We start from the raw sequence: 130688 nt of genomic DNA on the forward strand, positions 1-130688 counted from the left end.
TCTTACTGTCTCCTCTCATGGTGCGGGGAGAGAGGAGCAAGCTCTCTCCGGGGTCTTTTTATAAAGGCTGTAGCCTTATGACCTAAATTACCTCCCAAAGGCCCCACCTCCTACAAACTGTGATGGTATCACATTGTGGGTTAGGATTTCACCATGAATTTTAGGGAGATACAAACATTTAGTCCATTACAGGAGCCTAGGGATATTTGTCAAACATTAGAGAACATTTTAAGTTGTTAAGATTTGTTTAGTGGAAGCTATGTAAGGAATATATTAAGGACGAATTTGTATATATATGTATATACTTATGTGTAACACATATGGCACATATGTATATACCTGACCATGTGTGCATACAGGTATATATGCTTACGTGTATATAACATATGTGCATATGTACATATATGATCATGTGTTCATGTATATATACACATATTTCTCTCTCTCGGTGGGTGTCTGTAGTTTGGAAAGTGTATTAATTGCCTAGGGCTGCCATAACATTACCATAAACATGGTGGCTTAAAATCATAGCAATTTATTCTGTCACTGTTCTGGCGGCTAGAGTCCCAAATCAGGGTGTTGGCAGGGCCTTACTCTACAGACGCTCTAGAGGAGCCTTTTCCAACTTCTGGGTAATGGTCACATCACTCCAGACTCTGACACCTATCTTCACATTGACTTGTCCTCTGTGTGTCTGTCTTCTCTTCTGTATGTCTCTTATAAAGACACTTGTTATTGAATTTAGGGTCCACTCAGATTATCCAGGATCATCTTCTCATTTCAAAATCTTTAATTCAATTATATCATAAAGGCCTTTTTCCAAATAAGGTCATAGTCACAGGTTCCAGGAACTAGGGCATGGACATACCTTTTTTTGAAGCCACTATTCAAAATATCAAGAAGATATTTTACTTTTAGACTTGCTCTGCTTCTGCTTGTCTGGCATTAATCTTTACACTGTATTCTTTATTTTATGTTTATGTCATCGTCGCCACAATAATACTATGTTATTTCTTTCATCTCAGGCAATCAGCAATGGGTACTAGAAAGAAAGCCATTTTAAACCCAGTTTGGCCTTGATACACCACCCCTGCTCCTTTCCACATTGTTCATTCTCTTTCATTTTAAATATCAAGAAAGTTAAAGGACCGTCAAGGTAAATGAAATAAAAAATATCATTTGGTAAAATCATGGTTATTTTGGCAAACGCAGGAGGAAATCTGAATCAGGCCGGGCTCGGGCAGGCTGTCTACACAAAAGCAGCTAACATTTATCAGAGAAGACACTGTGATGTCCCGGAGACCCTGTGGCATTTGTGTACATGAAGATAAATGTATTTCAGTCTGTGGATCCATAAACCTCAAGCATTTTAATTGGACCAAACCATTCAAGAAATTCCTTCCAAGTCTTGGGCCTTATTCCATTTCCCAGTGCCAGAATGGCCAGAATATATTGTTAATATATGATTCCAATTCATTAAGAACTCAGATATGCATGATGTTTGAAACATGGCTCAAAAAAAATCAAGCAGCCCTGGGCCCTGTTTTTACGGGACATCACTTAAATACTAAAGGTAAATTTTGATCTCTCTTTTCTTCCGAACATGTTGTATATAACATTTTTACATGGGATATGATGAAAGAATGTTAGAGAGAGAGAGAGAGAGAGAGAGGAAAACAACACCAGTGAAGCCAAAATACTGGAAACACAGTTTGTGTCGAGGACTTTATAAAAACTGTAAAATATGCTTCCATTTCAATCATTACATTATAAATGACACTCAGTATGGTGCTTTCTTTATTGGCTAACAGGGCCTAAAAATTAGATATACAATGATTCTATTGCAGAAAATGCAAGTCTTTCTTTCTCAAGATGAATTTTTCCTTACCCTTTGTATGGCAGAAGAACCTTTGTAAGTGGAATGCTCTACTTCTTATTCATGACTTTCCTGTGGAGAACTTTGCCCCCCAGTGACAATGAGGGATAATTTGAGGATTGTCTCAGAACACTGTAACTTCTTTTGTCTCAAAAGTTACTCTTAGGGTAGCCTAGGTGGCTCTATCCGTTAAGCGTCGGACTCGAGCTTAGCTCAGGTCTTGATCTCAAGGTCGTGAGTTCAAGCCCTGTGTTGGGCTCCATACTGGGCCTGGAGCCTAACTTAAAAAAAAGAAAAAGTTATTCTCAGACCTTGAAATGAAGATCTCAGAGGTAAGGTAAAATAGCCTCAAAATAGGAGGTGCCATTCTTCAACACTCCTTGGCCCCTGGTGGGTAATTGGGTAATTGACCAAATTTACTCTTTCACAATTAGCAGGGAGTCGTGTACGAAGCTGTGTGGGTGATAATAGTGATATTCAGCGCATCCATTTGGTAAAAGCTTTTATTCAGAGTAATTGTACAAATACCTAGTTGATTGCTGAAAATGGAAACACAATACAACTCTAATTGTATGGCCTGGCATTCCAATAGCATGCTAGTCGGATAGCAGGATGACTGCTGTGTTTCCCAGGGAAGGAGCCCTTCATTCTCAATGCCTCAGAACATTTCCATTTCCATTTCTTTCTCCAGGTTGGTTTTCACACTTAAGCTCTCCTTTTAACAGATAAACCACTAGAAACGTTCTCACATTTTGCTTTTTCTTCTCTTGCTTTTTACCTTTTCCCCTGCTTGTGATGGTCGTTTCCCCATAGTTAATTAGTTTTTGGTTCATGGTATCAAGGAAAGTATGAGTTTTCTTAAACAAAAATGTCAATTTGATCATTTTCACATGCAAAAATTTCTTGTAGGAAATGGCACTGAAGGGATGATATAAAATAGGTGATTTTGTGTATTTGCTAGTATGTATAATTAGAAATGTTTGGAGTATGTGGAAATAAGCACTTATCAGAAAGAAGGGCACTTAGCAGCTAGGAGAAATATTCATATCCAACCTAAATCAAAAAGCACTAAGTGTCATTCATAAGATAAATTTGAAATATCTTTGTTCGCAGGAACAGGTTCATATTTTTTAATTTAAAAACTATAAATGCCTAGCCAGTAATTAAATATAAATAGGAGATTTCTCCTAAATCTTGGGCTAAATTTCTATTTGCCTTATGGCAAATAGTTTGATGGAGTAAATTGAAAGGTGCTCTCGACATCGTGATAGTGGGGAGGGCTTGAAAACACAATGAATGATAAAGATGTCTGATTGTTTTCATGACAGCTGTTTTATTCTACATTACTCCATTCCCTAGGCTCTTTTTGATAAGTTATTTTTTGTTAATCATATTAATTTTGCATATTATTGCAGAAGAAGACAATCATTAGAATGATGTCTTTTGAACTATCTCTAGATCAATTTAAAGTCCCCAGTGATGGTCTTCCCTCTAATGTTGATGGGTTGAAGAGAAGGAATCACTTGAAATTCAGTTTAGTTGAAAATGTACAAGTGGAGTGTGAAAAGAATGGTGTATTTTTCTTACCCTTACATTTTAAGATAAAAATTTACCTTTAGTATTTAAGTGATGTCCCGTAAAAACAGGGCCCAGGGCTGCTTGATTTTTTTTGAGCCATGTTTCAAACATCATGCATATCTGAGTTCTTAATGAATTGGAATCATATATTAACAATATATTCTGGCCATCACACTACCTTGCATAGAAAACATGAAGAGTGAGCTAAGATAATATATAGAGAGTCCAAAGAGAAATTGACATAGTGTCTAAGCCCTGGCATGCTGCCTGGAATTCAACTGATAATGACCTTTACCAGTAAGAAGCAGAACATTTGGATAGAGCCATTTCTTTTCTGTCGGCATCCAAGTGTCTCATCTGAACCCATTAAATGCTTCTAGTGCACCTGCCCCTCAACTGGCCCTCACACCTCTTGGCCACCTGGAACCTTAGTTGTAACAATGAAGAATGTGGTGCATGCATTGCCAAATAAGCATCAGGGCAAAAATCTCCCTAGTTGAGAACCACTGTCTGTGAAGAGGAGAATCCCATTGCCTGGTACCCTGTCTCCAGCTCTGGGGCCCTGTCCTTCAAGTTCACCCTTGGTTTCTTATACTGTTAATGGCAGAACTCCCCCAATATGTGGGGACACTGCCACTGTATTTTTGGTAGTCATCCCAGAACTTACTGGAGGAAATTTCTTTTCTTTTTTTTTTTTTTTAAGATTCTATTTATTTATTTATTTGACAGAGAGAGAGAGACAGCCAGCGAGAGAGGGAACACAGCAGGGGGAGTGGGAGAGGAAGAAGCAGGCTCCCAGCAGCGCAGGGAGCCCGATGTGGGGCTCGATCCCAGGACTCTGGGATCACGCCCTGAGCCAAAGGCAGACGCTTAAAGGCTAAGCCACCCAGGTGCCCCTGGAGGAAATTTCTTAATCACATGTGTCACTCCGAAATTAGAATAAAGTGTGAGAAATAGAGATGCCACAAGATACGATATCTAATTATATAGTGCTCAGTAAATTCCATGTGAATTTGAAAAGAAATGACCACTCCAGGCAAACAGTTCATACTTAACGATTACTCTTGTGTAACGCAGAATGTCTCAAGAGATTTGTTCAATTTCTAAAAATCGAAGATTATCAGAATGAAGTGAAATGTATTTGAGGTAGAAAAATATTCTCCTTCTGTGTTAATAATTCTATTTCCTTAATTGATCTTTAATATACACCGTGTGAAAGGATTAAAAACACCCGTTGCTCTGTAATACACTTGTTTTTACAGCCCAGTGGCTATTTTTATTTTATTATCTTTATTTTTGAAGTCATAAAACTTTTAAAAATGGCTATAACCAAACGGCTAACAGATTTAAGCAATACAAGCTATTAACCTATTGCTGTGAACTATAAAATAAAAACAAGTTTTTAAAACGCGCCCGTTCGTAGTTTAGTGTAGGTTGGATACATGCATTGGAGCAGATTATGTTTACAATTACTCAGTCTTCATGCACATGTTAAAGTGACTTACATGTGGGGAGAGAAAGAGAATTGTGAGCTGGTGGAGACCACTTAAAAGCATCAAGTTGAACAAAAGTCAAAAATGCTGCCTGAAGGCTTCGGTGAGGCTTGATTTTAACCTAAGTAACCTTTTCCCTCTCGTCCACAAACCTCCCCTACTCCCTTCTTAGCCTGTTGTTTCAGGAACCCAGTACCACCCAGAAAACATGAGGAAGGAGCCTGGCAGCAGAAACACAACTCCTGTAGAAACCAGCTAGATCCTCTTATTTCCCTAGAAAACCTGCCAGCCATTCCTCGGGCCAGCTTGCAGTTTTGAAGGCCTTCGCCTGCTGCAGCCTCCTTTTCTCAGCAAAGCAATGTTCCTCTTTATACCCAAACTCTGTCTTCACATTACAAATTTGGGCTCTGGAGCACAGAGGTCAGTTTTCTGACAATGTGATCCCAAGGACAGTCACAATATTCTCAGCCTTCTTTGTAAACTACTTGTAAACTAGGCCAGTGCAGTACCTGGATTAATTATTTGTTTATGCTCAGCCTTGACTCCAATTAAATTAAGTTAGTGTACATAAAATACAGCAAGTACTCAAATGCTGTACGTAAACACAAAGAAACTAAAAATCCTAAGAACATAAAATTAACTCAGTAAAAGCCTACTTTAAAAAAAATGCAGTTATAAAACTAACTCGATTGTGGTAATGATTTCATACGTGTACATAATTCAAATCATCACATTGTACACTTCAGATACATCCAGTTTTACCAAGTACACCCTAATAAAACTGGAATAATAGGGGCGCCTGGGTGGCACAGCGGTTAAGCGTCTGCCTTCGGCTCAGGGCGTGATCCCGGCGTTATGGGATCGAGCCCCGCATCAGGCTCCTCCGCTATGAGCCTGCTTCTTCCTCTCCCACTCTCCCTGCTTGTGTTCCCTCTCTCGCTGGCTGTCTCTATCTTTGTCGAGTAAATAAATAAAATCTTTAAAAAAAAAGACTGGAAAAATAAATTTTAAAAGCCGAAATAAATTTTTCATATATACAAAAACAAAAGGCGAAGGATCCGAATAGACATTTCTTCAAAGAAGATACACACATGCTCACCACAATTACTCACCAAGGAACTGCAAATCAAAATTCCAGCGAGACCCCGCTTCACGCCTACAAGGATGGCTATAATCAAAGAGACAAATAATTATTAGTGAGGATGTGGAGAAATTGGAACTCTCTTACACTGATGGGAATGTAAATTTGGAAGACATTTTGGAAAAAGGCTGGCATTTCCTCAGAATGTTAAATGTGGAGTTAAGGTAGGATCCAGCAGTTCTGAGAAGAGGTTTGGTGAGAGAGGTGAACATTATGATTCATTTGCTCTTTTTTGCAGGAATGATTGGGCCAGGCCTCTACAAAGTATTTGTTTTTACTTGTCTGCCCACCATCTAGCTAACTAACAATCTCCCCCGATTCCTAGAAATATTTTAGATAACTCTATAAGGTCTATTCAATAATTCCATGACAGTTTTATTTTTTCTCTCTTTGAAATTAAGAAACATAAGTGCACTTAATATAAAGTAGTAAAACTTCACAGATTTTCTTAAAAGGTACATCACATACATAAACCACTGTTTGGCTCCTATTACTAGTAGAAAGGAATTGCTAAGTGCAGAGAAAAAAGTTTAGGCTAAGTGAAGGACTGTTAATATACTTTCTATTTTATATTTTAAGAGACAAAATTGTGAGCATGTTTACAGAGCTAAGACACTAAGAATAACTGCCTCAGAATTCAAGCCAAGAGAAAAATGAAAAGAAAATCCTATGATTTATCATCTCTTCAAGAGCTGAACCGAATTCTCTTGCTGAGTTTGGGACTTGCAGCCTTTTTGGCATTTTATGTTAATTTTTCATTTACAATATGGTGTCTATATAAATCAGTCTAGGGATGGTTTGTTGCCGTTATTAAAGATACTGTGATGACCTCTGTTTCTTTCTATTAAGGTAAGCTCTGCCAGTTTTGAAGAGGGATACTTGAGTACTCTGTCCAATAGAATGACATACTGGTATCTTTCTTGCGTGTCTAAGATACTCCTAGATATCCAGGCCCAAGATAAACCATTTGGAGTCTCAGGCTTCCTTCTCTAGCACAGTAGTCGACGAGCTGTATATCCATCTTTTATCAGTTCCATCTCCCCTGCTATCCAGTATTGGCAAAAATATTAACATAAAAACAGACACATAGGGGCACCTGGCTGACTCAGTTTGAGAAGCATGTGACTCTTGATCTCAGGGTTGTGAGTTCGAGGCCCACGTTGGGTATAGAGATTGCTTAAATAAATAAATAAACTTAAAAAAAAAAAAAAAAAACAGAGACATAGATTAATGGAGCAGAAAAGACAATCCAGAAATAAACCCATACATATATGGGCATTTATGCTAAGTGCAATAAGTCAGACAGAGAAAGGGAAATACTGTATAATCTCACTTAAATGTGGAATCAAAAACAAAAACAAAACTGAACTCACAGATCCAGAGAACATATGGGTGTTTGCCAAAGGTGGGGTGTAGGTGGTAGATAAAATGGGTGAATTTGGTCAAAAGGTATAAACTTCCAGTTATAAAATAAATATGTCCCGGAGATGTAATGTATGGCTTTATGACTATAGGTGATAATACTATATTGTACATGTGAAAGTTTCTCATCACAAGGAAAAATTTTATAACTACATGTGGTGATGAATGTTAACTGGACTTATTATAGTGATCACTTTGATACATATATATATATTGAATCATTATGTAGTACATCTGAAACTAATGTAATGTTTTACCACAATTGTATCTCAAAAAAAATTTTTTTTTTAAAGAAATCCTGGGCACCTGGGTGGCTCAGTCAGTTGGACGACCAACTCTTGATTTGGGCTCCTGTCTTAAGAACCCCGCATGTGCTCCACTCCACTCAGTAAGGAGTTTACTTGTCCCGCTTCTTCCTCCTCTGCCCCTCCCTCCCACTCATGGTGGGCGCTGTCTCTAAAATAAATAAAATCTTTAAAAAAGAGAGAGAAATCCCCTATTTGCAGCTTTGTAAAAATCACTTTCTGAGGAAAGCTTCTCCTTCGTTTTTATAGAATCTTCTCTTTTCTATTTCAGACAACACTGGGGATTTGCTCACATGGCATTGATGTACTAGTTAACCTCCTTGTTTGCGTAGAATCTCCCTGAAGGTAATGATGATTAGATGATAATATGAAGGAATAATGACAATGATTATAAGCTCATGTTTTGCATTCTGTGTTATTTGCACATGTCTGCATAATGCAGTAAAATTATCTCTACTATTTAGCCCTGTACTTATGTCAAAGTAGATCCTCAAATAATTTTGTTTGCTGGAAAACGTACAGTCTTACTGATTTATTAGAAATCATCTACGTGTTGTACATTAACATTAACATCATGCATGACCATTCTTTTGTTTCCCTGAAATGCAAAAAAGATTCCATTTGCACTTGTACTGAATATCCACTCAATGCAAGACTATATTCTTGGTGCTGCATGGAATGGGTGAAGGGCCGAGGCAGTGTCTGACTTCAAGAATCTGACTATCAAATTGTAAGGATAAAGCAAAAGCACGGTATAGATCAGATTAAAAAAAAAAAGCTGTAACTAGAAGCACACATCATATGCTATGGAATTTGAAGTAAGGACTGATCATATCAGAATAGAAGTTAAAGGAAAGATTTCTTGGAATAGGTGACTTGTCATTTAGGGATGTGGCAGAAACTATGAGTTGTCTACCTAGATTTCCATGGTCCCCCTTCCTTCTTAGTCCACAATCCTGACTTTTAGCTGAGCCCACTAATGCATGGAAAGAAAGACCACATTTCCCAGCCTCTCTTAGAGCTAAGTGCTGTCATGTGACTAGGAACTGGCCAGTGAGATGTCAGCAGAAGTGTTACATATGATTTCTGTGAATATTGCTTAAAGGTAACTGACTTGCAAGAAGGTGTTTCTTTTTTTTTTTAATTCAGTTAATTAACATATAGTGTATTATTAGTTTCAGAGGTAGAGTTTAGTGGTTCATCAGTTGCATATAGCACCCAGGGCTCATTATGTCAAGTGTCCTCCTTAACGTTCATCACCCAGTTACCCATCTCCCCACCCACTTCCCCTCCAGCAACCCTCAGTTTGTTTCCTAGAGTTGAGAGTCTGTTACAGTTTGTCTCCTTTCTGATTTTGTCTTATTTTATTTCTCCCTCCCTTCCCTTATAATCCTTTGTTTTGTTTCTTAAATTCCACATATGAGTGAGATCATATGATAATTGTTTTCCTCTGACTGACTTATTTCGCTTAGCATAATACCCTCTAGTTCCATCCATGTCATTGCAAATGCTAAGATTTCATTTTTTTGATAGCTAAGTAATATTCCATTGTATATGTATACCACATCTTCTTTATCCATTCATCTGTCAATGGTCATCTGGGTTCTTCAAGAAGGAGTTTCTTTTTATCCTTCTGCCTTTTGTCTTCTGGCCCACAGCTCAGATATAATGGCTGAAGTTCCATAGAGCTTTTTCGGTCACAAGATATCCTGAGGATGGCAACAGGAGTTGAGGTTTCTGATGAAAACGTAAGATGGACTTCCTACCTCCAGATTTATTTTACGTGAGAATAAAATAAACTTTATGTAACCCCTACTATTAAGGTATATTCTGGTCTATACAGATCCTAACACTCACGCTGTAGAGAGTTTCACTAGAGGGAGGCAGAGAGGAAAGTTGTTTTAGCAAAGAAAATAGGTTTGTATAATTTTTACCTTTATTCTCATTGATAATTTCTTAAAGCCTCTGGTCATACTTCTTGTGGTCCTCTTTCCTTCGAACAATACTTTGACATCAAGTTTCACTCGTCGACTAAGGTTGTGGATTCTTGAGTCAAACTGCATGGTCAAGATCCCAGCTTGACCTCCCACAAGCTATGTGACTTGGAGCAATTATTTAACCTTCCCCAGTGTTCTCATATGTATCATGTAAAAGGTGATAAAACCTAGTTTGTAGTCTTTTTGTAAAGATTAATTAGTAAAGCAGGTATTAGGAAATGTCAGAGGGAAATGTGGCCATCGCATTCCAGAATGACACGTTGAGTGTTAGTTGGATATCAAGCTCTAGAACCAACCCGGGAACACAGAGTAAAAGAAATCACATTCCTTGCTCTCTGGAAATTTGCAGCCTAGTCATCTATGAGAGAAAATGTGTTTGCATCTCAGGGATGATTCTCTTTGTAGTGCCGTATCCTGCTGTACCACACCAGGCAGTTCTGAGTCACAGAACAGTGTTTATTCCCCAGATAAACCGTGAAGTTCACTGCACACTCCAATGCCAAGACAAGATGTTCTGGCCTGGTACACGTGCAGATCAACATGATAATTGACGAGATTATCTACCCCACAAAAAGGAGGAATATAGACTATCTGTCAGTGTGTTCCGGTTAATGATAACTCAGTTTGGGGGAGACCTAAAAGTGAATAATGTCAGAGTATGACAACATTAAAGACATCTAATATTACTATAATTCCTGAAAATACCAAATTACAAAGCAATATTGACATAGCTTTTGCCGCCTGTTCGTATGTTTATAGCGAGAGACACTTCCTCTTTTGTGCACATGACTTTTCACCAACCCCCACGTCTACTTGGAAGTATCAGAGGAAGTTACCAAATCACTACAGAGTGTGTCAGTTCTTAGGAAATTGAATGTATTTCCTATAGAAATAATAATGTACATGTAGCTACAGAACTCATGACACTCCTCACGATAGCAGTAGTAGCCCTGTAGACACTAGGGTTGGACTCCAAGCTCTCCAAGGGGGAAATGCATAACATATTTTAACTTGGGATGAGAGGAACCATGTCCACTGCTGTCACCCTTTCCAACACTGTCTCCTCAATCACTGGGAATGATTATTGAGACCTGGATGAAGAATTCCAGTCATTTGGGGCTGGGTAAAGGATAATTGGAAGAGACAAGGAGATCTCAGAGGGTCTTCATTCTGCATCAGCTCCCAATTACATTACTTTCAGGCCCTGAGAGTGGCCTGCATGTTTCCAGTTCTACTGCCCTGACCTGTCCCTTCTGCTCACAGTTTGCCTCCTCTCCCAGGTCACTGTCATGAAAAATTGATGTTCTTCTCTGGTCTCCAAGTGCCTGAATCCAAGTATACATTCTTTTGCAGGAGTGCTTTTCAGACTTCTATTCACTATGACCCACTGTCATAAAAGCATTTTACATCATAATTAAATAAATATGTACCTATATATTTACATAACTGAAACAGGAGTTTCAGGGGAAAAACTCATAAGACTGTGTGTGATGCACGTTGATCATTTGTATGCCCTTCTAGTGTGTCAGAAAAAATTAGCTCACTAAATTGATTTAATGACACATTTAGAGGTCACATCTCATTGTTCGAAGAACCTTTATTCAAAGGTTTTAAAAGCATTTCAATAATAAAACTTAAAAAATCAGCTTAAAACTAACATGGGGAAATCCACGAAATTCAAGTCATCTAAAAAATGACACTCTACTGGGCCTTTTAGTTCACTTTGGCTGTTTAGGTGTTGAAGTTCTTTATGTTTGCAAAATCCTTTTCTCTATTCTTCTCTATTTGGGAAATTCTCTGTTTCATGATGTTTGGGGAGGCAAGGCCTGTCTCTTAGTACAAAATCGCCACTGCCCAAACACGTTCTTTCTCCAGGCCCTACAGGTGAGGGATGAGTACAACCATAGAGACCCTTGATGTAGAGCAAGAATTCATCCGACAGCAGGAATTACTTGTGGCCACAGTCACTGTGGTACAACAGTGCACACACAGTCTGGTGCAGGTGGAACTGTGTGCCAGATGGGGCACCTCCTGTACGGCTGGAAAGATAGCGGCGTCTTCTCGGAGCTGTGCTTTCAGGGCAGTCATGGGGTCCAGCCTTCTTTGGTTCTTGCCCTGGTTTTGTCCAGTCCTCCAGCCTCTCTGGCAATGCCTTTTCTGTTTAAATCTGCTTAGTGTTAGTTGGTCTCTCTTGTTTGCAATCAGTTGCAATCAATTTCTCTAAGGTTTAATTAAACATTCGGGAATTCAGCTCTGCTTTATGCAAAGGATGACTACCTTGGCAGTTCCGTGCAAAATCTGCATTAGAAGTCCCGCGAAGAGAAGGAGGGGGAGCCCCAAGAGGTGAAAGCTTGATTGGGAGATTGACAGTGTGGCTTGCTGATGAGACAGGAAGTAAGAAGAGAACCCACCTTGGAGATTTTCCACCTTTCTTTCTCAACTAGCTTCCTTGTTATTTCTCTTCTTACCACCAAAAGCTTGGGGGAGGGGAATGGGAGAGGGTATCACTAGAAAACCAAGATTCCATGTAAAGAAAAGGGAAGGCAGTCATAGGCAGTGAAGGGGAGGGGAAGCTGCAGCCTTGGGAAATAAAAGCAAACTATTATGGTCCTTCTCTAGGATAGCTTTTCACATGCCAGAGGCCATTCCTGGGTGTATGCGAGTATATCTCCCTGCTGTATAGGAAACTAAAATACATCTACCACCCATGAGCAGTGCCTGCAATTTAAATATCTGAAGCTTGCTTGTTTCCTTCCTTCCTTCTTTCCTCCCCCCCCCCCCCGCCCCTTTCTTTTTTTTCCTTCTGTCACCAAACTGGGAGATCTAACTTAATCTTCCCATCCAGGGAAGTCGCTGGCTATACTGACTAGATGGCTATACTGGCTAGTTGATTCATCAAGTTGTAATTCAGTTTCTGTACAGTTTTTAGTCAGTAGGATCAGAGTAAGGAGTATCAAGTACAGAGATGCCCGTTTGTTGGGGCAAACACTCATGAAATCCCATTGCTGCTTTCCTCTTTAGATGTTTTTACATTTCAACCATCTTCATTGCACAGGAAATTTCAGACAAAATATTTTGTGTGTAAATCCAGTCAGTGCAGATGTGCTGAAAATTTTAATTTACAACCCAAATGTCACCAGCCCATAAAATCTGTAAGGGACTAATTCAATGTATGAATGTCATGATCCCTTGTGCCTGCTTCTAAGCCAAGTGAACAAAAATGTGTTCTTTTAGCAAATAAGCACTTGCACAATAGCTAATGAAACAAGCATGAAATACCAATAAATTAACAGAAAAAAAAAACCAAACAAGAAAGATGTAACAAATAATTTCATTACTTTGACTAATTTAGTGTAGGCAGTGGATATGTAGGTAAAATCAATATAAATGTTGTTTTAGTATCAAAATATCAATTTTAATGTTCAAAACATTTGGAAAGGTATTATTTACTGGTATTGATCTCATGCGTTTTCATTAAAAGTAAGAATAGTTCTTTTCTTAGAACTCTTCATCTGCATTATGATGAGATACAGATGTAGGGCACAGATATCGTTCAAATGAATTATTGTGCAACAGGAATGTTGGACAGTATGAATACAGAATTTAAAAAGTGTCACCTGTGGTTTTAGGCTTGAGTGTGATTAAGGCTGAGTTGCCTATACTTGCTGTAGTCCTGAGGTGTGAAGGGGGAGATTGTTGAGGGCATCACCTAGTTTATTCAATAAAGTATTAACGTGTTTGAAAGAATAATTCTTCCTCAGAAACTAAATGCTAATGTTAGGGGTGCCTGGGTGGCACAGCGGTTGGGCGTCTGCCTTCGGCTCAGGGCATGATCCCGGCGTTGTGGGATCGAGCCCCACATCAGGGTCCTCTGCTATGAGCCACTTCTTCCTCTCCCACTCCCCCTGCTTGTGTTCCCTCTCTCGCTGGCTGTCTCTATCTCTGTCGAATAAATAAATAAAATCTTTAAAAAAAATAAATAAATAAATGCTAATGTTAGCTTCCAGAATCGGACAGATAAATGATCTTCAAAAATATTCACATAATCAAGAATGTGAAGGAAAATACTTAAAGTCTTTAAATAGCAAATACTTCCAATTTTTGGTCCGATTGATAAAAAAATAATTGAAGGTTTTGACAATGTGAAGATTTAAAATCTCATTCATTTTATCATAAATTTCTGAATGCTACTTTATTTAGTAATGATAAGCTCAGAATCTAAGTATATTTTGAGTCAAAAAAATGAAAATGAAGCAAATTCTACTTCCAGGAAAGTCATAAGTTAATTTTACAAATTATTTCAAAAGAATAATGACCTGGGTGGCTATGGCCAACCAGCGTCTCTGGATCTGCTTTTCCTTGTTTGTGAAAACGGAACCAGACGCAGTCAACCTAATGCCTGATGAGACTAAACATTTCGTAATGGAAAGAAAGCAGGAATGGATCATATTTACTAGAAACTTATGCACAATGCTGTTCTTTATCTATGTTATCTCACCTTGTGTCTGCAGTAGTCCTTCGTGGTGGGTGGTGGAAGTAATACAAAAAGACCAGGTAGCTTCACATATCACAGGAAGCCCAGGCGGAGCTCCGGCAGTCTGACTCCTGAACCTGTGCCTGGGACATCTCTGTTCTTTCATATGAGAAATTTCAGAAAAGTGCATTTCAAGTATTACCTCCTTTAGAAAGATGTATCTGATTCTCCCACATTACCCGAGGATTCTTTCATTTTGTCTCCTCAATGCACTTTGTTCATTCATCCATTATATAAACCATAGCCTACTCGTTGCCCACGTGCCCACTTCTCTTTTCCTCCATAGAGGGGACTGTGATATACATGTCATATCCCCAGCATCTATCAATATCTACTACTTACTAGATCGTGAATATATATCCATTAAATAGATGAATGGCTTAACACTTTACATGTTTCTGTAGAAATAAAAGCCAGTAGGTTGACCATCAATATAAATAAAATAAGACTTACCATCACTCAGTACCAATAACATGGCTCTGCTTTGGTGAGGACAGTGCAGGCAGGAATTTGATTGAGCACTGTTTGAGGAATATTGCTCTTTGGTCCAACTTGACCACCCCAAACCGTGCATGAATGAAATCTGGCATATTTCTTAGTAGCAGAGCAATGTGTCTCTCTTCTTAAGAGCTGCCTGGTCCATCAAGACACGGTTAACCTGATTGCTTCTGTGTCCTCATCCTGATAGCTATGGACTTCTTTCTGACATAGGATAAAAGATTTATTTCAAAATGTCTCCACTTGCTGAACAAAATGGTGCATGAATGTCAGGTGTGCCTTGTTAATTATCTTGGAATTTATTCTGTCTTGTAAATACGTATTATTCAAAAACAGATCTTCCCTTAATAGTAGTTAAGTGCATATGAGTGAAGCATAGAGTTTTGCTGCTCCAGCTGAAGTTGCTGGTGCTCTCAGTATTACCATTAGGGCGGATACAATAATAATGTTTTAATTAAATTATTTTATAATAATAATATGTCCACAAATATAAATATTAAGAACAATCATATTCAGGTGAGAAGTTAAACAATACATAATAAACAATTATTTAATAACGTGGTAATTCATGTTGCTTATTAACATATTTGAAACCGTATAGGAAAGTAAAAGAAAAAAGGCAACATAATGACAAACCAAAGGCTTTCATTGATTTAAGACTCTCATATGTAAAAAAAATACATTTATACAATACAAAAAAGCTAATGAGCTTTTAGGTTCATTAAGAATATTTCTTTTTGCTTTTTTAAGCCATAGTTATACTTGAGGTCTTTTTAAAGGTATAATTGACATATAAGATTGTATTAGTTTCAGGTGCATAACGTAATGACTCGCTGTTTGTATACATTGTGGAGTAAGTCTAGTTAACATTGTTACCATACATAGTTACAGAATTGTTTTCTCTTGTGATGAGACCTTTTAAGATCTAGTCTCCTAAATGGGAAGAAGACATGAACATACATTCCTCCAAAGAAGACGGACAAATGGACAACAGACATATGAAAAAACACTCCACATCACTTGGCATCAGGGAAATATAAACCAAAACCACAATGAGATACTACCTCATACTGGTCAGAATGGCTAAAATTAACAGGACAGGAAACAAAAAATGTTGGTGAGGATGAGGAGAAAGAGGAACCTTCTTACACTGTTGGTGGTAATGCAAGCTGGTACAGCCACTCTGGAAAACGGGTTGGAGGTTCCTCAAGAAGTTAAAAATAGAGCTACCCTATGACCCAGCAATTGCACTGCTAGGTAATTACCCAAACTTACAAACGTAGTGATCTGAAGAGGCACCTGCACCCCAATGTTTATAGCAGCAATGTCCACAATAGCCAATTATTACATGTTTTCCCTCATATGTGGAATGTAAGAAATAGCACAGAGGATCATAGTGGAAGGGGGGGAAAGCTGCATGGGAAGTTATCAGAGAGGGAGAAAAACCATAAAAGACTCTTAACTATTGGAAACAAACTGAGTGTTACTGGAGGGGAGATGGGTGGGAGGGTGGGGTAACTGGGTGATGGGCATTAAGAACAGCCCATGATGTGATGAGCACTGGGTGTTATATGCAACTGATAAATTATTGAACACTACATCTGAAACTAATGATGTACCATAGGTTGGCTAATTGAATTTAAATTAAAAAAATATTCAAGGATGGGGCACCTGGGTGGCTCAGTCATTAAGCATCTGCCTTCGGCTCATGGTGTGATCCTGGAGTCCTGGGATCGAGCCCCACATCAGGCTCCCTGCTCTGCTAGGAGCCTGCTTCTTCCTCTCCCACTCCCTCTGCTTGTGTTCCCTCTCTGTGTTGTCTCTCTGTCAAATAAATAAATAAAATCTTTAAAATAATATTCAAGGATAAAAAAAGATCTAGTCTCCTAGCAACTTTCAAATATGCAATACAGTATATTAACTATGGTCACCATGCTGTACATTACATCTCCATGACTGATTTATCTTATAGCTGATATTTTGTACCCTTTGACCTCTTTCACCCATTTCCCCCACCTCCCACTCCCTAACTCTGGCAACCACCAATCTGTTCTCTAAATCTATGAGCTTGTTTTCGTTTTTGTTTTTGGGGGGTTTTTAAGATTCTACATGTAAGTGAGATCGTATGGTACTTGTCTTTGCCTGAACTATTTCATTTAGCATAATGCCCTCAGGTCTATCCATGTTGTTGCAAATGGTAGGATTTCATTCTTTTCTGTGGCTTCATAACATTCTATGGTGTGTGTGTGTGTGTGTGTGTGTGTGTGTGTGTGTGTGTGTGTGTGTATGCCATGGCTACTTCTTTATCCATTCATCTGCCAATGGAGACTTCTGTTGTTTCCATATCTTGGCGATTGTAAAGAATGCTGCTGTGAACATTTTTGCTTTCATTTTCTTTGGATAAATACCTGGAAGTGGAATTGCTGGATCATATGATATTTCTATTTTTAATTATTTGAGTAACCTCCATACCGGTTTCCATAGTGGCTGCACTAATTCACATTCCCACCCACAGTGCACTAGTGTTCCCTTTTCTCCACATCCTCCCCAGCATTTGTTATCTCTTGTCTTTTTGTTGATAGCTATTCTAACAGGGGTGAGGTGATATCTTACTGTGGTTTTGATTACTGATGTTGAACATATTTTCATGTACCTAATTAGCTATCTATAAGTCTTATTTGGAAAAATGTCTAGCCAGATCCTCTGAACCACATGTATGATTCATGTGCATGGAATTCTAGAAAATGCAAACTAATCTATAGAAAGCACTGTCAGTATTTGCTTGGAGATAGGGGTGGGGCAGGTGGGGGGGAGTGACTGGAAGGAGAGATTTCAAAGTGAGGACACTTTGGATATTGATGGATATATGTTCATTATCTTGATTGTGGTGATAATTTTGTGCACATCTATATATAAGTCAAGACTTAATTATACGCTTTAAATATGTGCAGTTTTAAAATTATTCTATATATTATATTATACCTCAGTAAGGTATTGTTTTAAAAAAAAGACATTCTCAAGAAACTCAATTAGTTACCTAAAGAACTCTTACATTTGATTAATAATAATATTCCTACTTATTAGATATTACACAGGAAAGAATGGACAGATATACATATATGCATAAACTAATGCTGAGCTATTTGCTTTGTCATGAAGTTAAAACGAAAGAACCCACATAATGCTGTGAATGCCTCAGTAGTAGATGCTTCTGTGTATGTGCGCTGATGAGTCTCTATTTTTAGTCCAGTGAACAAGCATGCTTTTTTTTTTCCCCCAAAAGCTGCACAGAAGCCAGACAGTTCTCAGAGCACGTCAGAAAACAATGTACAGGCCTTCCTAAGGGAAGAAGAGGAGCTGCTGAAGTAAGTGGGAGAGTGAATGGGTGGCCTAGCCTTAGTTAGCCTGGTGCTTTGAGTACATCATAATCCTTAAGCCATAAAATACAAGGAAGTAATTTGTATGTTCGAATCCTTTTATTCTGTCTTCTAAAACTTGCTGAACCCGCCTTACCACCCTCAAATACATTTTCAAATAATTAAGAGGCTTTAAGAAAAACTCCTCATTAAGATGTGTCAATCTCTTCCTCATTCTATCTCCATAATGAATCTCCGGTGGTCTGTAGGTTTACTCCACCTTTCAAATCCAATATGAGAGCTATACCAAGCATTGTGGCTGGAAAGAAAAACCTCACACTGTTCGGAAAGCTTCAGTTTTGCTAAATGAGGTGTCTGCCTCCCCCTGCCTCTTTTCCTGCTCCACCGTCTTTACACTTGACTTGTGCTGACCCTCCTGTTTTATATTCCAAGAATAGACTGACACTTAAACTCTCTGCTTGCAGCTCAGTGTCACCCTGCTCCTGGAGTTGGGTCTGCCCCCTCCCTGCTCTGGTGGCAACAGGGCTGGACTAACTGCCTTACACACATTCCAGTATTGGTCTGACAACCCGTGGAAAGGACAAGGTCAAGACCAAGGCATCAGTAGCAATGGAAGGTAATGGTCAAGCAAACAAACAAAACTAATACTAAAACATTAAAGAAGTTATCGATAGTTCAGCAAATTATCTTTTAGTGAATTAAATTTTGGTGAATTTGCCATTGATCAAATTGGTCTTGGCACATTGGTAATTTAAGGATCAATGATTCATGGGAGTTAGTGGGGAATGGCCAGCTGCCTAAGCTGAGAGACCAGCTGGCCAACCTGCCGACGTTAGAGGCTGCAGCATGTCTAGTGGAGAAGCCCAAGGCTGGGTCCCTGAAGGGGTATTTCTCTCACATGTGGTCTGAATGTCCTTCAGGTATCAGGTCACAGTACTTCCCAGTCTTCCAGTAGGTGCTCTCTGCCAGAGGAAGGCAAGCTGATGGGCTAGTGATAGCCTTGGGAGAAGAGAATGTTCAAGTCTCTTCTCGAGAAGAGAAGGGAAAGGAAGCATCAGGCAGAAACTTCTAGGCTATTAGTTTGGTGCCTGCGCAACTTTCAAGTAACCTCTTCTTTATTTAATGCTTATGGAAAGATGAGAACTACAGATTTCATCTGGGCTCCCTACTACATATAGACCTGGACAATGTAGGCTTTGTTGGTTATGGTTTTCTATCTCTGATTTACCTACTTCAAGCCCCTTTATTTGTCATGCAGCTTCTCTAAATCCTGACCTGCTATTGGAATAGCCACAGTGATAGTGAAAAGGATAAACGCTGTTATAATAAAGAATATGTGCTGATTAAATGTGTAGAGAGAATATGTCCATTTTGTCCCACAGAAATGAGAGATACACTGGGTGATACTGCAGTCAAGGTACCCCTCAGCTTACAGTTTTAGCTGCATTTGTTATTGGCATAGTGGTGAGTACTAAATAGAACTCTGTAAGAGAGGAATATGAATTAGAATTCTTTAGTTTTATATCGTGTGACCTTGGAAGCCAGGGGACATAAAGACTTAAATGGAGAGCTCTGAGGATGACTCATATCAGGGAGGGTTGAATTGGGCAACCTCAGCTAATATGGGTGTGAAGACCAATATGTGGGTCCACTGACCAGACCCCAGGGTTCTTGGGGGTCAAGGGCAGGTACAGAAAATGCTTCAGTTCATCTGGTCTACCAGATTAATATATTCTGTCCAATGTGGGTCATTATTTCAGCCGAGCATCACCACATGACCCTGAAGCCCAGATACTGCATGCTTAATATTGCTGGAGATCCACCAGTATTATGCTGGGGCACAGGCAGAGTGCCAGAGACATAAGCCTCCCCGGTGGGATGGCTTAATTAATTAACATTTCCTCTAGAGCCTTGTCCAAAATGGTCCTGAGTTGCATGAGGGCACTCTTGGCCCAAGTTTTGACAAATTATGTGGCCAAATGACAGCAGCCAGGTCTAACTGTGCTTCTTACCCTCTTCTAGATAAATCATTGAGCCCCAGGTAAATCATTTATCCACAAGTTCTATCAGCATGTTACTGCTGAAGTTGTATCCTTGTACTCTGATCTTTAAAGAAGGGCATCAGGTACCGTGTTTGTACTGGTTCTCAGGTTGTTGGAACAGGGCCACAGAATCTGATATTGACTTTGTTGAAAACCCTTCGCTGGGAGAAAGTACCAGGCTTTCTCCATTTGTTTTTGGGTGTCTTTCCCTGGCAAAGGAATGCATTATCAAACTTATAGATTTATTCTTGAAATTTCCACACAGAGAAAAATCCATATGAGGGCTTTGGAACCTTCTCTGGGTTCAAAAGCCAGTTTTAAAGAGTTGACAAGTTTTCCTGTTGGCATGCATCAGAAATTCCTTGTCTGTAACTTTTAGGTTTTCATCTGATATTATGCTGCCTATGGATATCATTAATTAAATGAACCAAAATTTGTATGTGCCTTCTGTAACAAATAAGAACACATATTCTTTTTTTTTAATGTTTTTTTAATTATATTATGTTAGTCACCATGCAGTACATCCCCGGTTTCCGATGTAAGGCTCGATGATTCATTAGTTGTGTATAACACCCAGTGTACCATGCAATACGTGCCCTCCTTACTACCCATCACCAGTCTATCCCATTCCCCCACCCCCCTCCCCTCTGAAGCCCTCAGTTTGTTTCTCAGAGTCCATAGTCTCTCATGCTTCATTCCCTCTTCTGATTACCCCCTCTTTCTTTATCCCTTTCTTCCCCTACCGATCTTCCTAGTTCTTATGTTCCATAGATGAGAGAAATCATATGATAATTGTCTTTCTCTGCTTGACTTATTTCACTTAGCATTATCTCCTCCAGTGCGGTCCATGTTGCAGCAAATGTTGAGAACTCGTTCTTTCTGATAGCTGAGTAATATTCCATTGTATATATGGACCACAACTTTTTAATCCATTCATCTGTTGAAGGGCATCTCGGTTCCTTCCACGCTTTGGCTATTGTGAACAATGCTGCTATGAACATTGGGGTGCATGTGGCCCTTCTCTTCACTATGTCTGTATCTTTGGGGTAAATACCCAGTAGTACAATGGCTGAGTCATAGGGTATCTCAATTTTTAACTTTTTAAGGGACCTCCACGCTGTTTTCCAGAGTGGCTGTACCAACTTGCATTCCCACCAACAATGTAGGAGGGATCCCCTTTCTCCACATCCTCTCCAACAATTGTTGTTTCTTGCCTTGTCTATTTTTGCCATTCTAACTGGCGTATGGTGGTATCTTAGTGTGGTTTTGATTTGAATTTCCCTGATGGCTCATGATTTTGAACATTTTTTTCATGTGTCTGTTAGCCATTTGTATGTCTTCTTTGGAAAAGTGTTCATATCTTCTGCCCATTTTTTGATTTGTTTATTCGTTTCTTGTGTATTGAGTTTGAGAAGTTCTTTGTAGATCTGGATACCAGTCTTTTTTTTTTTTTAAGATTTTATTTATTTATTCAACAGAGATAGAGATAGCCAGCGAGAGAGGGAACACAAGCAGGGGGAGTGGGAGAGGAAGAAGCAGGCTCACAGCAGAGGAGCCTAATGTGGGGCTCGATCCCACAATGCCAGGATCACGCCCTGAGCCGAAGGCAGACGCTTAACTGCTGTGCCACCCAGGCACCCCGAGGATACCAGTCTTTTATCTGTAGTGTCATTTGCAAATATATTCTCCCATTCCGTGGGCTGCCTCTTAGTTTTTTTGACTGTTTCCTTGGCTGTGCAGAAGCTTTTTATCTTGATGAAGTCCCACAAGTTCATTTTATCTTTTGTTTCTCTTGCCTTTGGAGATGTGTCATGAAAAAGTTGCTTTGGCCGATATCGTATAAGTTGCTGCCTATGTTTTCCTCTAGGATTTTGATGGATTCCTGTCTCACATCGAGGTCTTTCATCCATTTGGAGTTTATCTTTGTGTATGGTGTGAGAGAGTGGTCAAGTTTCATTCTTTTGCATGTAGCTGTCCAATTTTCCCAGCACCATTTATTGAAGAGACTGTCTTTTTTCCACCGAATGTTTTTTCCTGCTTTATCAAAGATTAGTTGCCCAAAGAGCCAAGGGTCCATTTCTGGGTTCTCTGTTCTGTTCCATTGGTCTATGTGTCTGTTTTTGTGCCAGTACCATGCTGTCTTTGTGATCACAGCTTTGTAGTACAGCTCGAAATCCGGCATTGTGATGCCCCCAGCTTTGTTTTTCCTTTTCAACAGTTCCTTGGCGATTCGGGGCCTTTTCTGGTTCCATACAAATTTAAGGACTATTTGAAGAACACATATTCTTGTAATAATTTGAAGAAGCCTATCTCTTTGAAGTGTGTGGTGTGGGTGTTGAGGCCACATTGCTGTCTTATTTCTCATCTTTGAGAAGATCTGTTACTTTAGCTTTTGTTTTAAATATGTTTTTGTAATTTACTGTCTAAAAGGGCTGGAAATTTAGTGTTGCCCAAATCATACCACAGATGTGGATTTTGAATTATATAGTTTCATGTAAAATAAAAGGAAAAAATTATATTCAGTACAAATGAAACACTGCAGAGGTGCCTGGTTGGCTCAGTCAGTTAAGCATCTGCTTTCAGCTCAGGTCATGATCCCAGGGTCATGGGATCCAGCCCCGCATCAGGCTCCTTGCTCAGCAGAGAGCCTGCTGCTTCCTCTGCTGCTCCCCCTGCTTGTTCTCTTTCTCTCTCTGTGTCAAATAAATAAAGAAAATCTTTTAAAAAAATGAAACACTTCAATAACAGTGTCAGAACACAGAACCAAATGCTTTACAATACTGAACGTGAATTAACTTGTACATATTTGTGGAAACATTGTATGTAGTTCCTGGTATTGCCAGTTTAGTGAAAGTAGTCATTAGAGACTTCCTTGCTTTTCCCAAATACTCTCATACATTGATGGTGGGCATTTGATATGGAGGGGAAAATGACAATATTCAGAAAAATTACACATGTTTTCTCTTGGACTCAGCAATCCCATTTCTAGGAAGCTATCCCAAAGATACACTGAAAAAAATATATACGCCATGTGCATAGACTCATTAACTGTAACACTATTTGTAATGGCAAAAGGCTGAAAACAAGCCCACCAGTGGAGAGCAAGTTGAGTAAGTTACATTATTCACCACATGATGGAGTATATACAGCCATGAAAGAAAATGAGGAGGATCACTGCATAATGACAGATTGTAGTCACCAGAGTACATTAGAGGCACAAAACCAGATAGATATCAGTGTATACAGTAAGGTATGTTTCTTCATCAACAATGATAGGCTGTCTGATTCACAACAGCTAGATAGCATGTTTATCTTGATGTAATACAATATAAAGTATGTAGATTCTCTTATGAAATATTCTTGCCCAAAAATGATTAACCTGAGTCTCACCAAGTCTTTAGGTCTATTTACCGGTTTACCTGAAATGTGGGGGGACAGAGGAACATTTTAAAGGAGACATGGGGAAGCAATCAGATCAAAGCAGAAGGTCGGACACTCTATAAGACTACTGGCCTGTTGTCTTTAAGAAATGTCTGCAGAAAAGTTAAAGAGATTGTGATAAGCACTCTTCTAGATTAAAAGATAACTTAGACTTTAGACCTTGAATTGATTCTGGTTTTAGAACAACCAATTTCCCAAGACATTTTGGAAGCAATTAAATATGGACTAAGTATTAGATAGTATTAAAGAATTAGCGTTGATCTTAATGCATGTGATCATGGTATGGTGATTGGGGAGTGAAATCTCCTTTTTTCAGAAAAGCACCTAGAGATATTCAGGGTGGGAATGCTATATTGTCTGAAATAAAAATACTCCAGAAAAAAGGAGTTGAAACAAACGGGGCAGAATGTTAACAGTCACGAACTCCAGGTGATGACGGTTTGGTAGGGGGATCATTATTGTATTATTTCTATCTTTATGTGTGTTTGTAAATTTTATTTAATAAAAAACTGAAAAATGAAACTAAAGAGATGAAACAACAGTTAAGGCGACTCCTTCGGTCCCCTGCCCTTCTCCCTCTTGAAGGCTGGGAGCTGGCAGGAGCTGGAGCAGCTGCCTTGACCCCGAAGTGGGAAGGCACAAGGTGAAGTTGGCAGAATAGTACCCGCTCTGGAGCAGGGAGAAATAATTATTATAATCAAGCCGTTGGGGAAAAAATTTAAAGTGTCATAAATTTGCTCGATGTGTCAAGAAGTGATATACACACTCCGGACTTCAGAAGTCCCACTCTCCCCTCCCACACCTTTGAGACTAAATCTTAGACACTGTGGGACTTGCAAAATTAGGGGCCCACAAAACAACTCACTGTGATATTTGGAACATTGTTAATTCCCAGTAAAAGTTGTCAAAGAGTTTCTTTGATTTTATCTTACTAATGATCATATGACCTGCTTCCATGTAGGTGGCTTATAAAATAGAAAGGAAGCTACCCCGAGGACTCAGAATCAGTATGTAAAACTTTATTTAAACATCCCTTCCAAATAGTACACCAATATCGAGGAAGGGGAAGTTATCATAGACAGAAGTACCTGGATATAAGAAAGCGGTTTCTAAAATTCATGGATAAAACACATATCTTCTTGGCAGGATCCTGACCGGCAAAAGTTTCTAGGCATAGTTTCTGGTCTGCGGCAAAAATAATAGTTAAAGGTTTAATTTGTTTGAGAATTGTTCCCTAGACTATTATTATAGGATCACTTACATGGTGCTATAAAACTTTTATATTTCAAGAAGTGTTTGATGTGTCAAAGACATGTAGTAATGTTACTACTGTCCAACTCTCTAACCCACTTCTCATCTTTAATGTTGAGTTTGCTTCATGAGTCCTTGTGGGGAATAATCTTGTAGGCAATGACAGTTCATTAATACAAACAAACCGATTGTAGGAAGAGTTAGGCTTCCCATCAAAAACCAAGCTATGACCAGAGACTAAAACAGTGATTAAAACCTGAGCAAGACCCCATCCCTGGACAGAAGTGTTAAGTTAATAAGTCTCGCATTCACCCCTTCCCAGCTTCATTTCACCATCCATCTGCCTCACACGGTCCACTCCATTCCCACATCCTTCCCCAAGCACTGCTTGGAACTCAGCTTCCTGGCCCATGGCATACACCTGCTGTGGTATTTTCGTACTAACATAGCATCATTTGGGAATTTTGAAACCTCTACCTTTTCCCCCAAAATTTCCTGTAATCCAAAATATGACTGCCATAGAATTTCCTTAGAATTCTCATGGGCACAAGTAATTTGTCTACACAAAGTCAGAGTTCTTAAGATACAGTAGTAAAATCCTATGGGCCTAAGATGTCAGGATCTACCATATGATGCTTTTTGTTCAGTTTTGCTTCTATCTACTCATTAAACAATTCATCTTCAACAGAATTGGGGGTATAGAGGGGATTGGGAGCAGGTTAGAGGGGAAGTCAAATCAGAAATGGGGAAAGAGGAGAGCATATTTACATTGAAAATAAAGGAAGGGTTGTTTTGTTTTGTTTTGTTTTTTGCATTGATTTGCATTTAGTCACAATATTTATTTTCAAATAACATTAAAGAAAAAATTAAATTTCTCTATTTCATAAAAGCAAACCTAAGAAATACTGCATTGTCCCTGATCAAAAGTAATGTTAATAGAAATGTCTAGACTATTCGCATGTGTTTGTTTCTATTTTAAATGATAAATTTATTCACTTGCAATTATTCTTACTGTCTGACCCCCATTTTACAATAATTAACAACTGTAACAAATGATTATATCTATTTTACTTAGCTGTCTTTGGTTCTTTTTGAAAGTGAATACCAAATTTATAGAAAAAACAGGAACAGGCATATGAGCTGATGTAATAGTACATATAATACTGCTAGCTGTCCCAAGATTTTCACTGATTCCTTCTTTTGTTGTGAGATTTCAGGCAAGGAATTGGTCTTGGCCAATATAGATTTTGGCAACATAGGCTGTAGCTCTCCTAATGAATCAAAGTGTCTTGCATTCATAGTGCCAAATATTTTCTTAACTCACTTATATCTGTAGTTACTAAAAATTTAGCTCTGTGCCTTGGGATGATGTTAGCAGGCCCATGATGAGAAAAATAAGTGTAACACATGAAGCTAATTTTATTTTAAAAGACTGTGTTTTATTATAATAGTATTCTTTCCTTGTGTTTAATGTTGAAATAAATCCTTCCCTTTATAAAACAATGGTGACAGTAGATGGTAATTGTTTTAATGTGTGCTTAATGTTTTTAATTTAACAAATTAAAAGACGGCAACCTATGATTCTTTAGTTGTTTTTTTGCACTAGAGGAGGACAGAGTTTACTTGTGCTGGAAATCCAAAAGCCTAAAACCCACTGCTCCATAGTATCTTGTCTGCTACAAATGTTGTTTTCCAGGAGCTAATTGAATCAGACTACAGCTAGGAGAGAAAAGGATCAAATTTCAAAGATGCTTTTTCAAGTTGAAAACTTGACTTGATACTAACACTTTTTTTTTTTTTTTAACTGAGAAGATGTTTTTGGATTGAGAAGACCAGAGCTTCTGGGTAAACTTAAAAAACATTTTCTTTATATGCACAAATAGGATTAAAGAGCCTGTCTTTCTTCTGGGCTCTTCACTGTGATTTTAAAATAATCATTTTCAGATTAATAAACCAGAGTCTGCTTTGGAGTTATCAGGTTTTTCTTTATTAGGAAATCTGAAGTTAGCGAGAACCCAGCTGCAGAACATAAGACAGAAGGAGGGAAATGTGAGGCAATGCTTAATCATTTCATTATGTGCAATTAACCATGTATTCATGCTTCTTAAAAAAGCAGAGGCCTGGGATGATGGTGTCTGCAAGAAAAAAATGTGTAATTAAATGCCCTCAGTTTCTTACCTTCAGTAAAATTTCATCATTGCATAAAGTTTTATTGTTATTCTTTACAATTACTTGTTTCCTCTCCATTTCCCCTCTCACCTTGGGAATCTTTAGTTTGAAGTCCTGGTAATGGTTTAAACGATCAAATGAAAAAAAAAGTTATTTTTAAGGACAGAAAATAGCTTTTTTGTTTGGTTGGTTTTGTTTGTTTTGTTTGTTTTTAAGAGAGGGACTGGGTGAACAGAAAAAGAGGGAGAAGGGAGAGAGAGAATCCCAGACTCCATGCCCAACACCAGTTCCATCCTGGGCTCATCCCAAGAACCTGAGATATGACCGGAGCCAAAATCAACAGTAGAACCCTTAACCGACTGAGCTATCTACAGTATCTTATACCTAAATAAATAGATAGGTAGATAGATAATAAAAGGGGTGTGGATATGGATTTAAGCTCCCACATGAATCAATATTTTTGTAAAACTTTGCAAAAAGCGCTTGTAGGCACTTATTTAAGGATACAATTTCAATATAAATGTCAATTCTAACCTATAAGATTTTAAAAGTACTTCTTGTAGAACAATCCAATTTTGTATTTTATGGTCAAAGAGTGCAAATATTCCTTGACCTGACCAGTTCATAGATATCTTTTTTGTTATTTCTCTCTCTTTGCGTAGGGATATATGTACATACATAAATATACTTATAAATACGTATGTTTTAATTCTTCCAATCGCCTCTCCAGCCTCTAGTTTAGTTTAGTTCCTTTATTGTTTAGTGAATGAACTCTCTCGCCCCATTTCCGGCAGCCTGGTTGCCCTCGACTCTTTCCACGACTTCCGGGGATCCCCGTTTTTCCCTCCAGGGACGGTCCTTTCCCGACCAGAGGACCCAGCTACGGCACACTCGCGGGGGTGGCGGGACGCGCGCCCAGGCAGGAGGCGGCGAGGGGGCCCGAGCTGTCCCGGCGGCGGCGCTCGAAGCAGGGGTTGGCTGCGAGCCTGGAGGCGGGCGGTAGGCGGACAACACCTCCGTGGTAGCTTAGAGGAGAGATCCACCAGCCCAAGAACACTCGGAGGGGACCAGCGGCCCGGGCAGGAGGCAACCACTCCCAGCGGGCGCGGCGGTCACCGGTGAGCTGTTCGCCGGGATCCGGTGTGTCGCAGGGGAGGGGCTGGACGCCCGGCCGCGGGGCGGAGCGGGGGCGGGGCTCGGACCCGGATCCCAGTAGACCTGGGGCATCCCCGACAGAGGCGTGGCCCAGACGCCCCGCGAGGTTTCTGGCGGGTTAAGAGGGGAAGCCGCTGCCTTTCTCAACCGTCGCCACCCCAGCTTCTCCAGGCTCGAGTTCAGCCTCCGAGTTGCAGCCGCCGGAAAGCCTATCCCAGAAGAGCATCTGCCCCTGGACGTAGTTCTCCTGAGGGTGGTGGGATTCGTTGAGGGCCGCAGAGGCTCCGGGGACTGACCCAGCCTGCGAGGAGAGGGCTGGAGAGGGCCAGAAGACCCCGCAGGGCGCGGGCCGCAGCTGCGGCTTTTGCCAGGGGCGCTGAACTGGGCTCCTAGATTCCGAGGACCCTGCGAGTGCCCGCGTTGATTTCGCGCGCTCTCCCCTCATCTGCCAGGTGACCCAAGCCTTATCCCCAGCATCCGTTGGGGCGACTTCTGTGCACCCTTCTGATTCTGTTTCTCAAGATTACCCTCTCCCTCCCGGAGGACCTGCGGTCTCTGCGGAGAGCTCACTTGAAGAGAAGGGCTGGGATCAGAGCTGCCTTCTGTCCTGGTGGCCCCCATGCTCCTGTCATGGTTAACAGGACTAGCAGCTGGAATAGTCTTCCTGCATTTCTTGCAGAAACTCGTGTTCCCTTACTTCTGGGAAGATTTCTGGTACCTGCTGAAGGTGGTACGCTATGGAATTCGGTTGGAGATGTACAAACTGAAAGGGGAACTGTGCACTGTCCTGGATAAATTCCTGAATCTTGCCCAGAAGCAGCCCCAGAAACCATTCATCATCTATGAGGGAGACATCCACACCTATCAGGATGTGGACAAAAGAAGTAGCAGAGTGGCCCACGTCTTCCTGAACCACTCTACGCTGAAAAGGGGGGACACTGTGGCTTTGCTGATGAGCAACGAGCCTGACTTCGTCCACGTGTGGTTCGGCTTGGCCAAGCTGGGCTGCGTGGTGGCTTTCCTCAATTCCAACATTCGCTCCAACTCCCTTCTGCACTGTATCCGCTGCTGCGAGCCCAGGGCCCTCGTGGTAGGCGCAGGTAAAGTATGGGGTGAAGGTCACCCCCCCCCCCGCCCTTTTTTGTTAGAACAGTTCACAATTAATACTTTGGGGGTGTGATGAAGTGTGCATAGTAAGGGTACAAAACAGGCTTACCATTCTGAGACTGGCAGTTTAATTCCCCTTTCCATTTCCATCACTTACTCTGTTGTAGATTAGTAAATACCAAGAGAGGTTCAGAAAACTTTTCTGAATTCTCTGCTTCTTACTGTTTGGGGAGAGGGGGCAGTTTTACTGTTATTGATGCCTTCAACGAATGCAAGAACACAGAGAGATAGAACTTGGTAAGTTTTAAATTTTGTCCCATCTGACAAAATTATTTGACGAGTAGGGAAGTTATCTTGATTTCATGGCAGAATACCTACCTGCCACTAATAGTAACATTATCAAGGTTGACTACATTTGAAGAACAAATATGTTTAATCTGAATTGCATGAATTCTTATCTTCATGTCTGCTCTTATTTTGCACTGCTTGCAAGCTAGGATTTGCCTAGCAAGGTTAGGTTCCCATCTCCCAGCCAGTGGGTGGGCTCTTGGCAGACTCTTCCTCTCTCTTACCCCAACTCCCGTCTGTCATCCTTTTCTTTTTTTTTTTTTTTTCTATCAGTAGGTTCTAGTCTTCTCCCTCCTCCCTTGAAGTTAGGCTTTGGATGCACATATTGACAAAGAACTACAAAGAAAAGGTTTTGGTTGAATACCTAATTAACAAAGAACCTAGGAAGATGGATCCCACAACCAAGTGGACTTGAAGTATGACCAGTGATACCTGTTTGGTATAATCTGATGGATTTATGCATATTTTTTCTTGCATGAAGATGGGCCGGTGGAGGATGAGGAGAGGATCCCCAGCAAGGACCTTAGTGAAAGTACTTAAGTATTTTAGACTAATAGATACACACTGACACCTCATAGAGAATTTTTAGATTTATAGAGCATTATGGAAAAATTATCTACATTTATACATTAGCGATCTCCAAAGTATAGAACTTTACAAGTAACCTTTATCATATAACACTTGCATATCACACAATAATAGGTTAGGTGATGTATAGTACAAGGGTTAGTTTTTCAAGACTTTCATTTTGGCTCATTCCCCTTGTCCTTCCAGCCCAACTTGTGACCTGAGAAAGTAGCAAAATGTTTACTCTCAAGCACTGATTTTATTTTGTTTAATCTAAAGGAGTGGAGAAGCTGAATAGTCTCTCTTATCTATTTTTTGTTCCATTTTTTTTTCATTCAGTATTCATATTCTCCAAGACTGAAATTCAATCCCTTATCTTGGAAAGAGGTTAACTAGTGTGGTGAACTTCCTCTGAACTGTAACAATAAGTAGGCTAAATGAGTCACACAGAATTTGGACATCATGGTGAACAGGGGCAGGTGATAAATGTGATTGGAGCAGAAAAAAAATATCGTTCATCTCTGGATATATTCTAATATTTTATTGCTCAGTCTAATTTAAATAGCAGTTTCTAGAGCATATCAAAATTAGGTTGCGCTAAAAATGGATAAAGCCATAAATTCCTTTTACAAGAGCAAACTAAGAGGGCCAGAGTATCGCTAAAAAGACTTCCATGGTCATGTTATTGAAGCCAACCTGAGAAACATCCATTTGCCAGTCTCCTGAGGGATTCCTCTCGAAGTGTGTAGGGCTGATTATCTCTCAACAAAAAGCAGTCAAACTTTGCTCTTGACTGAGTGGTTGCTTAATTAGGGCCAATTGATTTTGCAGTTTTACTTGTGCCAAAGTTTTGTTTTACTTGCCAGTAACTAAATTGCGTTGTTTCCTTGTTTTTGACTTTCACACCAACAGTAGTTTTTATACATAAAAGCCAATTTGGGATGCTGGAGTTTTAAGCCAAAACCATTTAGTCAATTTGTTTTGTAATAGATAGGTGGAGAAACCAACCTTATATCTTATTAACAGTTCTTTTTAGTGTGTCTTTAGAATATATAAATTCCAAATTGTATTTTATGTAATTACTAGGTTGTTGGGAGTTTTTTGTTTTGTTTTTTTGTGTTTTGGGGGGGTTGTTTTGTTGGTGGTGGTGGGGTTTTTTTGGTTCTGTTTTGTTTTGGTATTTGAAGCTCTTAGCCTGAAATACTGTATTCTTGGCATCTTGAGTCAAATTAGTGAACAATATATACATACCGTTTTTAGAGCTTTAAATTTTAGAGGTCTTAGAGTCTCGTGGAATGTTTCTAATGGACATGTATCATTAAACCATTATATCCACAGGGAAGCTGTATTGAGAAAGAAGTGAGTCAGAGGGTGTAGATGGAGATAAGCCAGACAGATTTGGATTTCATTTATGGTCTACCACTTCTTAGCTGTGTCATTGAGGAAAAGGTCATCATCTGTCCTGGGGCTCATTTTACTTAGTTGTAAAATAGTGACAATACCAATCTATTCCACAATGTAATTCTGAGATTCAGTGATGTAGCTTCTGTAAAGTGACTAGCTGAGTGCCTGGTATGGACTAACTGGAGCTGTGGTGAATTGAAATAATTGCTATTATTATTATTATTATTATTATTATTATGAAGTCACCTGAGGCTTTTAATAAGGAAACTTACTTGGATTTTGCTGCTACAATCTAATTTGGTATTAGCTACAAGAAAGGCTGGTAAGTAGTTTGGCGTTGGACCTTGAACACCTTACTTTGGTATGTTTTAACAACATTTTATTTTCCAGAAGTTATATAGAACTGATTTCAAACAGGTTTTATAGGCAGGCCAGGTAATGTCTTTTTAAAAAATATATTTTATTTATTTATTTATTTAGAGAAACAGAGGGAAAGAGTGAGTAGGGGTAGGGGCAGAGGGAGAGAATCTCAAGCAGACTCCCTGCTGAGCGCAGAGCCCAAAACCATGTCCATCTCAGGACCCCGAGATCATGAGCTGAGCTGAAGTCAAGCGAATTTCAAGCTGAGCCACACAGGAGCCCCCAAATAAGGTCTTATAATTCTGTCTTCAGGAATAAGTCAAAGGAAAAGATGTCAACTAATCTACCCAGGCGAATCGTTACTGTCTTTAACAAAGATTATGTAAAAGGTACTCTCAGTGGTTCCGAGGCAGGTACAGAGCTATATACTGGCAGCAAAGGGAAAGAAGTTCACCGAGGATGTGTCTAGTTTGACACACCTTAGTTTGCAGAGCCAAGATTCAAAAGCTGATCTCTGATGTAAGACTATGCTGTACTATATATATAACCCAGTTGTTTCTGAGGCTGCCAGTCCCCTGTTGATGTAACTATGAAAAACTATGCATTCCAGTTACATAAAAATAGGTGACTTACATCAAGGTTGCCAATATTAAGATGCCATGTTTTTCGTATACAGATAATTAGAAAAAAATTAAATATTTTTAAGACTCTTATCCCTTTCTCTCACAGTCTGAAGATTCAAAAATACTTGCTAGGAAGTTTTCTTTTTTTTTTTTTTTTTTTAAAGATTTTATTTATTTATTTGACAGAGATAGAGACAGCCAGCGAGAGAGGGAACACAAGCAGGGGGAGTGGGAGAGGAAGAAGCAGGCTCATAGCAGAGGAGCCTGATGTGGGGCTCGATCCCATAACGCCGGGATCACGCCCTGAGCCGAAGGCAGACGCTTAACCGCTGTGCCACCCAGGCGCCCCGAAAGTTTTCTATCTGTACAATGTGGTTTTGAAGAGGTATCAAATGGCATTTCAGATTTCCCTGGAAAATTTCAGTGCTTATTGGAAATTAGATAGTCTTAGGTTAAACCTGGTCCTTTCCTCCCAATATTTCAACTTTGATTATTGCCAGTAGTGCCTGTGGCCAAGATTATCATCTACCTCTATATGCTTTTCTCTTTACTTAGAATAAAAAGGGAAATGTTGGGATGCTTGTATATCACTTTAAAAAGTCTATGTAATTATATTCTTTGATCTCTTTAGCAGTAATAATAATAGTGTTAATAATCAGTAATAATAATCTCTTCCATTTCTAAAGTACTTTATGAATTACACATTGTTTTTATATATATATATTGTCTTACGTGATCCTCACCGCAGCCATAGCCTTGTTTTAAAGGTAGGGAAAGCATGGTTTAGAGCGGGCAAGCCATCCACTCAAGCTGACACATGTAGAGGAAGCAACGTACCGATTGGAGCCGGGATTTTCGGATGTGCAGGTCTGCGGGGTACACCTTTGTCTTTCTCCTCCTGCTCCTGCTCTTTCCCCCATTGCCATTGTTTCCTTTCCTTCCCCATCCCTTCCTGCTCCCCACCCCCTTTCCCTCACTGTCTCTCACCATCCGTCTATCCACCTACTTGCTTTCGGTACCTTTTCCACTAACCCCTCCTGTGTCAGGTGTGGTATGGCTGTTCACAGCCGCCCAGTGGGATGGTCAAGTTCTAGTTGCTGTTTGTGTGGACTCTTGAGGACTAGGCCCAGAATGGGGATGTAAGATCTTTGAGCAGAGGAAGTTTGTTTTCTTCGCTGCTAAATTCTCAAAACTTGGCATGGAGGAGTTGCTCGACAAATATTTATTGCCAGGATGAATGAATGAATGACCTCATGAAAAAGTATAAGGTACATGTGGACTCCCAGTAACTTCTTATTTACTTGCATATTTTTGCTAATAAATCGTCCCTCTGCTGTCCATTTGGTAACTGATTTTGATAGCAGATATATCAGTGGAATTTCTTTGTTGTGTTGTTTTATATTAATTTGCTAATTGTTAGAATCATGACTCCCCAAAAGTACGAAGCATTTTAGACACACTAAGCATCCGCGAAGTTTCAGATTTACTTGCATATATGTATTTTGTCCTCTCTCCTTTCTTAATATACACAAATTATTCTAAGTGGGTAACTAAAAAATATATATTAATATTACCCTGAACTCTTACTTTAGATTCAATAGTATCAACATGTTTGGACAGGTTTTGTGTTCCTGTTCACAAGAAATGGCTCTAATAACTTACAGTAATGCATGCAGATTTGCCCCGTTAGTTTTCCTGAACTGTTGCATTCAGACTGTGCAGGGCAAATGTTCCAGTTAACGATCCAAGCCATTGTAATTCTCCGAATGACTTTCAGCCATAAAGCCATCTGCTTTTTAAAGACCAAGAGGAAGGGTTAGAGGAAAAATAAAGACCTTTTAAGTTTTATAGAAAGGATTATGTATTCAGATAGATAAGATACATGGCTCATGTAAACTTTTATTATTTAATCCAGGTATCGTGATATCCTCACATCTATCTGTTTTCATTTTTAGGGCATTTTTATGTTTTTACTTATATTTAGTAGAACGAATGGCTGTTTTGCATTTTTATTTTCCATTTTAGACTCAGCTCAAAGATGACCTCCATTCCAAAAGAAAATTGCTCATTTCAGTAGGAAGGTTAAGCAGCTTCATGGTTCACTTGCTGGAAAAGCCAGTGTTCTAAGCACTGATACATTTGTGGTTTTTTTCTTTTCTGATCATGGGGACACTGAGTGGGGTTCTTATTTACATTATCTGCCGAACATGTGTTCACTGTAGGAGAATGATGTTTGAATGCTGGCAGGAGCAAAAACTATTTAAAAGGAGATTGTGCCTGCTCAGAGAAGTAGCAGGACTAAGTGGGAGAAATATACATCTTGGAGTCAGGCAAACATGGGCTTGAAGCCTAACTCTGCCATTAACTGACTGCTAACACACAGCAGATGGTCAATGAGTATCAGTAGGTCTTGTGCGAATTAAACGTAAAGAACACAACAGAGTGCCTGGACCATCGTATATAGTCAATAAATGGTCGCCATAATTATTTTTAATTGCATAGCGACAGAGACATATATGCAAAGTAAGACCGTCTGCGTTTGCTATGGACAGAAGGCCATCAGGTGGCGGATGCGGGCACATGGCATGTGACCCACGCGAACTGGTTTTAAGCAGCTGTTCTGTCCTCCCCAGTAGCATTGTGGCCATATCTACTTCCCAACCCTCAGCACCCAGGGCTGGAATGGTGTCAGACAAGTTAGGAGCCAGATGGTTAGCTCTTCTCTGGCCAAGAAAAGGAGGATTCTTGCATTTATAACCAGAAAGGAATGTGGAAAATAACTCTGATGGGATATGAATCTTGTAGACATACTACCTCGGAATTGCCTTTTTACCAATTTATAGTTTACTTACTGGTTAGTCTGTGTCTAGAGAGCTTTTCTGTGCATTTACTAGTTTTTACTCCTTTGTCAATGAAAAACAGCAAGCCAAACACATCATGGTGTTGTGGTCCCATTTGGGTAATAATTATTCATTGGCAATGGGAGATGTGCTGGAAATAAAATCAAATGAAGTGTTCTACTTTTTACTTCCTTGCACAATTTTACCCATAATAAATATGCTCTCTGTCGCTCAAAACATATGGGGACAGCTGAGAGTGAAAGCACGTAAACCCACTTACCAACTTGTGTGCATATATTCAAGACAGCTAATAAGATCATTTCTGGGAAGAATATGTTATCACAATCAGAAGATTTGTGCTTCTGTGTACTTCCTAGGGTTAGGTTATGATTATTAATAAACTAATATTTGTTAGAATAGCTGGCATATTATTTATGGTGAGATGAGTTTCTGGCCGGATATGAATTGCCTCAGGACATTGCTTACTTAAGCATCAGTTTTGTTGAAAACCAGAGCCTGCCCATGCTTTCTATAAAAAACCTGTTGAGCTGCTGTACGTAGTAGAATGGTATTTATAAGCATGAAGCGAGATCTATAATTTCACTTTGGATTCTGTGTGATTATTGCTTTGGAATGTGGGAAACTCAAGGTAACCATTTGTCCTGGAATTCCATATAAGTTGTCTTCACACCTCAAAGTTTCAGTGCTTGCCAGTGTATTAAGAACTGCAAGCTATTCCTTTGAAAGCATTAGCTTGTTTTATGTAGAATAAGATAACTTTAAGAGTTTTTAATGCAGGATGAATAACATAATTCATACTAATGGCATAGGAAAGGGATATGTTAAATTTTACTCATTGCATTTATAGTGTCAGTAATGTAAATAAGAGACAAGATGAGGTAGAAACAAATTAACTGGTACCAAAAGTGCTGAAGGATCATAAGCAGCGATCATAATTTACCTATTTTTTAAGAAGATTTTATTTATTTATTTAAGAGAGAGAGAAAGTATGAGGAGGGCAGAGGGAGAGGGAGAAGCGGACTCCCCGCACAGTGGGGAGCCCAATGCAGGACTCGATCCCAGGACCCCGAGATGATGACCTGAGCTGAAGTCAGGTGCGTAACTGAGCCACCCAGGCAGCCCTTTAATATACCCGTTTTGATGCTCACAGCACTACCTAATGAAGTGCCTTGCATATTTGAGAAATAATACGTGCTTCTTAAAAGGACACTATTGCTGTGAAAACCTTCTGCATTACAGCCTCATCCTGTAAGGTAGACTTTGTTCAAGGTCATAGAATATTCAGATGTCTCATTTTCTTATAACAGTTTTCTGTCAAGACCTGCATCTCCAGGGGATCACATGGGCAGAGCTTAATCCCATAACCAGATCTCTATTCAGCACCCCAGCGTCTATGCACCAGGGGCCGTGAGCGGAGTTACGGATTAGTTACATTGTTCGTTTGAGGTCCTTACAGTTCGACAGGTTTCGATGGTAGTACCCTTCACTGAAAAGTATCCTTGAGGTGTTTAAACAACTGCTATTTTGTGTCAGGACTTAAGATTCAGAATTTACTTTCAATATAACACTGAACCTTTTCATTGTGTTAAGGAAGATTGACAGTGATAAATAAATTGTCATTTTTTATCCTCTACAAGACCGTTCAAAATTTTATTTCAATTTTCATTATCTTCAACCACATTACTTACGACTACTGAAGAAATACTTTAATAAAATTCTATAGAATTCTGAATGTCTCAGCTAAGTCAAGTCAATTTAATTTTAACCTATGAAGGGAACTGAATTGTATTTCCTCTAATTCTTAGGAATCAGCTCACTTCCTTTTTCTTCTAAAAATCATCACTGTTTTTGAACGTCAAGTGTTTCTTTAGACTCTACAATTCCAGAAAAGATTTGGAGCCACAATTAATCATATTGTAACTTCTTTGCACTTATTTTGACTGCTTAGACTTACATATCTTTACAAAAAAACATTTTATAAGTTTATGCTGTTAATTTACAATTACAGACGAGAGATTTGAAATTAAGATAATGAAATGAATCAGTTCAGAGACCTGTACTTATACATTCAAATTGCCAGAAAAAGTCTTTAAAACAAAATTAGGGTTGCCTGGGTGGCTCAGTGGGTTAAGCATCTGACTCTTGATTTCGGCTCAGGTCCTGATCTCAGGGTTGTGAGGTTGGGCCCTGAGTCAGGCTCTGTGCTAGGCGCGGAGCCTGCTTCAGGTTCTCTATCTCCCTCTCCCTCTGCCCCTCCCCTCTCAAAAACAACAAGGACAACACAAAATTAAAAGAAAATAGAAAGTCTCGATCATTTGTTTGTCCTGTTTTCTTCATTTATTTGTGGCTTGTTCTTCCCTCAGGATTGCCTGTGATTTTTCACTTCTTACCGAAGCAATCTATGGCTAGCAACACGCTTTGTAAGCTTGGGGGAACTCTGGACTCTTAGAATTTATTTTATGTGGATTTGTGATAGAAATTAAAGTTAATTCAAAAAGGTTCAAGTCCCAGTCTGCCTCCCTACCCCGACATATGAACTCTTTATCATTTTCTGTGTTTCCTTAGTCATATTACAGGTTTTATTTGTGAACTGCTTGGTCTAATTTGACATGTTTCTTTTGCTGTTTCTTGGTGATCAATCTGGATTATAGATTGTGAGGAACTAAATCATGAGTTTTTCTCAAATATATTATATTATAGTAGAAGTGGCTGACAGATGGCTTTTTGAGGTTCCCAGATACTGATTTCCATTTCCAAAAAAATGTTTAATGCAGCACACTGAGTTCAGCTTCAAAGCAGAATAGATCTTGTAATTATTTTTGAAGTTTTGTTAAAAATTTAGGAAAAAAATAGAATTGTTTGGATGGAAAGGTTCATATTTACATGTACTCGAGCTTCTAACCAGGGTATATTTTATGTTAAATAACATTATTTTTTATAATTGATTTCTTTTATGAGGTCATGTATAGATTAGGGATAATTGGCCACAGGTTAGAGTAACAATTCTGTCCATCAACTTGGGACTTGGTATATTAATTTTCCAGGGCTGCTGCAAACTGGGTTGCTTAAAACAAAAGAAATTTATTCCCTCACTGCTCTGGGGGCTAGAAGTCCAAAATGAAATGTCTTCTGGGCCCTGCTCCCTCAAAAGGATTTAGGAAAAAGTCTTCCTTTGCCTCTTCCTAGCTTCTGGCAGTTACTGGTAATCACTGGGATTCCTTGCATTGACTCCAAAGGCCAGTGGGATATTACTGCTTGCTATCTCTAAGGATGTTAAGGTAGATTTTAAGATAAATAATGTAGCACTCAGAAATCCCTTGTATCTTAGACAAGTGCGACATTTTACAGGAATACTAAACTCAAATTGGAGCACCTTTGTGGAATATAAAAGTCAAACTTCAGTGTTAGAGATCCATATTAAAGTAGAGAACTGTTAAATTTTAAAGGTATTTAAAGACTATAAATAACTATGTCTCTACTCTAGAAAAAAAATATGAGCCTCACTGGCTTATACAGAAGACTTTCTGGGAATGATAATGCTCTGCTTCTTTTCTATACTACAGAGTGCTGAATACCTTAATAAGTATTTGCTCCTCGGGGACTCGCCCCCACCTTCTGTCTCTCTTCTCACCCCAGCTCCTCCTCAGCAAATAACGTTTTCTTCTACGTTAATGACCAAATGAAAAAGGTCGGGTTCAGTCTCCCAAATTAACGCAACATAGCCTCTCCTCTCCAGTAGAGGTTTTTCTACAGTAGAGGCTTCCTGGGAGGTGTATCCTTTTTTCCTTTCTGAAACCTGAATTGCAGCCCAGACCCTTGGTCTTGTGAGACTCTCAAGTTCTTCAGTCCCGAAGACACCCGTGTTCCAGGCTTTTCTACTTCTTGCTTTCCATTTTGCTTGGCATTGGTTCTAGGTGGGCCTTGGATCGCACGCTGCCGATGGAGGTTTTGCTATCTTCCACCTGCTCTCACCTGCCATTGTTGCTCCTTTGCTGGGCCCTGGGGACTTTATTGCCTGTTACGAAAAGCATTCATTTCCTCCTTTTGCTTTCAAAGACTTTCACCTTCCGTTATCCTGATCTAGAGAAAAGGGCATCTCTAAATTTCCTCACTTAACTTTTGGCTCTGAAACCGTCTCTAAACCACAATGATCTTATGACTCCAGAGGGGTCAGGAAAGTCTCCCGACTGTATTGCATTGTAGTAGAATTAAACAGTGACATACAGATGGCTTTGTGGAATAACGAGCTACTGAGATATATTTCAATGAAAATGTTGACTGTGCTATCCTGAGTGTAGATTTAAAGCAGAATATAAAAATAGAGTTTCATTTAAAAATTGGAAAAAAATATAATCTGAATAATGGTGTCTCCAGAATACAATTTGAATCAAAATGAATCAGAATCATAAAATGGCTATGATATTCACTATCCCAATGAAGAGGAAGTCAGCATCATAGTGACATTTTATCTCTGTTCCAACAGAGAAAAGAAAACACAAGTTAATGGTTTCAGATTTATGTTTTATTTATCTCTTCCTAAACTTCTGGTTTTTAGATTTGCTTGGAACTGTAGAAGAAATCCTTCCGAACCTCCCAGAAGGTATCACTGTTTGGGGGATGAACGATTCTGTTCCACAAGGTGTAACTTCACTCAAAGAAAAACTGAGCACGGCATCTGACAAGCCCGTGCCACGCAGCTACCATGTAGCTTCAAGTCTCAAGGCTCCTCATCTTTATATTTTTACCTCCGGAACAACAGGTATGATCCATTTCTTCTTGAGAGTTAAAAAGAATGCCAAATATTTGCAAAGCAACAGTAGTCACCATGGTACTCACCAAACATCTGAGAAAGTACGCATGCAAGAAGTTCTGAGGTTCTCAGATCTTAGAACTCTCAAACTTGGATGAATTTGCTCTAACCACAACTTGGCAAGTTACCATGTTCACTTGGCCATTGTCTCATTTAGAAAGATTTTCTTCAGGTGTCATCGAAGACCTTGGAATGTGTGAAGACCTTGATCCAGCCCCGTTGCTCAGAGTGTGAAATTTGGCCAGCAGCTTTGGCAAGACACCTGCTAGCTTCTCTGTTCCTTAAGGTTCCTGATACATAAAATGAAGAGATTAGTTTAAGTAGTTTCGAATTATCTTCCTGGATCAAAAAATCCATGAGTCTACTTTAAAATGGTCTTCTGTGTTCCCGTGTACCATCTTAAATCCTAAACACAATCCAGCTCTATAGCTGTAATTTAAGCACGGGTAGCGGGTTCTCCCGGTTTTCCTTAGGGCGATTGGAACATGTGACAAACAGGAAGTCTTGAAAGCAGTGGGGGTTTGGGAGAAGATACAAAATAGAATCTAGTAAATAAACATCCCTCCTCCCTTTTTGTAGGTAAAAAATCATTACACCCCAAAATAAAAAGAATAATTAAACTGCCTAAGAATGCAAAGAAATGTTAAACTTAATTGACTCTGAGGAAAAGGTGAATGGTATTTATGGTAGGCTAAAGAAGCTTTTGTAATTAGTGTGAAGATGACCAGGGGTTTGAATTAGAGAAATGAAAATTATTCTGTTAAATAATTTCCTATGCACAGGTGGTATTGTAAGCAAAGTACTATTGCATAAGTGGATTTTTCTTTTCTCTTTTTCTTTTCTCTTCCTGTGTGTGTGTCTGTCTCTTTTTTATTTACTGTTTAGAGGCTAACAATGATCTCTTTTAGACTGGAGAGTAGACTATACTTCTGACATCGTCTAAACAGTTTTGATAAATGAACTGGAAAGTGTTCATGTGTCTCAAATTGTCAGCATACATTCAGTCTGACTTTGGACTTTGAAAGAGTGAAATTTCAGAAATGATATGCTTTGAAAACTTTCAACAGAAGGTATTTAACCAATTTATCCATATGGCTGTTTTCTTGTGAAAAATAGAAAGTGATTGGTCTTCCAAACATTCTTCACCACTCCCCGCCCGCACCCCCCCCCAGAGAGAGAACAGATTGCGGGGAGGGCGCCTGGGTGGCTCAGTCAGTTGAGCATCCCACTCTTGATTTTGGCTCAGGCCGTGATCTCAGGGTCTTGAAGTTGAGCCCCTCATCAGGCTCTGCACTGAGCATGGAGCCTGCTGAAGATTCTCTCTCCCACTCCCTCTGCCCCTCCCCCCTCCCGCTCACTTGCACGTTTTCTCTCTCTCAAAAAAAAAAAAGAAAGAAAGAAAGAAAGAAAGAAAGAAAGAAAGAAAGAAAGAAAGAAAAAAGAGAGAGAACAAGCCAGAGCCTCTAGTAACAGCTTTTGTTTTCCAAGATTGAAACCAGATTGTTCTGTGCATTTATATAACAGGCCAAAGCAAAAGCACTAGTGGTTTTTATTTGATTTGATATTTAGTTATATAGCACAGAGATGAAAAATTCTGATACTCTTAGAAATTTTAGAGAAAAGCACCCTTATAACCCCTTTCCCCATTTCTCCTTCTCCAAACCAACTATATTCAGTATTTTTAGATTCTTTTTAGCATCACCTGCATTTCTCTGCATAAAGGGTGTCTTAGTGGATACTTAGTCGATGCTTACTGAAAAGTATCTACTGATTCTCCATGATGGAAGTGAGGAGTTGTCTTCTCTCGCCAACCACTCTCTCTCTCTCCATTCATTTTGTTCTCTCTGGTGCACACACTTTCTTTCCCCAACGTCACACTGATATTGTGTTGTCTTGAATTTTGACTGGATTGGTATCAGTTATCACAACTTAGTTAAATACTATTATTGCCTTCCATGTAAAATTCCCCCCAACCTGGAATTAATCATTGTCTTTATCTGTTTGCTTGCTTGCTTAGTTTTCTATACGCCTATTGCTGGTTCGTACTCACCCCTTTATCAAGAAGATAACTCACCTTTGACATTGATAAGATAGTCTGTATGTTGTCAAGCCCTTGTTCTTGGCCACCTTTTGCCCGGGAGGCTACCTACGATTTCAGTCTCAACCCCTTGCTCTCTGGCTGTCCTGTGTTTATTTTTCACCATCGTTCTGGGAATTCCTTTCAATTCTTTTCTTTTTTCTGATCCCCTAATTCCTAGATCCTAAATTAGTTTCCTCAGTTTACTTTTCCATTTTATCACTGCACTGCTTCTGCCATAGAGTATTTGGGAAGGGAGCTCTTGGGTGGCTCAGTCAGTTGAGCGTTGGACTCTTGATTTTGGCTCAGGTTATGATCTCAGCGTCATGAGATCAAACCCCATGGCAGGCTCCGTGCTTAGGGGGAAGTCTGCTGGAGATTCTCTCTTCCCCTGCCCCTCCCCATGCTTGCGTGCAGGCGCCCTCTCTGTCTCTCTCTTTCTTGCTCTTTCTTTCTCTGTTTCTTTAAAATAAATAAATCTTAAAAAAAAAAAAAAAAAAAGAGTATTTAGGAGGTATACTCTCTAAGTCCTCACATCCAGAAATACCCTTATACTTGTTTGTGTAGCATTCTAGGTTAGACACAATTTTTATCCCAGGCTTTGAGGACATTGCACTGTCTTCTGACTTCGAGCACACAGAGAGACATCATTTTCTTTCTGATTTCTTAGCCTTTACATGCAAGCTGGTGTTGTTTTTCTCTTTCTTTTTTGGGAATTTTTTTTTTTATCTTCTGGGGGTCTTCAGTAGTCTCTAACCTGGTGATGACTTATACTGGGACTGGTCTTATTTATCCATTTTGCTGGGAAATTTGTAGGCCTTTTCAGTCTAGAAACTCATATCTTGCAATTCTAGGTACTTGGAAATTAAAGAAAAAAAGTTCTACATCCCCTTCCTTTTCTTTCTTTATTGCTATTCTTTCTTCCCATTCCCTCCTATTATAGTTGTTTGTTCATTCTTTTGTCTTTGAAACTCAAACTTTTTAAAGATTGGCCGTTCTAGACTGAGTTTTTAATTTTCTAATCTTTTCTATCCCATTTTCCTTCTGTTATTTTTCATCTACTTTTTGAGAGATTTACCTTCTAAACCTCTGTTCTTTGATAATACCTCTTTTTGTAGCAGGCTATTTTTGTATTATAGATTATTTATTATCTTATATCTCTCAGAATATTAGTGATATTTTTTTGAAAATTTCTCTTCGTCACCTTGTCTCTCTTTTTGCCAACAACCTCTTATCTTTTGGTTTATTTTGGTCTCTATCCTTTATCCTAGAGGATTTCCTTAAATAGCTGGTGACCTTTGGCTGTCAGTTCATATTTAAACTGCAGACACCAAAACACACACACACACAAAACCCAAAACAGATCCTGGCTAGAAGCTGTGTGTGTCTGAGTGGAATTTGTAGGCTGATTGGTTTCATCATCCAGGACATTTTGTTGGGGAATTCATGACTGTCAGCGTTTTTCAGTTTTGACTGGTGGATGATTCAGGTTCCTCAGACAAGCACCTCAAAGGGTAAAACAAGTCAAATGTAAAAGGGAGCTGGAGGAATAAGCAGACTTTCTCTCCTTCCCCTTGTTTGCTCAACATTTCTTCTTCCTCATGTTTCCAGAGGCTTGTCTTTTCCAGAGAATAAATCTCATAACTTCTACCAGCATGGCAGAAGCAATCTGGGCTATAATTTGTTTTATTTTCTGAATTTTAAAACAAATACCAAAAGCATTGATTGACATTCTTCCAAAATTAGTTTACGAATAATCTTGCACAAGGAAAATGATGCAGATATCATCTTCTTGTAGCTCAAAGTCCTAAGCAACCTGAGGTCCTCTTACGGAGAGCAGAGCAGAGCCATGTACAGAATTGGTCATACAGTAGGTGTCATGATTTATGAAGATAATGCTATCGAAGGGTGTAACAAAACCATGATGCATGCAGCCTTGTTAAAGATTTAATTGACATTTTGTTATGAAAGGCATCTCTCTCTAATACAAACTGATGTTTTGCAACTCAAAACCTTGAGCTGAATTGATTGTAATGGTAATAAATATGATCATTTATATTAGTATGCCATTTAATGTCAGAAAAGCCACTTGATTCTCATACAGCAAAGTCTTCTGATGTTGATAATGAAGAAGGTATTGGCGCATGTTAGGACGTGATGTAGAAAGTGAGGCTTTGAAACCGTGAGCGATGGAGGGAGAGTCTGCTCATGAACCCTTTTGGCAGGCTATAACAAAGCCCTTGGGTTGATATTGAACATTTCCTAGCCATTCTTACTACTGCCAAGCCCTGTTTGCCCAAGGTCACCAAAATTTTATATTCCCACTTGAAAAAATGCAGTGTCTCTGAGTAAGGAAAATGTTGAGGTTAGTTTTGATGGCATTCCTGTCTCTTTGACCTCGGAGATTATGTGATATCTTGATGAACAAGGGGTGAGAATTATATAGATTCCCTTTTCTATGACTTTGACCTCATTGTTTCTTAAATAGAACTTCTGTAAAGCTCCTTGTTCATAGTTCCATATTTATTTTCCATTCTATAGGGCATCTGCTCATCAAATTTCTAAGCCTTTCTGGGGTTCTGTGAGGGGGCAAATCAGCTTTCTTCAAGGCTCGTCTCAGGTGTCAGCTTCTTGAGTCCTGCTGTTTCAGTCACCACAGCCATACCTCTGCTCTTCTAGAATTTTGTTGATTTCATCTGTAAATCCATACTTTGTGCCTTGAGCATGTATGTATGGAGTTCTATCTGCCAACTTCTAATTCTGTTATTACTCAGTGGGCTTGGTTGGGTAGCCTCAGGAATCTCTAGGAAAGTTTAAGCCTGGACAGAGCAGCCATGGGTTCAACTGTTCCTAGAAGGAGAGGGAGGAGGAAAATGAGGTCACTGACTGCTGAGCTATGCCTGGAAGCCAGGTGCTGTCCCCATCTCAGTCTCTCTTTCCTTTGTCTCTCCTTTTCCTTAACCTTACAGATTTTTTCGTTTTTCCAAAACTATCCCAGAATTCCCCCAATTATTTATCCCTGCCTCTGGATTGGATTTCTCTTGACCTCATCTCTCCCGCCTTTGCCCTCCTAATCCCCAAATCACCGGACACAGCCTTCCTCCCGCCTTCATGTCTGGACCTCCTCCTGGACCTATGAGGAGTTCCAATGCCAGGGATTCATAGGTTAGAAGAGCAAAGGACTTTGGAGCATTTCTCAAAGTGTGTTCTATGACATGTTCCTTCACATCTTTAAAGAAATGAAATAACAATTGTAAAGGGGCGGGTGTCTGGGTGGTTTAGTCGGTGGAGCATCCGACTCTTGATATCATGTCTGGTCTCAGGGCTGTGAGTTAGAGCCCTGCATTGCGTGTGGAGTCTACCTAAAAAAAAAAAAAAAAAAAGAAAGAAAGAAAGAAAGAAAAGAAAAAATTGGAAAGAGGCTTTATGACCATGTAAGTTTGAGAAACACCATTAACAAAAATACTGAAGTTTCTGTACTTCCGGGCTCTGTAAGGGCTTTAAAATGTCAGTGTGCTTTCTAATTCTTTTAAAGGGGATGCTAAAATGCACTTTTAACAAATTTTATTCTCCTTTTTCTTCTTTCCTTCTTTCAAACATTAACCTCCATCAACGTTTGATCACTTTCATTTCTTGGACAATCTCATATTTGTTGTCTCTTTTATCAAAAAATCTAGGGGATGGGATGCCTGCGTGGCTCAGTCAGTTAAGCAAGCGACTCTTGGTTTCGGCTCAGGCAGGTCATGATCTCAGGGTCATGAGTTCGAGCCGTGTGTCCAGCTCCATGCTGGACGTAAAGCCTGCTTAAGATTCTCTCTCTTCTGCTTCCTCTTCTCCTCCCCCCCCCCCCCCGAAGAAATCTGAGTACTTTGAATGTTTTATAATAAATAATGAGTTCATTATGACTTAAAGCTAAGCAAATTAGGAGGGGAACCATGGCTAATTAGTTTACTAAAGTCCTTTGAAGAAGTGACATAAGCATGTAGATGGAAACCAACTAGATGAATCATCCTTTTTTTTTTTTGGTCACACCCCAGTTGAAAAATTATTTTAAAGCTGGGTTTCCATGAGATCAGGAACAGTGTGGGAAGTAGGGAATATAGTGACTGAAGAACCATGGGTGGGAACTTCTTGGAAGCAGAAAACGCATAAATGCTTGATCCTCTGGATGACTAAGAGAAAGGCATTGAATTATCAAGAACAAGGATGGAGCTAGTCTCCCCCAAAATCTTTATACGTGGCTTTGATGAGAAAATTTGGATAGATTCCCTGTGCATGCGGATGACTAGAAACTTCCCATGTTGTGAGATGCCAAGCTGTCAGGAAGAGCCAGAGAGACTTCTTTTGAAAAAAAAAATTAAACTTTAATCAGGATAAAGGCAAGATAATGCCAGCTTTGCATATGAGATCAGTTGTCTTCCAGTTTCATAGAAATGGAGCACAAACTTGTCAGAAAATGTCAGCGCAGACAGAGCAGCAAGGTGGACTGAGGTGCACCTGGGTTAAGGTGTCTAAGAGTCACGAAAGCCTGTGGTTCATAGCTCTAGGTGCCACTGTGACCAAAAACCCCATGAAAATTTTGGCTTTTATCAGTGAATATGTTCAATCAGAGAAAGAATGATGTCCTACTATTAGTAAGATGGTGCCCCAGTTGACTGAGCGATGTGTAAGTACTTTTGGTTGCTACAAACTGCTGAATATAGGATGAAACCAGAGAAGGCCTACCAGAGCAAAATTGGAGTTTAGTTTGTATGGAACAGGTAGGGCTCGTTGTCTGAGTGAGATTTGTGTTGGGAGATAGAAAGACCAGTGTGAGCCAAATCTCGGTGGGAAAATGAAGCATCATTTCAAGCATCAGTCAGTCTATCCATGTTGTCACAAATGGGAGGATATCAAAAAAACAAAAACAAAAACAAATGGAAGGATAGCTTCCTTTTGAATGGCTGAATAGTATTCCACATCTTTTTATCCATTGATGGGCGTTTGGGTTGTTTCTGTATCTTGGCTATTGTGAATAATGCTGCAATAAACATGGGAGTGCAGATGTCTTGTTGAAATCTCATTTTCATTTGGGTATATATCCAGAAGTGGAATTGGATCATATGGTAAATCTTTTAATTTTTTGAAGAACCTCCATATTGTTTTCTGCAGTGGTTAGACCATTTTACATTCCCACTGGCAATGTATAAATATTCTCTTTTTACTGCATCCTTGCCAGCACCTGTTGTCTCTGGTCTTCTTGATGGTAGCCATTCTAATAGGTATGATGTGTTATCTCACTGTGATTTCAATTTGCATTTCACTGGTGATTAGTGATGTTGAACATCTTTTCATGTGTCTGTTGGCCATTTTGATGTACAGTTTGGAGAAATAACTATTTAATTCTTCTGCCCCGTTTTTAATTGGATTTTTTTTTTTCTGTTATGGAGTTGACTTACTTCTTTATAGGTTTTGAATATTAACCCTTTATCTGATATATGGTTTGCAGAAATTTTCTGCCGTTCTATAGGTTGTCTTTTTATTTGGCTGTTTCATTTGCTGTGCAGAAGCTTTTGAGTTTGATGCAGCCCCATTTGTTAAATTTTCTTTTATCATTTATGCTTTTCATATCGTGTTCAAAATTATTGCCAAGACCAATATCAATGACCTTCTTCCATACATTTTCTTTTAGGAGTTTATTGTATTAGGTCTTATATTTAAGTCTTTGATCCGTGTCAGGTTAACTTTTTGTGGTGTGAGATAGAGGTCCAATTTCATTGTTCTGTATATGTTTCTCCAGCATTCCCAGCACCATTTGTTGAAGAGATTATCTTTTCTGCACTGGGTTTTCTTGGCCCCCTTGTCAAATATTAGTTGACCATATATGCCTGGGTTTAGTTCTGGGCTCTCCATTCTGTTCCATTAGTAGATGTGTCTATTTTTGTGCGAATACCATACTGTTTTTATTACTATGGTTTGTAGTATAGTTTGAAAATCAGAAGCCTGATACCTCTGGCTTTGTTCTTTTTTTCTCAGGATTACTTTGGCTCTTTGGGGTCTTTTGTGATTCCACACAAATTTTTTGGATTGTTTCTTATATTTCTGTGAAGAATGCCTTTGGTATTTTGATGGTGATTGCATTGACTCTGTAGATAGCTTTGGGTGGTATGGTCATTCTAATAATACTAATTCTTCCAACACAGGAACATGGGACGTCTTTCCATTTGTGTCTTCTTCAATTTCTTTTAGCAAAGTTTTGTAGTTTTCATTGTACAGATCTTTCATTTCCTTGAGTAAATTTATTCCTAAATATTTTATTGTTTTTGATGCTATTGTGAATGGGATGATTTTCTTTCGTTTTCAGTTGATCCATCATTAATGTAAAGGAATACAATTGATTACTCTATATTGATTTTGTGTCCTAACACTTCACTGAAATTGTTAATTCCCATAGTCTTTTGATTAATTATTTGGGATTTTCTATGTATATCGAATCATATCATCAGCAAATAATGACAATTTTACTTCTTTCTTTCCTATTTGGATAACTTTTATTTCTTTATCTTGCCTAATTGTTCTAGCTAAGACTTCCAGTAATGTATTGAATAGGAGTGGTGAGAGTGGACATCTTGCCCTTGTTCCTCATCTTAGAGAAGAAAGGTTTTCAGTTTCTCTCCATTGACTCTAATGTTAACTGTGCGTCTGTCATATATGATCTTTATTATGTTGAGGTATATTCCTTCAATACATAGTCTGTTAAAGGTTTTTATCATAATATGATATTGTATATTCGGATACTTTTTTTCTATATCTATTGAAATGATCATGTGTGTTATATATTTCCTTTTATTGATGTGATGTATTACATTTATTGATTTGCATATGTTGAACCATCCTTGCATCCCAGGAATATATCCCACTTGGTCATGGTGTATCATGCTTTTACTATGTTCTAGAATTTGGTTTACTAATATGTCATTGAGAATTTTTGCATCTATTTTCATTAGGGATATTGGCTTATATATTTTTTTCTTGTATTTTTATCTTGTATTTTATTATGAGTTTGAAAGTGTTTGTTCCTTGTCAATATTTTGGAAGAGCTTGAGGAAGATTGGTGTCAGTTCTTCAATTGTTGGGTAGAATTCTCCAGTGAAGAATCTGGCCCTGGAGGTTTCAGTTTGGGGAGTTGGTGTGTGTGTTTTTTTTTTAATTCAATCTTTTTACTCATTATTTGTCTGTTCAGATTTTCTATTTCCTCCTGATTGAGTCTTGGTACATTGCGTGCTTCTAGCAATGTATCCATTTCTTCTAGGTTATGTAATTTGTTGCCATATAATTCTTCACCTTAGTCGCTCATGATCCTTTTTATTTTTATACTGTCAGTTATAATGTCTTCTTCTTCATTTCTAATTTTATTTATTTGAGTCTTCTCTCTTCAGTTAGTTTAGCTGAAGATTTGCCAATTTTGTTTTATCTTTTTAGAGAACCAGCTTTTAGTTTTGTTGATCCTTTCTATTGTTCTTCTGGTCCGTATTTCATTTATTTCTGCCCTGATCCTTATAATTTCCTTCCTTCTGCTAACTTGGAGCTTATTTTTTTCTTCTTTTTCTATTTCCTTGAGGCATAAAGTTAGGTCGTTTGTTTGAGACCTTTCTAATTTCTTATTGTAGGCAATTGTAGCTATAAACTTTCCTCTCAGAGCTGCTATTGCTGTATTCCACAGTATTTGATATGCCGTGTTTTCATTTTCTTTTATTTTGAGACAATTTTTTATTTCCCTTTTGATTTCTTCTTTGACCAAATGGCTGTTTAGAAGTGTGTTACTTAGCTTCCACAACTGGTAGATCTCACTTTCCTCTTGTTGCCAATTTCCAGTTTCATACCATTGTGTTCAGAGAACATAGTTGGTATGATTTCAGTCTTCCTAAATTTGCTAAGATCTGTTTTGTGACTTATGGCATGACCTGCCCTGGAGATTTTTCCATGTGCCCTTGAGAAGAATGTGTATTCTGCTGCTGTTAGATGGAATGTCCTGTACATGTCTATTAGGTCCATTTTTTCTAAAATGTTGCTCAATTCCAGTGTTTCCTTGTTGATTTTTCTGACTGAATGATCTATCCATTGTTGATGGTGGGGTACTGAGGTTCTCTACAATTGCTTGCCAGCTTTGTGGCTAAGATCTAGTGTGAAGTACCCTACAATTATTGTACTGCCGTGTATTTCTTCCTTAAGATCTGTTATTGATTGCTTAATACAGATTGGTGCTCAGGTGTTAAGAGCATTACATATTTATGATCATTGTATTTTCTTGATGTATTGACCCCTTATCATTATATAATGACCTTCTTTCTCTTATTACCCATTTGGTTTGAAGTCTGTTTTGTGACTGTTTTGTGACTATGAAAATATGCCTGCCTTCTTTTCATTTACATTTGCTTGAAATATCAAGTTCTATCCTTTCATTATGAACTTATGTGTGTCTTCAGAATTGAAATGATTCTCCTGCAGGTGGCATATATTTGGGTCTTGTTTCATTTTGTTTTGTTTTGTTTTGTTTGTTTGTTTGTTTTTAAATCCATGCGGCCACCCTGCTTTTTGACTGGTGAATACAAACCGTTTACATTTAGGGTGATTGTTGATATGCAAGGATTTACTAGTGTCATTTTATCTGTTGCCTTCTGGTTATTTTGTATCTCTATTGTGTTTTTTTCCTTCCATTTATGTTTATGTCTACGTTTGTAAGTTGGTGGTTTTCCATGTTAATTTATTCAGTCTTGCCCCTTTTTATGTATAACATCTCTGCTCTAGATTTTTGCTTTGTGGTTACCAAGCATTTACATAAAACATCTCATAAATAAAATAATTCCTTTTCTACTGAAAGCAATTTATCTTCATTTACCTATAAAGATTCCATTTTTTTACTGTTACTCTTTTATTTTTGATGTCACAAATTATCTCTTTATATGCTATGTTTTCATTACCAAGTTGTAGTAGTTATAGTTATTTTTAATGCGATTTCCCTTTATGTTATAGTTAAGAATTTATTATACTATTCTAAAAAAGAGTTACAGTATTCTAATTCTGACTGACTGCTTATTACCTTAATCAGAGTTCTGGTACTTTTGCCTTTTTGTTTCAGCTCAAAGAGCTCTTTTCAACAACTCCCTCAACTTTTGTTTGTTTGGAAAAGCCTTTATTTCTGCTTCACATCTAAAGGATAACTTTGCCAGATGGATTATTCATGGCTGGCAGTTTTTATCTTCCAATATTTTGAATGTGTCATTCCATTCTCTGCTGGCCTGTAGAGTTTCTGCTGTGAAATTTGCTGATAGTGTAATGGGGGTGCTGTTGCAGGCTACTGTCTTTTTTTCCTGTGCTGCCTCTAAAATTCTTTCATTATCATTGACTTTTAACAGTTTTAATGTAATGTGTCTTGGAAAAGATCTTTGTGCATTGAAATAGTAAGGTATTCTATTAGCTTCATGGACTTGTATCCCCAGTTCCTTCCCCAGGTATGGGAAGTTCTCAGCTATTACTTCTCTAAATATTCCCTCTGCCCCCTTCTCCCTCTCGTCTCCTTCTGGGCTACCCATTATTCTTGTGTTGACTTTTCTAATGGAATCAGATAGCTCTCATAGGTTTTCTTCACTTTTTAAAAATCTTAGTTTTCTCTCCTCTTGCACTTGAATAATTTCTGTATTTCTATCTTCCATCTTACTCATTCTCTCTTCCATATGATCTGGTCTATTTCCATTGCATTCGTAATGCATTTTTCTCATTTATTGAGTTCTTCAGTTCCAGAATTTTTTTGGTTCTTTTTTACAATTTCAGTCTCTCTGGTAAAGTACTCCTGTTCATTAATTGTATCCCTGAGATCAGCATATTGTCTGAGTTTTTTTGTAGCTCATTGAATATCTTCATAATAGCTATTTTAAATTCTGTATCAGTTACATTGCAGTATTCCATATCTTTGGGTTTGGTTCATGGAAAATTGTCATTTTCTTTTATTTTCTATTACCATGATTTTTCATGATGTTTGATGAAAAGTGCCTCTGCCACCATATTTGAAGCAGCAAATACCTTTCTTATTTAGGCAAGGTTTTTTGTTTTTGTTTTTTTTAAGATTTTATTTATTTATTTGTCAGAGAGAGAGAAGAAAGAGTACAAGCAGGGAAAGCAGCAGGTAGAGGGAGAAGCAGGCTCCCTGCCAAGGAAGAAGCCTGATGTGGGATCATGACCTGAGCTCAGGGTAGACGCTTAACTGACTCAGCCAACCAGGCCTCCCAGTTTTGTTTTTTGTTTGTTTGTTTGTTCAAGATTTTATTTTTAAGTAATTTCTACACTCAACCTGGGGCTCTCAGTCATAACCTGGAGACTAAGAGTCACATGCTCCACTGACTAAGCCAGCCAGGTGCCCCTAGGCAAGATTTGGTTTACTTTGATACTAACAGTTGAACACATTGGTGGTTAGGAGCCTTCCTTTTGTTTTCCAGGAGGTGGCGCTATAGCACCAATTCTTAGGTTTTGCTACTGGAGCTGGGAACGCAAAAAAGGCAGGCACAGTGGCATTTGAGGTGGGAGCTGGGAGGTGTGTTTGGGCATGCCTCTGCCCTGGTAGGGGGAATCATCAAGTACAAGGGGAGAGAGGGGTCCTAGAGGTCTATGGGTGATCCTCTTGAATCCTGGGGTAGATAGTAGGAGTCACTTTCCTTCACCTCTCTTTGTCTGCCTATTTCACTTCCCTTTCCCTCCCCTCAGTCGCTCTGGTCTCTCCTCAAAGAGAGCAACTGATCCTTCCAGCTGCAGCCCACAGGGGCCAGGCCAATTGACTACTCGCCCACTCACGGCCTTCACCCTTGACCTCTTGTGCCAGAAAGGTCACGGCTCCAGCACCACTTCCCTCACTCTGCCACTTACCTCCTCTGGGGTCTAGTTCACCCACATTCACGTCCACAGCTGGATGGCTCTCTGGGGTGTCCTTGTATGTTGTACAGAGGCACTTTTGGAGGGGAGGTAGTTCTACACGTCCCATTAGTTGTATATCAGAGGAGAAAGAAAAAAGGAATGACTCACACAGCCTTGCAGCTGACATCACTGTGGGAGTATATTTTGCTATAGGCAAGCTGAAAATAACGAGGAAGTACTTCAATTTGGGAAACACGTTGTGAAATTTAGGTCTCAGTTTCTAGAATTGGGAAATGAAGTCCAATCAGGTACAGCAGTAAGTTTGCAGAGCCACTGACGTTAGCAACCCACCCTTGACAAATGGTAAGTGGGACTGTATCAGTATGTGGGGTAGAGAGAAGGGCCACACTTATGGTCACTGCTCTTCACTGTTGGTCCTGCCATTTGCTTGTTCCTGCGGCTTCTTTGACATTGGTCTCTGCTTGCCTCTCTGAACAACGAATGATACTCCTTGTTACCATTACATGTTATGAATCAAAGTAACTTTATTGGTGGGGTAGATTTGGGATGGGGCCCTCTGCATGAGGACATTCCAAAAATACTAGAACTCTTTGAACTGACAAACACAATAGGACTAAAATACCATTTAATCTAACAAATGAATTCCAGAGAGGATACTTGTCGTTATGAAAACAAGTTGTGTGTTGTGTGTATGAGGAGATGTAGGTTGAAACATGAAGTTGCTGATATTTAATCACAGAGAAGGCAATTTTATACTATATCATGTATTAACATGATGAATTTATTATGCTGACATTATATACAAAAGACTATAACACTATGGAAAATTAAACACAGTATGTAAAATGTTTTATACACTAACTACAGCTACAAATTTTTATAAGAAACTCACTGTACATAGAAGAAGACTGGAAGAAAAAAAGAAAATGATTTACGTTTGGAACATGAATGTGATTCAACATCATGTTTTATGGAACCTGATATTCTGTAATGATCTTATTCTAGGACATATAAAACATGACAAAGTTACTGGTTCTTGAGGTAGAGTCTTACTTGGAAAGTAGAAAATTTCTACGTTAAGTATAATTTAGATTTATGTTGGGATTTGCCTCATTTGGGGTCTCCCTTTTCGGATTTGGGGCATTTTTGTCATTCTTCTAGCAGATGTGGCTCTTTGAAGCTTATGGTATCTCAAACTCTATATCATTTCAGTTTTGATCCTTTTGGGGAGATCCAAGATTCTAGAAATTAATTGCAGCAACAGCTCACATTTGCGTGGTCCCTACAACGCACATACGTAATATGTGAACTTGCTTTCTATTACATATATTTCTTTGTTTTTTTTCTCCCAGGTCTACCAAAAGCAGCTGTAATTACTCAGCTGCAGGCTTTAAAAGGCTCTGCCGGCTTGTGGGCTTTCGGTTGTACTGCTAATGATGTCATTTATATCACTCTCCCTCTGTATCATAGTTCAGGAGCTCTTCTGGGAATCGGTGGATGTGTTGAGTTGGGTAAGTTTTCATTTTCTGTCTGATGAGTTTTCAAAATGCTTATTAACTATAACTTGTGTTCGTGAAAGTTTAAAACTGCATTAGAATTCAGAGTGATTGTGGGCTTGTTATATAATTGCAACATCATTTTTATCAAAAGGACACAATTTCGTGACACACTCAGTCTGTTCCTAAAGTGAGAAGAGCAGTGCCTTGGAAGTTTGGCCATGTGGTTGGAGCTGGCTGTTGACTGGGCTTCCTTCCATGTGATCACCCATCCTCTGATGGTCACCGCCCCCCTCCTTAAATGGTGGAAGGAAGCTTCCAAGAGGGTAGTGAATGTAGAAACTGGATAGTTCTTAAGGCTTCATGTCAGAAATCACATTGATCATTTCACCTGCATTTTGTGGATCAAACCAAGTCACAAACCAGTCTAGATTGAAGATTTGCGGAGTGAGGAAACACACCCTACCCCTCGAAGGGGAGAGGTGGCAACTTCACATGGTGAAGTTAAGTGCATAGCAGGAATTGTTGAGGCTGTCTTTGCAAACAAGATACCCCAGGCACCTAGTAAGTCTGTTGGTAGTTTGTGACGCAGCAGATTCCATTCATAAACATGCTGAGATTATTTTAGTGTCTGGCCCTTAAATAATATATAACAGAGACCGTTCACTATTATCTGTGTATGTCTGAAATAGAAAAAAAGTAATTTTATGGAGTAGCATATTTAGAATATGATTGGTGTCCAAGATAAACAAAGGCAAGGGTCAAGGCATGAGCCTTTTCCTTGGAACATATTCATATGACTGACTTTGCTGTGAAAATTAGGTTGTTACCTTTAGGTTCTGTAGTCATCGACGAACTTGGCTGGTGCTATCGTACCAATTCTGCTTTACCAACTCTCAACATCAAGAAATATTGAGGCAGCTTTAATGTTTTAAAAATAAACAAAATGTACACATCCAAGAACAAAAGTAAGTGAATATTCTTGGTCTCTGTGAAGAAGGCTGACCCTTATCTACAGTCATGCTCTAATACTTGCAACTCCCCTACTTATTTTGACCTCTTCTTTCATCCCCTGTATTGCAAAAAGAAAAAATATATTTGCAGTCAAAATATAGAATTACAACATGAATTTTTTTAAAGTTTATTGAGTTGTAAGATTAATGGTTTCAAATGAGCTTGATATAAATGTCCGCTGATGGATTAGAACAGCCTTGAAATTGAGTGAAAGTGTTCTAGAAAGGGCAACATCATTTATGTTTTATGTCACTTCTGCCCTTGAATATTTTTCCCCAGTGCCTGTTCTTTGCCTTTTCTCATAGGTGCTACTTGTGTGTTAAAGAAGAAATTCTCAGCAAGTCAATTTTGGAATGACTGCAGAAAGTATAATGTGACTGTGTTTCAGTATATTGGAGAACTTTGTCGCTATCTTTGCAAACAACCTAAGGTAAGAGGAATCATTTTCGGAAAGAAAAAGTAATTTCAGAAAAAAGAAAGTATGGAGAGAAAAATAATTTTTGTGTGTCCTCCACCTTCTTCCAGAACATAGTTTGACTGACTTACCAGAGATATATGTAGTACGCCTAGGAGAAATGAGTATAGAACAAGTCAGAAGAAATAAAGAGAGCTATTCAGGATTGTACTAAAGTGCTTTACATTGTGGCAGGATAGGAGAGACCTGCATTCCAGTCTACTTTGTCCTTAGACGGATTAAAATTTCTGCAAATATAGCACACATCCGATTGTGAAATTAGATGCGTGCTCTGTACACAGAAAGTGATTACTGCAAGGCTGAATTAGATAGTCTTTCAAAATGCTGTTCTTTAAAAAACAAAACTAATGATATTATTATACTTGTTTGTTATTTCTTTTCTTTTGAATAAGTGATTACATTAGTCTTGTCCCTTTGTTTGGTTTTGATTTAAAGTTAAAAAAGAAATTTTGCTTTCATGTGTCTCCCGACCTAAAACCATCATTCCCACAAACAACAGATAAATTGCGCCTTTCTGAAAATAGACAAGCGGAGAGAGTTGCAAGAGCCTGACGTTTGTCTTTATTCATTGTTTGCGTTTTTGCCCTCAGACATTCTTTTCCTGGTCTCATTTGTACTTTGAGATGCTTATTTTTTAACTGATTTTCTAAACATTCTTGAGGCTACAAAGAAGTGACCTTCTGTCATCAAATCCACACCACCCCATGGGTAATGGTGATTGGGAATGCCTCCCTGTGCGGGGGCAGGCAGCAGAAGCTGATGGCCGGACCTTGGCCTTTGATAAACCCCTTTCCTCATTCCTCACTCATCCCCTTTGCCATCATCATGCCAGCTTAAGGCATGGATGGCGGGCTGGGATGTCTTCTCTGGCTGGCTAAAATACGGACATGTAATCCTTCCTTTACCCGCAGCACAGCTGAGACTAGGCTGGAAGCATTTAAATTTGACTTTGTTGAAGATATGGGATTACACAGGGAAGAGAAACACAGGAAGAATGCGAAACTGGATGATCTTATTTACAAAATGCTTTTATTCACTTTAAGCTTGACGTTTACCATGTAGAGACCTCCCATCTAGCTCCTGACCCACCACCCCCTTTGTGGCCAGAAGCCATCCTTGTTCTTTTCTTGATCAGGGGTGCTTCAGATAGCTCTGCATTCCCTAAGTCCATCGCTAGGACAGGGAGTCCCAGAGAAATGTTTTAGACTTTTTGTCCTTTATTTTCTTCAGGGAGACTTTGCCAATGACAAAGTTGTGGTCTTATCTGAAGAGTCCTAGTAGAACAATTAATTATAATGCCACAACCTGTCCTATTTTCTAGTTTTCATTGTGTTCTTTGGTAATGTGATATCTGGACTAGGATAATTTGGGAAATTCATGTCCTCCAGTAAGATCGACGCCTCCTTCAGTAAAGGACAGATGAGACACTACATAATGAACCTCTTCCTGGACTTTCTAAACTGCGCCCCTAGCCATTCCTTTTTCTCCTCATCCTTCAACAGCAACGTTAGATTTTGCAAGGTCATTTGCTCAGTAAGCATGTACTGAACAGTTGAACACGTGCCTTTTTTCCTAAAGTTTTACTATGTTAAATGATGCTGCAATTAGTATCTGTATGCAATGTAGCCAGTAGAGGGGCTCAGAAGTGAAGTCAGTCGAAGGACATGGGTATTTTAGTGACTTTTAGGGTATATTTCCAAATTGCTGTTCCAAATGGTTGATGTGCTTTGGAATCTCATTGACGTTGCGAGAGAATACCTGTTGTGCATATGGTCTCGTATCAGGACTGCGTGATATTAAAAATAGTGGTTTTTCAGTTATGCTTCATGGAGAGATAGAACTTCCTTCAACGTTCCTCAGAAGTCCCTGAAGGATAGTGAGCAGGGAAAATAGGACAATCTTCATGGTCCACCCTTTCAAAATGTTGGATGAAGGCCAATTTGCTAGGGCTTATTAATAATATTTTGTTTGAACAAAGAATGTCTTGGGTTTTTTTTTTATGTTTTCTTTTAAATGGGGAAACAATCACTTAATTTTATTTATAATTTTATAGACTAGAAACAAATATATCTTTAAATTCTTTGTTCAGATTACTAGCAAGGTTGCATAATTAGAAAATTATCTACATTTCTCTTTAAAATGTCTTTTCTGAGGCTTTTACTCATCTATGTCTTTAGCACTTAATGTTATATCTGTTGGAGCTACCACTTCCTATAATAAAGTATTTATTAATAGTTTGTCATGTTCACTACAGATCTTTTTTCGAAGTATTTTCCTTCAATTTTTTTTTTTTTTTTTTTTGGTAAAAAGAAGTATCCTTTTCACCTTTCTGAATTTGGAATGCACTAATTTGGGGAAAATGCTACAGCCACAGAGAATTTGAGAGAACTGAGAACTGAAAGTAGAATACCTGATTTTTTTTTCTAGTTAATTAAATATTTTAATTCTTAACTAAAGTTCTTTGAAGAAAAGATAGTGTTTGTGAAATAATGTCTAAGCATTTACCTGAAGTGGAGGAGGAGAGAAGGGAAATAAAAAAGAACTCTGCTCAAAAGAAAAAGTGATCCTTTTTTTTTTGAGCAGGGATGCATTGTATTACTTAATCCCTTTTGTTGATTTCACACAGAAGAACAAGCAGTTCTTGGCATTAAAGATTAGGGAAAGAAGAAAGACATTCTGTTAAGACATCTGACCCCTTCAAGGAGCTCTTGCTTTTTTCTGTCCAATATTTATTGCTTTCAATGAACTCCTCTTGCAGGCAGGGGCCAGGCCACGTCTGCTCTGTGGCACATCAGTGGCTTCAGGTAGGGCCAGAGAGTGAACAGGTGCCTGGGGCCACACCCTCAGAGAATTAAAAGTGGATGTCTTCTAAACCTTGGGAAGCCCCATAGACATTTGTTTAATATAAATCCTTAAGTAAAAAAAGAAAGAAAGAAAGAAAAAGAAAACCCACATTTTCTTTAAATACATCCAGATTTGTTCTCCATCCAAGGGTAAGTAATATATTCCAAAGGAGATTTATCTGCAGGCAGGATTCATGGTCTGAGTTGAGTGTTTAAAAACAGAATTCCTGATTGCTTTTTGTTAATGACTTTGTATTTTAATTCTTAACTGAGGTTCTTGGAAGAAAAGATAATGTTTGTGAAATAATCTTTAAGCAATGACCTGAAGGCAAATTGAGGAGGACAGAGGGAAATAAATAGAGCTTTGCCCAAAGCTGTATGTGGTTGTACGTAGTTGCATAAAAACACCCTCGGGTTGGCCTTCCCTGGCTGGAAGCGTTTATCCACACCTCCCGCCACCCAACCCTGTCTTTTTTCTCTTTTTCAAAAGTCCAGTTACAAAAGTTCCTTTGGCATAAACATTGGATGTGCCTCAAACTTCTGGCAACAGCACTACCCTTTTAAAAAAAGCCAAGGTACTGGCTCTTCTTAGTCACGGAGCGATGAAGTAATTATTCTGTTCCCTGGAGATTAGGAAAGCAGCTCTTCCCCACGTTCCAATCTTCCAAGTTTCCTGCATTACTGAAGCCGCATCATGCACTTTCTGATTGAATTGAGTTCTTTGTTTTCTTAACATTAGTGCTGCATTTCATACCGGTGGGTGAGGAATATGGTGGCATGCTATACATTAGTGATCCTCTGGGGAATTCCTGCACAGTTCATCTTCTTTAAATACACTCTGCCTGAAAGTGCCAACAGCAATATTTAGGGATAGGGTCATATCTGTCACTCATTCATTCATTCAAATAGTATTGCAGGTTTTGGTATACGGGGGCACATAAGACAAACAAGCCCCCTCTTCTCACGGAACTCACGCTCTAGTTTGGGGAGGGAGAACATACCCCAGCCAACGCATGAAGGGAAGTGACAATGACAGGTGTTATGAAGAAACAAAGAGGGTGAGTAGGAGAAGGATGGTAGGTGGTGAGGGTGGGGCATTGCTAATTAGGTTGAGGGGTCAGGGAAGGCTTCTCTGAAATGGTAACTGATGAGCTGAGGAATTGGTATGACAGGTGGTATCCAGCCATGAAAAAGCTGGGGGATTGCAGTCACAACAGAACAAAGTGAAAATGAAGAAGCCCACAGAGAACACAGCCTGAGTATTTAGAGAAGGAAAGGGTGGCGGGTTCTTGTAGGGCTCAGTATACCATGGAGGAGGAATTTGGATTTCATTCCCGTCAGGGCATTTGGGAAAAGATGAAGGCAAACTGGGGGAAAAAAAAACTATACTGATTTGGATGGAATCTATTTGAAGGGAAGGTAATAAGACTAATTCAGGGTTAGGCAGTGAAGTAATAGAATCAATGATGAGTCTCAGGTATTTGGTTGAAACAGGTAAACTGTGAGCCTTTGGCAGAGGTGAGGAAAACTGAGATTTAAAGAATTAAAATTAAATTTCTTTTGGACCTGTTAAGTTTGATACATTCATTAGGCATCCAGGTAAAGAAGTGGAATTGGTGGTTGAATGTGGGAATCTGGAGCCCAGAGCCTACAGATGGCAGGATATAATTAACCAAGCAAAGATCTATGTGTGTAATGCTTGTATTTCAAGTTAATATTATAGTTTATCATTTAGGCAGTATAGTTTGTCTCAATGTAAAACACCTAGGTTTTGACATTCTGAAAGCATAGCCTGTACTTTCTAATGTATGTATTTTGGTACATGTATTTTAGTGAATATATCTTCTATAAGTTACATCCCTTTTCTCTCCTCTGTTTTCTTAGAAGCCAGGAAATTCACTGGGAGCTAGAAAGTATCCTTAGGATTCTGGATACTTTCATTAAAGTGTATTAAAACTTTGACAAAATGGGGGCGCCTGGGTGGCACAGCGGTTAAGTGTCTGCCTTCGGCTCAGGGCGTGATCCCGGCGTTACGGGATCGAGTCCCACATCAGGCTCTTCTGCTATGAGCCTGCTTCTTCCTCTCCCATTCCCCCTGCTTGTGTTCCCTCTCTCGCTGGCTGTCTCTCTCTGTCGAATAAATAAATAAAATCTTTAAAAAAAAAAAAAAAACTTTGACAAAATGGGTTACACTCGATTCCCATTACGAAAAGGGAGACATTTTACAGGACCCAGATATCTGATAAATATTTATTAAATATTGGTCATTAAAAGCCATACTAATTTTTTGACCAGCAATGTTTAGACAGTCATGTAGGGCATCCTTAAGTGTTTGCTGGGCTTTCTTTAGGGTAACAAAATGAAGTTATTAAATGACAAGAATAAAATATCAGCACTGTGAGATTTTTTAAGACTTAAATTTGAAAAGACACCTACTCTGTTTTTTTCCAAAATAAGTCTATCATTTCTTCCAACCTTTAAGAGTTTTCCTTGTCATATTTAGGTAGGTAGGGATGAGGAAGATGGAGATGTGTCAAAGAATAAAATTCCAAGAGAAGGGACTAAATTATGCAGAGTTGACGTAGATGAATACATCTACCTTAATGGGTATATTAAAAACATTCATTCTTTTATCATGTTTTCATTTTTTTAGTTTCTACCTAACTTCAAATGTTTTATCATCACATTTTCCTCATTCCACATCTTGTAAAAGATGTAGTTTATCAAAGCGTTGAGCTCTGGAAACTATTCTCATCACACTTAATAACCTCTAAAGAATGACATTTTAAATTAATATGAGCATTTAACTCTTATTAAGATGTTCTGCATTAGTCTCGTTATCATTTTCTACTCTGGAACACTCAAAACAATTGCTTTTATCTCCAAGACCTAGTCATTTTAAGATATTTATACTTTTTTTGTTATTTCTTTCCCCCAGGTATTTGAAGCATTTTATTATATGGTTGAGTAAATCATCTGTCTTTTAAAACTCAGTTTTCCTTAAGTAAATCAAAGACGTGTTTTATATTCTCATACTAGATATAAAAGCATTCAGAAAAGGCAAGTTCCCAGAACCTACTTTTCTGCTTAGAAGCTACAAATATAGAAATATAGTCCTTAGAAGGACTCAGATAAGAAATAACTACAAGCTACCTAAATGCTAGTAGAATTAGCAGGGAATTAATGAATATTTTGAGGTGTTTTAGACTGTGTATATTATTAAAGGGTTTTAATAAGTGCTAATTTTAATATTTAATGATTCATGTTTCATGGGTAGTGATGCATATAAAATATACATATCTTTTTCTGTCTATCTGCTTGTACCGTTCATGCTATGATTTCCATTAAGAATACAAATATCTCTTATTTATTAAATTTCCCAACAAATAGGGGCACCTGGGTGACCCAGTCAGTTAAGCATCAGACTCTTGATTTTGGCTCAGGTCATGATCTCAGGGTCCTGGGATCAAGCCCTGCCTTGGGCTTCAGGAGCGTCGGGAAGTCTGCTTGAAATTCTCTCCCTCTCCTTCTGCCCCCTCCTCCCACTCGTGCATGTGTGTACTGTTCTCTCTCTCCCTCTCTCTCTCAAATAAATTTTAAAAATTTCCAATTTTATGCAGAAAGTCATCAGGTAGTGCCTTGACTATGGAATCAAAAGACACATGTTCAATTTCAGACTCTTATTGTATGACTTTCTGCTGGTCACTTCTCTTTGAACCATAGTTCCCATCGTTATATAAAATAGGTGGCAACACCCACTTATCCTCATTTGCCCCTTGCTTCTCATAATCTAATTATGAGACATACATGAAAAAATCTAAACTGGGAAGCCCAATATAAATGGAAGGAATTTATTTTTAAACAGAATGTGGTAATGTTTTCTGCAAATGTCATTGTAAAATTAGAGTAATTTTTGTGAGTGTTGAAAATAATTGGCCTTTGACTAATAAAGATCATACTTTAATTATAAAAGCCAGTTTAGGGGCTCCTGGATGTCTCCGTCGGTAAAGTGTCTGACTCTTGATTTGGGCTCAGGTCATGACCTCAGGGACGTGAGATGGAGCCCTGCCTCCGGCTCTGCACTGAGCTTGGAGCCTGCTTAGGATTCTGTCTCTCCTCTCCCTCTCCCCCACCTCACCACCCCCCTTGTGCGCAGGCACTCTGTCTCTCTCTCTAAAAAATAATTAAATAAATAAAATAATAATCATAAAAGCCAGTTTAAATACAACATGGTAATTTCAAAGTAAAAATTTAAAATATTAAAATAGTAATAACTTTATAACATAATACTTTTCACAAATAAAAACACTAGAAACAGAAATATAAAATTAAAAATCCTGAAGATATAATGCCTGTTTCCTCTTGGGTTATATACTGTTTCCACTGTCAATGTGGTGTGTGGGTGAGGTATTTTCTACAGTCCAAATTGATTTAACATTTTTAAATTTACCTCCAGGATGGTTTTATTATTTATTTGCAAATTTTCACATTGCCTATTCCTTTAATAGTGTTCCTGACGTCCTTGCTATGGACATATAAAATCAAGGAAGAAATGGCCAGTCTTTGCCCTTCAGGGTGCAAGCACAAGGATCTTCAGCAAATGATAAATGACCAGAATTTTCCAAGTGATCATTTTATTCCCAGTGGAAAAAAATAACAATAACTTTATATTAAACATATCAGGAATCTATTTCCAGCCTTTCCATTAATTCAATGTGTCACATCAGGCAAGTCATTTCATTTCTTTGCCCCTTGGAGTCAGGGAGCTTGAAATTCAAGCCTAACTTCCGTGTCTCGAAAGCTCTGTGATGTTGGGCAATTTATCTTTTCTGAGCAGCCCCCAGCTCAGTTTTTTCATCTATAGAATGAGTGTAGTAACAGTTATGTCCGGGGTTGATGTAAGGGTTAAGTACAGAAATTCACATGGAAACAGATTAACCACGATGGTGAGGGGCACTCTGGAAGAGACCTCGTAAGATGGTTTTTGTTATCACAGCAAATATGCCAACGTTGAAGATCTAGTCTCCAGCCTGACAGGTTCAGATCTCCCTTTATCAGTATAGGTCTTTAGAGTAGACTCAGATAGTACCAAGCCCAAGAGTGCCAGTTGGTAGCTTTAAAACGTCACCATTGCTGGGTCTTCCTTAATCTTCCTGACCTGTAAATGTTACAGTGTCCACCGCTCACAATCAAACCTTTCTTCTCTCTACTCTCATTCCTGGATATTTTTCTGGCTACAAATACCATCCACAACTTAACTCTCAAGTGTGTTTCTCCAGCTGTGTCTTCTCCCTTGATTTCAGGTTTTGGGTATCTGCCTTCTACTTAACATCTCCAATTAGAAATCTAATTGGCATCTGATCTCAAAAATGGCCAAAGCTCACCTTTTTCACCACCTCTTCCATTAACATTCGCTTCTTGCCCCATTCAGGTGCTCAGCCACACAGATCCTTGGAATCACCCTTGGAGCTTCTCTTTCCCTCGTGCCCTGTCTAATCCATGAGCAACCCCTGCAGATTCGACCTTCAGATGCATCCGGAACCAAACCTCAGTTTACCGCCTTCCTGCTGCTCTCATCTGAGCCAGCTCGAGCTCCTCCTGATAGTTTACCTCCAGTTTCCTCTTCACTCCACTTTTGTCCCCTTCTACTCTATTCTTGCATAGCAGTTGGAATGATTCCGTTAAAATGGAAGTCAAGTTGTGTTACTTCACTATTAGAATCCCTCTGACGGTTAACTTGGAAGAAAATCCAAATTCCTTTAGGGTGGACCACACAGCTGTGTGCGGTCTGCTTCCCCTGCTGGCATCTCCGCTCCTCCCCCACCTCCCTGCCACACCTGTGCTCTCTCCTTGGTTATGCCACCACAGTTTTGCTGGCCTCCTTGCCTTTCCTTCAGTATACCCAGACTCTCCGTTCTCTCCCCTTGAATGTTCCCTCAGATATTTGCATGGCTCTGTCCCTAGCCCATCCACATCCCACCTCGCTAGAGAGGGCTTCTCTGACCACAAGTCCTACTGATGTGTGGTGTGGTCACCTTAGCAACTCAGATGGCCCCATACCGAAATTTGGTACAGATGTGAAGACTTAAAATACCATACATTCACCAAGAGAATGTGAACAGGTTTATTACTCATATAATGGGGCTTTCTGGGGAGAGCAGGATAGGCTCCCAGGCATATCCAAAAATGGCTTCAGAAAGCCAGGGAAAGAGACGGGTTTGGCTTTTATTGTGACAAGAAAGAGGCACCGGGGCAAATGGTCTTGAGCACGCGGGGCTGCTTGTGTACTTTGAACTTCCTGTTGCTGCGGATGGAAGGAGCACTGGATGTTCTCATCAGCTTGGCCAGACATGGGGCAGCGGAAGAAAGGGTGTGTTGGAGCTGAAAGCTATCAACAGTCAGACATCAAGAATGAAGTCAGACTCTATTACAATGTTTATCTCATAGTCTTCTTTCACTGCTTTATTTTTCTTCACAAAACCTATTACCCTATTGCAGAATTTATATGTAATTGTTCCTTATTCTCTCTAAATCTCCCCCTTTCACTGTTATTTCCTGCTTCCAGGAAAGCAGGGAGTTTATCTTCTTCAGCTATAGTTATACCCTCAGTACTCACAATGGTACCTGACCCATAACAGGTGCTCGATAAAAATTTGTAATTTTTTTTAAAAAGTAACAAACATAATGAGCCTCATTGCTAGGATACCTGTGTGCCCCGGATCAGCACAGTCTTTCACTGGTCCCAGACCTGCATGGTAAGCTCCGTTATAAGCAGCAAGTCACAGTCCTGGGGAGGACAGTGCTCGTGGAGTGATTCTGGATAAATCAAAAGTTTGCATCCTTGCAGGAGGGAGTCAGACCGTTGCTGCGTCCAGCTCACAGCAGAAATTGGTCATGGGCCCCTGCACTTTTCAGAACATTTCATTAATAAGTCATGTTAGTTGTGGCTCAGGTGACCCTTTTTCCTGTTTCCAGATCAACCTCCCTTTATGTCTACACAGCCCCCTCCCCCCCCTTTTTTTTTAGCTGAGTTAGCACTGTCATTCAGGTTTAAGGCAAGTCTTGCATAGACTCTTGGAGCCAACCTTTCTCAAACAAGGCAATTTGGAATTTTCCCTGGTCTGCAACATGGCTTTCCTTCCACCCTGAGTTCCCCAGCGTGCTGCCAGGATAGAAAACACCTGTTCAGAAGAAGTGGTCTGTACATGGCAGTACTTCTTACTATTATATTTAGAAGGTGAGTTTGAAATAAGCCGACAGTGAGGTTGCTTTCTGCTGTAATATTTGAGATCACAGAGCTCTTTTCAAGCTATTATTTATGCCTTAAAATGGTTTGTTGAACTGAGGGCTGCCATCTCTGAAACCATGGCCTGCCCAAACTCAGGCTGGAGAGGTCGTGTGGCAAAGACTTTTAGGGGCCGCTGGGGCTCGCACCAAGTTAGCAGTGCAGGTCTCTTCCTTTAAATACTCTCCGGTCCATTTTCAGAAGAGGTCTCCACCCTGTCCCCTGACCATTCCTTTCCCGCTTCAGTAGAAGAAAGGTTTTTTTGGTTTGTTTTTTGTTTTTTTGTTTGTTGTTTTGGCCCCAGGACTCCCTGACAGTCTGTTTGCATTTAGTGTTACTTTGAACCCATTCTGTGATACCCAGTTGGCTTGCTGCCTTCATTTTTTTCAATGTATAATATTGGAGTGTCTGTGAAGGGAGCAAACTGCTGGAATATGGCTATTCTTATTCCGTGGAGTGTGTTGGTGTGACGCACGTGCATGTGTAATTATCAGTGGGTTTTAGAAAAAAGAGGTCTTAGGTTAAATAGAATCAAGATGGAAGAATCATAAGCCCCCGCATGTGTTGTTATAAACTTCAGATGATCCTTCAGGAATTAGACCATCCTTTTGTTTTGTACATTAAGCTGCTAGTTACCCGAGGCTGAAGGCAGAAATGATTTGCCCCTTTGTTCTTACTGTTAATTTATATTTCTTTCCTGTGTCTCCATCTATCAACAAACACGCTTTGTTTCTGAGAAATCAAGGTTGATATAAAAATTACCTGTATGTAAGCAGAACCTTCAGACTTTCCCTTTTCATAGTCCTATAAAGAAGCATTTAGCTTGGGTGTGTTTTAGATTTTCTGGGTAAGATTAAGCCCATATTCTGGAAGAAAAAGACTTTGTTTCTAGAAGGGAATTGCTAGAGGCATGCATTTCAGCAAAGGAATAAGTAAATATATGATTCGGTAGGAGTGAGCTGTAGTTCATGCCCTGCCTGGCATCTCGCAGCTCAACAGACACTGCTGGAAAACAGCACCTCCTTTGAGAACGCTTTGACAAAACAAGAGCCCCGGTCCACGGGACGTGACTCCTGAACTGGTATGGACATGGTATGTCTAAGTTGGTATGGGTACATAGTACTGAAAGGCAAAGGGAAACGGCTCTATTGAAACCCAAGACCTTGAGATCTCTGTATTTGTCTCTGTATCTCTGTATCTCTGTATCTCACTCCTGCATGGGTTTCTCTATGTCTCTGTGAATGTGTCTCACATCGCATCCGTATATAAGTGGGTGTAAATGTCTCCTTGCATCACTTGGAATTTCTCAGTGTTTCGCTCACAGTGTGTGTCTCTCTCTGCCTCTGAATATGTCAGTCTCTGACTTTGTTATCATGGATCTCTGTTTCACTCTTTGTCCCTCTCTCTGTTTTGTTTATACTTCCCCCCCCCACCTTGCTCTGTGGGTCTCTCTCACTTTCTTTCACTTTCACTGTCTTTCCTGCTCTCCGTGTGTCTCTGCTGGTCTCTCACGTAGTCTCTCTCTCCTCATCTCTTTATCTCTCTCATCTCTTGTTCTTTGTCAATCTGTGTCTTCTTTCTCTTCTGCATTTCTTTATGTAGGTGTTATGTATTCTTTCACTCATCTCATGTTCTCCTCATTCCATTCCCAGTACAGCTTAGGTATCTAGTGATATTTAGGCAGTATGTTCATGCCTCAGGGAGAATTAGAAGTAATAGGAATTTGTTCTAAGAACGTTTGGAGGAACTTATGGATGGCTAAGGGGATTTTTTTTTTTTTTAAGTGGGTTTCACACCCAGCATGGTACCCAACAAGGGGCTCGAACTCACGACTGTGAGATCAAGACCAGAGCCTAGATCAAGAGTCGGACGTTCAGGCAACACCTCAGGCACCCCGAAGGGGATTTTTTTAAACTGTAGGTGGGAGTTGTGAAAATTTGGTTGTATTTTAGATGATGTACCACTAGTTTCTGAACAATTTCAAAATGGACACATATCAAACCAAATATAATTAGCAACCCTCAGGTCCACCTCCCAATTTCCATATATTCCAGGGTCACTTTTTGAAGCTCCTTTTGCCAATCCTGAGTATGTTTTCTTTCTTAAGTTTGCCATTCTGCTGACCCTCCTCTTCTACTTCCTTACCCCTGCCAACCTCCCAGTCCGTCATGCCAGTTGGTACCAGGGTATGTAGTTATTACATCAGGCGCTGGTTGATGCTCTCCCCTGGCTTCCTGTCCTCTCCCGCAGCTTCACGACATCACCAGCTGGGAAGTCTTTAAAAAGATTCATCTGACCAATATTTTGCCCACCTACCACTATGCTCAACGTGCATGAGATGCTGCTCACCCACTTTACAAATAAAACCAGTCCCCAGTTGTTTGCAGTGACATAAAGCCCATCTTGAGAAAGAAACATAAAATGAGCGTCCATGGAACTCTGGAAGAAGAATTCTAATGAACGAATATTTGTAGGACCAGCGTATCATCCAGTTAACCAGGTGGTGTTTGACTTGTCCTAATATTAAGAAGTTGTTGCTTTTTTGACTTTCTTTACAAGTTAGGACAAAGGCCAGCAAAAAAAAGCACAGATTAGTAAATTATTTCAGGCTTTGTGGATCATGCTTTCTCTGTCACAGGTATTTAATGCTGCCTCTGTATTACAAAAACAGCAGTAGACAGTCCACATAAATTGGTGTGATGGTGTTCTAATAAAACTTTATTCAAAAACAGGAGGTAGGCTGAATTTGGCCCCTATAAGCTAGAGTTTGCTAACCCTCAATTTAGACCTTATGGTAACATCTTCTTGTGTATACGTTTTAGGTAAGATTTCCATTCCTGTGCAAACTACTTTTTAAAACTTTTATTTCTCTCTCTTTCCCTTTTTCCACATATGTATATACATATGGGTGTGTGTATGCCAAAAATAACTATCTTTTGTGCTTGCTACAGGTTTTATAGAATTTTTACATTGTTGTTATAAACAAAGGAATCATATTATTTTCATTTATATATACTTCCTGGCTCATGGTTTGAATCAAGGAAACACAAATCTGAATGATGCCATTGACAACTTTAGATAATTATCTCAGGAAACTGTGAAACAACTATAATTTACATCACTCACGTCCATTATGTCATTGATATTTCATTCTTTCAGGAGTGCTTAGGTTTTGATTCTCAGTTATCTTTTAAAGGACGATTTTAGAGAATGGTTTAAAAGTGTTTTGTGTGCATGTACTTACTGAATCAGTTTAAAGATGTTTGTAAAATTTTAGACTTTTATTAACTGACGACCTTCTATTTCCAAGTCTTTGGATAAGTACAAGTGAATAATTGTAAACCAAATTTTCATGAAATCTGAATTGGCCTTAAATGAGACAAATCATTACATGAATTTTTAAAAGTTACACTTTTCTCACAAAGCTTATTCTAGATGAATATAATTGTTAAATGTAAGGAAGAAGATAGTCTATTGACTTTTTTTTTGATGGATGGAAAAGGAGATTTTTAATCACAAATTGAGTAGGAATATTAACAAAAGAAGAATAATATATTATAAAAATAAATGCTGAATACAAATATTAAAAATAAAAATTAAATTAAAAGGAAACAAATTCTGTTAACTATTAAAACTAAGTGTTAAACTTATATTATTATGTGACAAGAATTCAACTTGCCTAAAATCAAAGAAAATAAATTAAATCCAATAAAAGCTTATTCCACATTTTCTTATCAAGTTAACATTTTAAATTAAATGAATTCTTAGTTCTAGTACATTGAGGAGGCATGATGTACAAAGCCTTTTTATACAACAATTTTGATAACAAAGTCAAAAAAATTGGTAACTGTTAGGTTCGTTTAGGACTCTGTCCAAATGAGCTGCAAAGATTTATAGACAAGATAGTGTCTCAGTTTTATTTATATGGGTGAATATTTAAAAACAAGGTGGCTATCCAAAAATAGGTAGATCAATTGTAATATAATGATATGATAGTCATATAAACATGAAAAATCATGTTTTTGAAGCATCAGAGCTAAAACCTTAGGATAATGTTCAGAATATATTATCTTATTAATAAAGTAGAATATATAACTCTATACAGTGTGATTGTAACTTTTCATGGATATACATGAATATATAAAAATAATGTTGGTGTAGTAGGATTACAGATTTTTTAATTCCTTTTTAAACTTTCCTATGCTTTCCAAATTTTCTATGATGTGCATGCATTTCAAAATCAGAAGAAATATACCTTCTCTTTTTCCCCCATAACAGTAAGTAATGAATCAGTTCATCTTTTCTCATACCCCTCAAAGCATAATCTTCTGGGTTTGTATTAAAAGGGAAGACTAGTGGTGCCTGGGTGGCTCCGTCAGTTAAGCGTCTGACTCTGGATTTAGGCTCAATTCATGATCTCAGGGTTCTGAGATGTATCCCCATAGTGGAATCCGTGCTCAGCAGGGACTCTGCTTGAGGATTCTCACCCTCCCCCCATGTGTGCTCCCTCTCTCTCTCTAGAATAAATAACTAAATTTAAAAAGCAAAATAAAAGAGAAGACCATAGAATAAAGATACCTTGTGAGTTAAATAAGTGGCTTTGATATTTTTAGGCAAAAGCCTTACCCTAATATTGATAATTTGCTTTTCTCTATCAACTGAATCATTTTTGGATGAATATTTATCCTTATTTAGTAAGCTTGTATAGCTGTAGCACAGACAGGTTAAAGTCTATGGAATTTGGTTTATAAACAACCTTCCTACTGTTTTCTGGAGTGTGCCAACACATTTTTAAAATAATGATACTTGCTGAGACTCATCTCTGACCTGGAAAGCATCCAAGAGTTATACTATATAAAGGATTGTTCTCTGTTCAAGCAGAATAAATCCTAAGATTTGCAGCACTACCATTTTGTACAGAAAAATGGCAGCAGAAAATCCAAGAACGAGTTCCATGGCAGGTAGGCAATATCCAACATGCCCATGGGAGGTGGAAACCAGTATAGAACTGCTCCTCTGTCTTGGAAGGAGCTGTGTCTGAGTTTTTGTCTCTGTCTGCAGAATGTTTACCTTCAACCCTATTGATGTGGCTAAGGAAATCAGCAAGTTGGAGTCTTATTTTTTCTTTTCTTTTTTTTTTTAAGATTTTATTTATTTATTTGACAGAGAGCAAGGCGGCAAGAGAGGGAACACAAGCAGGGGGAGTGGGAGAGGGAGAAGCAGGCTTCTCGCTGAGCAGGTAGCCCAATGCGGGGCTCGATCCCAGAACACTGGGATCATGACCTGAGCCGAAGGCAGACGCTTAACGACTGAGCCACCCAGGGGCCCCTGGAGTCTTATTTTCGATATATCCACATTCTTGCTTCCCTATTTTATTTTTTTATTTTAATTTTTATTTTATCAAATAAAGACTTCTATAGTTTAAAAAAATCAAGTAATACTCTCAAGATAAACAGTAACCCCCTGCTATCAAAACCTGATCCCTAGAGGTAAACACCCCTCATTATTTTAAGATATTTTTGGTTGTTATATAGTCACGTATTTCTCAATAAAATATGTATGTTACTATTCCTTGATTTTTCAGTTTTAATTGTCATCTACCTGGCTTCCTACTCACATATTCACATACATATATTTCTTCTCCCTCTTTGGCACCAATATAATTATGATCATCTAAAAATATGTTGATAATCAGTTTTTTCAGTTATTCTAAAGAAACTATAATATGTACATTTTACTCACAGTGGAGGCACATCATGTAATTAAAATATGATTACAATTTGATTTTTTTCAACTTTTCGTTTCTAGTAATTGCCTTTTTAAAAATTTAGCTCTCTAAATACCTAATGAATTAGGATCTAAATGAATTAGTATCAGAGTACTCTCAAACTCTCCATCGCAGCTGGAAATTCTCTTTATGATTTAACAGCACTTGGAGTATTTTTATTATTTTTATGTTTTTAAAGATTTTATTTATCCACTTGTCAGAGAGAGAGCGAGCATGAGCAGGGGGAGGGGCAGGCAGCAGTAGAGGGAGAAGCAGGCCCGCCCAAGCAAGTAGCTGGATCAGGGACTTGATCCCAGGACCCTGGGATTTTGACCTGAGCCGAAGTCAGAGGCTTAACCAACTGAGTCACCCAGGCATCCCAGGACTTGGACTATTTTTGAGTAATTTCATTTATTTTTTTCTTGAAGACCACCCCCCTGGATAGCTTCAACAATCAGTCATTGTCCCACCAAATGTGAACAGTATTCTGATTTCTCTCACTATAGATTAGTTTTCTCTGAGATCAGAGCAGAAGAGTTTAATGATCTCACCATTTAGTATCCATACTTTTATGTAACGCTACTGTTTTCAGTAGATTCCTCAACCCCACCCTGGTGTCTGTCTGGATGACTTCTCCAGAGAGTTAGTCTCCAGCATTTGGCTAATGTGTAGCAAGGGCAGATGCCCAGATGCATTGTCTCTGTTGGAGTATGTAAAGGTGCAGGGGCTTCTTAAACATTTTCAGCCAAGCCTTCTGCCTTTCTCATTCTTTTTGGTGCTTCCATAACACCTCAGAGCCTTTATTGTGTCCCCACCTCAGGCTTTGATGCCAGCCTTTCCCACTCTGCTTAGTCACATGGCTGTCACCTATTTACTTTCCAGTTTCCAAAATGACCTTGCACTCACATTCCCTTTGTTCTTGAGAGTTAATAGGTAAAAATCTTTCCTTTAAGACTGAGATGGAACTGAGATAAAGAATGTGCTCAGTTGATCATTTTTCATTGTAAGTGTCAGGGACATTGATTTCTCTTTTATTGTTGTTGATATATTATTATTTCTTGTTAATCTTATAATTACCTTTGGTGAAGTTGGGAGTAGCTCAGAGGGAATCATGGATTTATCAGAACTGTACTGACAGTATATTCTTACTCTAATTGATAGAATATTCTTACTGTAATTTTTTTGGTAAGGCCTAACTGACATTTAACATTATATAAGTCCTAGGTGTACAACATAATGAGTCGATATTTTTATATATTGCAAAATGATCACCAAAATAAGTCTAGTTAATGTCCAACATCACACATACTTACAAATTTCTTTCTTGTAGCGAAACTTTTAAGATTTACTCTCTTAGCAACTTTGAGATATCCAGCCCAGTATTTTTAACTGTACTCACCGTGCTGTATGTAGCATTCCCAAGACTTACTCATTGTGTTTTATATCTGGAAGTTTGTACCTTTTGATCCCCTTCATCCATTTCACCCTCTCCCTACTCTCTGCCTCTGTTCTCTAGATCTGTGTGCTTTGGATTGGGGATTGGGGGGGGGGGGTTGTTTTTGCTTTTGTTCTTAGATTTCACATGTAAATCAGATCACGTGGTCTTTGTCTTTCTCTATCTGATTTATTTCACTAAGCATAATGCCTTCAAGGTCCATCTGTGTGGTGGCAGATGGCAATATTTCCCTTTTCTTGGCTGAATAATATCCCTGTGTGTGTGTGTGTGTGTGTGTGTGTGTGTACACTACAATTTCCTTATCCATTCATCTGTTAGTGGGCACTTAGGTTGTTTCTGTGTCCTGGCTACTATAAATCATGCTGCAGTGAACATGGGGGTACATATATCTTTTCCACCTATCCTTCACATCAGTGCCCAGAAGTGGAATTGCTGGATCATATGGGAGTTTTATTTTTAATTTTTGGAGGAACCTCTATTCTGTTTTCCACAGTGGCTGTCCCAATTCACGTTCCCACCCTTTGCACAAGGGTTCCCTTTCCTCCACATCCTTGCCAACACTTGTCATTTCTTATCTTTTTTAAAAATACCCATTCTAACAGGTGTGAGGTTCTCATTTTTGATCTGTGTATAATTCATGTTACTTAACGTAGTGCCTGTTGAATGTAGAGTAAAATATAGTTTTATTTTTTCTTTCAATTCCAAAGTATGAATCAGAAGAAAAAATGTGAGAATATTGCATGTTCAAAAATAATCTTTACAAGCAGTTGTCATAATATTTGCAAGTCAAATACTGCAGGGATTAGATGACCTCAGTGTACTGTTTACCATATGCCAGGCCCTGGGTTTACCTGTATATGCAGTATATAGGTGAAAGAGGTATTCTCAGTTTTACGGGTGAATAAACTGAGAATCAGAATAGTGTTCAACCTTTTGTTCAAAATTATATAGATAATAAGTAGTAGAGGTGAGAGTACAAACTCAAGTACATTTTATATATATATATGTTTTTTTAAGTAGTGCTTTTTTTCCTGAAATATGCTTTCTTCCTTACCTGATCTCTACCAAAAATAAGGCTTTCGTAATCTGGAATGTAGGAAGATCTTTTACCAGATATGGGGTAGTAAAAGCCATATTACTCTAGGTCAGTGTTAGTTTCATTAACTATTGGACATGGTTCTGCAACAGAGTTTATCATGATTTTTTTCTTTTACTTCACTTCCATTATTGCATATGTGCAACTTACTTCTGGATATTTGCCGTTAAAGTTATAGTAATGAAAGAAAGAATGGAGTACTGGAATTGTTAAGTTACAAGTAAAATCTTTTCTTCCAACAGAGAGAAGGAGAAAAGGATCATCGAGTGCGTTTGGCAGTTGGAAATGGCGTACGGAGTGATGTCTGGAGGGAATTTTTAGACAGATTTGGAAATATTAAGATGTGTGAGCTTTATGGAGCTACTGAAGGAAACATTTGTTTCATGAATCACACTGGGAAAATAGGATCCGTTGGGAGAACAAATTTCTTTTACAAAGTAAGTACAGTATTTTCTTTACCATACTGAGGTCAGTTTACCTCTCTTCTAGACTTTCTGCTTGTAAATTATGGTAAATATGATCAACTTTCTTTTTTCTTTTTTTAAGTCGAGGACTTCTATAAAGTCATGGCCTCTAGGTGAACCATAGGTTATAAAAATCTCAACTATCTCCCATATTTTCCTCTATAATGTGGGGATAATGATACCTAAGTGTTTTGTTCTGTTTTCAAATTTAACGATATGATGTATAAACAGCAAGCAAAGTTTCTGATACATGTTCATTTGACTCTTTCCATTTTTCCTGAGTCTTTTCAATCTAGTGTTTCTGCTTACACTTCACTTTTATCTCACTCAAAAATTATGTATAGGTTTCTGATAAACCAAGATACCACTAAAATCTTAAAAGCTGCCCAAAAAATCACTTATCTAGGAGTGAAAGACTTCCAGCTGATTTTCTCAATAGCAACCATGGAAGGCAAAAAATTGAACAATGTCTTGAACAGCTCTGGAAAAAATAATTGTCAAAATACAGCTTAGACTCAACAATATTTTTTAAAGAATAAAAGTGAAAGTGAAGAAAGTACTCTCTAAATTTAGATACCACAATGTGTGTAAATAAACAACTCCAGAATCAGAGTAGGATATTACATTATAGCTCTTTCTGTATTTAATAGAACAAACAAAAGAAAACCTTCAACGTTATAGAATATGCAATAAACAAATTACTTGAACTAATGGACACATGTAGGATACTACATCTAAAAACTGCAGAATAGCCATTCTGTTCAAGCACTTATGAAACATTCACAAAGATTACGGGGCCACTTAGCAAATTCCAGCAAACTTCAGAGGCTTGAGTATAGATTATTCTCTGACGGCAGTTTAATTAACTCAGATATAATTTTTTTTTAATGACAGGTAGGTCACCTCCTATATATTGGGTTATAAAACATCTGTAAATTTCCATGAGTCAACAAAAAATCATAATTGAAATTAAAAAATAATTAGAGGTGGGGCACCTGAGTGGCGCCTCCAGTTGATTCTTGATTTAGGCTTTAGTCATGATCTTGAGTTGTGGGACGGAGCCCATGCTTAGGCTCCACGCTTAGCGGAAAGTCTGCTTCTGCTTGTCCCTGTCTCTCCCCTTCTGTTCCTCCCCCTGCTCGTGCTCTTGCTCTCTCTCTTTCTCTCTCTCTCTAAAATGATAAATAAAAATAAAAAATAAAAAATAATTGGAGCTCAATCAAAATCAAAATATTGTATTTCAAAACTTTTTTTGAACCTACCTAAGAATGACTGAAAATTTGTGAGCCAAATACCCATTTCTGGGGATTAATTAAAAAGCAACTGAAGTAAATGCAAAGAAAATAAAAATAAGAAAGTAATCAAGAACATAAAATAAGAAATACAAAATAAACATTTAAGTGAGAAGCGTCAGAAGAGAGAAACATGTAACTTTTAAAAAGTAAAGAAATAGATTCAAAGCTGGTATAAATTTCTCTTGATATTTGGAAACTTGAGAAGGTGCAAACTATTTTTATGATATACTCTTTGGGATTTTCAGGGTCTCATTGACATCTCAGAAATGCACCTACAGGGGCACCTGGGTGGCGCAGTCGTTAATGGTCTGCCTTCGGCTCAGGGCATGATCCCGGCGTTCCGGGATCGAGCCCCGCATCAGGCTCTTCTGCTGGGAGCCTGCTTCTTCCTCTCCCACTCCCCCTGCTTGTGTTCCCTCTCTCGCTGGCTGTCTCTCTCTCTGTCAAATAAATACATAAAATCTAAAAAAAAAAAAAAAGAAAAAAAAGCACCTACATTCTGAAAAGTAATTTTGGGAAAGTAAGTGTTGATATTACTGAGTTTTTCATTCCTTACAGTTAATTTTCTCAACTTGTTGCAATGGTTCCATTAACAATTTGGTATTCACATTAAAGCTCTTTAGTGAAGCAGAGTCATTCCCAGGTAATTATCCAACAGGAGCACAATGAAGAAGAATTGTATTCTGGCTTGACTTCATTATAATTTTATAATATCTTAAATTCCCTGTCTGACTGTAATACTGTCAATAAAGCAAGAAGTCATGATCGTCTCCAACTTATTTGGAAAACTTCTGATTTTCAACTTATTTTAGTTTTTTTTTTTTTCAGTTTGGAAATGAAAAAAATTGTACCTGGTATCATATGAATTCTACTTTATCTTTTCTCATTCTATGCATATATTACCGTTTTGTTACATAGCAGGTTATCAGAAAAATTTGGACCATTAACTGTTTCATAATGATGTGGGGAGAGTTGGTAAGTCTGTCTCTCAAAAAATTAAAACCTAATGGAAGCTTCCGCTTACTGTCTCAGAGACAAAACAGAGATAGGATATCAATAAAGAAGGAAAAAGATGAGGCATCAGCACAGAGTTCCTGGTCCCAAATGTCATTGGGCTGCACTTACCATTTAAATGCGTGCAGCCAAAGGGATACGTGTGCCCTATAAGCCCCCAGAGCAAACACTATAAAAAATTGGTGACTGCATTTGAGAGACAAACCCAAGTCACAGTTACAGACTGGCTTCTCCTTTTCTACACCCAGGCATAGTATAATTAGGAGGGGAACAAACATGAAATCCCTAGAGGAAATAAAACTTGAAAAAAAAAAGAGAGAGAAAATAAGTCTTAATAAAAGGTAGCTGACAAAATACACGCATACGCAGCAAAATAATAAGCCCGATAAAATGACCAGGGAATGTTTAGAATAACGATTTCCCAACAACAATTGCTGGAGAGGATGTGGAGAAAGGGGATCCCTCCTCCATTGTTGGTGGGAATGCAAGTTGGTACAGCCACTCTGGAAAACAGTGTGGAGGTCCCTTAAAAAGTTAAAAATTGAGCTACCCTATGACCCAGCCATTGCACTACTGGGTGTTTACCCCAAAGATACAGACGTAGCGAAGAGAAGGGCCATATGCACCCCAATGTTCATAGCAGCATTGTCCACAATAGCTAAATCATGGAAGGAGCCGAGATGCCCTTCAACAGATGACTGGATTAAGAAGTTGTGGTCCATATATACAATGGAATATTACTCAGCTATCAGAAAGAACGAGTTCTCAACATTTGCTGCAACATGGACGGCACTGGAGGAGATAATGCTAAGTGAAATAAGTCAAGCAGAGAAAGACAACTATCATATGATTTCTCTCATCTATGGAACATAAGAACTAGGATGATCAGTAGGGGAAGAAAGGGATAAAGAAAGGGGGGGTAATCAGAAGGGGGAATGAAACATGAGAGACTATGGACTCTGGGAAACAAACTGAGGACTTCAGAGGGGAGGGGGGTGGGGGAATGGAATAGACCGGTGATGGGTAGTAAAGAGGGCACGTATTACATGGTGCACTGGGTGTTATACACAACTGATGAATCATTGAGCCTTACATCGGAAACCGGGGATGTACTGTATGGTGACTAACATAATATAATAAAAAATCATTAAAAAAAAAAAAAAAGAATAACAATTTCCCATAGGTCAAAAATTGCAGTAATATTCTCTTTAAAAATAAGAGCTCAGCGGGACACCTGGGTGGCTCAGTCAGTTAAGCGTCTGCCTTTGGCTCAGGTCATGATCCCAGGGTCCTGGGATCGAGTCCTGCATTGGGCTCCCTGCTCAGCGGGGAGCCTGCTTCTCCCTCTGCCTTCCCTTCCCTCTTCTTGTGCTCTTGCTCTCTCTCCCTCTGTCTCTCTGATAAATAAATAGAGTCTTTAAAAAAGAAATAAGAGCTCAAAAGAGAGGAAAGTGCAAGGGAAATATAAATCAACAAAAGGAGTCGGGAAGTAGACATACTCAGTTGAAAGGAAAAAAAGAAAAGGGAAGAATGAAAGTATTGCAGAGGGACACCACTTACAGGCTGTAAACGTTAGGGAGCAAGGTGGATGGGATTAAGGAGTCACACAAGCACAATAAAAAGAATAAGCAAATAAGAATATAAATAAAAGAGAAAGATTTTGAAAACATAGACAGTCATCTGACATCTGCTAATTGGTGTTCCTGCAGGAAAAAAAAAAGCAGATCAAAAAGAAAATAATGATTTGAAACCTAATAGAGGAAAACTTCCTTAAATTAAAGATTTCAATCTTGAGCAAAAGAACACACTGTGTTCTAGGGGGGAAAAATTAGTACAGAATGACCATCCAAAAAATATATGCTGGCGAAATTACTGAACATAAATTAAAGAACTGTAAGGAGAAAACAAAGGTTGTACAAAGTATAGGGTGAAGATGGGAATCATCTCAGGCATCTCTCAAAACAAGAACAAAACACTCAATGCCAGGGGAAAAAAAAAGGAAGGAAGGTATTCACCTAAGAATTTTACTTCTGACTGAGTTGTTCTCTGAGTATAAAGGCAACAAAGAGGTGTTCTCAAAATTTTAAGAAACCAGAGAGTATAATACCCATGTATTTATAGGAATGTCGTACTTCTTTATAAAAGTCAGTCAGTAGAAATGTCAAGGCAACCTGAAGAGAAAGCAGATTTTAGAAATGAAGGAATCACCTTCAGTTAAAATGTTTGATTGAATCCATTTCAATACAGAAGATTGAACTTCTCCAAATTATGTTTATAGATGGGATGGAAGTATCAATCTTGAAAATATAAAAATAATTATAGCACTAACTAAGATGGGAATTGGGTGGGAGGAGAGGAGGAAATATGAGTGCTAATTTTCTCATCTTTTATAGTAAGTCCATAAATACAGTGTAAATAAAAGGATTTAATAAAAAGCCTCCTTCACGTTTCTGTAAACTTTTTTATTATCTTAAAAGTAGGCATTTTTTATGGGCCAGGAAATTTAGCCAGCTGTATAGTCAGGCAATAATCCCCACGAGACCACCCTTACTTGTCACAGCACTCGCCAGTTTAGAAGTCCCAACAACCCACTTTGGGTTCGCTAAGAACTCATAAAATTCACCAAAAGCTGTTATGCTCATGATTACTGTTTATTACATCTAAAGGATACAGATTAAAATCAGAGGGAGGGAAAAGCAATAGGGTAAAATCAGGTGGGCACCAAATGCAAGGCTTTTAGGGGTCCTTTCTTGCGGAGTCAGGATGGCATTGCTCTCCTGGAACTGACATGTGACGATGTGTATGCAGTATTGCCGGTTAGGGAAGCTCACCAGCCTTGACGTCCACAGTCTTCTTTGCAGCTCGATCATTTAAATCTACTTGGCTGCTTGTGCGGCTGACCTACATCTCGAAGTTCTCAAGAGGTCAAGCTGGGAGACCCAAAGTCCCCACCCTACATCACATATTCCTGTGCCTCGGAGACAGTAAATCTAAATCATATTGTTACTATCTGATGCCAAAAGCCCTTCAACTAACGCATATACTTCTGTTGGCCATGACATTGTAGGGGCATAGAGGTTATCTCCCAGAAGCTGAGAGTGAAAACCAGACCTCTGGTTAAACTGGGGTTAAGGTTAAATTCTTGAGGCCTCAGGGACTGATTTCTCCTATGCTAAAGAAACACGTCATTTTAAAAAAAAGCAACACGTAATTTAACTATAGTTCAATTTTCTTTTGTTAAATTCAAGGAAATTTAAATTGCATTTCTTAAAATGGTGTGTTTTTATTTTTCGTAGATTATTGTATTAATGAGTTTCCTACCTTTCTATCAATTTGAACACATTTGTGATGACGTTCATCAAATGTCTTCCTTTATATAGTCTATTAGAAGTTTTCAATATGCCTGACACTGTGGACACAGTGAACACAACAGACATAAATTCCTGCTCAGGTGCAGGTTATATGCTATTGGGGAAGACAGAAAACAAAGATAAATAAATATAACATAATATAAAATACAGTACATACTCGTAAGTGCTGAGGGAGAAAAGCAGGAAAAGAAGAGAGAGAGAGAGAGAGAATGTGTGTGTGTGTGTGTGTGTGTGTGTGTGTGTGTGTGTGTGTGGAAAGATTTGTGCAATTTTAGAGAGGCTAGCCAGAAAGGCCACACTGAGAAAGTGACCTTTAGGGAAAGACTTGAAGGAAATAAAGGAACGAGGCGTGAGGCTATCTGATGTTCAAAGTAGAGTGAAGAGGGGTGCCTGGGTGGCTCAGTTGGTTAAGCGTCCAACCCTTGATTTTGGCTCAGGTCATGATCTCAGGGTTGTGGGATTGAGCCCTGCATTGGGCTCTGCGCTCAGCAGGGAGTCTGCTTGAGATTCTCTTTCCTCCTCCCTCTAAAATAAACAAATATCTTAAAAAAAAAAAAAAAGTGGAATGAATAGCCACTACAAAGGCCCGCAGGTGGTTACATGCCTGCCGTGTTCGAGGGACAGCAAGGAGACCACAGTAGTCATAGTGAGGTGAGCAAAGATTTTGAACAGAAGACTGAGGGTTTCTATTTCAGCTTTGATGTGATCACTGTATCTCAGTTGAGAATGTATTATACCATGTTAATGCCAGTTTACTTTTGGTTGAATTTGGGGAAATTATAAATTGTCTTCATATTTTTCTATTCTGCTTGTTTTTTTAGCACAATTAACTCTGAGAGCCATTCAGAACTATGCTGTTGCATAACAATGCATTCTAAGACTAAGTATTCATAATAACTTAACTATGTGTCATATTAGATACATTATAATATATATTTATGTACATGAATAGATACATGTATGTATTATGGATATACATGCATAATAGATATCATGTATATATAACAGATTTGTGATTTATGTATGTGTGTTTGTGTTTTTTTAGGGGCTTCTGTTAAAGAAAAGAGAGAAACTAACCTTTCCCTATGATGTCAGAGAAATGAGCCTCTATTGTGGGGGCAATGTAGTGCAATGCTGAGGGGAAAACCGTAAACTGCAATCACCGTACCCAGGCCTGTAGTCTAAGCTCTGCCCCTCCTTAAGTTTTCAACTTTGACAAGTCGCCTTTCTCTGAATTCCGTCTCCGCACGTATTCACAGAGGGAATGAGTTTTGTGTTCTCCTTCCAACTTTGGCATTTATAAATATGCATATGCAGAAGGATACAGGTGTGTGTGGGAACTCCGAGGGCAGTGTGCACAGCCGTATCGGTAGGTAGTGCACAGCGCTGGGGACCCATTAAGCCCATCCGTTACAACTGGGACTCCTGCAGCTCTGCTCCGGACGCAGACAGAGATACCCATACCTGTGCCTGTGCACACACATTTAGGGGATATTAAAGTGGGGATCTGTTTTTTTTTTTATCTGTGTGTTGATAACAGAGCTATTTTTTGTAATCTCATGGGATCTCTTGAAGGCAAGAAAAAAATAGAAATCCCTCTAGCTGAAATTAATACTAGCTCTGGAAGATGCTGTGATATATTTAAATTCTACTTGTATCATAAAATTACTCAATTTGTGACCTGTGAGCCGCTGTGTGTGATAACAGGCACACTGAACGGTGTATGGGTGTAGAACGAATCTCACTCATGAATGCAATTGACAAATTAATATAAAAGAAATAACACTAAAGCTGATATCATCAGTTACTGAGCAAATTTTTTAAAATATAAAACATGTCGCAACAGGAGTTGGGTAATGAACAAGGTTCTCTTCTTGTTTGACCAAATGATAAACGCGGTTCTGGAATTTCTGGAATCTTTCTTTTTTACCAGTCATTAGGCAAGTGGCCAGAAAGCTGTTATCCCAATTACAGACAAAGATCAACAAGACACAACCTTGCATTTTAATGAAGAATCTTTATGCCTAGAATCACAATATATTTTGCTTTGCTACCTCTCTCATTGGCGCACATCTTAAGATGGGGCGATATTAATTACTGCCTCATAGGGTGTGCTGGTAATTAAATTAATACTGCTCTTAAGCCTGTAGCAGTGTCTGGCAGACAGTAAGTGCTCAATCAACATCAGTGGCTGGCATTTGTATTTTAATTCAGATAATGAATTGTGATTCTAATTACATGCTGATTTTGCAGAGATTAAAAACCAGGGATGTTTGTGTCTAGTCTTTGAAGATAAATCATAGTGCATTTATCTCACTAATTTTATTCATCTTTTCCCACTTCTTTGTTCTATATTTATTCACTTTGTTCCTCCTCCTCTTTGTCTCTCTTCTATGTGTCCTTCCTTATTTTTCTGTATTTCGGAGGACTATTTTCTAGTTCACCTTAATAAGATAGCTTGTCTGATTGATCAGCAAAACCTCAGTTTTTTTATATATAAAATGGAGGGGTTGAGTTGAACCAATCTGCAATTTTTCCTGCCAGAGTCACGTCTTCATGGATGGGTGACTGTGCATGACCTGGTAACGTGGACATTACAGGAGCAGGAGAGCCGGAAATATTTGGGGACGAGGAGAGAGATGTCCAGCTAGCTTGTTTCCCAATCTGATGAGCATGTTCTAATAAATTTGCCATCGTGCAGCACACGAGTGCACAGAAATACTGAGTATTAGTTTAGGGACATTAAGGTGAAAGGCCTAGGGAAAAGTTCAAGGTCAAGTAGGCATGCGAACACTTTTCAAGGGATTGTAAATTAAAAATAAACAACAAAATCCTTGCCCTCATGTAGATGAAATTTTAGTTCTATTGAAATTTTCAAGGGATTTTTTAAAATTTTTATTTATTTGAGAGAGACAGAGAGAGACAGAGACAGAGAGAGCATGAGCAAAGGGACAGAGGGAGAAGAGCGAGAATCCCAAGCAGACTCCATGCTCAGCATGGAGCCCGGTGTGGGCTGGATCTCAAGACCCTGAGATCAAGACCCCTGAGATCATGACCTGAGCCCAAACCAAAAGTCAGACGCTTAAGCAAGTGAGCCACCCAGGTGGCCCCCAAGGGATGTGTTTGAATGACTACAAAAAGAAGAAAGCAAGATGTGTTCCTCTCAGCTAGAGTTAGTAGAGTGTGTAATTGAGGAGAGGGATGTTTGATATCACTCATTCAAGCATAAAATTAATGTTTTGCTAAGGTAGTGTGCAACATGAAATGAAATGAAAGTAAATTCGACTATACAAATGCTGTTTACTAATGCCTTCAGTTTTGATGTTCAAATATATATTTAATTTCTTATCAGTAAAGTTTACTTGTTTTCATAAATCTACATTCTAATTCATTTCAATTGCCTGAACATAAACTCTACCACCAGTAGGTGTCACTGTACAAATAAATATTTTGTTGTTGTTTTGTTTAATTTTGTTTTTGCAGCTTCTTTTCGTTTTTGACTTGATAAAGTATGATTTTCAGAAAGATGAACCCACTAGAAATGAACAGGGCTGGTGTATTCATGTGAAAAAAGGTAAGATTCTTGTGTTTGACCATGTCTCTTCAGGCAAAAGTTTCTGAATTTCTATTTAATTAGTACTGAATTTAGAAAAGAAGAATGACTATTACTGATATGTGATGAGATTTATTTGGAATTTCAATGCAGGTAGAATAGTTTCATAATTGCATGTTAGGGATCCCAAGTGGGTCACTCGGATGGTAAATTACTGAAGTTTGAAATGAATTACTACTGGGCTCCTGCTTTTCCTAATCCACTCCTCTAGTTGTAACAGTGGCGCTAATGTTCTCCATCACCAAGATATAATATAAACAAGAATGCCCTAGTTATCATCCTAGGTATAGTGGAGAGTCAGGCAGGCTTGCATTTATATCTGGGCTCTCACCCTTAGAAACTGTACAACTTCGGGCAGGCCACTCGAGCTGAGTCTCATTTTCTTCATATGTAGAGATAACAATATTTATTTCATGGGTTTCTTGTTGACCATTAAATGAGGTGATGACATATGCAGAGCCCTATGGAGAGCCTGGCATATGGCTTGCTACCTACCCCTTCTCTTCTCCCCTCACTCCTCTCCTCCGTCAAAGTAGAGTTTCTGGTAATTTTTGTTTAGATAACTAACTTGCTGCTGCGTATGATCAGTCTAGAAATTTCAGTGTAGATATGTGCATTTGGAATTGTTTAGAGATTCAGTCTGAATAAATCAGGCCAAAATTACTTTTTGCTGTCTTCAGAATATGCTTAGACTACATTTCAAAGATGAATTCATTTAAATCTTTACTTCAAATGTGGAGCTAAAGGTTGCAAACCCGGTTTGTTTGTGTGTTCTGGTAGCTGGAAGCTTGGAAAGAATATAAGCCTTATCTATTAAAAAACAAATTACCCTGTCCTCTAAATTTCAAACCTAAGAGCACTTATCAATTATCTTCCTCTAATTCAAGTCTATAAGCTGTGTCCAAGAGAAAAGCCATTTCTAAAAAGATTGTAAAGAGCTTTATTTATACACACTTTTCTAGTGTATTTTATTTTATTTTGTTTATTTATTTTAAGATTTTGTTTTTTTTAAGTAATCTCTGCACCCAACATGGGGCTCGAACTCACAACCCCAAGATCAAGAGCTGCATGGCCTACTGACTGAGCCAACCACGCACCCCTAGTGTGTTTTATTTATTGCATTTAGGATAGTATCCGACATTGGAACTTGAGTCTCAGAACTGCTTGTACAAACTCAGGGCTTCTTAAAAAGCAGATTGTTGCAGGGAACCTGGGTGGCTCAGTCGGTTAAGCGGCCGACTCGATTTTGGCTCTGGTCATGATCTCAGGATCCTGAGATTGAGCCTTGTGTGGGTCTCCTCACTCAGCAGGGAGTCTGCTTGAGGATTCGCTCTCTGCCTCTCCCTCTACTCCTCCCTCTACTCCTCCTCTGCCTCTACTCCAACTCCTCCCTCTACTCCTCTCCCTCTACTCCTCCTCTACTTGTGCACTCACTTTCTCTCTCTCTCTCTAAAATAAATAAATCTACAAATCTTTTTTTTTAAAGCAGATTGTCTCCAAACATTTGCTTTAGTGTTTTGTGATTCTCATTACAAATTACTCAATGTTTTTTTCTATTAATGATATTGTGTCTTGCATCCATTTGCCTAGAACGGATTGATAAAGAATACTACGATCTTTTTAAGCATTTGCAATAATTAATGTGTCAGGGAAGAAACCGTCAACCTGCATCTTGAAGAAGAAAAACAAAAAACGTAAATTTTAAGGGAAACATGAGAGGCTTGGAAATGTCTGCAATAGAGGGAGTGTAGACTGAAGGAATGTGTTGGAGGACAGGCTTTGGAGTCAGATGAACTTGGTTTCTAAAAACTCATCTTGGGGGCACCTGGGTGGCTCACTCAGTTAAGTCTGAGTCTTGATCTCAGCGTGGAACCTGAGCCTTTAAAACAACAGCAAAAAAACCCATCTCCCACATTTGGCAGCTGTGTGACCTTGGGCAAATTACTATCCCTTTCTTGGTTTCTTTACCTGTAAAATGAAGATAATATGAGGGTCCATGTTAGAGGTTTGTGATGAGGATCAGATGGGTTACATAAATGAAGAGCTCAGAATAGTGACTGGTCCCCAGAAAGTCCTCAGGAAGTGTAACAATGACAATGGTGATGATGATGATGAAGGTGTCAGTGATGACAGTGACAATCAGGGGCCTCTGCGGTAGCCCAGCAGACTGGGCTTGGCCAGTGGCATATGTGCCTTTGGAAGCCAGGATGTCCGGGAGGAGTGGGAGCAATGAACGTTGAACAATGTTAAAATGACATAAATTGGTTTACAATGTGCTGGAATGAACCCCATCTCATTAATCGCGTGGACGTTACCTCTCTTCACAGGGAACAAAGCAAGGCAACAATGGCCTTGTGACGTTTGGGGGCATGATTGCTCCTCCCCTTTGTCTTCCATCCTTCTCTTAGAAGTAGATTTTTACTGTGCAGCTTGCTGGGAAAAATCCTGATTAATTTGATGAAATCTGATTGAAATTTTTTTCAGCTAATGTGTCTACATATAAGGAATACTAAAAACTTTCATGCCTCATCTCTTGCCCGTTGAGGATTTCCACACAACATCCCACAGGAATAAATTATTTTCTTAAGTTTCTAGTAATTTCTAGATCAGAGATAGTATTGAAGAGAAACCTGGTTGCAAAATCATAGACTTGAATTTGAATTCTAGGTCCATTCCTTTCAAACTGTTGGTCTCCAGTAACTTACTTCACCCTTCTGGGCCCTGGCTCCTTCCCTGTGAAATAAGGATTTTAATGATCATTTTTGAAGGATTTCTGTGAAGAATAAATAGGATGACAGTTGCAAGGGGTTCATGGGGCTTGCTATATAGTAAATGCCCAATAAATATTGCTACTATCATTATCTTATTAAGATTATTATGGTTATTTATATAGTTGTCATTATTATCAGTGTTAAAATCTATGTAATGTGAAGGAAGAGTAGCCTTTGGTCTATCCCCCTAGGATAGGATGTAAAATCCATTTAATATGCCTTTGTTTGCATTTGCTTTCCTTCTTGTTAGTTTTTCCAAAGTGATTTGTGTTTGTGGCAGTCTGTGAAAGGGTGTGCTGGCTGCAGGCCCCCAGAGTAAATATCAAATAGAGTAAGAACAAGTTCAGGGGAAGATAAGCAACACTGCTTGTGTTGGTCAGATAGAGTCTAAGCACGTGCGTGGTATGTGTGATAATAGTTTTAATCAAATCACTGAAAAATGCCTTTCTCTCCCAGGAGAACCTGGGCTCCTCATTTCTCGAGTGAATGAGAAGAATCCCTTCTTTGGTTACGCTGGGAGTAAGAAGCACACAGAAAAGAAATTGCTTTATGACGTTTTTAAGAAGGGAGATGTTTACTTTAACACAGGAGACTTAATGGTGCAAGATCAGAACAATTTCCTTTATTTTTGGGACCGTATTGGTGACACTTTCAGGTATGAAACAGCATCGGTTATCCTTTTTCTTCTGTGATTGTGAACTATGCTCCGGGCAAAGCTCTGTGGAACATTATAGACCACACGGTCTTTACCTCCAGGGCAGATGGAGCGCTTTTATTGCAGTCATGTTTCCCCATTTAAAAATTCATTGGCCATCTGTTTCTAGATTGAAACCTAAGTTACATGTTGATGTCAATTTTTATCATTATTTAAATGAATCACTTTGGTCCAAATCAATGAGCTTCCTTTTTTAGAGTATAAAATAAGTAGACAGATGTGGTATCTAAATGGCAGAGTCGAAACAGAAACCAATTTGGTCAAGTCTGGTCTAATTTTTGACTGAATGATAAAAACAATGAAACAGCAAAATTTTCCTTTTTTGCATTTTCCTTCTTAATTCCTTAAGATTATTTTAGGCTTATGCAATGATTTTGCTTTACTACTCGATGACTATGGAAAAGTGAAGGACATACAGAAGACATTCAAAAAATGTTTGAATGAATAAATGAATCATACTTCCTCACCTTCTTTTACCAACTTCTGTGCTTACTTCGTATAAAATTATTTTAATTGAAGTAACATATTCAATACATAATTCATATGCATTAAAGGAGCCAAATGTGTTGACCCCTCACTATTAAAGAAGGTCGCTACACTGAGAGACAGCTATAGCTTTCCTTTCATTTTTTTTCTAACTCTATCATTAGAGATAGGCAACGTTTTGTACTTGTTAATACAGTTCAAAATAAAGAAGAAGTTATCATTACTGTCTTTTTATGACATATTGTAGAAAAACATCTTAGAGTAACCAATTTATACCAATGAAACATAGATAAAGTAATTTTAATTTAGACAATGATTCTGATTTTGTTGACTTCTCAACAAAGTGCTTGCTTAGAAATGCCTTTCATTTCAAAAACTGCCATTGTGTTCAGTTACTTGGTGCTTGCTCAGAATCAAGTGCAAGGCCCTAAAACTAAAACCGGGTACCTACTTCTTGAAATATAGGTGCAGTGACTGGAACTTGTTTTTCCTTTAGGTGGAAAGGAGAAAATGTTGCCACCACAGAGGTTGCTGACATTATTGGAATGTTGGATTTCATACAGGAGACAAATGTCTACGGGGTGACGGTGCCAGGTATGAATATATTTCAGGTTTGGGAAGAATTCTCAGCATAGAATGTGTCACTTTTCTTTACTTCGCAACGATCTTACTAAATCAACATTTCATTTTTTATATATTAAAGTAAATATCTTAGTCTTGGCTTCGCAAGTAATGCCCTAGACCAGCCTAACAAATGCCATGGTCGCATCAGGCACCAACTTAATTTTAATGGATGTGTGTATTTTTAAGTAAAGCTTGAACATTCTGGTCAGTGACTCACTGCTTGAAAATAGTTCCAGCTTTTCAATAGTCTATTATTTGTTCCCTTTATGACTAGAGTTTATGCATGCCACCAAACAGGAATATGTGCTAGTTTAAATGTTTAATAACACTGACTTGTGGTTACGGTGAATCTTTTTTTTTTTTTTAAGATTTTATTTATTTGAGAGAGTGCTCATGTGCGCGTGCACAAGAGAGCACGAGTGTGGGAGGGGAGGGGCAGAGGGAGAAGCAAGCTCCCTGCTGAGCACGATGAGGGGCTCAATCCCAGGACCCTGGGATCATGATCTGAGCTGAAGGCAGGCGTTTAACCACCTGAGCCACCCAGCAGTCCCTGGTTAAGTTGAATCTTTTTTCAAAAATAATTTTAAAACCTGTTTGCCTCACTTATCTTTGTAATTATGCATATGAGGATTGTCTCATGGTGGTGAAAATGGCAAAGAAAAGTTACCAAATTGAAATTATAGGTTAGCTGTTCTCCTTTGCTGTTGTTTTGTTTTGTTTTGGTAAATGACAATATTTTCCAACTGATGTTTGAAGGTTCTGGGGAAACATGGGGTGAGAGTGTTTAAATGGGGAGCAGAGGAAGGTGATGTTTACTGTAATAGGCAGAACTTGGGTGCTGTCTATTCCGATTCCCTGGAAAAATCCTTAGGTGTCGTGATAAGGACTGAGTGATCTGTGGCATTCAATAAAGAAATGCCAGTCTGGTTTTTAAATTTAAAAACAATGTTGTCTTTTATTTTTTGCATTGACTCTTAACATGGACATTTGTCTGGAATATATTCACCGTTAAAGAAATGTTTCCTCTTAATATTTTATGTTAATGCTGGTAGGATGCAAACTAGGAGTGAGTTATGGTGTTTTCTATTCCATCTATTTCATTTGTGTAGTGTCGTCAATTAAGAATAGACTGTACGCTTTCCTGTTCCTAACTTACTTCTGGGAAGTCGATCATCTGCTCGGCGGGGGGAGGACCCACTCCTTTATGCTACTGTTGCATTGTTGCTGCCGTGATAGAATTAATGTCTCCATTTGCAACAATTAGTATGTAATTAACAGGATCATTTTAAAAATCACCTAGTACTTGTAAAATTAATGCTATTTCAAACTTTCTTTTCAGATTATGAAGGAAAAGCAGGAATGGCTTCTATTATTTTAAAACCAAATAAGTCTTTGGACTTGGAGAAATTTTATGAACAAGTTCTAACATTTCTACCTGCTTATGCCTGCCCACGATTTTTAAGAATTCAGGTAATTCTACTGTTTGAATTTTAAGAATTCAGGTAATTTTACTTAACTGAAGATGCGACTTAACCACAAGACCAGAAATCCAGGAGATGGTTTAATTACAAAATAATATTTTATCTTTTAGATAATATGTGTATTTTATTTATATTAGAAAATCTCAAGAAAAACAAAAAGCACGGGGATGCTAATTTATACCATATTTGAAGCCTAATTACAGAAGGGAGCATGGTGAAATGCAAGGATGTCTTTGTCTTTGTCCTAATTATAGAATTGCTTTCTTCCTCTTCGCTCAAGACCTCAGAGATGGTGCAAGCCAAAAGTACATTTTACACATGCCTTGTGAAGACATTTGGTGCTCTGTGCCTAAAATTTTGTTCCATCAAGCTGACATCAAGGTGTCTGCAGGATGTGTGCAGAAGCTAAAGGCAATTAGCTTTAAGCAATTCTGCTTTTAATTTTTAACCTTGTTCTGTCCAACCTCCTTCTGAGTCTTTATACATTTAGGGAATTCTGAATTTACTTGTTTTGAGCGGTAGGCACTCTCTTACTAGGTTACTAGAATAAAACGCAGTAACAAAAAGTTTGCTCAGCTACTAGGTGAATTTGCTTGCTCATTTATTCAGCCATTCATGTACTGTGTACCCAAAGCTAGTACTTATCATCTCTTAACGTCCAATCACATAGAATTTTTCTGGATACATTCATCATCTCACTATTAGATCCCTAGCGGAGCAATCGATGGCATCATATTCATCTTTAAAGCATTTGCGGAACAATCTTCATGGCCCTGTCACGGCTTGGCCAATGGGACACCTCATCTGGACTGTCATAAATGCATATTTCATCTACATATTTTTAAAACTTTCATTTACATATTTTTTTACTTTAAGTGCTTTTGTACACATTGCCTCAGATTATTTTCACAACAATCCTCTGAAATACTAAAGGTAAGCAGAAGTATGAAGCAGAATTAATACATTTTCAATTGAAATTTTTATTTAAAGAGAGATCCTTTGTGTAGCCATTACGCGATTTCCTCCAGGGGTGACATTTTTCAAAACTATTATAACCAGGACATTGACGTTGATATGATCTACCCATCTTATTAAATTTCCTGCTTCACTTTGTGTGTGTGTGTTTGTGTGTGTGTTTGTGTGTATTAAGGTCTATACACTTTTATCACCTGTGTTGCTTCATTCACCAATGAGTGACGTCAAGATATGAACAATTCTAACACCACAAGAATTTCTCATGTTTCCCTCTTATAACCACACCCAGTTCCCTCTTGTCCTTCCCTGTACCACCCTAGAAATAACATATTTTAGTGGAGTAGACAGTTGGTAGTTTAAATAATATCTTAAATGTGTTTCCCATAGGGCAACGTAAAATTCACTTTCATTAAACAGAAGAAATATTTTGGCATAGAACTACTCTAGAAATCTAAGTCAGTCTTACACAAACTTAGAAAATACTTGAGCATCATTTAACACCTAAGGAAATAGAGCCGTGATTATTATATTTATTAGAGTATTTGCTATAGTTAGTACAACGCATGATACTTAGTTGGCAGTCACAATATTTATTTAATAAATGAATTATAATAAATGATCTGATATAAGCAGTGCAAAAGTTAAGTCACTTCTGACAATGGATAAAACAACTATCTTATCAAAATCTTATCAAAATCCATTTAGCACAAATTTAAAAAAGATTTTTTTGCTTCTGAATTTACAAAAAAAAATTTTTTTAATTGATTTATTTATTCTGGGCAGTGGGGGGAGAAGGGGCAAAGGGAGAGGGAGAAAGAGAATCCTCAGGCAGACTCCCCACTGGGCACAGAGCCCAATGTGGGGCTCCATCTCATGACCCTGAGATCATGACTTAGCCAAAATCAAGAGTCAGACACTTAACTGCCTGAGCCTCCCAGGTGCCCTAAATTTACAAAAAAAATTTTGATGTGATATTAGTATGGGTGGGATGAAATTAAATTGATCCTTTCATTCTGCTTGTGGAAACACAAACCATTATAACCTCTCTCTAGAAAACAATTTGGTGAATATATAATTAAGCTCTTAGAATTTACATATATTTTGACTTAGTAATGTCATTTCCAGAAATGTATCCTTAGAAAGTAATCAAAGCTGGACGAATGTTATATATAAAGATGCTCTACAAAGTATTATTTATGGCGGTAAAAAAATTTGATATTCTTGATTAGTTAGAATAAGAGTAATGTTAATTAAATATTATAATTAGATGAGATCTTATTAAACCATTACCTAATGGTTTTTATTACCTAATGAAAAATTACCTATTCTGGAGAAATATACCTGGCATATTATAGAGCTGATTTTCATTTGTTTGTTTGTTTTTTCGATTTTATTTATTTATATATTAGAGAGAGAGGGAGAGCACAGGAGAGCGGAGCAGGGGAAGGGGCAGAGGGAGAGGGAGAAAGAGAATCCCAGGCTGACTCCTCGCTGATTGCAGCGCCCTTGGGGCCAGATCCCACAACCCTGAGCCGAAATCAAAGTTTGAAGCTCAACCAACTGAACTACCCAGGTGCCCCTAGAGCCATTTTTTTGTTTTTTGATTTTGTTTTCATTTTTAAGGCAAAACATCAATTGTATAAATACAGAGAGCTTCTAATTTTCCAAAAATGAGAACAGTATGTGTTTCTACACAGATCTAATTCTGTGATGACAGTGTTGGGAAGAGGTGGGGGGATAGAAAGGATGAGATCAGGAAAGGAGGTACAGAGAGAACTTGAGTCTTGAATTAGTCCAGAAGGATGAATAAAAATGGCCAAGTTACTCATAGAACTTTATAAGGACCTCTACATGTCATCCGATTTAAAGCAGTTTGCTTCTCCAGCCTGAAGCTGTCACAGAGACACACACTTTATCTCTTAAGTCCCTTAAAGCAGAGAGCTTCTTAAACTTTCTAGATTCATGGCATCTCTAGTGTCTCGGGAAGTATTTCCTGGCATTCTTGGGCCAACCAGATACCTAAATTTCCATTTATTCAGTATTTAGGTCAAAACAAATTCATTAAGTATTTAGGTCTAACAAATCAGTTGCTGATTGAAAAAAATAATGCATATAAATTGAAAGAAAAAATACTTTTATTGTTAGACAACCACGAGTACCAAAAAGATGTCAATTGGGCTTGCACAAGTCCTCAAACCTTGGAATTAGATTGGACTGCCCAGGGACAGCCTCGTTCCTTGTCCCCGGTACTTGCCTTTTATGACAGCAACCACTGAAAACCCTGTTTCACAAAGATACAGCATCGTTGAAAAGAATGTGTCGTAAACTAACATTGGAACTGTGAACTACCGTGAGCTAGTGGTTTGCAAGTGGTGACCAACAGATATCACTGGGTTTACTTGGAAATTTTAAAATATAGCTTGGAGACACTGGAGATTCACGGAGGTACCACAAAGCACATCAGTGCACAGTTTGAGAACCCAAGATTTACATCGTCCTTTACTCCTGCTTTTTATCGTATTCTGCCTTATGGAATAGAATGCTCTCTTTCATCGGTTTTATCTTCTTGGCATCTAAGAGCATTCTCTGCATGTGATGCTGTGTTGACAGTGAATTAAAGAGATAAGCCTCTGTGTTTTAGACCATCTGTAGTCGGTTGTAATTAGTTTTTGACAATTTTCATAATTCTTCTACATCGAATAAACTTAAGAGGTAAATCGAGCTAAAGATTTCAGTGTTCTAGAGGGCGTTTTAAAAATTTCTAATGTTAAATTATTAGTAGTAAATAGATGGTCACTGGATATGAAAGTGTTATAATTAAATATTAGAGTCTATCTTATCGAATATTCTGTTCATAGATGTTAGATAATATGAAATGATTCCACTAATCCTGACAATTGCTTTGTAGGAGAAGATGGAAACAACAGGCACATTCAAACTACAGAAGTTTCAACTGGCGGAAGAAGGATTTAGTCCATTGAAAATTTCTGACCCACTTTATTTCATGGACAACTTGAAAAAATCATATGTTCCACTGACCAAAGAACTTTATCATCAAATATTGTTAGGGGAGGTCAAACTTTAAGATTTTTTACACGTGGGATTTTCGTATGTTTTCGTAGGAGTGGTGAGAGGACAGTGTGTGATTCTTTAACATGAGATGGGGGGAGGGAATGGACATTAACTCACGTATGCTGTGTTTTCTTAATATGCAACAGCTTTTCTTTAAGTAGGAACTTTCATTTGTTTTAGTCCATAACAAACTTTAGTTGATTATTTGTTTTACCTATCTGGGGGTTCAGTGCATATTATATGCTTTAATCATAAAGATTCTAAATAATCAATAAATGGTTAACAATTTAGAAGCCTAGTACAAAGGTACTTTTTACTATTTCAAGTTTCTGGTTTTGAATAAATGGTTAAATTTTGCTCAAATGTTTTGTTTTTATGTGCCCCTGTCCTATAACTCAATAAAATCATCTTCATTCATATGTGTTTTGAGGTTTCGTTCTGATGTTTTAACTAAACTTCCAGTCCAAGGAAGCTGACTGACTTCATGCATGCATTCTTATCTCCCTTATTGAACTCACACTCCGATGATAGAAGAAATATAGAAGCGTGATACAGCAAAGCAAGAAAAACGGTAAGCCCAAAACATTCAGGAATTTTTGGAAGATACATAAATGGGATCAAATTAATGATAAAACCTAACAGAGCTGTAGAAACCGCTAATGATACAGAGAAAGAATGGACTAGAATGTAACGTAGGTATTAACACCAAGATCAGAGGCAGAAAAGACTTTGAGTGTGAGCAGGTTTGCTGTTGTTAACAGAAATGTATTGCAAGTACAATGCAATACACACAATTGTACTTCTTTTAGTCTGAAAGCAACAGGCTCCAAAGTTTGCTTCAAGCTGGAACCACATGAATGACTCTCTCAGCAAAGTGAGCTCCTTCCACAAGAGGGGTTGTGGAGCTGGGCTTAAGAAGTGGAGCGAATCCCAGCAGAAAGCTCCTTTGCCCATAAACCTAGCTCCCGGTACAAGGAGAAGGAAAGTTGGCTTTGTCTTCTGTTAAAAAGCTTATTTTGGGGGCGCCTGGGTGGCTCAGTTGATTAAGCGTCTGCCTTCTGCTCACGTCCTGATCCCAGGGTCCTGGGATCCAGCCCCACATCGGGCTCCCTGCTCAGCAGGGTGTCTACTTCTCCCTCTCCCCCTGCTCATCCTTTCTCTCTCTCTCTCTCTTCCTCTCTCTCTCTCTATCTCACTTGCTCATTCTCTCTCTCAAATAAAGTCTTTTTAAAAAAATTTAACTTTGGTTGGAAGAGAAGTTGCAGATACTATAGTTCCTTCTTATCATTATTAGGAAAACAAGTGTTACAAAGTTAAAATAGTTTTTAAATGTAAAGGTTAAGCATAAGTAGCATAGAAATGTCAAACTTTAGGATTAAAAAAAATGACAAATGTAATCAATTTTGCAAAAATCAAAAATTTTAAAGGAAAAAATTTCTTAAGAATGAATTAAATAAGTCTAAGCATGTCCATTCTCCCGTTATATATATGAGAATGGATGAATGATCTTTATTAAAAACTATTAAGTGAATGAATAAATTGGCACTTAATTTTTATATTGGTGATTTGGTATTCTTTACCTTTCCCATTAAAAATCTCTTTTGCCTTTATGTACATAGTTTTAATTTATGGGTGCTCTTTACTGCAATAAATCTGAATGAACATTTTACTACTAAGTCATAACTTTTTAAATCTTTAGATATGAGAAGATGATGGTGAATTTAGCATACGTATCTCACTCCCTTACCTGCACATTTCCTGTCAAATCCATTACAGTAAAAGACAAAATATGATGAAGACAATAATCCCCTAAAAGATGGGCGGGGGGGCGGGGGGAGGGAACAAGAGAGTCTATCTTCAGTGAATAAAACATTGTCAGAAATTCCTGGAAAATAGGAAACACATAATACCAGGTTATCTAAGAAATAGTAGATGGATGGAGGGAAAAAAGCCTCACACTTATGCCACTGAAAACTGCTTCAAAGGCAAAAGAAACTCCAACCACATTGAAAACACATCTAAAGACCAAGGTCAGCCCTCTGTGTAATTAATTAGGGTAATTAATTGTAGAAAATTGAGATAATGAGTTTCTCTGCCTTTCCCTTGATTATAGAAAATTTTCATCAGCGCACAAAATAACTCATGACATAAAAGAAAGAAATCAAAAATAAGACACTATGACATTCAAAACTCCTTTAAGACAAAAGACACTAAAGATTAAAGTTTTTAAAGTGCTAGAAACTAAGACAAAATATCTAGAAACTTGGAGAAGGAAGTCGCCCTTATGTATTATATATCAAGAACATTTGCAAAAAAAAAAAAAAAAAGAAGAAGAAGAAAAGAAAAGAAAAGAAAGAAAAAGGCAAAAGGAAGAGGAGAATATGAAAATGGAATTCCTACCAAGATCCAAATTTACTAGGACAAAAGCAGGGAGCAAGGTTTAATGATTTTTATTTCTAAGAAATGAAATCCTTAAGAAAATGTAGAAAAGAGAGGTTCTAGAAGAATGGGCTTCCGCCTAGAGTAGAAAGTCTCGTCTTAGAGTCACAGAGACCTATGAGAAGCGATGAGGCTATTTCAGAAACAGAATGGTTCCCACGACTCTGACTTTAGCAGGAAATTAGTGAGAAGGACATTTGGCTTCTGGAGAGCTAGGCGCTAGAAATAGGGGCATCTCAGTGGCTAACTCCATGGATCTTTGACTGGGAGCCAAATAAAACTGACTTTTCCGGAGACAACTGCATGGTGGAGTAACCCAATACCCACCTCCTCTCCAGTATCCACAGCACACTCTCAAGAATGTAGACCCAAATTTGAGGGAAATGATAGAGGAGAAGCCAAAATTGATTGAAATTAAGTGCTGCCATCTTGCCCTTCAATATGGAAATGAGATTGATTCTGGTCCAAACTGAAATTTAATTCCTTATCTTTTAATTCTTGATATGGAAGAAAAATTGCAATAAAGGATCTCTACAGACACTCAGAGAATTGTCCATTGATTGTGCTTCTTAGGGTCTTCTAGTATGATTCATGAAGCAATTGTCTTAGAATTGGCAGATATTTTACTTCTTTCTACCTGTTCATGAATTAGAGCTGGAATAGAAAGAGCAGCCCAGGGGTTACTTTGGCTTCTGCGTGCATGATGGTTGGGAACAAGGGACCCATACCAGTAATGGGTGGGTCAAAGATAGACGTATGCTGACGTCGAGGTGCCAGACTTGGGAATGGAATTAGGTAAGCCATTTGCTATCTTTTTTTACTAGGACTCTTTGTGCCATTTCTTGAATGTATTATTATCTATAAGTGAACATCTGGGCCAAAAAAAAAAAATGCCATTTTCTATAGACCTATGTTTTATAAATTGTGAATGACATAATGGAAAATTAAAGCAAATTGTCCATATATTAAGAGCTGCAGTATTGAGACTAGACATTATATTTTCATGCAAGTGAGCTACAAATAGTGAAGATAATATGTGACGGCTTCCGCCAAAAAGGCAATAACATAATGAACAAATTTCTGTCAGAGTGAGTTTAGCGAACAAAAAGGCAATTCTTTCTTGATGTTGTCAAGAAAACCAATAAGGGAAAAATGTAAACTAATTGGTTTATATCAAAGATAACAGTTGAACCTACTACCATAAATCCCACATAAGTCCAATATTTTGGTGATTGTTAGGCAAGCTGAACTATTATGTTTAAAAAGGAAGTCTGTGAGTGGTTACTCGTTTTTGATCTGCATCAAAATACCTTATTTTGCTATTTAATTACCTTCGTACACTATTTAAACCAAGAAGACAACATTGTTTGAAGCTATTAGGATCTGTGTGGTATGAAAACATGAAAGGACATTTGTATCAAATGGGGTTTTGTAGTAAAAGGAATTAATTTTTTCTCTGGGAAATGGGGGAAGTTCTGTATACAAAAAGAACAAAGCATTAATACAGATTTCTCATATGTTTTTCTCAGACTTTAGTCATTCACACTAGACTGAGAAAAGACTGTGGGCAATAACCCATAGATAATCCCAGTCTTATCAAAGAAAAATGCATCAGACAAATGCCAATTGAGAACACTCTACAAAACAGCTGACTAGCACTCCTCAAAGCCATCAAGGTCAGTAAAACCCGGGAGGTGTATATGCTTGCGTCTATGGTTGGAATCTAAAATATTGGACAATTTTAAGAAAATTATTGGTTTTGTGTAGGAAAGATATCAGACTAGCGTATTCTATAAACTCTATAGAATAGTGAATAATCTCTCTTATTATTAATCTGTAGTGGTTGGTCTTGGTTTTCCCTTTAACGGTGGCTTGTTAAGAATGGAGAACAGCCTCATCTTCTCATTAATGAGGCACCAGGGCAAGTTTTCGGGGGGTTCCTGGGAACGTCCTTCCTTACTTTTAACAGAGAGCAATGGAAAGCCAGACTCTCCAGCCGGATGTGAATGAGGAATCATGTTCCCCTGAATGTTGACAGCAGCTGTATTACAATTACACGGAGCTTGAGCTAAGGGGAAGAAAACGAACACATACAGAAACGTGGAGTTGAGCACTGCAGAAAAACAGAGCAAAATCCCAAATTGGACCACTCAAGCAATTTGTTCTTCATCTGGACTTTTAGTTGTGGGAGGCAATGAAATCCCTTTAGTTCAAGTGGGGTACCTGTTACCTGTCATTGAAAGTATCCTGATGTGCTATGTACTAGGAAACACATCAGGGACTTCAGGAAAGCCGCTCAATTCGAAGGTAAGTCAAGCACAAAGTCTGACATTACTAGCAGTAGTAGTAAGCCAAAACCAGAAGGGGGAACGGATAATAAAATTACAAGTGGCTATTATTATGAAGAAATAATTTATAAGAACAAATTTTGTCACGCTTACCTTATGTAAAAGATAATTTATTTTTTTATTGAGCGAGAGAGAGAGAACGCACACGCACACCGGTGGGGGAAGGGCAGAGAGAGTGGGAGAGAAAGAGAATCTTAAGCAGACCCCACGCCCGGTGTGGAGCCTGACTCAGGGCTCAATCTCATGACGCTGAGATTATGACCTGAGTCGAAATCAAGAGTGGGACGTTTAACTGACTGAGCCACCCAGACACCCCTGTAAAAGATGCTTTAAGAAATGGATTAAATAAGCTTTCAAATGCCAAAAGAGATTGCATAAGTAAGGCTATCTCTATATTGGTTGGCTGCTCTCTGGGTATTGGTAGCTGGCAGCCTATATCCCGAGTGCCGGGATCGTCTGGGGTCAGCCTGTGGCCCGGGAGACACATGCTCAGGTTGCCCGTTTCATATCACTCCTCCTGTGGAATCATAGCATTTCATTCTCCATAGAACTAAGTGGATTATTTTCTTATACAGGAGATTATAAGGCACTAATGAGCTGGTGCCTGGATTCTTTCCTTGCTATTACATAGAAAAAAATTTGCATCATGCTTGGAAAAATACAGTTGTCTAGAAAAACACACGCATTACTTTAGTAACAGTACAAAAATATAAATTTAAGTAAAACAGACAATGGCCTTTCATATTTGACGATATCCGACGTTTAGGATTGAAAGTCTTCAAGAAGAGGGGTAGAAGATGAGGACAAATTCTCTGTATTTTTTTTTCCTGAAGTTAAAAAATATATATATTTAAGACTTTATTTTTCTTAGGTAATCTCTACCCCCAACGTGGGACCTGAACCTACGACCCCTGAGATCAAGAGTTACATGATCCGCTGACTGAGCCAGCCAGGTGCCCTTCCTAAAGGTAAAAATTTTGTAACTACCTTGTGACCCAAAGAGAACTTGTAACGATGTGAGTGAATTCTTTTCTGCCCAGCACATTTCATTCCTCACTGCATTTTAAAAATCTCAAATTTCACTTCTATCAGGAAAAATTAGTAACTAAAATGACACAAACATTGTAAAGCTGGTTAATTAACCAGCACTTTTCTCCCTCTCCCCTGAGTAGGTAAGTTCCTATTCTAGCCTGGATTTCAGTCTCTGGTCCTACTCCCTCTTAAGTAGAGCTATTTTCACGTCAAAACTCCTGTAATTTCAAGAATAGTGTCAGCGCTTCCCCTCCAGATATTCACTCTGACATTTGTCCTTTTTCTTGTCTTTATAAGTTTGAGGCTGAGACTCTGCGCATGTGTATCCACCTCTTAGCCATCCCAGGAACGAGGCTTTCCCCCCTTCCCCTTCCCTCCTCACCCCCCTCCCACCCAGCTAGGGCAAGGGGCAGCCTTTGCTCAGAATTGGCCTGTTATTACAGCACACCACAGAGCAAACAAGCCAATTCCTAGCTTCTCAGCTTCAGAAGTGTAAGTCAGGCAGAGCCACTGTTTCCTGTCTCCGGAGATAGAATTCGAGTTCGCCAAACTAGAAGGCCTGGGGGAGGAAGGGAGAGCTGGAGGCGAAAACAGAAGGTTTCAATATTGGTGTGATTCCCAGAGAATGCACCTTGCACCCTGGCTGATGTCTGAGGCCAAATACCAGGAAGGAGAAGAACAGCAGAAATCCTAATTAGAGCAGTGGGTGGTGGGGGCGGGGGTATTCTGAAGCCCAGTTCAAGTCAAGTCCTGGGAGTCAGCACCACCTCAAGGGCCCCTTTATCCAACATGGCGTGGTGTGGGTAGGAATTGTCTCTGGCGTGTCTAGGCAAAAGTGGTCTGAGATGGCCTGAGAGAATCCTTGTGCCAGCATGGTTTGGGAGCCCAGCCAAGTATTTTTCCAAGCCTTTTAGAGGGGCATTGTAGTAATGAAAGAGTTGGGACAAAAAGCTTCAAAGTGGGGGAGGAAGCTCACATGCCAGTCATATGCCACTGGCCTGACCTACAGACCGGATGAGAAATGGGATGAAGGACAGGCCAGCCGATGGCCCCCTCATGGGAACAAAGGGACCAAGGCCTGCTTTCCCTTCTGGTGCACCTGGCTTTGCAGCCTGATACACTCTTCAGTCACCATTCACACTTTTCTGGGTTTTTCCCCCCACATTTACTTCTTTTTTTTTTTTTTAAGATTTTATTTATTTATTTGACAGAGAGAGAGACAGCCAGTGAGAGAGGGAACACAAGCAGGGGGAGTGGGAGAGGAAGAAGCGGGCTCATAGCGGAGGAGCCTGACGTGGGGCTCGATCCCATAACGCTGGGATCACGCCCTGAGCCGAAGGCAGACGCTTAACCGCTGTGCCACCCAGGCGCCCCCCACGTTTACTTCTTTGAAGAAGAAGAATTGATTACTTCTTGGTCATAAAACGTAACACAAATAGCATTTGCCTACTTATGCATCAAATCGGGATTTTAAAAATATGTGTCTATCCCGAATACAATAATGCAACAGGAATCTGAGTCTGTGGAAAAGGCTGAGACAATTTAGGGCATCATGGATATAATCCCTTGTTTACAAGATTTTTATAACACTGCCTTTGCTACTCTTACTCTTTGCAGCTTAAAATTCCAATATATTAAATGTTTAGCTAAACATAATGATAGAATGTAAATTTTGTCCAGGATTATACTGTGGTTCGTACTGAGAGACGTTCATGAGAAGTAAGAGCAACCAACAGTAAAAGAAAAACAATGTTCAAATGTTGCAGATGGTGATGTTTATTATTTTTTTCCTTTTGCAACGGGTTGGTTCCGCTTAGCATAATATCTTCCAAATTCATCCACGTTGTAATGTGTGTCAGAATTTCCTTCGTTTTTTAAATTTTATTGTAATTCCAGTCTAGTTAACAGAAAGTGTTAGAAGTTAACAGAAAGTGTTAGTTTCAGGTGTACAACAGAGTGATTCAGCAAGTCTGTGTATCGCTCCTCGCTCGTCAAGGGGTGCTCTCAATCTCCACCCCCTTCAGCAGACGGTGATGTTGAACCGAACATTTTGGAAAGCAGATGGTGTAACACTGTAATATGCATGATGCAATGGATAATTAAAAAAAAAACAGTTTTAAATACACTTTTGCTAATAAAACTGCATGAACAGATATAATAATTCAGAAGCAAGTTTGTTATACCAATATTTTATTGAGTTTAAAAGTTAGGCCTTTTCTTGTAATTGAATTTTGATTTTTTTTTTAACCCAGGTTTCCTGAGCCTAAGATTTTTAAAAACAAGGACATAGTAACGGTACAAAGTGGATGTTATGTGCATTGTCTAGAACTGTCCCTGCCACATAGATGCTTTAAAAGCAACTTTTTTTGAATGAATGATTATCTCCTTTTCTAAATATTATACTGCTGTTAATTCAGCTTAAGATCACTTTATCTTGAAAACCCATATTGAACATGGAGTCAACTAAAACACTTTATTTTTGACAATATTTCAGTGAAATCATGTCTTTCTTACTGCATTCCATGGTTTTCTATACTTGACACAGGAATTTTTAATTGATTACATCATGTGTTTTAATATAAGCTAATTTGTTCTTTTTCTATTTTTTTTTCAGTTGGTCTCAAAATACAGTTTTTTGACCATGTTTCCACGATGCTTAACTTCTAGAAAACAAGAAGCAACATTATTAATTTGTGTATATAAATATCTAAGTGTAGAAGTTTTCTACAATCCATGGAGTGGCTATTGGAGTCCTACCCACTTCCTTACTAGTAGTAAGTTCAAAATGCTTAACTGAAATCCACGGTTATTATTAATTTTACTTGACTGATGTTGAAAATAATGATAATCAACCAAGAGCTAGAGTATACTGGAGGGATATGCTCCGGTAGACAGAAGAGTGTCTCCCACACACACACCCTAGGATCTATGTTCTAACTCCCAGAACCTGTGAATGTGTTTCCTTAACAAAAGGGACTTTATAGAAATCAAGTTAAAGATATTGAGATGGGACGAGCATCCGAGATGATTCAGGTGGGCCCAGTATAATCACAGAGGCCTTACAAAGGGATAGAGGAAAGGAGGGGCCTTGGAATGAAGGCCTGGAGATATGAAGATGAAAACAGAGAGATATGAGGAAGCTAGGCTCCTGGCTTTGAGGACAGAGGCAGGTGCCCCCGGCGAGAGAATCCAAGTGGCCTCTTGAAGCTGACAAAGGCAAGAAAACAGATTCTCTGTCCCAGAGCCTCCAAAGGAATGCAACTTTGCTGACACTCTGATGTTAGAACTCCTCCCCTCCGGAGCTGGAAGAGAGTAAGTTTGTGTTGTTTTAAAGCTGCCGAGTTTGTGGTAATTTTTCACAACAGCTAAAATGAATACAGTTCTTGCACAAAAGAAGATTGAGGTAAAGACACAGACTGTGTCTGTGGGGGCCTAGCCCCTCCTGACTCTGAAATCCTCCCGGAAGTGGCCTTTTGTATCCTAGGGTTGTGAGACAGCTCATTCAGCAGGAGGGGATCAACCTGAAACCCTCAGAGCAGGAGGCTCTGAATCTGGAGGATATAGATCTCTCAGGAGGTATTGAACTGTCCCCCCCCCCCCAACAAATTGGGTATATTTACTTGGGGAAAATATCCATAGCTTTCCTCAGTTTCTCCAAGTAACTTCAGGACCTAAAAAACTTTAAGAAGCACTACAATGATTTACTGTTGGCCTAATTTTATGAAGTAAACTGTGAAATTGCCCACTGTCATTAAGATTGCAATCGTATGAAGATATGAAAGAAATTGATGAGTGACTACTAATTCTGAGCGATTTCCACCCTGATCAGGCGTCCGTGCTGAGAACACTCTAAAAATGGGGAATGTGTTCATTTAACGTCGTTCTCTGGCTCCCGTCGGCTTTGCGTTGCTAACCAGGGTAATTTTGGATTTGTGAGCAGGCCTTTCACTCTGGTAGCCACCGAACTTAATATGTTCTCACTTCATTCTCACGTGAGCCCCTGAGGGTCAGAAAGCGCCTCTCCAGGCATCTGACTAATCAGGAGTGACCTGGGATTTCGGTGCAGGCCAGAATTTTCACTGAATCGGGGCAGCAGTATGACGGGGAAGGGTTTCTTAAGAACCACACTAAGAAGAGGGTATTTTGAGCAGCTACCTACAGGTAGGCAGGGGCTCTCAGCTGTGGTCTGGGACCAGCAGCGTTCACATCACCTGGGGGCTTGTTAGAACTATAATCCCCTAGCTCCACTCCATTCTCCCCCTCAGTACCAACCTTCCTGAAACTCTGGGGCCAGGGCCCAGCCACCTGTGTTTTAATGAGCCTTCTAGGCATTTTTAATGCCAAAACTGGAAAATCCTGCCCTGAAGTACAAAATCCCTTATCTGCCTACAGAGTGGCTTGCATTGATTTTGTATTCAAGAAACAATTTTTAAATCATGGGTTAGTTTTCCATCATGAGGAGGGGAAGGAGGAAAGGCAAAGCAAGTTAATGGGACAAGGAGATATTACTTTGATTGTTCCCCCCTTTTCTCTCCTTAAAAGATAATGTGAACATAATCCCTTACTTACCACTTGTGGCCACAAATAACTATTTCTTTTTGGTAGCTAGCTCTTAGGTGGCTAAAAAGCCCTGGGATTCAGTGAGAAAGCCTCGAGGGGTTTATGAGCCTCTTGGGCATTTTTCCTGTGATTAGATCTTTATCATCAGGTCAGTAGTTCAGCCTTAGCTAATCTCCTGCAGTTTGGACAGCTAAGCTTATAAAATCAAGCATATCAAGGTCAAATTAGATTAAAGCAAAATGCGTTGGCTGGGAGTGGCTTTGGGCAAACACCAATGGTCACAGCAATCTAATTAAAAAATTTCTTACCCCTCCTAACTTGACATATTCACTTAACTTCTGCATGACCTTTCGTAGTTTTAATGTTCAACCAGTTGGCCTACATCTAGGCTCCCCCCATGACAAATGTTAAGTAGGGAACGATGCTGTGACAACAGATGTAAACCAGGCAAACAGGGATGTATGAGTTCTAGCTAAATCCCAGAGGCCGATATAAATAGATTACCAGGTGCAATGAATTGTGGTGAATGCTTCAAAAACTCGTTCCTCAGCTCTTATTTTCCGTCATATTTTTAGGCCTGTCCTCCCCTTTGACTTCTGCCATCCCAGATACTCACCCTGTCCTGACCACTGGCATTTTCTTTGGTTGATGGACTGAATGTCCTTGAAGCTCAAGGGCAGCCTTACTGCTGAGAACATAGCCTTTATGGAACACCAGCAATTCCCTTCCATCCCATAATTGTCATTCAAGCTCAGTCTTGAATGCAAGATTTTTAATTAAAATATTCTTGTTGGATTTGTTCACAATATCATTTATCTTACTTAGAGTCCTTATTATGTGGATGACGATTACAAATTGTCTTATTTCTCTTAATTACATCCTTTGTATTAAAAATCGGCTTCAACTGAGTTTTCAGAGTGGAGCTTAATCAATGTATCTTGCATAGTTTAAGGTCTGATCATGCATCATCTACACAACTGAGCCTCTCTAGACACATTCACATCTGTATCTTCATTAAGCAACTTGGCCTACCCTCAGCGGTTCAAAATGTCCTTCTGTTTTATGACCAACCACTTACCACTACTTTCCATCAAGACCTCTCTTTCTCACTTATTTTTTTCGCCATCATTTGTGTACTTTTGCTCCTCTATTTATCCTACTTGTCCCCTAGGTCTTTCTGATCTTTCCATTTACTCTTGCTGGAGGGAAAAAAAAGAGAGAGAGAGAGAGCCCTCCCCTCAAACTTGAACCCCTTCATAGATACCATTCCATCTCAATGTAGACAAAGTTCTTGAAACTCTACTATGCCTTAGTTATTTCTACTTTCTTACTTCCTTTGCATCTTAACTCACTGAAATCTTATTTATTTAAAGATTTGTTTATTTATTTTAGAGAGAGACAGAATGCACGCAAGTGAGCACAAGTTGGGGAGAGGCAGAGGGAGAGGAAAAGAACCTCAAGCAGACTCCCCACTGAGCAGGGGGCGGGGGCGGTGGTGTGGGGCTGGATCTCAGACCCTGAGATCTTGACCTGAGCTGAAACCAAGAGTCTGATGCTTAACCGACTGAGCGATCTAGGCGCCCCCTGCAATCTTATTTTTGATGCCATAATGATGTCAATTTGCTCTCTAAATGTCCTTAATAATCAACCTATTGTTAAATCCAATGGCTTTTTGCTATTTTTGCTTAGACTCATGGGCTTCATTTGATATCTTTGGGTGTTTATTTCCTTTTAAAACTCTTGAATCTCTTGATTTCTAGGATATTGTTTTCTCTGGGTTCTCTTCCATTTCATCTCAAAGTCCTTTGCCCCTGTCTTTAATCCAATTTCTTAAATTTGATGCATCTTAGAATTTCAACCTGCTGTATTTCTGATCACAGTAAACTGCACCATTATCCATTCACCCAGTGAGTCAGATCAGAAACTTTTGTCTGATTAGAGGCAAAAATTACTCCTTTGCTTCTCCCATGATAAGGTTTAAAAATACATCTCTTAACTATATCCCTGTGCTAGTTACCCTTCCCCCATACCCTTCTCAACCTTGGTAATTCATACTCACTATTCGACAGTCATCAGGGTCCTTGTCTTTACCAAGAAATCTTCCCTAGTCCCAGAAACAGTTTCTGAACAGAACTGCATTAAACAAAGCTTGAAGTACTAAAGTAACTCTGTCTATCTCCGGCCAATTGACTGCACATTTCCCATTCACAGTAAGAAAAGCAACTGAATTGAGTTATTTAAGACTAATTTCCGTTTAAGTTCTGGTGGCTGTCTCTTAGAGCCTGTTAACTGGCCATACCATCTGGCATTGTTTTCGTTATCGAGCATAAGCAAGCATAAAGCTATGAAGATGAGATGGGAGAAATACTCACATGAACCCCCGATTCGATGTTATTTACATGCTAGATAAACTATCAGTTCTTCTAGAGCTGTTCCAGAGAGCTGTAGTAGGTCCTAGAAAAATGGAATTTGTCTTCTGCACATATTCCCCTGTATTTCTGTCCTTCCTTTTAGTTCCTGGTGCCCCGGTCTCTCGAGTGTCTTCCAGATTATAAATATTGGAAGATCACTTGCCCCATGTCTCTAATATTATATCTATTATTACTATATTTTCCCCTAGAATTAGCTAAGCTGAAGAAAGTTGATGTTAAATATGCTTGCATGAAACTTAGATCTATTTGAATCTGATGGAATTGGGTACTAGGGCAATGCATACAATTAATCTGTTAAACCCTTAACCTATAAATATGAAATACAATTTAATGATTAAACTCTGAGATTTCTGACTTTTAATGAGATTTTATGCTGTTTATATTAAAACCCTTATTTTTCATAAGTTTAAGAAATGAAGAGGGGCATCTGGATAGCTCAGTCGGTTAAGTGTCTGCCTTCAGCTCCGGTTGTGATCCCAGGGTCCTGGGATGGAGCCCCGCATCGGGCTCCCTGCTCAACAGGGAGTAGGCTTCTCCTTCTTCTTCTCCCCACTCATGCTTTCTCACTCATGTTCTCTCTTTAATAAATAAATAAATTTTTTTAAAAAAAGAAATGAAGAGACCATTTATTTTTTTTTAAAGATTTTATTTATTTATTCGACAGAGATAGAGACAGCCAGCGAGAGAGGGAACACAAGCAGGGGGAGTGGGAGAGGAAGAAGCAGGCTCATAGTGGAAGAGCCTGATGTGGGGCTCGATCCCATAACGCCGGGATCACGCCCTGAGCTGAAGGCAGACGCTTAACCGCTGTGCCACCCAGGCGCCCCATGAAGAGACCATTTAAACTAGATTAGAAAGGTGAAACGACAGCCCCTCTGCATGTAAAAAAGTCATAATAAGAGTGGAATTATCTTTACTGGTAGTAGCAAACTAGGTAATTAAGACCACTTTTCCCACTGAGAAATAGAAAACTTGCATCAAATATGTCACACAAAAATTTACTTGAAGTTATCAGGATCCTAACAAGGTAGTAAAACGTCACTGGATGAGAAGACAGAAATGCAGACAATTGAGCCTTGACTGAAAAGCAGAGAAATGTCAAATCCATTCAGGGCTGCTTTGGCCCAAGGGTCTTTGGTGAACCTAGCAGTGGTGTCAGAGAAGCTCATCCCCACTATTGAAAGAGTTTGGGGGATAGGGGAGACACCAGTGGTGGGGACCCTTCCAAACCTACAGGCTTTAGATGAGGGCTCAAAGGATGGCACTGCAGGAGTCAGGGTGGACTAGGAATGAGTTGGCTCCTGAAGACGCCATAGCTTGAAGCATCTGAGAGCTTCTGAAACAGCCCGATCCTAGCACTTACAGTATTTACATGTAGTGTAATTTGTAACTAATATCCACAGTGTGTGAGTTAAAACCTTTTTATATAATTTGCTTCTTTGTTGTTCGATTTTCCACTTCTGTGAATTCTTTAACCATTTTCTCACTTATTTGCCTCTAACTTAAATTTTATCTTGATCTGAATTTGGTCTTCTCAAATCTATGAACTGAAGTCTTTAATCAGTTTCGGGAAATTCTTAGTTGTTATCACTTCAAATATGCGTTCTCTCTCATTCTTTGTTTCTCTTTTTTCCTTCTGGGACTTAAATGGATGTTAGGCCTTTTGGAAAAAAAACAACTCAATCAAACTGATAAAAAAGGAGGTTGTAAATCTGAATATTCTTCTAACTATTAAGTAAATAAAATCTGTATTAAAGATTTATTCTATAGCTAAAATAATTAAGATATTATCATGGTATCACAAAGGTAAAGAAATACAACAAGGACCAGAACTGGGAACCGGAAAACACACCCGTGTCCATGTGGTCATTTGACTTGTGGAAAAGTAGCCCTGGAGAGTGGTGGGGGAAATGACAATGATTTCCAAATACTTTGTTGTGAAAACTAGATATCCACATGGGAAAGTAATGAAACTTCTTTCAACATCCTGCCACAAACAAAAACCAATTACAAAATCATTTGCAAATTTAAATGTGAAAATAAAAACTATGATGTTTTCAGAAGATGAGAGAATATGAACTTGTGACACGTAAAAATTTAAGGAGAACCAAACACTAACTATAAAGAAGATTAATGTCTCTAATTCAATGAGATTAAGACCTATGTTTCTCTAAACTGATCATTAAGGGATAAAAATTTAAGCCACAGTATGAGAAAACATTTGTTTTCTCATTTGAGAAACATACATACACAGAGCACTCAGTTTTTATTGAAATAATATATTATGTAAATGCCTAGAGTAGCAAAAATCTAAAACGCTATGTTAGAAAATAAACTTATTTCTGCATTTCACTGTTTATATGCATGAATATTTTTATGATAAAATCATGACGTACATGCAATTTTGGATTATTTCATTGTAACATAAATGTTTTGATTTTCTACATTATTTTTGAAGTATAGATATAAAGTATCATTTACATATAATAAAAGTTGGAACTAATATATATCAATATTTTAAAGAGAAGGAAGTTTTATTGGCACAAATGTGGCATAAGTGCAGGACACATGGAAAATACCCAATAAATTAGTCTCTATTACTTAATATGTTTTATGGTTTCCATTACAAAAATTGGATAGATTAAAATGAATTAAGTATTAGAAAAGCTTTCATATTTGAAACTTTGTGATAGCCTTTAGTGAGATTAACATTTCTGAGGAAAAGACTTGACGTTTAAATTAAATTTAGTCCATCTTATTTTGAAAGTAGCAAAGTCCATAGTAATTAAATAACAGAAACATTAAAAAAATGAAATTATAATATATGAAAAATATTTTCAACTGTGAGACAGACATTTCACTTATTTAAAATTCCAGAAAAACATGAACATAAAATTCATAGATTTCAAGCTGTAATTTGATTCCTGCTTGAAGCTCATCATGAAATACTGTAGTTAATAAATGTATTTAAACATCAAAATTATTAGATACAATGTAATATTAGGTTCAGGAGAACTAGATTCTATTCCATATTCTGCCACCTTAAAGTTTTGTGATGTCGGATACATTTAACTTCTCTGTGACTAAGTATCCTTTATTATATGAAGACATTTACATGACAAAGTTTACAGTTTTAATTTATATTACATTTTATATATTTGTGTACATGATTTCTGCATGTGTCCATCACACATACAGGAATATATAAATGCATAAATGATGAGGCATTCCTCTACTTCAAATTCCTCTTTGAAATTTTGTATTTATTGCTTTGTCATCCACATAAAGTTTATCTTAGCAAGAACAGTCTACACAGAGGAAGAAATGTTTTCACTACAGAAAAGGTGATTTTAAGTTTTTATTTATTTATTTAAATAAATACCCAACATAGGGTTCAAACTCACAACCCATGGATCAAAAGTCACATGCTCTTCTGACTGAGCCAGCCAGGTGCCCCATGATTTGATTTTAGTAATAGTTAGTAATAACCAACTAGTTGGGTTGCGTTAGCTTTGGTAACTGTGTTAGGTCCTGCTTTCTGAATGCAAGAATATATAAGCAATCATACCTTGCTATTTTAAAATAACTCTTAATAATTAAAATCTTGATGACTACCAACATTAACACAGAATCACCAAATGATACAGTTAAGAGGCACGCTCTGATGCTGTAAGATTCAGGACCTAAGATTCTGCCTTTCTAACAACCTCCCAGATGATACCCCCTGCTGCTAGTGCTCAGGTCACGCTTGGACACAAAGGGTGAGCTTCCTTGACTGACTTCTATTAAAAGTTCCCCAGGCTTTTTTTTTTTTTTCCAATTGCTTATTCCCTTTGGTGTGTGGCATTCTGCACTTCTCCCCACGTTATTAACTCAGGGTGTTATCCCTCTGGAAATATCTTCTACATATTAAAAAATACCCACCCCCTCCTCTGCAAAAATACCCCCATATGCTCTCATTTTGAATTTACTTTTCAACCAATTGTCCTGTCAGCTACTGAAACATCTGTAATATGAAAGTTTTCCATCCTTATTAAAAATATCCTTTTGCTTTTTATAGCTCTATCTTTGGAAGTGTAGAACTCAGTTGGGACCGAACAGACCAGATGCTAGAAGCACGGATATTAGACTCCAGTCTAAATGAGCTCAGGGGCTGCAGACTACATGGACGGGAAGAAAGTGAGGTGGAAATAGAAGAGAAATGCATTTGCTAAAGGAGTCCTGGAGTTTAAATTCAATCACCCACAAGGGAATTTAATTTTGCACGTCCAGACGCTGACAGACAAGCCTGGGGTAAAAGTAAACTGTGTCCCAAACCTGTGTCTACCCATCTTTGTACATGCTGTTGGTTTTATTTTATCGTATTAATTTGGCCAAGTAGAGTAGTGGAAGCTCATTGTGTCTGTCTCTTCCACGTATGACCCTAAACCTAGCTCTGGGTGGAAGAAATGCCAGACAGTCTCCTGATCCTGCTTGTTGGTAAGATTCACAGGAAGCACGCTAAACTAGCAATTTTCCGTAGTTCTTCACTGTTTGAACCGGACTTTTATTGCTTCCAGCCCTAGCATAATTACCTGTTTCTGTTGTACTAATGTATGAAGCCTGTGTGTGTCTGTGTGTTGGAAGGGGTTTACTGGTTCTTTCATTGATAGTTCTCCATTTCAAGAGTAGTCGCGTCCAAACTTGTGGTAGATACGAAGAATATAATACAAAGGTCCAAGATGTTGAGCTTTCTTTTTAAAATTTAACTTCAATTCAGTTAACGTACAGTGTGTTATTAGTTTCAGAAGTAGAATTTAGTGATTCATCAGTTGCATATAACACCCAGTGCTCATTCCATCAAGTGCCCTCCTTAATTCCTATCCCCCAGTTACCCCCCCCCCCCCCCCGCTCCAGCAACCCTCAGTTTGTTTCCTATAGTTAAGAGGCTCTTATGGTTTGTTTCCCTCTCTGGTTTCATCTTATTTTACTTTTCCTTCCCTTCTCCTATGTTCACCTGTTTTGTTTCTTAAATTCCACATATGATTGAAATCATATGGTATTTGTCTTTCTCTGACTTACTATTAGCATAATACCCTATAGTTCTACCCACGTCATCGCAAATGGCAAGATTTCATCCTTTCTGATGGCTGCGTAATATTCCACTGTATATGTATACCATGTCTTCTTTATCCATTCATGTGTCTATGGACATCTGGGCTCTGCATAGTTTGGCTATTGTGGACATTGCTGCTATAAACATTGGGGTGCAGGTGCCCCTTCCAATCACCATGTTTGTATCCTTTGGGTAAATACCTAGTAGTGCAGTAGCTGGGTCGTAGGGTAGCTCTATATTTAACTTTCTGAGGACCATCCATACCATCTTCCAGAGTGACTGCACCAGCTTGCATTCCCACCAACAGTGTAAGGGTTCCCCTTCCAAGATGTTGAGCTTAATGCCATTATAACAGCACTCTAACCGGTCTGCAGGGGTAACTTGCTTCAAGTTAACATGGTCCTTCCTTGCTGACCTAAGTCCCTTGATCAGTAGCAGACAGGCCACTGACCTTGAGGAGTGAAGGACCAAAACTTTCCCAGGCTACAGAGGCCAGCAAGTCTGTTTGAAGCTGCCTCAGCTTTTTGATTAGCCTAGCCTTTACTTTTGCAAAATGTTTTTCTTTTTTCAGGTCATGCAAATGATTTTACTAACCTGCCTTTGTGTATCTATAGATATTGCCCTCCTGAAAGAACAGAGTATTCCTACACATCTTTAGCCAAGAACTGGACCTGCTCACACGAACCCCGGGGGGCTGAGATAACATTTGCAGCTGGCACCATCCAGTCTGCACATAATCAAGAAATGTTGCAGACCACTGCACTCCCTTCACTGATTAACTGCCCTAAACCCCTTTCAGAACTCCTGGACCAGGCATAAACCTCAGAGTTGGCTCTTGGACAAGAGTCTGCCTTCTCCCCAGGTGGCTGGCCGCCTAAGTAAAGCTCAAATTCCTTTCCAATCAAAACTTTTTCTTGAGTATTGGCCTTTTGAGTGATAGACAGCCAAACTTGGGGTTTGATAATACCATGACTGAGTGGGATTTTGGGGTTGTCTTTCTTGGAGTAGGGTAGATGTGTTCTCTTTTTGGGACTAGCGACTGAACCGATTGAACCAACATTTTTTTTTTTAAGATTTTATTTATCTGAGAGAGAGAGAGAGCACAAGCTGAGGGTGGGGGGCAGAGGGAGAGGGAGAAGCAGGCTCCTGATGGAGCAGGGAGGCTGACTCAGGACTTGATCCCAGAACCCTGGGATCACTCCCCAAGCTGAAGGCAGATACTTAACCGACTGAGCCACCCAGGTGCCCCTGAACCAATGTTTGATAACCAAAATGGTGGTCTTTGTTAGTCATATGCTGTTAACCAAGTGTTCCCCATTCCTTTACTTCCAGGCTGGCGTGGAAGATATATCAATTCCTGTTGAAGTTATAGGTAGGCATGGAATCTGCTGTGGACAGTCAAGTGTGATCAGAAATGGTGTATATCAATTTTGGGAAGAAATTCTGATGATCACAGAAGCTTCTACCTCTTGAGGAATATTGGGCAGAGCCCTCTCTGACCCACAGTGAACATGAACATAAGCAAGAAAAAATTTTATTTGGTTAAGCCATCATCATTAGAGACAATTTGTTACTACAGATAATCTAGCACCTATTCTGTCTAAGGTAGACTTTAGCTCGCTCAGTCTCTGTCCTTCTACTCTTTTCTGATTCTTTCTTGCTTTTTCTCTCATCGCTCCCCTACCTCCCTCAAGCTTTAGTGCTTTTTTTCAGTCCATACTCCTTAAATTGCAATGGACAGGTAGTCTTTTTCAGAGTCCCTCGAGAGTCAACACATTAAGTAGCCACCAGTGTCTATTCTTGAAGGGTCAACTCTGGTAAATGCCATACTACTCAAATGGAATTCATACTGACAATATAAATTATCTCTGTATCATCTAGAAATGACTCACATTAGCTAATGACTGGCCTTCCAAGTACTGGCCATATGTTTTTGTTGTAAATACTATTAGCTGATGGGCTGTAGCCATTATCTAAATTAGCAGATATTTAAGCCTGGATGAGCAGTATGAAAACCCCTGACAGTTGGCAGAATGTTTGGACTCTGTTGTCTTTAGCTGCAGGGAAGGGTGAACTACAAGAGGATCACTGGCTTGTCTTCCTTTGATCCCTGTGGAATACGCATCTGTCCCCAGAAATCCCTTTAGTGAACCACATATGTTATTCACAATAAAAACAACTGGAAAAGAAATATAATTTTCCACCCGAGTTATCAAACACTAGTTTGATTTTTAAGTTTGTGAAACAATACATCTCGCCACAATATAGGCCGTGACATTTGGGGTGCTTATACCATAAAATGTGTTTAGTTTTGAGAATATATACATAGAGAACCGTACAGATGAGTAAGTAAAGGATTATCGCAAATAGCAAAAAAACTGAGGTAAAAGTTGAAATCTAAATGCCTAAGAAGAATATGAAAAATGTTTACCCTCATAAATCATCAGTGAAAGGAAAACTAAAGCCACAGAGACATATTCTTAAATATGTCGTAGTGGGGAAAAAAAGAAGTCAGAAAGAATTGAGGAAAAGGTATGAAAAATGGAACCTCTTATATTCCTAATAGAATATAAAATAGCTACGAACCAATTTGGCAATATTTAATAAATTTCAGTATGATTGCACACTTTAACCTATAAATTTCACTTCTAATTGTATACCTTAGGGAATCGAGCACACATGTTCACAGGGAGCATATAAAAGAATGTTCACTGCAATATTTCTTAGAGATAGCACAAAACTGGAAATCTTTAGTTATTTATGGTGAATGAATGAATAGATAGTATTATACTCATCCAATGAAAGACTATGGAACTTTAAATGAACTGGATCTATAGACTAAATGTGGAAATATATTGGACACATAATATTACATGAAAAGATAAATCAAAGATGGATTCCATTTATGCAACTTAAAAAATTCCAAATTATCATATATTTTTATATAAACATACGTCCATGGTCAGAATCAAATATGTGATCAGGAAGGACATACACCAACTCAAGAAAAATTTTCCCTCAGATGAAGGGAGGCATATCAGGAGGGATTGTAAAAGGGATATCAAATACATCTATAGCATTTTATTACTTTGAAGAAGTCTTAACATAAGAAACAGCAAAAATAAGAAAACAGTAAAAGTCACTAAAAATTCAAAAACAAAGTCAAAACCAAAAAAAAAAAGAAAAGATAGATAACATGGATTAAAATTTCATTGCATTTTGTATTTTTTACCTAGCTCAGAGTATTTTAACCTAATTAAATTCATATTCCTTAAAAATGTCTCCTGCTTTAAAATTCTTATATTTTGTATACATTTTGTATTGTACTTTGTAGACTTTGCACCACTCCTTCTAAAGAACTGCAGTCTATTGTATTGAATGCATGTGCTGTGGTTAACTCACTGATACATTTAGATTATTTTGGTTCAACAGGAGTAACTGTCATAACTATGTTGGTATATAAAACTTTAAAATAGCAATTATAATAATGGTAGCTATTTATTAAATGATTACTGTGGAACAAATACTTGAGTAAGTGCTTTGAATACAATATCTCATTTAATCTTCACCAAATCCCCTTGAGAAAGAATTTATCCAAACTATAAAATGAGATAACTTTTAAATTCCACAAGGGGCCCAGCTTCTGAGGGCCAGAGCAAGCATTCAAACTTGAATCAACCTGTAGGTCCATGATGCTTGTATATGCTCTGTATTTGGGGCTATACTCCCACTACACTCTGCTTTTGGCATTATATTCAGGCTGGCTTCTTTGGAAAGCATGATGTGGCAGACATTCTTAGTTCATCAACAAAAAATCAATTCCTTTTGTTCCTGAGCATGCAGGCTAGACTGTGTTCTTGGTCTCTCTTACGGTTGTCTGATGGCTTTCACCAGTGGATGTGAGGGGAAGTGATGTCTGTCACTTTTGCATTAAAACTGGAAGTGAATGTGTCTTCTCCATGCTCTCTCTTCTCTTAGTTCTGCCACATGCAGATGATGAAGACCAGGGGGATGGCAACGCCTTAGAAGGGAGGAGCTTGGTCTCTGAATCACTATTGAAGAAAGCCACTCAACTAGGGCTATCACGTGAGTGAGAAATAAACCTCTATTGTCTTTAAACCAATTTACATGCTTGAGTCTCTCAGCCATAGCATCTCAACCTATACCGACTTACACAATAGAATTCATAGATCAAAGATAATGAATAATTTCAAGGTTCTTGATAGATGATGGCAACTTGCTTTTTAAAAAACTTATATTAATTAACATGCTCACCAGAAGTGTATGAGGGACTGTCTTATTTCATCTGCCAACATATAATATTTTTAAAAATACTTTTATTATTTGATGTGGTGTTATTTTTTGAATACATCTTTCCAATATTCTGTAGATGAGTAATGTGGTGTCCCAGCACTGGTGGGATAGCTTAAGGCTATAAACTGAGGAGCATGTTGATTCTGCTAGTTTGGTCAAGGGAGAATGAGATATACATGGAAAGGAATAAACTTCAGGACAAGTGACCTGACCCTAAGAGTATAGTGATATGAAGAACGATGAAAATTATTTTCGTGAAACTCTGAGTGTATGGGGGAGAAAAATAAAAATGAACTGGTTAAAAGGGTACTATAAAGAATGTAGACTCGGGAAAGGATAAACACAGAGCTTTCTGGAAGAGTCTCCAGAACAGGCATATAGAAATGGACTACTTGATTAAAACAGCCTGACCTGAGCAAGAAGCAGAGATGGGTAAGTTTAAGATTTCAAATGGCAGAGCCTTTAGTGCTCTGTAGTCTAAAGGTTACAAATTGCCTAAGTTTGATGCCAAAGGATTTCCCATCTAGAGAACCCTATCCTGAAATAGAGGGGTTGTAGAAGAATCTTTAAGCTGGGATTTGGGGGGCACAGGAGTCTAGCGAGTTGTTCTAGAAGCATCTGTCTTAACAATTAAAAATGATGAGGGGCTCCTAGGTGGCTCAGTTGGGTAGGCGTCTGCCTTTGGCTCAGGTCATGATCCCAGGGTCCTGGGATCTAGGCTGGCTTCAGGCTCCCGGCTCAGCAGGGAGTCCCCTTCTCCCTCTACCTGCCCCCCTTCTCCTGTGCTCTCTCACTATCTCTCTCTCAAATAAATAAATAAAATCTTTAAAAAAAAAAGTAATAAGGAGAATAATAAGGAATATCCAGCTTTCTTACTGCTTACTGCCAACTTAAACATGGTACTTTTTGATGGATCGGTTAAAAGTCCATTCATTCAGCCTACACTTTATCCAGCACACTTTTCTCACATTACTCTAAAAGCCCTGCACGTACAGTGATTGTGTATGTATGAAATGATAAAGTACATGACAGAACAAAGAGTCCTGCCAAGGAGAAGAAAGTGGGGAAATTCCATAAGCTGGGAGGACTGCCTATAAAGGAGAAACCTCTTTACATTTGACTTCGATCTTCACACACTCAGCCTAGGGAATTCTTCTATAGAAACTATTTTTTCATTTAATTACAGTGGCAGCTAGTTTTTCAGGTCACAAACCTGGGTTCAAATCCAGACACTGCCACTCCATGGCTGTTTGATCTTGGATAAGTTGTATGACCTCTCTGTGTCTCACTTTCATCAAGAAATGGGGATAATCACAATACTTACCTCAATGGCTATGTGATTAAGTGAGTCCTATGTATAAAATATTGCGGTAGGCTGAGTCATGGCTCCATTATCTGGTCCTAATCCCTGGGACCCATCCATGTCACCTTCCATGGTAAAAAGGGTCTTTGCAAATGTGACTATGTTAAGGACCTTAAGATGGGGAGATTATCCAGATGTACCCTAAATGTGATTATATGTATCCATGTAAGAAGGACGCAGAGGGAAATCTGACCACATGCAGACATAGAAGAAGGTGATACGTTGGCGTAGACAGGGATTGAAGTGATGTGACCAAAAACCAAGGGATGCCAACAGCCACCATAAGCTGGACGAAGCAAGGGACAGATTCTTCTAGAATCTCCAGAGGTAGCCCAGGCCTGTTGACATCCTACCGTCCCTAACTTCAGCCCAGGGATACTGACCTCAGATTTCTGACCTGTCAAATTATAAGCAAATAAACTTGTGTTGTTTGTGGTAATTTTGTTACAGTAGCCACAGGAAACAAAAACAAATACTTAGACCTGAGCTTATAACATACTAAGCATTATAAAAGTATTGGCTATTAGTATTCCAAGAAAATAGCCACAACTTCATATGCTGGAGTCCCGAGCATTGGACAGCTCAAGGACTTTTTTTTTTTTTTTTAAGATTTTATTTACTTGACAGAGAGAGAGACAGCCAGTGAGAGAGGGAACACAAGCAGGGGGAGTGGGAGAGGAAGAAGCAGGCTCCCAGCAGAGCAGGGAGCCCGATGTGGGGCTTGATCCCATGACCCTGGGATCATGCCCTGGGTCTAAGGCAGACGCTTAATGACTGAGCCACCCAGGTGCCCCAGCTCAAGGACTATTAACTCTCTCTGTTCCAGGAATTTGTGTTTACTTGAGTACTGACAGTGTTTCCAGATAGAAGCTTATTCTGAAGAGGTAAGTGAAAAGAACATGCCATGTGACAGCCCCTGTCCCACCAGCAGACATTTTAATCAGATGCAACAAGGGTGAGGGACCTGGGTAGCCTTCAAGGGAAGCAGTGGCCACATGTCCAAGCCTTCCCCTTCCACTTAATTAAGAAGGTGTTCTACTTCTGTTCCAGGCAGTAAAATCACCTGGAAGGGCATAGATTGTATTTATCAAGGCCTTGAAAACATTCCTGAGCAGTATCTGGTGCTGAAAGTGTGCTTCCCAAAGAATAAGAAATGCCTGCAAGAGAAGGTGATCTACTGAAGTGACTGAGAACCTTTGGAGTCTGATAAACTGACCTCCTATGGGGTCCCTGCTCTGTAGTTACAAGTTACAGGATTCCAAGCAGACACTTCTGCTCTCTGGTCCTTAGTTTCCTTTGTAAGCTGAGAAGTCCAGAGGAGGGTGGATGGTGAAGACACACTGTCTCATCGGATTATTGTATGAATCAAATTAAATAAATACATGGAAAGTGCTTAGTCTTGGACCTAGTGATCAGTAAAGAGTCAATAAATGGTATCCAAAAAAGATAAGACCAAGGCCCTAATTCACTTAGAAACATAGAGGTTTAAGTAGATAATGGATTTAGATAGGACTAAGGAAAAATACAAAAAATATGTGCAAAAAGATCCCATAAGGTTTTTTGTTTTAGACCGAAATATTCTTTTCCTTACTCTCTAAGGCGTAAAAGCCCCATAGCACAATTTTTGGGGGGGTAGCCTGTTAGGATTGGAGAGAGGTTATTCCTGAAAAGAAATGTAATAGGAGATAGTCCAATTTTTTAATAAACTTAAATTGGGGAAAATCCTGCCAGTGAAAGTAAATGCTGGCATTAAAGCCGTAGTAATTATAGAAATCCTATTTTTGCCAAGTTTTAGCTCCAGAAAGGAGGTTATGAGAAATCACTTAACTTCATCGCAGCTAGAGTTTAAATTTTAATGGAGGTGATAGAATCAACAATATAAAGTGGCCACAGAGGCCACATAGAAAGGCCACACATCACCCGAGTGGAAAAAGGCCGAAGCCTCCTTGTTGGCTTCAACTGCAATGCCCATGTGTTGAAAAGCATCCCAGGATTGCGAGCTGCATCATGAAGTGTAAACTGAGGCAATTGCTATCTGCTGCCTTCACTAAGCGAGGCCAGAGAGGAAAGGCTGCATTCGGCTCATCTTGTAATAGTTTATAGCCTTTGCTCTTTGTTGTCCACCAGAAGCCATTCCCTCCTTCTTCCTTCCTACCACAATACCTACTTGCAAGTCCAAGAGTAGGCATGTGGCCCCCTTCTGACCCATGACATGCCAGGAGAAGTTTGCTCAGGGGTTCTGGAAGATTTTTCCTTTTCTTCAATAATTGCAACAGAAGCAGAAAAAAGGTCTCTTCCTTGTGCTGCCCTTGATTCCAGCCACCGAATACAGTTGTGCGATGCTTGGAACTGTATGTAGCTGCCATCAGGGGACCATGAAAGGAAGAGTAAGAGAATCAGAGAGATACCAACCCAAAATGAGGACATCATTGAGCTGCAGCCACCACCCTCTTCTGACTTCTAGTTACGTTTGACTTGTAAACAGTTTGTCAGACATACTGTTTCTTGCAAGAAAAAGTACGGTAGTCCCCCCCTTATCCACAGCAAATACATTCCAAGATGCCTGTTGGTGCTTGAAGCCATGGACACTATGGAACTCGATAAGTACTGTTTTCTTCCTATATATATGTACTTTGATAAAGTTTAACTTCTAAATTAGGCACAGTATTCACACAGAGATTAATAATAATAATAAAATAGAACAATGAGGGGCACGTGAGTGGCTCAGTCAGTTAAGCCTCTGAGTCTTGGTTTTGGCTCAGGTCACGATATTAGGGTCGTGAGATCAAGCCCTGCAGGGGGCTCCACGCTCAGTGTAGAGTCTGCTTAAGTTTCTCTCTCCATCTCCCTCTGCCCCTCCCTGCACGTGCTCTCTCTCTGAAATGAATAAATGAATCTTTAAAAAAAGCACCAAAAACCAAAACAGAACAATTATAACAATATAACAGAAGTTACATAAATGTGGTCTCTCTCTCTCTCTCCCAAAATATCCTACTGGACTGTACCCACGCTTCTTGTGATGATGCGAGATGATGAAATGCCTACCCGATGAGTTGAAGTGAGGTGAAGAACCCAGCTCTTGTCATGTAGCATTAGGCTACTATTGACCTTCTGAAGATACATCAGAAGGAGAGTCATCTGCTTCTGGAAGGTGCTTGATTGCAGGTTAACCCGAACAGCAGAAAGCAAAACCACTGATGAGAGAAAACAACTGTATTTGTGATCGACACAATCTATACAATGACTTCAGACTGCCAACCCTTTAGGCTCAGGGACCTTGGAGCACCCAAAGATGTAACTCCACTGGAACATCTTTGGGGAGAGGGCGGGAAATCACTTCCAATTACTCAACCAGAGGATAAATAGAATAAGGAGAAAGGTGAATCCGTTACATTGAGTCATTCATTGATTTGTTGACGTGTTGGTCGAGTTTGTATTATCCAGCAGGGCTACCGGGGGCTACTGGGAGCACTTGGACGGAAGAGACGGACAATGTTTCTGCCGTCATGCACTGCATACTCCTCATAAATAAGCTTACCGAATGGCAAGGGCCAAGGAGAAGATCAAGACAATCACGTGGTAAGAGTGAAGGGGTTGGATTGAGGGAATCTACTCTAGGTCGATTTGAAGGATGAGAAGGAGCCCAACAGGGGAAAATCTTAGGGGAAAATCGTACAGGCAGAATAAGTGCAAGGCTGGGAAGCTGGAAAATTCTGGGAAAGTTCGATGTGGCTGGAGCACTGGGAGTTAAGGATAGGAAGACAGGAGATGAGAGCAGAGGGGTGGAACAGAGGTCAGACTTCATAAGGCCTAGCAGACCAAGCTAAGGAAATGGATTTCCTTCCGGTTTACATCTACTTGGAAGCTAAAGAGGGCTTGTAGGGGAGAAGTGAGATGTTCTCATTTACTTTGTCAACAGTTCCCTCTGCCATGTGGAGCATGGCCTGAGGGGCGAGAGCTGAATCAGAGAAACCACTGGCAGCCATCCAGGAGAGAGCTCATGTGTTTCAACTAGGATGGTGGCAACCTGAACAAAATTGGTTGGTAGAAGCAACGGGCTTTGCTGGCAAAATGAATGTGGTGGTGCTGGAAGGGATCAGTCCAGAATGACTCACAGGTTTCTAGCTTGATCCCTGGGAGGTGAGTCCACTTTCTAGGATGAGGGAAGACTCTGAAGAAAGATCTATATAGGGTGGAAATTAACAGTTCTGTGTTGATCATGGTGTATTTGAATTTTTCTTTCTTTCTTTCTTTCTTTCTTTCTTTCTTTCTTTCTTTCTTTCTTTCTTTCTTTCTTCTCTTTCTTCTCTTTCTTTCTTTCTTTCTCTCTCTCTCTCTCTTTCTTTTTTTTTTTAAAAAAGATTTTATTTATTTATTCAACAGACATAGAGACAGCCAGCGAGAGAGGGAACACAAGCAGGGGGAGTGGGAGAGGAAGAAGCAGGCTCATAGTGGAGGAGCCTGACGTGGGGCTCGATCCCATAACGCCGGGATCACACCCTGAGCCGAAGGCAGACGCTTAACCGCTGTGCCACCCAGGCGCCCCCCCCTTTTTTTGTACAGAGTGTGCAAGTGGGGAGGGGCAGAGAGAAATGGAGAGACAGTTTTAAGCAGGCTCTACTCCCAGCACAGAGCCCGATGCGGGACTTGATCTCACGACCCCAAGATCATGACCTGAGCCGAAATGGACTGAGCCACCCAGGCACCCCAATCATGTTCATGGTGTATTTGAGAAGTTCCGGAGACATCAGGTGGAGGGGCCAAGTAGGCAGTTTGACATATAAGTCTGAACGTCAGGGAGGATTCAGCACTGGAGATAAAAATTTGATTGTTGTAACATAGAGATGGTGATTAGGGACGAGATGAGCTCAATCAGGGAAAGTGTGCTGAGAGACAAAAAGAGGAATCAAGACTGATGTCTGGTGTGTGCTAACATTTAGAAGTCAGATAATCGGAGGACAACAAGATTTTAAAAAGTCTGATGAAAGGGGCGCCTGGGTGGTGCAGTCATTAAGCGTCTGCCTTCGGCTCAGGGCGTGATCCCGGCGTTCTGGAATCGAGCCCCACATCAGGCTCCTCCGCTAGGAGCCTGCTTCTTCCTCTCCCACTCCCCCTGCTTGTGTTCCCTCTCTCGCTGGCTGTCTCTGTCAAATAAATAAATAAAATATTAAAAAAAAAAAAGTCTGATGAAGGCAGTCAGTGAGAAGGAAAACCAGGGGTATGTTAAGTAATGGCAGTTACCACTTAAAAAGATTTCACAAAGCAGAGAGTGATGAGAGATGTGTTGCATATGATTGAAAAGTCCAATAAGTTCCGAGTGCAAACATGGTCCTTCACCGTAGGCATAGCCATGAGACCTGCAGGAAGAAGCTCATTGATGACCTTGACAAGAGCAGTTAGACTAAACAGAGGAAGGCAGAAGCCATAGCGGGGTGAGTGAGGGAATAAATGGAAAGACAAGTGGAGTCACCTTTTCCAAGAAGTTTTTCAATTGACACAAGAGAAATGGGACCCTATTTTTAGAAGAAGAAGAGGAAAAGAGTTAATTTATTATCTCCTCACTTAAAAAACTCATATGCAGTGAGAAAGGGCCAGGAGAGAGGGAGGAATTTGTTTACACAGAACAGGGTTGGGGATAATTGCAGAATAGAAGTCTCTGAGAGACATAGGATCCAGGGCCCAAGGGGAGCCTTTGGTAGGAGCAGGGCTGCTTCCTTCAGCTCATCAGGAGGGAAGATGTGGGGGCTAAATGCTATGCTGACCTGAAATGCTCTATGAACTTTATTTGTCAAAGAATGGCAAATCCCAGAAGTGTGTCTGTCCAGCCACAGCAGAGCAGTGGTGAGGAGCAAAAAGGCGATTAAGAGTTCCAAAGGAGCCGTAACTGAACTTTGGAAACTAAAGCCATGCAGCTTATGACTTCAGCCATGTGGCTGAACTGTATTAGGTTGTCTGACTTTAAGATCTTAAGATAAATTTTGGAGATAATGGAAATTCTGGAACATTTATAATTTCACTTTTTCCTGTCCACTCCAGGAGCCCCTTTATTGAAAAATGAACCAGACACCACATTGGACAGAAACTTCCTGAGGAGATGTAGGAAGTTCTGAAATACAAAACAGAATAAATTATAAGCACCTTTCCATCTTCGAAAGACAGTCATGGTGAAAGGAATGTGTCGAAATAGATATGTGACTCCCGAAGTATGTTCTTTGAAAAGAGAATAAGAAAAGACAGAGTTAGGAATACCAGACCAGGCCAGAAGTATGACTGCCTTTAGTATAGTAACTTATGTCTAAATTATACCAAGAAATAAGGATAATAGATATTTAAGAGTCATATGCACAATTATATATTATGAAAAAGAAAATAGACTCCCTTATGTTCTTATTGCAGTTATTAACCTGCCAGGATGTTTACCCAAATTCTCCACCTTTCACTCTCAGTAGAACAAGGATCTCCATTCCCACAAGAAGCACAACCCCCCTTCTGTGCTCTGGATTCTGTCCTTTTCAAGGACTGTGCTCCTTCAATTATCTTCTCTCCTACAGCATTATAAATCTCTCCCTTTCTTCTGCTTAATTCTCACCAGTATATGATAATCTAATGTCTCTAGCATTTCCTGTCCTTAAGGAAATTCCCCTAAACACCTGTCCCTCTCTTTTTATGCCTTTTTTTTTAAAAGATTTTATTTCTTTATTTGTGAGAGAGAGAGAGATAGAGGGAGGGAGCAGAAGCAGGGAGAGCGGGGCAGGCAGAGGGAGAAGCAGACTCCCTGCTGAGCAAGGAGCCCGATGTGGGGCTTGACCCCAGGATTCCAGGATCATGACCTGAGCGGAAGGCAGAGACTTAACCCACTGAGCCACCCAGGCGCCCTGTCCCTCTTAATCTAAAGAATTGATTGACTCATGTCTCACTACCAGTTGTCTCTTTGAACTCCATAAAACCAGGCTCTTATCCCCCATCTTGCCCTGGAACTGCCCTTGTCAAAATCACCAAAAGACTTGATGTCCCCATATTCTCTGCACATTCTCATTCTGCTTGATCTCTCCGCAGTATTGGATATAGTTGTCTATTCTGTGCTGCTGTTTTTGTCTCCAGGCATTGCCAAATATGCCCTGAGGACAGAATCCCCCCTGGCTGAGAAACACCACTCCGGAGCAATCGGCCATCCGCTCTTGCCTGGATGACTCTGACAGCCAACCTAGCAGGTCTCCTCGTCTCTGCTTTTCTTTTCCTTGTCTCTGCTTTTGACCCTCTATATTCAATTTCCCACATAGTACTAAGATGAGGTTTTATTAAATCATAAATCAGTTCATGTCATTTCCCTGATTAAAACATTTTACTCAAAATAGACCCAAATTCTTTTTGCACTTACAGCCATTGATCACGTATCTCGTCTCATGGAATTCACTGTGTTCCAACCACTCCCTTCCTCAAACACAGGAGGCTGGTTACACTTTCAGAGCCTGTGTACATGTTCTTCCCTCTGGAGTACTTTTTCCTACCACTCAGATCACAGCTTAAATGCTGCCTTCCGAGAAAGTAGATGGCAGACAATTTATTTAAAGCATCCTGTATCCCACCACTCTCAGCTATGGTGTATGACATTTTCTTCATAGCCTTTTTGCTACCCAGGGTTATTTAGGTCATTTATTTGTTTATGTGTTTATCGTCTACCTACCCCAGTAGACTGTCAGCTCCACACAGCAAGGAGCTCTGTAAGAATATTTATTAGCTTTCTTGTTCACCGCAGAATCCTAAGTGTACAGTATTCGTTGATTGAGTAGATGGGAAATTCAAGCAATTGAATTTGATATTAATATGAGTTTGAATAACATTATGGGAGATAGTCCCAGCTGCATGTGCCAGCAATCAACTGTAAGACTTTTGGTGATGTTATAATAAAATAATAATAAATCCTAGCAATAAGTTTCTGCTAGAGTATCTCTAGTAGATGATCTTAAGGTCTCCTCTGGTTCTTAAATTTATCTGGTAGGTCTTCACATCATTTCATTGTGCCACATCGCATCTATGTATGAAATGACATTTTGACACCTTTCCTTTCCTTTGCAGAAAATTGTCAGAACTCCCCATGGAGAAGGGTGTAAAAGCTGTGTGATACTTGACTTTCTTTGCTTTCCTTATCACAAAGTTTTCAGGAAACGCAAATGGAGTCAGATAATCTTGTTTGGAGCCTTCTGGGTAATCCTCTAATCATAGCTGTCCCGGGATTAATTTACAATGTAGACAAAGCCTTCACCTAAGTAGTACCTTTGACTGAACATACCTTGGACTTTTCAGTACAGTGAACTTCAAGATATATTCACTGTAACAGCCCTTCACCCTATTTGTGGAGAGTCTACTATGTGCCAGGCAGTGTTCTAGGGCTTGTGATACAAGCAGGAAATAATGGAAACAAGTTTCTGCTGTCACTATATATACAAACGGGGATAAGTGTTAAGAAAGACGAGAAAAGTGAAGCAGGAAATGGATATAGATTGTGATCACGGTAAGTGATCTATTTTATGTAAGAAAATAAGGGTGGACCTCTTTGATTTGAGGTTCATATGTGATAGAAATTAGGAACAGAGAAATAATTAACATAAGACATTGGATTGTATTTTTTATTTTAGGGTAAAAATTTATGTATGGTAAAATGCGCAGGTGGATTCTAATTAAATAAACTCAAATGAAATGCAGAATATTTCCACCAATGCAGAAAATTCTGTGATCACTTCTAATCCTTGAAATCCTCCCGTAAGCTACCATTGTTCTGATTTCTATCACAGAAGTTAATTTTATCTTTTTTTGAACTTCATTTGAATGGAATCATACAATATATACTCTTTTGTGTCTGGCTTCATGTTTTTTTTTTCTTTTTTTCCAGATTCATCTATGTTGTTCTGTGTATGAGATAGTCATTGTTTTTTTATTTCTTGTAGTATTCCATTGTGTGAATATATCACCAACAGTTTATCAAACCCAACTGGATTTTGGGTTATTTCCAGTTTGGGGATATCATAAATGGAGCTTCCATGAATATTTGTGTATAAGTCTTTGTGGACATAGGTTTTTGTGTCTCTTGCATAAATTCTTTGGATTGATATTTTGTGGATAAAGACAGATGCATGTTTAACTACGTAAAAAGCTGCAGTGTCTATTTTTCTAAAATGGTTGTGCCATTTTACACACCCACTATAGTGTATAAAAATTCTAGTTCCATATTGTTGTATTGTCTCTTTAATTTTAACTATTTTAATGGGTGTGAACTAGAATTTTTATGTTGATTTAGTTTGTGTTTTTCTGACAACTAGTGATTTTAAGCCCTTTCTCATGTACTTGGACATTCGTTCATCTTTTTCTATGAAGTGCTTATTCAGATCTTTTCTCCCACTGTAATTGGGTTGTCATTTTATCGTGGAGTAGAAAGACTCCTTTTAATGTTCTGGTTATCTTCCTGCTGGTATAATGTCTCTCCTCTAGTGGATCCTCTTGAGTAAGCATTACCATGCAATATGAAAATTGTCACACGTGGTTCTCCTTCCCATATGAACATTTTCATGTCACTATCCCAGATCTCCTTGTTCCTGATCTTCCAGTCATTCTTTTTCCAAGGTCCTGATTAGCTTGCTAAGCCATCTGCCTTTGCCCATGATTCTGTATATTTTCTTGGCCCAGCTCAGGTAACCTCTCTTTCCGTGAAAACTAGATGACCAAATCACTGCCCAAACTTTGCCCATGGGGAGGATTTCTCCTCATTCCTTGGCTTGCACCAAGATATTAAGCCAATGCGTTTGTGAACCAAGCTCAGATCTTTTAGCTCCCATTAACTAGTGATAATGGGTCCCCATGTGTCCTGAAGGAGAGTACTGTTAGGACAGTAGTGGATAACGTGGGTATCTAGGCTAGCTGACACATTTAATCATTTGATCTGTCTGTTCAGTCTTGCTTGTTCTTGATCCCATACATAGCACTTCCAACTTTCTATGGATTTCTTCTGGGCCTTTTTAACCTCAAGTCTTGGTGGATCTGAAAGAAATCTGCGCAAGGTGGGCTGTTCATCAGACGGTTACTTGACGTACTATTGGAACAGTAGAAATTTTGGCTGCAGATAGCATGACTGTGTTCCCAAACTGATGGTGTCTGGATTGTAGTTCTTGCATTAGGGCTTACCATCAATGTAATGGAAACTTTTTTACTACTGGTATTTCCAATACTATAGGATCTTTCGGGTTATGTGGCCTGGGAGGTAGGGCTATCTGCACTGCTACCTGAGTCTACTGCAAAACCACTTCTACTACCAGGCCCCACTCAAAGTTGGCAGCATTTCATGTCACACAGAATGAGTAGTAGTATTCTGACTGGTGGCAGATGCTGTCTGTGTGATATGAAGAGGCATTCTAGACATTGTGCTTCCTTCTTCACGGTGGGAAGTGCCAGAGCAAGAAGTAGTCATTTGTCCTGTGCTTTGAAGGGAATGTCTTGGCATGCCCTAGGCCACTGGGCCCTAAAATTTTGCTAATGTTGTGGGCCCTTAAAACTTCTTAGAGGTTCTCGCTCTCTTCTGGAGTTTTTGTGTTTTACCAAGGCCTTCCACAGTTACTTTTTGTTCACCTTGTCCAATTAGCATGATGTTATCAATAGAGTGGACAAATGTGATATTCTGCAGTATATCCAGCCAGTTTATGTCTCTCCAGAGTATGACAGAGGGAAAAACAGTTGACACAGCTTTGGGGTGAGAATGTAAATGTATAGCCCATGTAGGAGCTACCCTAGACACACTGTACTCGGTCTGTCACTCCGAAGCTTTACCAGGGTGTTAAAACCTCTATGTTGGTAGGGTGTTTCTTAACTAATAGTTTTGCTCCACATCTTTGATCAGGCACCCTCATAATCCAGTGACACACATAATCTCTTAGCGCTTCCTTTGGATTCTACTATTGTTTGGGGATATAGTCCCTTATTAGGCCCAGTACCTTTGTGGCCTAGTTTTGATGTTACTTAAGGCTATGTTATGGGACTAGGTACCAGGAGAAAAAGTGGGGGGAACATCCTAGGGGAGTTCATGTCTTGCTGAGGACAAGCCTGTGCATTGTCATAAAAAAATGGAGGAATGTGTCATTAAGGAATCTGATGACTCCTAATTTGGGGCATCATCAACCTGATATCTTGTGTCACGGTCCCATTTCCAACCAGGGCTCTGGCCTTGGCATAGAAAATAGGCACTGTTTCAGAATTTAACCTTCTTTGGAGTTCTGCTACTCTTAATGTTGAGTCCTACTCTTGGTCCTCAGCATTCCCTGTCTTCCTACTGCAGAATTGAGAGCCTCTTTCAATGCTACCGAAAAGGCCTCTGGCTTTCATACTGAGCTTTTGTCAATGATCTTTTCCTCATTTTTTTTCTAGAGCATCAGTGGAGCTTTCCAATTGTTACTCTTATTAGCACAGATTTTCACATCTGCATATGGAAGACCTTGCACTGGAGCAGTAGCTGCAGAAATATAATTTTGGGTCTGATGGGTTCGGACAATAAGAGTTTTTAATGGAATCTCTCCGAGTTTGAAGAGAAACTAGAAAACAGAGTATTTTTAGTAGTTTGGGTACAAGTGAGCAATAAAGGCCAAATGGAGGTCTTAGCATTACTTGAAAGCAGTAGTTTGCAACTGGGAGCAAATTTGCCCCCTGGGGGATGTTTGGCAATGTCTGGAAACGTTTTTGATTGTGAAGACTGGTATCTAGCGGGTAGAGGCCAGGGATGCTGCTAAACAGCCTACAAATGAATACACAAGATAGCCGCCCCCCCACACCCGTGGAAAAGTAGTCTGCTTTCCAAATGTCAGCAGCGCCGTCTGAGAAACCCTGACTTCAAAGTTACTACATTGCAAAAAGAGGAAACCCCCAATACCTAAAATGTGTTTAGACGCATGAGCCTATCTTGGTCCAGGACCTGATGTTAAGGAAACTTTGTTCATAGTGTACGCTTCTCTAATTCCCGTTAATTGTACATAGTGCTTTACAGTGTTCCTAAGGCAGGGGATTACTTTATTTAAAGGTGATCCCTTTTACTCACTTAAAAAAAAATGTTCAGTTTGAATACAAAGTCTCGATTTTTACTCATAAGCCTCTTTATATTTTGCAATTCCCAATCCAAGTTCTCCCTGAAATTGGGTTGAGATAAAGGGAGGCCAAGACCTCAAATTCATTACTAGAGATACTGTGTTCCATGGGACTGAAAAAACATGAAATTCTGAGCTTCGGATGACCCTCCTAAGGAAACATTAAATTCTGCGGCTCTTCTCAAGGTCTCTATCAGTCTGACCTATTGGTTTCGACATTACTGCCGCCACCCTCGAAGAGGACTGACCGCCTGTCCCCACAAGGCCAACAGGTAACCCATCCCAGGAGATTCAGCCGGGCAGCCCTGGGTCCCCAAGCACAACGTAAACTC

At 39.0% G+C, this 130688-nt stretch overlaps 1 protein-coding gene across 1 annotated transcript; it reads left to right on the forward strand.

Moving 5' to 3' along the window:
- The first annotated feature begins 28145 nt into the window (after positions 1-28145).
- On the forward strand, positions 28146-95071 carry SLC27A6 (solute carrier family 27 member 6). Its single transcript, XM_026507880.4, has 10 exons — positions 28146-29379; positions 40105-40308; positions 54694-54852; positions 56157-56281; positions 75016-75210; positions 84401-84491; positions 87758-87956; positions 88999-89096; positions 90466-90596; positions 94491-95071. Exons 1-10 carry the CDS (start codon positions 28899-28901, stop codon positions 94665-94667), a joined length of 1860 nt encoding a protein of 619 aa, XP_026363665.2. The 5' UTR covers positions 28146-28898; the 3' UTR covers positions 94668-95071.
- Positions 95072-130688: the final 35617 nt, after the last annotated feature.

The sequence above is a fragment of the Ursus arctos genome, unplaced genomic scaffold (assembly GCF_023065955.2).
Source record: "Ursus arctos isolate Adak ecotype North America unplaced genomic scaffold, UrsArc2.0 scaffold_5, whole genome shotgun sequence".
In the NCBI taxonomy this organism is placed as follows: domain Eukaryota; kingdom Metazoa; phylum Chordata; class Mammalia; order Carnivora; family Ursidae; genus Ursus; species Ursus arctos.

Bases quoted from the DNA above. Each gene is read 5' to 3' on its own strand.
- SLC27A6 (XM_026507880.4), top strand. From the start codon at position 28,899: ATGCTCCTGTCATGGTTAACAGGACTAGCAGCTGGAATAGTCTTCCTG. The intron at 29,380-40,104 runs GTAAAGTATGGG...TCTGGTTTTTAG, and splicing joins GGCCCTCGTGGTAGGCGCAG to ATTTGCTTGGAACTGTAGAA. The intron at 54,853-56,156 runs GTAAGTTTTCAT...CTTTTCTCATAG, and splicing joins CGGTGGATGTGTTGAGTTGG to GTGCTACTTGTGTGTTAAAG.